This window comes from Carcharodon carcharias, chromosome 4 (genome assembly GCF_017639515.1).
Source record: "Carcharodon carcharias isolate sCarCar2 chromosome 4, sCarCar2.pri, whole genome shotgun sequence".
Taxonomy (NCBI): Eukaryota; Metazoa; Chordata; class Chondrichthyes; order Lamniformes; family Lamnidae; genus Carcharodon; species Carcharodon carcharias.
Genome location: NC_054470.1, coordinates 5,681,967 through 5,826,145, shown reverse-complemented (window position 1 = coordinate 5,826,145; position 144,179 = coordinate 5,681,967). Strand labels below are relative to the sequence as shown.

Genomic DNA, 144,179 nt, shown 5'->3' with positions numbered 1-144,179 from the left:
GAGAAAGGTTGGCAGGCCTCGCAGCTTTGGCAAGGCCTAGAATTTAGCAGGGCACGAGGCCCAGAGACTGGAGGGAGAGGGCAGGGGAGGTCGAATTTAGACCCTGAGACAGGGGGCAGATGGAGAGAGTTTAGACCCTGAGATTAGGTAGGGGAGTGAATTTAGACCTTGAGACCTGGGCAGTGGGTGGGTGTAAAGTATAGACCCTGAGACGAAAATGAGTTAAGAACTAATGGGGATCTAGTGGTGCTGTCAAGCATGTATTGTATAGCGGAACAATTTTTTGGGCTAAATGACAAACTGAGTAAATCCGGATATTATTTAAGTGATTAATTTCCCTATATTTTTCAACGCAGGTTGCTGAGTGCATTGGATAGCTTTGAGCGCATTTGATACTTTTGAGTGTGCTGGATGTAGGTGTGAGCGTGCCGGATGTAGGTGTGAGCGTGCCGGATGTAGGTGTGAGCGTGCCGGATGGAGGTGTGAGTGTGCCGGATGGAGGTGTGAGTGTGCCGGATGTAGGTGTGAGGGTGCTGGATGTAGGTGTGAGTGTGCTGGATGTAGGTGTGAGTGTGCTGGATGTAGGTGTGAGGCTGCCGGATGTAGGTGTGAGGCTGCCGGATGTAGGTGTGAGGCTGCCGGATGTAGGTGTGAGTGTGCTGGATGTAGGTGTGAGGGTGCCGGATGTAGGTGTGAGGCTGCCGGATGTAGGTGTGAGGCTGCCGGATGTAGGTGTGAGTGTGCTGGATGTAGTTGTGAGTGTGCTGGATGTAGGTGTGAGTGTGCTGGATGTAGGTGTGAGAGTGCTGGATGTAGGTGTGAGTGTGCTGGATGTAAGTGTGAGTGTGCTGGATGTAGGTGTGAGTGTGCTGGATGTAGGTGTGAGTGTGCTGGATGTAGGTGTGAGTGTGCTGGATGTAGGTGTGAGTGTGCGGGATGTAGGTGTGAGTGTGCTGGGTATAGGTGTGAGTGTGCTGGATGTAGGTGTGAGGGTGCCGGATGTAGGTGTGAGTGTGCTGGATGTAGGTGTGAGGGTGCCGGATGTAGGTGTGAGGCTGCCGGATGTAGGTGTGAGGCTGCCGGATGTAGGTGTGAGTGTGCTGGATGTAGTTGTGAGTGTGCTGGATGTAGGTGTGAGTGTGCTGGATGTAGGTGTGAGAGTGCTGGATGTAGGTGTGAGTGTGCTGGATGTAAGTGTGAGTGTGCTGGATGTAGGTGTGAGTGTGCTGGATGTAGGTGTGAGTGTGCTGGATGTAGGTGTGAGTGTGCTGGATGTAGGTGTGAGTGTGCGGGATGTAGGTGTGAGTGTGCTGGGTATAGGTGTGAGTGTGCTGGATGTAGGTGTGAGGGTGCTGGATGTAGGTGTGAGTGTGCTGGATGTAGGTGTGAGTGTGCTGGATGTAGGTGTGAGTGTGCGGGATGTAGGTGTGAGTGTGCTGGGTATAGGTGTGAGGGTGCTGGATGTAGGTGTGAGGGTGCTGGATGTAGGTGTGAGGGTGCTGGATGTAGGTGTGAGTGTGCTGGATGTAGGTGTGAGGTTGCCGAATGTAGGTGTGAGTGTGCTGGATGTAGGTGTGAGTGTGCTGGATGTAGGTGTGAGTGTGCTGGATGCAGGTGTGAGCGTGCTGGGTGTAGGTGTGAGTGTGCTGGGTGTAGGTGTGAGTGTGCTGGATGTAGGTGTGAGTGTGCTGGATGTAGGTGTGAGTGTGCTGGATGTAGGTGTGAGTGTGCAGGATGTAAGGTGTGAGTGTGCAGGATGTAAGGTGTGAGTGTGCTGGATGTAGGTGTGAGTGTGCGGGATGTAGGTGTGAGTGTGCGGGATGTAGGTGTGAGTGTGCTGGATGTAGGTGTGAGAGTGCTGGATGTAGGTGTGAGTGTGCTGGATGTAGGTATGAGTGTGCTGGATGTAGGTGTGAGTGTGCTGGATGTAGGTGTGAGGGTGCTGGATGTAGGTGTGAGTGTGCTGGATGTAGGTGTGAGGTTGCTGGATGTAGGTGTGAGTGTGCTGGATGTAGGTGTGAGTGTGCTGGATGTAGGTGTGAGTGTGCCGGATGTAGGTGTGAGTGTGCCGGATGTAGGTGTGAGGGTGCCGAATGTAGGAGTGAGTGTGCTGGATGTAGGTGTGAGTGTGCTGGATGTAGGTGTGAGAGTGCTGGATGTAGGTGTGAGGGTGCTGGATTTAGGTGTGAGGTTGCTGGATGTAGGTGTGAGTGTGCTGGATGTAGGTGTGAGTGTGCAGGATGTAAGGTGTGAGTGTGCAGGATGTAAGGTGTGAGTGTGCTGGATGTAGGTGTGAGTGTGCGGGATGTAGGTGTGAGTGTGCGGGATGTAGGTGTGAGTGTGCTGGATGTAGGTGTGAGAGTGCTGGATGTAGGTGTGAGTGTGCTGGATGTAGGTATGAGTGTGCTGGATGTAGGTGTGAGTGTGCTGGATGTAGGTGTGAGGGTGCTGGATGTAGGTGTGAGTGTGCTGGATGTAGGTGTGAGGTTGCTGGATGTAGGTGTGAGTGTGCTGGATGTAGGTGTGAGTGTGCTGGATGTAGGTGTGAGTGTGCCGGATGTAGGTGTGAGTGTGCCGGATGTAGGTGTGAGGGTGCCGAATGTAGGAGTGAGTGTGCTGGATGTAGGTGTGAGTGTGCTGGATGTAGGTGTGAGAGTGCTGGATGTAGGTGTGAGGGTGCTGGATTTAGGTGTGAGGTTGCTGGATGTAGGTGTGAGTGTGCTGGATGTAGGTGTGAGTGTGCCGGATGTAGGTGTGAGGGTGCCGGATGTAGGTGTGAGTGTGCTGGATGTAGGTGTGAGTGTGCCGGATGTAGGTGTGAGTGTGCTGGATGTAGGTGTGAGTGTGCTGGGTATAGGTGTGAGTGTGCTGGATGTAGGTGTGAGTGTGCTGGATGTAGGTGTGAGTGTGCTGGATGTAGGTGTGAGGGTGCCGGGTGTAGGTGTGAGTGTGCTGGATGTAGGTGTGAGTGTGCTGGATGTAGGTGTGAGTGTGCTGGGTATAGGTGTGAGAGTGCTGAATGTAGGTGTGAGTGTGCTGGATGTAGGTGTGAGTGTGCTGGATGTAGGTGTGAGTGTGCTGGATGTAGGTGTGAGGTTGCTGGATGTAGGTGTGAGTGTGCTGGATGTAGGTGTGAATGTGCTGGATGTAGGTGTGAGTGTGCCGGATGTAGGTGTGAGTGTTCTGGATGTAGGTGTGAGGGTGCCGGATGTAGGTGTGAGGTTGCTGGATGTAGGTGTGAGGTTGCTGGATGTAGGTGTGAGGTGAGCGTGCCGAATGTAGGTGTGAGTGTGCTGGATGTAGGTGTGAGTGTGCTGGATGTAGGTGTGAGTGTGCTGCATGTAGGTGTGAGTATGCTGGATGTAGGTGTGAGGTGAGCATGCCGAACGTAGGTGTGAGTGTGCTGGATGTAGGTGTGAGGGTGCCGGATGTAGGTGTGAGGTGAGCGTGCCGAATGTAGGTGTGAGGTTGCTGGATGTAGGTGTGAGTGTGCCGGATGTAGGTGTGAGTGTTCTGGATGTAAGTGTGAGGGTGCCGGATGTAGGTGTGAGGTTGCTGGATGTAGGTGTGAGGTTGCTGGATGTAGGTGTGAGGTGAGCATGCCGAATGTAGGTGTGAGTGTACTGGATGTAGGTGTGAGTGTGTTGGATGTAGGTGTGAGGTTGCTGGATGTAGGTGTGTGCATGCCGGATGTAGGTGTGAGGGTGCTGGATGTAGGTGTGAGGGCGCTGGATGTAGGTGTGAGGGTGCTGGATGTAGGTGTGAGGGTGCTGGATGTAGGTGTGAGTGTGCTGGATGTAGGTGTGAGAGTGCTGGATGTAGGTGTGAGGTTGCTGGATGTAGGTGTGAGGGTGCCGGATGTAGGTGTGAGGGTGCTGGATGTAGGTGTGATGGTGCCGGATGTAGGTGTGAGTGTGCCGGATGTAGGTGTGAGTGTGCCGGATGTAGGTGTGAGGGTGCCGGATGTAGGTGTGAGGGTGCCGGATGTAGGTGTGAGGGTGCCGGATTTAGGTGTGAGGGTGCCGGATGTAGGTGTGAGTGTGCCGGATGTAGGTGTGAGCATGCCGGATGTTGGTGTGAGCGTGCTGGATGTAGGTGTGAGTGTGCTGGATGTAGGTGTGAGTGTGCTGGATGTAGGTGTGATTGTGCTGGATATAGGTGTGAGGGTGCTGGATGTAGGTGTGAGGGTGCTGGATGTAGGTGTGAGCGTGCCGGATGTAGGTGTGAGCGTGCCGGATGTAGGTGTGAGCGTGCTGGATGTAGGTGTGAGTGCGCCGGATGTAGGTGTGAGAGTGCCGGATGTAGGTGTGAGGGTGCCGGATGTAGGTGTGAGCGTGCCGGGTGTAGGCGTGAGTGTGCTGGATGTAGGTGCGAATGTGCTGGATGTAGGTGTGAATGTGCTGGATGTAGGTGTGAATGTGCTGGATGTAGGTGTGAGTGTGCTGGATGTAGGTGTGAGTGTGCTGGATGTAGGTGTGAGTGTGCTGGATGTAGGGGTGAGGTTGCTGGATGTAGGTGTGAGTGTTCTGGATGTAGGTGTGAATGTGCTGGATGTAGGTGTGAGTGTGCTGGATGTAGGTGTGAGGGTGCTGGATGTAGGTGTGAGGTTGCTGGATGTAGGTGTGAGGTGAGCGTGCCGAATGTAGGTGTGAGTGTGCTGGATGTAGGTTTGAGGGTGCTGGATGTAGGTGTGAGTGTGCTGGATGTAGGTGTGAGAGTGCTCGATGTAGGTGTGAGCACGCTATCAAATTTGATGTCAAGTTCATTCTAAATTAGAACTTTTTTGTCAAATTGTAATTGAGGTCATTGAGCACACTTGAAAACAAAAATGATGTCGAAATTTTTGGGTTGGGAACATACGTCTCTTCTTTTTCTGTCACGACATCCATAAATATATTTTGTATTAATAGAAGTAGCTTCTAACTGTCTGTGGAGCCACAAAATGAAAGGTCTCCAAATAGAGGAAAGGATAAATTAAAAACAGAAATAGCCCTCAGGAGGCTTTTTCTAACTGTTTTTAGGCCATATTCTCTGCAAAGATTTCCCAAGTAACCAATAAAATTCCAGCAGAATGATATATTGTTATTCAACATAATTGGAACGAATTAAAGCTTTTAAAAACATAAAAAGCATTAGCTTGGCTCAGTGCATAGCACCCTTGCTTGAGTCAGACATTTGTAGGCTCGAGCACAAAATCTAGAATTACATTTCAGTGAAGCATTGAGAGAGTTCTTCAATAGCTGAGAACCATCAACTGGAAGAAACATTACACAAGGCCCTGTTTGCTCAGTGAGTAAAAAATATCTCATGGCAATAGAACAGGGAGTTTATACCCTGACCTGGCCAACAGCCCTCCTCCAAATAACACTAACAAAAAGAAATTAGCTTTTTTTTAAAAATTACTGTTTGTGGATGTTGTTATACATAAATTGGCCATTGCGTTTCCACATGAAACACCACCAGCTACACTTCAAAGGCTTAAATATTTTGGGATGACCCAAGGATGATGTAAGGCACTATATGAATGTAAGATCTATCTTCTTTCAAAAAGAACCTGGGGAAGGGATGAACTTTCTATCTACTCCTTTTAAATTCATATTATCCCATTTGTATAATCCCAGCACACATTATATTTTAGTGGAGAAGTCAAAATAAATATTTGAATTAATTTGGCATCTCAATCAGATCAAAATATTTCACATAGGTTAACTTCTCTTTAGCGTGCAGGGATTGTTGTTATCTGGGTAAAAGTAGCTTCTACTCTGAGTCAACAACATCCCAAGAATGAGATGAATTATGGTGACATTAATTGAACATTAAATAGAAAATGTGCCATTGGATCTTGAACATCAATCTGAACCATCAGGATTATGGGTTAAAATCTCATCAAAAGGCCAGCATTTCTAGGAGTACAGCAGTGCCTCAGCACTGCACTGGAATGCTAGCTGAGATTATGTGATCAAATCCTGTGTGGTGTTTGAATACAGAATCTTATTACACAGAAGCAAGATGAGACTGGTAATGCCGTTGATAACAACTGTCATTATAAATGAGCTCCAAAGCATGCTCTATGTCTGGGCCCAATTCTGACTCACTCGATTAAAACCATCATCAGACATCTCATTTAGATAAGGATTCAGTACTTCCTAAAATAAAGCAAAACAATATGCCAGGTATTGACACAAGAGTCAGGTATTGTCCTTGCCTTTCCCAGTCCCATGTTTGAATCCAACCTCGAATGATGTGCTGAAAGCAGCTCCCCATGCTAGTAATTGTAAGGATATGAGAAGTGAGTTGGGAAGTCTCAATCCAAGGGGGAATTACACAACTTCACAATCCCAGCATGGTCTTTCACCCATTGGGAAACATAACCATCAATTTAGGTGCATGTCCAAATTCATAATATGCAGTCCTGGTGGTGAATGCCAGGATCACCAATTTATAATTCAAATTATAATTATAAAATTACCCTTCTAGTTGTTATGGTCACAGATCTGAGAATAAATGACAACAATTCAACTTTATTAGGTAAACTCATTCAGGTGCCATTTGAATGGTTGAAATGGGAAGTGGGACCATTCACATCCGTACAATAAGGCATGTTTTTCTCAGATTGGGATTAAAGCTCGCTGCTTGGGAAGAGATTGAGTTTTACCCTGTACCCCAATCATGTTAAATCTGATCCGGCAACAGCTGAGGGATACAGAGGTGCTCAAAAATGGGGAATAAAGTGTTCCATTCACTTGCAATGGAAGCTCTGACCTTGACACAATTGGTAACAAACTAAAAGGAGAGACAAAGTAGACAATGGATCTATTTACTACAGTTTGACCTTGTGCCAACTTGTGCCAAGTTGTCTTCAGTTTCTCTGGTTAATAAGAGCTAAAAGAGAGATGATTGCATTTTCTATTTGTGTTTGGGGAAAACCTTGCAGAAGTAGCTGATTTGGGTTCAGTGTGATTTTTTTAAATGGATTCTGTGGATATGAGTATGGATTCTGAACCCTTATATTTCGAGGACAGTTGTGGTGGGAATACTTCCACTTCCAGTCCAAGATAATATATTTTCAAGTTTTGTATTTGAAACTATTATTTGAACAGCTTGGGTTCAGTCAATTCAAATCTGAACCTCGACACATAAAAGTTACAACATAGAAACAGGTCATTTAGCCTTGGCAACCCATAAATTTCTATACCCTGAGCTACTACTGAAAGAAAAACTTGCATTTGTATGGCACGTTTCATGAGCGGAGGACATCCCCAAGCACTTTACAGGCAATGAATTACTTTTTGAAGTGTCGCTGCTGTAACGTAGGAAAAGTGGCAGCAAAAAACACACACTTATTAGAACTGTCTCCTGGTGAGTGGGTTTGTACAAAATGTAACTCAATAGTCCAAATACGATTACTTGCATTTGAGACCAATGAATTATTTCAGATGATAATTTAACCTTGTCCTAATTTAATGACCATTAAGTTAACGCCGTAAAATTGGATTACATTTAGAAGCTTTACAGAAACACTTACTTGCCCTCCAATATGGAAAGTCCGCAGGATCTAGTCCCCCCGTGCAAATTATGGACTGAGGGTGCACGACCTGATGGACTCGCCACTCCTCCGGGGTCAGGTCTTCCGCTCCGCAGGGTCCCACTTGAATTTGGCGGGCCTCTCGTGCCAAATGGGCCACCTCTTTGGTGCGCCGCATAAGGTCGTCCCAACGCGTCTTGATGGCCTTGACGGACCTCTTGACCCGTGAGACCGCGTTGACTTTGGCAGTGATATCTTGCCACATCTTGTCGCGATCCCCCTGTGACAGCCTGTGGGCGCGGCTGAAAAGATGGTCCCGATGGGTGGTCACCTCGGCAATCAGCACTTCCAGCTCATCCGAGCTGAATTTGGGCAGCCTCTGCCTCCTCTGCTGCTGCTGCTGCTGCTGTTGCTGCTGCTGCTCTGCCATTTTGCTGAAATCTGCAAACTCCCTGCACCACGTGGGCTGACTCCCAGCAGAATATTCATTTGCATATTGTCAACATGCCTGAAACCCTGTTTTGCAGATTCCGCAGACTTAACAATAATGCCTCCCCCCCCCCCCCCCCCAACCCCCACCCCCACCCCCACCCCCTCCCCCTCCCCCTCCCTCCCCTCCCCCTCCTTTTATCAATTGTGCGCCATGGGTCCGTGGAATTTACGAGGTGCTCCGCAATTTTTTCCGCAACGTCAAACTGCGTTTGCGGAAAATTTGCAGAAAATGGGCCTATGTCTGCGTGTGTGTGTGTGTGTGTGTGTGTGTGGAAAGAGAGGAAGGAGTTTGTAGGCCGGGGTGGGGGGGGGGGGGGGGGAAGAAGGGGGTCGATGGTAATTTACGGCAGGGTTGGTGCTAGCTTACAGCGAGCTGTCTGCAGCATATTTGCTTTGCGATGCTGTTTTTTTTTTGCTGAGCCGCTGCTTCTCCCGCTGCTGCAGCCCCAGCGCCTTCTAGTGGACGTTGCCTGGCCGCGCGTCTGCGCCTGCGCACCTCTGTCCCCCCCCCCCCCACCCGGGAACGTGAGTCTGCATTTGCGTATCTCCGGCTCCTCCCCCCCCCCACCCCCCCGCAGCGTGAGTCAGCGCCTGCGCACCTCCGTCAGCCCCCCCCCCCCCCCCCCCCCCCCAAACCCGGAGGGTGAATCAGCGCCTGCGCACCTCCGCCCCGCAACCCCCCCACCCCCCCCCCCCCCACACCTTCCCGGAGCGTGAGTTTGCGCCTGCGCACCTCCGCCCCGCAACCCCCCCCCCCCCCCCCCCACACCTTCCCGGAGCGTGAATCAGCGCCTGCGCACCTCCGCCCCGCACCCCCCCCCCCCCACACCTTCCCGGAGCGTGAGTCAGCGCCTGCGCACCTCCGTCCCCCCCCACCTTCCCGGAGCGTGAGTCAGCGCCTGCGCACCTCCGCCCCGCAACCCCCCCCCCCCCCCCCCCCCCCCCCACACCTTCCCGGAGCGTGAGTTTGCGCCTGCGCGTCCCTAGAGCCCGGGGACTTGGCTGACAAAGATGGCGGCCTTAGCAACGGTAGGGAAGTGATTGATGGTCTTGTCCGGGGGCGCATTTGGTCTGCTCGTGGTGTGGGATTAAATTCTCTCTCTCTCTCTCTCTCTCTGTTGTGTGACAGGCTGGCGATTGCGGTTGGATGCCGGACTCAGTGTCGGGGCAACAGCAGCAGGTGCTCAACGCCGGCCGCGGGGAGTCGGGTGGGAAAGCCGCCTTCAGCCGGGAGCTCCGCAAACTCCGCCTGCAGTGAGTGTCAACCCCGCCCGCCCGGTGCCCGCCCCGCCCCGCCCCGCCCGCCCGCCCGCCCGGTGCCCGCCCCGCCCCGCCCGCAGTGAGTGTCAACCCCGCCCGCCCGGTGCCCGCCCCGCCCCGCCCGCCCGCCCGGTGCCCGCCCCGCCCGCCAGCAGTGAGTGTCAACCCCGCCCTGCCCGGTGCCCGCCCCGCCCCGCCCGCCCGGTGCCCGCCCGCAGTGAGTGTCAACCCCGCCCTGCCCGGTGCCCGCCCCGCCCCGCCCGCCCGGTGCCCGCCCGCAGTGAGTGTCAACCCCGCCCTGCCCGGTGCCCGCCCTGACCGGTGCCCGCCCCGCCCGGTGCCCGCCCGCAGTGAGTGTCAACCCCGCCCGCCCGGTGCCCGCCCCGCCCCGCCCGCCCGCCCGCCCGGTGCCCGCCCCGCCCGCAGTGAGTGTCAACCCCGCCCGCCCGGTGCCCGCCCCGCCCCGCCCGCCCGGTGCCCGCCCGCAGTGAGTGTCAACCCCGCCCTGCCCGGTGCCCGCCCTGCCCGGTGCCCGCCCCGCCCGGTGCCCGCCCGCAGTGAGTGTCAACCCCGCCCGCCCGGTGCCCGCCCCGCCCCGCCCGCCCGCCCGGTGCCCGCCCCGCCCCGCCCGCAGTGAGTGTCAACCCCGCCCGCCCGGTGCCCGCCCCGCCCCGCCCCGCCCGCCCGCCCGCCCGGTGCCCGCCCCGCCCCGCCCGCAGTGAGTGTCAACCCCGCCCGCCCGGTGCCCGCCCCGCCCCGCCCGCCCGCCCGGTGCCCGCCCCGCCCGCCAGCAGTGAGTGTCAACCCCGCCCTGCCCGGTGCCCGCCCCGCCCCGCCCGCCCGGTGCCCGCCCGCAGTGAGTGTCAACCCCGCCCTGCCCGGTGCCCGCCCCGCCCCGCCCGCCCGGTGCCCGCCCGCAGTGAGTGTCAACCCCGCCCTGCCCGGTGCCCGCCCTGCCCGGTGCCCGCCCCGCCCGGTGCCCGCCCGCAGTGAGTGTCAACCCCGCCCGCCCGGTGCCCGCCCCGCCCCGCCCGCCCGGTGCCCGCCCCGCCCCGCCCGCCCGGTGCCCGCCCCGCCCCGCCCGCCCGGTGCCCGCCCCCGCCCGCCCGGTGCCCGCCCCGCCCCGCCCGCCCGGTGCCCGCCCGCAGTGAGTGTCAACCCCGCCCTGCCCGGTGCCCGCCCTGCCCGGTGCCCGCCCCGCCCGGTGCCCGCCCGCAGTGAGTGTCAACCCCGCCCGCCCGGTGCCCGCCCCGCCCCGCCCGCCCGCCCGGTGCCCGCCCCGCCCCGCCCGCAGTGAGTGTCAACCCCGCCCGCCCGGTGCCCGCCCCGCCCCGCCCCGCCCGCCCGCCCGCCCGGTGCCCGCCCCGCCCCGCCCGCAGTGAGTGTCAACCCCGCCCGCCCGGTGCCCGCCCCGCCCCGCCCGCCCGCCCGGTGCCCGCCCCGCCCGCCAGCAGTGAGTGTCAACCCCGCCCTGCCCGGTGCCCGCCCCGCCCCGCCCGCCCGGTGCCCGCCCGCAGTGAGTGTCAACCCCGCCCTGCCCGGTGCCCGCCCCGCCCCGCCCGCCCGGTGCCCGCCCGCAGTGAGTGTCAACCCCGCCCTGCCCGGTGCCCGCCCTGCCCGGTGCCCGCCCCGCCCGGTGCCCGCCCGCAGTGAGTGTCAACCCCGCCCGCCCGGTGCCCGCCCCGCCCCGCCCGCCCGGTGCCCGCCCCGCCCCGCCCGCCCGGTGCCCGCCCCGCCCCGCCCGCCCGGTGCCCGCCCCGCCCGCCCGGTGCCCGCCCCCCCCCCGCCCGCCCGGTGCCCGCCCGCAGTGAGTGTCAACCCCGCCCTGCCCGGTGCCCGCCCCGCCCGGTGCCCGCCCGCAGTGAGTGTCAACCCCGCCCGCCCGGTGCCCGCCCCGCCCTGCCCGCCCGGTGCCCGCCCCGCCCGCCCGCAGTGAGTGTCAACCCCGCCCTGCCCGGTGCCCGCCCCGCCCCGCCCGCCCGGTGCCCGCCCGCAGTGAGTGTCAACCCCGCCCTGCCCGGTGCCCGCCCCGCCCCGCCCGCCCGGTGCCCGCCCGCAGTGAGTGTCAACCCCGCCCTGCCCGGTGCCCGCCCCGCCCGGTGCCCGCCCGCAGTGAGTGTCAACCCCGCCCGCCCGGTGCCCGCCCCGCCCTGCCCGCCCGGTGCCCGCCCCGCCCGCCCGCAGTGAGTGTCAACCCCGCCCTGCCCGGTGCCCGCCCCGCCCCGCCCGCCCGGTGCCCGCCCGCAGTGAGTGTCAACCCCGCCCGCCCGGTGCCCGCCCCGCCCCGCCCGCCCGGTGCCCGCCCGCAGTGAGTGTCAACCCCGCCCGCCCGGTGCCCGCCCGCAGTGAGTGTCAACCCCGCCCGCCCGGTGCCCGCCCGCAGTGAGTGTCAACCCCGCCCTGCCCGGTGCCCGCCCTGCCCGGTGCCCGCCCCGCCCGGTGCCCGCCCGCAGTGAGTGTCAACCCCGCCCGCCCGGTGCCCGCCCCGCCCTGCCCGCCCGGTGCCCGCCCCGCCCGCCCGCAGTGAGTGTCAACCCCGCCCTGCCCGGTGCCCGCCCCGCCCCGCCCGCCCGGTGCCCGCCCGCAGTGAGTGTCAACCCCGCCCGCCCGGTGCCCGCCCCGCCCCGCCCGCCCGGTGCCCGCCCGCAGTGAGTGTCAACCCCGCCCGCCCGGTGCCCGCCCGCAGTGAGTGTCAACCCCGCCCGCCCGGTGCCCGCCCGCAGTGAGTGTCAACCCCGCCCGCCTGGTGCCCGCCCGCAGTGAGTGTCAACCCCGCCCGCCCGGTGCCCGTCCTGCCCGGTGCCCGCCCCGCCCGGTGCCCGCCCGCAGTGAGTGTCAACCCCGCCCGCCCGGTGCCCGCCCCGCCCGCCCGGTGCCCGCCCCGCCCGCCCGCAGTGAGTGTCAACCCCGCCCTGCCCGGTGCCCGCCCGCAGTGAGTGTCAACCCCGCCCGCCTGGTGCCCGCCCGCAGTGAGTGTCAACCCCGCCCTGCCCGGTGCCCGCCCCGCCCCGCCCGCCCGGTGCCCGCCCGCAGTGAGTGTCAACCCCGCCCTGCCCGGTGCCCGCCCTGCCCGGTGCCCGCCCCGCCCGGTGCCCGCCCGCAGTGAGTGTCAACCCCGCCCGCCCGGTGCCCGCCCCGCCCTGCCCGCCCGGTGCCCGCCCCGCCCGCCCGCAGTGAGTGTCAACCCCGCCCTGCCCGGTGCCCGCCCCGCCCCGCCCGCCCGGTGCCCGCCCGCAGTGAGTGTCAACCCCGCCCGCCCGGTGCCCGCCCCGCCCCGCCCGCCCGGTGCCCGCCCGCAGTGAGTGTCAACCCCGCCCGCCCGGTGCCCGCCCGCAGTGAGTGTCAACCCCGCCCGCCCGGTGCCCGCCTGCAGTGAGTGTCAACCCCGCCCGCCCGGTGCCCGCCCTGCCCGGTGCCCGCCCCGCCCGGTGCCCGCCCGCAGTGAGTGTCAACCCCGCCCGCCCGGTGCCCGCCCCGCCCGGTGCCCGCCCCGCCCGCCCGCAGTGAGTGTCAACCCCGCCCTGCCCGGTGCCCGCCCCGCCCCGCCCGCCCGGTGCCCGCCCGCAGTGAGTGTCAACCCCGCCCGCCCGGTGCCCGCCCCGCCCCGCCCGCCCGGTGCCCGCCCGCAGTGAGTGTCAACCCCGCCCGCCCGGTGCCCGCCCGCAGTGAGTGTCAACCCCGCCCGCCCGGTGCCCGCCCGCAGTGAGTGTCAACCCCGCCCGCCTGGTGCCCGCCCTGCCCGGTGCCCGCCCCGCCCGGTGCCCGCCCGCAGTGAGTGTCAACCCCGCCCGCCCCGCCCGCCCGCAGTGAGTGTCAACCCTGCCCGCCTGGTGCCCGCCCGCAGTGAGTGTCAACCCCGCCCACCCGGTGCCCGCCCTGCCCGGTGCCCGCCCCGCCCCGCCCGCCCGCAGTGAGTGTCAACCCCGCCCGCCCCGCCCGCCCGCAGTGAGTGTCAACCCCGCCCGCCCGCCCGCAGTGAGTGTCAACCCCGCCCGCCCGCAGTGAGTGTCAACCCCGCCCGCCCGCAGTGAGTGTCAACCCCGCCCGCCCGGTGCCCGCCCGCAGTGAGTGTCAACCCCGCCCACCCGGTGCCCGCCCTGCCCGGTGCCCGCCCCGCCCCGCCCGCCCGCAGTGAGTGTCAACCCCGCCCGCCCCGCCCGCCCGCAGTGAGTGTCAACCCCGCCCGCCCCGCCCACCCGCAGTGAGTGTCAACCCCGCCCGCCCGGTGCCCGCCCGCAGTGAGTGTCAACCCCGCCCGCCCGGTGCCCGCCCGCAGTGAGTGTCAACCCCGCCCGCCCGGTGCCCGCCCCGCCCCGCCCGCCCGCAGTGAGTGTCAACTCCGCCCGCCCGGTGCCCGCCCGCAGTGAGTGTCAACCCCGCCCCCCCCGTAGTGAGTGTCAACCCCGCCCGCCCACCCGGTGCCCGCCCACCCGCCCGCAGTGAGTGTCAACCCCAACCGCCCGGTGCCCGTCCGCCCGCCCGCAGTGAGTGTCAACCCCACCCGCCCGGTGCCCGCCCGCCCGCAGTGAGTGTCAACCCCACCCGCCCGGTGCCCGCCCGCAGTGAGTGTCAACCCCGCCCGCCCGGTGCCCGCCCGCAGTGAGTGTCAACCCCGCCTGCAGTGAGTGTCAACCCTGCCCACCTGGTGCCCGCCTGCAGTGAGTGTCAACCCCGGCGCCCGCCCACCCACCTGCAGTGAGTGTCAACCCCGCCCACCTGGTGCCTGCCTGCAGTGAGTGTCAACCCCGGCGCCCGCCCACCCACCTGCAGTGAGTGTCAACCCCGCCCGCCTGCAGTGAGTGTCAACCCCGCCCGCCCGGTGCCCGCCCACAGTGAGTGTCAACCCCGCCCGCAGTGAGCGTAACCCCACCCGCCCGCCTGCAGTGAGTGTCAACCCCGCCCGCCCACCCGCCCGCCTGCAGTGAGTGTCAACCCCGCCCGCCCGCCTGCAGTGAGTGTCAACCCCGCCCGCCCACCTGCCCACCTTGCAGTGTGTCAACCCCGCGCACCCGGTGCCCACCTGCAGTGTGTCAATCCCGCCTGCCCGGTGCCTGTCAACCCCGCCCTCCCGGCCGGCCGCCACAGAGCCTGGCGGATATGCGACCGCAGTGAAGGCCCCCAGGAATTCCTGCACTTAAAAGAGGGTCTGATTAATTCACTCGTTATTATCTGGCCCTGACAATGAGGCATTATACAGAGAAATTTGTGGAAGGAGGCCATTTGACCCACAGTCTCCCCGTGCTAACTGAACAAGGGCTATCCTGCCTAAATCCCACCTTTCAGTGATATGAATAAAAGCAAAATACTGTGGATGCTGGAAATCTGAAATAAAAACAGAAACTGCTTCAAAAACTCAGCCAGGCTGGCAGCCTCTGTAGAGAGAGAAACAGTCAACATTTTGAGTCCGTATGACTCTTCTTCAGAACCCACCTTTCTGTTCTTGGTCCGTAACCCTGTAGGTCCTGACACATCAAGTACTTGCCCAAACATTGAGGGTATTTGCCTCTATTCCATCCTTTTGAACAGTCCTTAATGTCCAGAAATCTATGTTCCCTCTTTATTGATCTCTGCTATGAAAATAGGTCTTTCCTATCTATCTAGGCCCCTCATAATGTTATACATTTCAATTAAATCTCTCAGCCCTCTTTATTTCAAAGAAAACAACCCCAGCCTTTCCTCATAGGTAAAATTATCCATTCCTAGCAGCATCCTCGTAAATCTCTTCTGTATCCTCTCTTGTTCAATCACATCCTAACTGTAATGCAGTGACATGTAGAACTATACAAAATACTCTAGCTGCAATCTAACATTGCTCTTATGCTCTAGCCATCGAATAGAAGGAAAGGAAAATATCCCGTCTTTTTGACCACCTCTCCATCCCTCCTGCTACCTTAAGGAATCTATTGACATGTACTCCAACGTCCGTTACCATGCCATGTCTTCTGTCTCCATGCGCAAGTTACCATATTTGGTCCCACTCTTCTGCTTTTGTTAACCTCTTGCTCATTATGTATTTATAAAACATCTTTGGGTTTTCCTTGATTTTTTTTTGTCAGTATTTTCTTCTATGCTATTCTTTCTTCTGATTCTATGCTCAGGCTTAGTTTAAACTCCCCAACAGCAGAAGCCAACCTCCCCGTCAAGATAGTGGTCCTAGCCCTGTTCAAGTGCAACCCTTCTGACTTGTACAGGTATCACATCCACCCAAATTGTTCCCTATGCCCCAGGAATTTAAACTCGGCCATCCTGTATCATTTCTCCAGCCAGACACGTTTCTCCCCCAACCCACCTTCACTGTTCTGCAGCCTCTTTGTCATCCTGACCCTGGCACCAGGGAGCTCGGAATTACCTCTTACCTCTGCCTGTCTGTCCCCCCAACTATTGAATCTCTGATCACAATTGCTTTACTGACTTTCCTCCAACCTCTTGCATGGCTGAGCCACTCACGATACATTGTACTTACCTCTGGCTGTGAGAATAACTCTCAGAGGAGCTATCACATCACCAGTATTCACAATTGAATACTGTTGGGAAGCTAGAATCACTCAAAACTCCCTTCCCCTGGCCATGATTGACTGGCTGTCAGTCTGGTACCCTCTGCCTGCACGTTGTTAAGATGAAATATGATCACCTTTAGAAACTACCTTTGAAAGCACCTTTAGAGAAGAAAAATGACCATGTTTCAATTATTAGGATAAAGTCAAATTTGAGCAATGCAACAGTGTTTTTGTAAAGACACTGTTGCTTCTGGAATTTCTATGAAGGAAAGCTCATATAGTATATTTCTTAAGTGGAAAATTCCCCAAGACACTTAACAACTTAGGAACAGGAGTAAGCCATTCAGTCCCTTGAGCCTGTTCTGTCATTTAATTACATCTTGGCTGATCTGTATCATAACTCCATTTATTCACTTTAGTTATGTAATCCTTAATACCATTGCCTAACAATAATCTTATCAATCATACTTTTGAAATTTCCAGTTGACCTAGCTTCAACAATTGTTTGTGGGAGTGAGGTTCAGAATTCTAGTCTTTTGTGTTTCTCATGCCATCTGTTAAAATGTGTACTTTTGTGGATGTTAGAAAAGGAGATGATTAAGCCTGGTTGTAATGCCCTCGAATAGTCCATTAACTGACAGATAGTCACTTTCTAGACTGGGATGTGAAGAATAATCATGTTTTGAGATATCAAAAGGCTGCTAGTGCACATAGAATTGTATTTCACCTAAAGCCAATGCCCTCAGGAGAGAATATAAGCACTTGTTATTAGTATCTAGAGTAACATCTTTTTCTAGTGTATGTAGACATTACCAAGCTGATTATAGCATAACTGCAGAATAAATAAAACTAGTGTGTTTGAAATGCATAATACAGGAGCATCTTCCACTGTTAACTCAAATATGAAGTAGCACAAATAAAATAATCTTTGAAAATACACTATTAGTTGGGAAGCTTCTGTGCAAAATAAATTAGAATTCTTCACATTTTTTGATATTTTTCCCCCAATTCAGAATAGCCAGTTTGGAAAAGGACAAGAGTACCCATCTTTTCAATAGAAGGAATGAGTTTAGAGCTGAATATAGCACTCTTGAAGAACTGGAGCTGAAACTGACAAACAACAGAAAAACAGAAAGTAGGAACTCATCATTTATTTTTGGGTATTTTACTTCTCGTTAATCACAATTCCGAATTTTCTCTGCTGTCAAGGCAACCTGTGCTTTTCCTCTCTATATAATTAAGAATAGAATGCCTGTTGAATATTGCTGAAAGAGAGACATGTTGCCAAAGCTTTTCATCTTGTACTCATCACGACAAATGCAAGAACGCAAGAATGCAATCATACCAATTTAAAGTACAGGACAAAAGGATGTTGATGGATTGGCAAGTCAAATCTGATTGGACAAGGTGTTGCCACATAGAAAGCAACAGGGTACCATAGCCTCCCCAAGCTTCCAGGTAATGCAAAAAAAGGCACCAGGCTTGAACATATTCCTTTTGTTTGCAGAGAACGGTTCCCTGCATATGAATGTATGTCGCTTCTTACAAGTGTAAATGAACCACATTACGAGCTTGACTGATTATCTTAAATTGGTTGTAGCTGTTATTGCACTCGGAACAGTTAAGAAAGTTCTAAATAATTGTGGAATTACATCTGACAGTAGATATTTTGGGTTTTGCAAGCTCGAGCTGGTTGACCAAAGGAACATGTTTGACTCCAATCAGCCAATCGCTGAGCTGTACAGCCTATGTACCTGGCATTACACTGGCACTGAAACTGATACATGACGTTACCCAGTCATCTGGTAGAAGAGTGTTTTTTTTGGACTGACAGCAGCATTCTGTTAGTGGAAAATACCACTCACATAGCCACTCCATGGCAGCAACGTTAAACAGCTTGCTTAGCCTGTTGTTCAAATTTTTGAGATACTTTGCCTTTCCAGGGTAAGTTCAGGATTTCAGGTTGACCTCTCTTGACTCCTCCATTGTTACTAAATTATCAGGTGGTTTTGTTGGATTTCTATCACTGGATAGGCAAAAATTTACACCAATTAAATATTAAAATTCTAATTGTCTGTGTCATCTTTTGATGATCTGCTCCTATCCTAACACCACCCCCCCCCCACCCCCCCACCCCCCTCCACTTCTCTCCCCCCCTACCTTAAACCAGCTTATATTTCTCTCTCCTTGTAAAGAAAGATCAGTTCTGTGGAAGGGTCATGAGGACTCGAAACGTCAACTCTTTTCTTCTCCGCCGATGCTGCCAGACCTGCTGAGTTTTTCCAGGTAATTCTGTTTTTGTTTTGGATTTCCAGCATCCTCAGTTTTTTTGTTTTTATTAAAATTCTAATCCTTGTTTTCAAATCCCTACATGGCCTTGTCCCTCCCTATCTATGAAACCCCACTGGCCTTAAAACACTGAAATATCTGCTCTCATCTAATTCTGGCCCCTTTAGTATTCCTGATTTTAATTGTTCCACCATTGGTGACTGTGCCTTCAGGTGCCTAGATCCTGAAATCTTGAATTTCCTCGCTAAACCACTCTGATTCTCTACTTGTCCTCCATTAAGATGATCATTAAAATCTACCTCTTTGACCAAGCTTTTGGTCATCTGCCGTTTGTCCTCTCACATGGCTTGGTGTCACACTTTGCTTTATAACACTTCTCTGAAATGCCTTGAGATACTTTATTAAGTTAAAGGTGCTATATAAATATAAGATGTTGTAAATTTAATTCGTAATTTCTTGTTTGAATTTTTTGTACAACAGAGTTGAAGGTTCAACAACAACTTGCAAAAATACACCATAACGTGAAGAGATTCCAGAGCCAGCTAATGGATGTCAAGCCCACTCCAGAATGTATGTATAACGTGCAAACAAAAATGTATGTGTATCCATGATTGTGATTATGTCTTACATAATATACTATCTAAAGCTGTGCAGAAGTGCTCTAGGTCTTCTGTACAAGCAGTATGGGAGGATGCTTCTGTGGAGTATAAACACAGGCATGGAACAGTTGAGCTAAGTGGCCTATTTCGATGTTGTAGATCAGAGAATCTTGAGCATATGTCCATAAGAAAGTCTAAAAGGTACTTCGAAATCAGCATCTTTTTAAAAATTGCATTGCACTACTCCTGACATGCACTTGGAGCGCACATCCTGAAGTTGCACACTCCTAACATAGAGAGAAGCATAAGATTGTAGAGAAAATTAAAAAGTGCCATTCCAATGTCACCGATGTTGAAGGATAGGAAACTCCACCCCTCTCCTCTCCTAGATCTATTACTGACAGTTGGCTGAGAGCTCTGTTCTTCCTGCCTGCTGTGTTTAACTTGAGTAGGCAAAGCAACAGGTCCGTGGAGTTTCATGTCCATGTTGTGAGGTAACTTTTTTTGAAGTATTTTTCATGGAATGTGAGCATTGTTCCATGGCCAGTATTTGTCACCCATCCCTAACCAGGTACAGCCAAAGTGCTGTTAGGAAGGGAGATCCAGAGTCCCAGTGACTGTGAAGGAGCTGTGTTGTAGTTCCAAGTCAGGATGGTGCATAGCTTGGAGGGAAACTTGTCGGTGGCAGTATTCTGATGGGCCAGCCTCCCTTCAATCTAGGTAATAAAGGTCATGGATTTGGAAAGTGCTGTTGAAGGAGCTTTGGAGAGTTGCTGCAGTGCATCTTGTAGATGGTACGCACTACTGCCACTGTGCTGGTGGTAGAGGGAGTGAATGTTTAAGGTGGTGGATGGGGTGTCAATCAATTGGACTGCTTTGTCCTGAATGGTGTTGAGCTTCCTGAGTATTGTTGAAGCTTCACTCATCCAGTCAAATGGAGAGTATTCCATTAGACTCCTAACTGGTGCCTTGAAGATGATGGACAGCATTTGGGAAGTTAGGAGATGAGTTGCTTACTGCGAAGTTCGCAGCCTCTGACCCGCTCTTGTAGCCACAGTATTTATATGGCTGGTCCAGTTCAGTTTCTGGTCAATGGCAGGGTATTTAGCAATGATAATTCTGTTGAACATCATGGGGAAATGGTTAAATTTTCTCTTATAGTAGATGGTCATTGCCTGACATTTGTGTGATGCAAATGTCACTTGCAATTTATCAACCTAAGCCAGAATGTTGTCCAGGTCTTGCTGTATGTAGGCTTCAACTGCTTCGATATCTGAGAAGTTGTAAGTGGTACTGCAAATTGCAATCATCAGCAAACATCCCACTTCTGACCTTTATGATGAAGAAGCGATCATTGCTGTAATGGCTGAAGATGATTTGGCTGAGACAAGTGCAAGTTAAAGAGGGCTCAGAAGGGCAGGTTCAGATGAGGACAGGAGGCAGCAGGGAAATTAGATGCTCTGAGCTGTGGGCCAGAATTCAGAGGAGCAATTCTGTTTTAAGTTGAGAAACAACCCACTGATTTGGGGCAACATTGTACATTGTGAAATAAAGCAGCTTAACAATTTGTATCAAACATAATTTTGCTAAATGTTCACTCTGTCGTCAGAGAGTTTAAAGAATTACATGCGCATAAAATAATAACTGGTCCAGATCACAGTGGATTACGCTGTTACACATCTATATAGAGTCGACCTCCATAAAATTGCTTCAGTAAGTGGCTAATGCCACTGAAACCAAGTTAGTTCCACAGCAGACCTGAATTTCTAACAAATGGATAACATGCTTGGCTACTAAAATTCTGTGTAATTTAGGATTCCAGTTTATTTTTAAATTATCCTTGAATTATTCTGCTGTAGTGATCTACAAACCTGATTTTAAAGCTTTTAGGAGGGGAGTGATGGTGGACTTGTGATGATTCTTCACCACCCTGTGCCTCTCTGGTAGAAAGATGCTCAGTTTCATTTTGGTATTTCCTACTTCAGTGTAGTTGGAATTAGATTATTTCTCCTAATGCTTTGTTTGTGAACGATTATCAATGATAATGATCATGGCATTTGCTGTCATGTATTTACGAATGGATTAAGAAGTGTGATGTTTTCAGTTATAGAAAAGTTGAGAGAAATCATGGAAGAAGTTGAAGATGCAATCAGTGTCTTTAAAGAAGAACAACGGCAGATGTAAGTTCTTAAATGTCTGGACTTTTCAGCGCCACTACAACTGTTCAAAGCTTCTAGTGACTTTGATTTAGATGTGTTGATGCTTTGGCTGAAAACAAAATTGAAATTGCAGATAGGGAGAAGAGCATACAGGAAGAAACAGTGAAAGTCAACTTTGGATCTTTAAAGCAGATATTTCCACCCTGAAGTCTCTACATATTTGTTATAACCTAATAATGGTACATACATTTCCAGTTGGTGAATGTATTTTTCAATATCTGTGCAGAAAAGCTTTACATTTACTAGCAAAAAATGAATTTAATGGTTGCATTAAGCTTTGGTGCCACTTTGTCATAGTTACTAGGATTCCAGAGTTTAAGTCCCAGGGGACCTGAAACTTTTGTACTTATTTCCATTTAAATTGTGGAAAAACAGCCAGTAGTACAATTAGAAATGACATATGTAGGTTATGTCTCGAGAGAGAAATTTATAAAACTAGGATGAAGCACATGTCGGTCATTGGTGGTGTAGAGCTGGTAGCAATTTGCAGTGATAAAGGGGCCATCTCTCCTGTCACCTTCCTTTCCTTTCACCCAGTCATGCTAGTTTTTTTGTCTTTGCTTTGAGGAATTTTGAATCCTCCACCTGCTCCAACCCACCACTGTTCCCATCCCTTCTTCCTCTGCTGGGGAAGTTTCATGAAATGCTGTAGAGGAAGTTTGCATCAGAGTCCACAGGCTTCACTGGTTACCATGCATGCATCTGTTAGAAAACAAGTTTACATATCTTCCAAGTTTAGTAAATTTCAGTTAACTTAAAATAACAGCAAACCTAACTGTCCAACCTCATGAAAATTTAGAATAAACATTTTTATGTTCTCCATTTACTCAGTTTTTCCTTGTAGCTTTTGTTCAGAAGTGAATCCTCTACCTGGTGGGGGAGCAGAGATCCTGGTTTCTTTCACTTGCAGATACATGACAAGGCAGCACAAGCATTGCAGTATAAAAGCATCCATGATGACTGATGAGATGACAAACCAGAAAGTTTAGATCAGCTGATTTTGTCTAGAATTGAGTCAGATTCACCAATGCAGGAATGAGTTCAGGCCGAGGGTGGGAAAAGACAAATAAAAGCATCGTGTGTGTGTCTTTGGGTGTGTATATAATATATATATTTTTTAAAATTGTAACAGGTACTATATTAAGTATACACATGTATGTATATATAAATACACATTTATTTAAAACCTACCTTTAGAACTTACCATAGAGCTCCATTTAGTTATAATTTCAATGTACATATAAACATACGAATTAGAAGCAGGTGTAGGCCATTTTGCCCCTCGAGCCTGCTCCACCATTCAATAAAATCATGGCCCCTACTCCACATTCCCGCTTACCCCCAATAACCTTTGACTCCCTTGTTAGTCAAGAATCCACTTATCGCTGCCTTAAAAATATTCAATGACCCTGCCTCCACCGCGCTTTGGGAATGAGTGTTCCAAAGACACTTGACCCTCTGAGAGAAAAGATTTCTCCTCATCTCAGACTTAAATGGGTTAACCCTTATTTTTAAGTTGTGTCCCCTAGTTCAGGTCTCTCCCTCAAGGGGAAACATCTTTCAACATCCACCCTGTCAAGTCCCCTCAGGATCTTATATGATCTCACTCCAATGGATACAGGCCCAACTTGTCCAACTTTTGCTGATAAGATAATCCCAACCATCCCAGGTGCCAAGTCGAGTGAACCTGCTAATGCTTCTAATTAGCATTTATATCTTTCTTAAATAAGGGGATCAAAACTGTACACAACACAAAATGTGGTCTCACCAACACCCTACAAGTGTAGCAAAATATTCCTACTTTTATATTTCATTTACCTTGCAATAAACAATAGCATTCCATTTGCCTTCCTAATCACTTGCTGTAACTGCATACTGACATTTTATGATTCATGTACTGGGACACCCAGATCCATCTGTACCTCAGAGCTCTTCAAAAGCCCTCTTATTTAAATCATATTTTACTTTTCTATTCTTCCTGTTAAAGTCAACAAGTCACATTTTCCCACATTATACTTCCATCTGCCAGACTTTTTCCCACTCACTTAATCTTTCTATATCCCTTTGCAGACTCCTTATGTCCTCTGCATAGCCTACTTTCCTATCTATCTGTATCATCAAATTTAGAAACCATACATTTGGTCCCTTCATCCAAATAATTGATATATAGTGTAAATAATTGAAGCCTAGTGCTGATCCCTACGGTGCTCCACTTGTCACATCTTGCCAACCCAAAAATGACATATGTGCCTACTCACTGTTTCCTGTTCGCTAACCAAACCTCTATCCATATTAATATGTTGCCCCCTGCACCATAGCTCTTACTTTATTTAATGTTACGGGCAGGAAGGAGGTTAATTTAATACAGCCCTGATTTTTCCTCTCGCCAGTCATCCGTAAACAGGTGTTTTGATTTGCTTCCCCCTTTATAAGCAGTGACATATTTCCCAACCCATCAATTTTCGTGTCTTGCAATTTTCTATTAATAAACCCACAGCAAACTTGAGATAGGATGAGCTCAAAGGGTTAAGTTTATTTCCACATTCAAAATACGGGGGGTGGGGGGGGTTGCCTCGTAGCCCCCTGTGCACTCATACTGTAAAAGAGGGATAGAGAAAAGAAAGGCTTACAGGGCAAAGAGCACAGAGAAAAGAATTATTGTCGTCTGAGTCCAGAATTCAGAATCAAAGTCCAATGAGTTATTTCATGGAGGTCGACAGGCTGAGAGCAGTTCTTTATAATTCACTTTTCCAGGGGCATTGACTTCACACAACGAAATAGGCTGAATCATTTCTGCATGCCTTGTAGGTAATGGTACAGCAGTTCCAGTAGAAACAGTGTAGATGGGACCATTTGCTGTGCTGCTGCTTGTAGATGGTAAAATGGCAGATTGAGGTTTTTTTGAGTACAGCAAGGCAATATTTCTGGTTACACAAGCTGAGGATTCCATGCCATATGATTCCCACCTCTTCAGTATCTTTGACAAAGGGTGTGTATCCCCCGTCTGGGTCGTTAAATGTTTGAACCATTGAGACTTGAAAGGAAGGTTGTGGGGTCCTTTGTCCTAGCAGACAAGTAGGCTCTGGATGGCCAGGCCTGACTTATGAAATGCAAATGGTCTTTGTATAGTTTCCTTTGAACTTGGTCTCTGCAGCCCACAGGGATCGTTGGAGTCTCTTCAGAGATAATGAGGTGCAAGTTCCCCTGATACTGCCAGAAAGTTCATTTTGTTCAAGGGTCACAGACAGTCATAGCTTCAGCCATTTTAAAATGAGTCCAGTTTTTAAAATTTTATAAATTATTGATGACAATATCTATCTATATATACATATTAATAAAAATATGTAATGTGAGGTCTTAGTCCCCTGACAGTAGTAATCTTTGATGTGGCACCTTGTCAAATGCTTTAGCACATCCAAAGGTTCCCCTTTATCCACATAGCTTGTTAAATGTTTTCTGTTCCATTTTTAATTAAGATATGAAGAACTTCTGAAGGAAGAAAAGACTAGCAGTCAGGAAATTTCAGCTGTGGAAAAAAGAATAGAAGTATGGGCCCAGACTCCAACAGCAACTGTGACACCCAAGACTACTTTAGCAAAAGGAGTATCAATTAAATCTGGTCCAGACAATGTATTGGCTGAAATTGCAGAATTTGATAAGTTCCTTCAGCGGACTGGACGCCAAGGTGGCTGGGATGATTTTGACCATCAAAACTTTCTCAAGGTCTGGATAAAACACAAAGGAAAAGCATCATTCATTGAAGAGGCTCTGCAATATTTGGTTGGGAGGACCCATGAGGATATAATGCAGCACGTGCAATGGTACCAAGAGTTTCTCTTTCTGGAAGAGAGGCAGAAAGAGGTAGGAATTTGAGGAAATACCTGGTTAGAATATTTTAAAATGTTGAGTAGAATTTGTAATTTAGGAGCTCAGTTTTTTTTACCCCTGCCAACCCACATTATTCTTTATGGTAAGATTTATTACGCAGGGAACACTCTTCAGCTCTAAAAACATAGAAATATAGAGACTTAGAAAATAGGAGCAGGAGTAGGCCATTTGGACCCTCAAGTCTGATCTACCATTCAATATGATCATGGCTAATCCTTTATCTCAACACCATACACCTGCTTTCTCCCCATACCCCTTGATGCCTTTGGAGTCTCAAAATCTATTTCCTTAAAGATATTTTATTTGTTTCAATGAGATTCCCCCCTTATTCTTCTAAACTCCAGCGAATACATACCTAGTTGACCAATCTCTCCCCATAAGACAATCCTGCCAACCCAGGAATCAGTCTGGTGATCCTTTGCTGCACTCTCTCTGTGGCAAGTATATCCTTTCTTAAGTAAGGAGGCCAAAACTGCAAACAACACTCTAGGTATGGTCTCACCAAGGCCCTGTACAGCTGCAGCAAAGCATCCTTACTCCTGTACTCAAGTTCTCTCAATGAAGGTCAACATACCAATTTCCTCCTTAACTGCTTGCTGCACCTGCATGGTTACTTTCAATGATTGGTGTACAAGGACACTCAGATCTCTTTGCACATCAATTCCCAATCTACCACATTTAAATAATACTCTGTCATTCTTTTTTTACTACTGAAATGGATAACTTCACACATATCCACATTATACTGCATCTGCCATGTATTTACCCATTCACTCAACCTGTCTAAGTCGCCTTGAAGCTTCGTAACATCCTCCTCACCACTCACATTCCCACGAAGTCTTGTGTTACCTGCAAACTTGGAATTTTACATTTGGTTCCCTCATCCAAATCATTGATACATATTGTGAATAGCTGGGGCCCAAGCATTGATCCACACGGTACCCCAGTAGTCACCGCTTGCCACTCCAGAAAAGACCTGTTTTTTCCTACTCTCTGTTTCCTGTCTGCTAACCAATTTTAAATCCATGCCACTATGTTACCCTCAATCTCATGTGCTTTAATTTTGCACTCTAACCTCTTGTGGGGTTTTATCAAAAGCTTTCTGAAAATCCAAATCCTCCACATGCACTGGTTTTCCCTTATCTATTCTGCTAATTACATCCTCAAAAAAACTGCAGTAGGTTTGTCAAACGTGATTTATCTTTCATAAATCCATGTTGATTTTATCTAATCCTCTTGTTATTTTCTAAGTGTCCTGTTATTGCATCCTTTATAATAGACTTTAGCATTTTCCCTACTACTGATGTTAGGCTAATCGGTCTGTAATTCGCTGTCTTCACTCTCACTCTTTTTTTTAAATAGTGGGGTTATATTTGTCACCCTCCAATCTGCTGGAACTGTTCCAGAACCTATAGAATTTTGGAAGCTGACAACCAATGCATCCACTATTTCCATAGCCACCTCCTTTAGTATCCGGGGATATAGGATATCAGGCCCTGGGCATTTATCGGTTTTCAGTCCTATTATTTTCTCCAGCACTACTTTTTTAAATAATTTTCTTCAATTCCTCCTTCTCACTAGAACCTTGATTCCCTAGCATTGCTGGGAAGTTATTTGTGTCTTTCTCCATGAAAACAGAACTAAAGTAGTTGTTTAATTGCTCTGCCATTTCCTCATTCTCTATTATGGGATTATGAGTTCTCCCGTTTCTGTTGATGGCTGTACTTCCTATTCAGTAGCAAGCTGATGTTTTTAATATATCTATTGATTTTGAAACTAAGAAAATCACAAAACACCCAGTTCAGTGGTGCAGCAAGTAGCTTCAATAAATTAGAGGTGCAACTTAGGTTGGCATCCTTAATTTCCCATTAAGGAACCCTGCAGAAAGGGAAAATCAGAAGCTCAGTAGTAGTGCTCTTGTGTAAATCCTAGCATGTGGAATGAAATTATTTGAGATTACATTACAGTGTTAAGCCCTGGATCTTCATAATTGGAACCGATAGCTCTGAGACAATGTTGCCATTGTCAACCTGAATCTCCGATGAACTTATCTTTCAGGCTATTCAGAAATGGAAAACAAAAAAGCACTATGAAAAAGTGAAGCTGCTGAGGATGCAAGAAGAGGCAGAAGGGGAACTGGATGCAGTGCATCTAGCTGAAGAAAAGGCAAAACAGCTCAGACTTGAGAAGGAGAGAAAAGAAAGGGAAGCTCAGCTGCAATCATGGAAGAAACAGAAAGAACTGGAACTTGCTCTTGAGAAAGAGCAACAAATGAAGGAAGAAATAGAGAAAATGAGAAGGCAAAGGAAGGAAAATCAGAGGCGGCTCGAAATAAAAAGAATGCTCAAAGATTGTGCTGAACAAAAGAAGGAGAAGGAGGAGTTTCTGCGACTGGAAGCGCAAACGAGAGAGGAAGCTGAAAAAGAAGAAAGACAGTGGCTTGTAGCAAGGGAAATCTCCAGGTTTCAAGAAAGGGTGAGTCTTTTAGATTTGTTTATAAACACTATTTCATAATGTTTAGCAATATTTATTGCTAAGATAAAATAAAACGTACTTCATTTCACTTTTTAATAGTCAAATATGGAAACTTATATTTTTTTTCTGTACTTAATAAATCAGTTTTAGTAAAATTTTGCATTTTAAAGAAATGTTTTGAGGTGTAATCCTAAGATATGCCGCCTCCTTACATTTTGTAGAAATACTTTTAATTTGGCAGGGCGTCCACATGCAATTTCCCATGAAAGATAGAAAAAAAGGAAGATATTTTGTAGAAGCAATTCCTGATTATCTTTTTATACCATACAGGATTTTCAAAAGTTGGAGTGCAAATTGGCAGAGAAAAGAACAAAGCAAGAGGAGAAGGATGAACGAGAGAAGAGATTGGCCAAGCTGAAAGAGAAGGTTAAAAACATACTGAGTTTAATATGAGAAAAAGCAACATGCTCATTGGGCTTCACTGTGATTAATCCTTATTTGTTAATATAAACTTTCTAAAGGGAAGTATTGCTCTGGCAGATAGCTCAGATTTCTATTCATTGAAAGGCTGAAAATAAGCTAAAACTGTCCTTCCAGATACATTTCAGTCAAAATGGAATCTGATGGACATCTGCTATTTTAGTTCTCCCAATAAAGGGTGCTCTCTACTGACTCTTCCGAGTCTGATCTTGTTCTGAATGTTCAAATTCAACTCAGCACTTTGTTAATTTTGAAGATATGAACTTTAGGACTGAGAAATATCACTTTAATAATCATTTTTTTTATTTGTTCATGGGATGTGGGTGTTGCTGGCTGGACCAGCATTTATTGCCCATCCCTAATTGTCCTTGTTCAGAGGGCTCAGGGTCTGAAGTCACATGTAGAGCAGACCAAGTAAGGACAGTAGACTTCTTTCCCTAAAGGACATTAGTGAACCAGATGAGTTTTTATGACAATCGGCAATGGTTTCATCATCAGACTTTTAATTCGAGATTTTTACTGAATTCAAATTCCACCATCTGCTGTGGTGGGCTTTGAGCCCAGGTCCCCAGAGCATTACCCTGGGTCAATACCACTATGCCACAACCTCCCCCAAGTTGGCTGGAATCAAAGCCATCCTCTGCATTAACCAAGCACATAGTGAATCTCCATGGGGCTGCATTTTTGACAGACAAAAGGCCAATCATTTCATCTTGGAAACTTGTCTGTTTTTGTGGACAATGTTTCCAAGTCTAATTACCTCTTCTCCTGCCTTAGCATTGCAAAGAAATAAAGTGATATTAAGAGCAACTGGTATTTAAAGTGCTTACAAGAAGAAAGGATGAGCAGCTAATTAAAGTGCCTTCAACACTGAGCAGCAGTACACGAGGGGAACGCTATAATGATAGTAATATAGCATTAGTAACATAATTTGCCAGAATCCACTGTTTGCGTATCATTTAGAGAATATTGAGCTCTGCCCTAATTTTGCTAAACTCTCATTTACTGATATCATTGGATGGACTTCGTACAGCTTTATTAAGTTGTGTGAGATAAACACATTCTTATGGAACAGTGTGGCTTTGGAACTGGTACCATCCCTGAGCACCAACGTATTGGCTATTTTATGGGCATAATGATTCCTTTTCTTACCAATCAGTCAATCTCTTTCTTTACCTTTGGAAGTAATGGTGTGGAATCAATCTGGGTGTACGTATGCACATTGGTTTTGCATCTGGCCTTAGTGTCATATGATCAGCTGTTCTCCACTCTCTTAATCCTGTAAATAACCTTGGGAATTCTGTTCTGAAGTTTCCTGATTTACCTTCACCATTCTTTATTTCTTCTGTTCTGCAGATTAGATCCAATTCTATATATGCCTTTCTACTTAAAAGTAAACAACTCTGATCTTAAATTACATATAGAACTCAGTAATTACTTTCTCTGCTGTAAAGTAACTGTTAACTCTCCCTGAACCTTCAGCTCTGTTCTTCAATCATCCTACACGGACGAGGAGGAACTGTCTTGTTTAACCATGGTTCAGCATCCGAAAGAACTGAAACTGCTGCTCCAGTATCTGACTTAAAGTGTGTTCTAAGACCTTCCACCAGGATGTCTGCACTGCAAAAGTTTCCATTCTACATTCTTAGGAGAGATTAAAGTAGTATTTCTGTCTTGTAAATCTTCGACTTCATGGACTTTGTTTCCTTTTAAAACTTTTCTTTCTGCATGGTCTGCCTAAAAATGCCCACCTTATTGCACCAGTCGTATTGCAAGTCTTTGGCAGGACAATTCCCGTGTCTTTCTCTTTCGTGCCAACAAAAGCTAGTTTGGGTTGCTGCTATTAATTGCTTTTCATGCCGCACCTATCTCTTTTTATATCTGACAAATTCATCCGTATCTGTTGCTTTAAGATTTGGTCTCGTCCTCTCTCTCCAACAATTATTCTGTTGCGAATTAGCTCCTCTTTTACATCGTCGTACTTGCAATCTTCTGCTAACCACTACAAATCATTAATAACACGTCAATGCTTTCCTAATGTTTCTGGGTATGTTTATAGAATGTTGCGCATTCCATAGTGGTGTTCTTACTTAGATTAATGCATCAGTAACTTCAGACCTTTGTGGCTTTACCCTCATTCATTCCTAGGGTAACTAAAATGTCATCCGCACCGTGACCCGTTATGCATAACAGTGTGCTGACCTGTTCACAGTCTGGCTTCACTGCAAGACCCAATGCAGTTTGAAATCAATCAAATCTCTCCAACCACATTGGCTATGTTTCAGCCTGATTTAGACCTGCAACTTTCTCGATTCTCTAGAGATCTTTCTAGCCCCATCTTTTTACCACTTGCCACCATATATTCTGTTGTTGGGTTGGAGTAGATTCAATGATTTCCGAAGACTGCTAGCTATAAACACTATGGGCAGAACTTTTCATCCCATGTGCGGGCGTGTGCCCAACCCAAACTGGAGTCAAATAGTGCGTGATGACGTTGGGTGAGTGCCCGGACGTCATTACGCACTCTCGCGATCTTTCGGTCGGCGGGCGCGCCTGAGAGGTGACAGTGCGCCTGCCCAACAATTAAGAGGCCTATTAAGGGCCTTAAGTAATTCATTAATTTGTATTTTTCACTGCCCACTCAACCGCTTGGTTGGCAGGCGGGCGAATAGGCTAGGCGGCCTTTGCAATTTTTGTGAAACCTCATCCACAGGTGGGATGAGATTTCAGTAATTAATTAAAAAATAAATAAAAGCATTTGGGCAGGATTTTAATAATCACCATGTAAAAGTCTGAGTTCGCTGTGCGGACATTTTTTCTGGACTTTAACATTTTTAAATTTTGTTTTTTTTTTAATCTTCAGCTCCCTGAGGCAGCTCTGTGCCTTCAGAGAGCTTTCAGCACGGCTGCCGCATGCATGTGCAAGCCTCAGCACTTGTGCTCCCACCCCGCCCTGGCAGCGCTGAGGCTCCCAGCTTCGTGCTGCTTGGCTATTAATCGGGGCCCGATCACGGGCAGCACATTTCGCCGCTGCTCCCAGGCCCACCTGCCACGCCCACCAGACGAGGGGAAAATCCTCCCCATTACATTTATTTTAGTATGTTTAAAGATTATGGTGAACACTCTCACAAACCTCTGACCATGCATGCTTTTCCTCTTTCGTTTACTTTAGACTGTCCCAGGGTGTCACATCACATTAGTATATGTCGCTCCCTTCTATGACATCATGGACCATTGCAGCTAACCCTTAATGGGACTTACTTTAACATATTCCATTGTAGTACAAGAGATATTTCAAAACATGAGGGAGGGGAGGAATTTCTGGGTTGTTCTTGAAGAAACAAAGTCCACAGTCACAGCCCAGAGGAAAGCCTAGGTTCAGAAAGGGGCGAGGGGAGGGGGATGTGTGACTGTTCAGGAGACGGATAGTGAACTAGAGAAGTTGAAAGGGAGGTCCCCCAGACACTGGTCCTGTCCAATAGGTACAATGTACTTGCTACCTGTGAGGACATGGAGAAAGACTGCAAAGAGGACAGCCACAAGGCACAGTGGCTTAGAATACTGTCCGAGGGGGAAACTCAGAATAGAACTGTGGTCATGATCGGAGATAGATGGCATGCTCTGCAGATGAGTGAGAGTTCCATAGGGTGTATTCCCTATCCAGTGCCAAAGGATATCTTAAATAAAAACAGAAAATGCTAGAAATACTCAGCAGGTCTGGCAGCATCTCTAGAGGGAGAAGCAGTTAACGTTTCAGCTCAAGGACCTCTTCAGAACTGAAGGAAGATAGAAATATAATAGGCTTTGAGCAAGTGAAAAGTGGGGAGGAAGAACGAAAGTGCAGGTCTGTGAAAGGATATCTTAAGGTGACCGGAAACAAATTTGTAAAGGGAGGAGGTAAATCTAGTTGTCTTGTCCCATGTTGGATCAAAAAACACAGGTAGCAACAGGGAGGAAGTCCTGCTAAGGAAGCTCAGAAAGCTATTAATGATTTGTAGCAATTAGCAGAAGATTGCGAGTAAGACAATGTAAAAGAGGAGCTAATTCATGACAAAATAGTTGTTGGAAGGAGAGAGAGAGAAAGATTGCAAATAATTTGGTTCAGCCTCAGCCAGTTGCCAGAGTGAAGGATGAAGCTGGTAGCCAGGAAACAAAGTTTGTCTTGGGGACCTGTTATAAAGTTGATTTTTCAGGCAACTTTTCTTGGTGGAAACATTGAACTTTATTTACAAGACAACAACAGCAGTGTGTGTGCATCAAACACTATAACTAAACATTAGGTAATGATACCCAGACTATGACAGGAAGGGACAGAGTGTACAAACATTAAAAAAAAAGCAGAAAATAGGTCAAAGGGGGAAAAAATGGTAAAAAGGCAAAATTAATGGCTCTTTACTTAAATGCACCGTAGTATTTGGAACAAAATAAATGAATTAACGCATAAATAGAGGTTAATGGGTATGACCTTATAACTATTACGGAGACATGGTTACGAGAAGATCAAAGTTGGGACCTAAATATTCAGGGGTATGTGACTTTTCAAAAGGACAGGCAAGAAGGAAAGGGTGGTGGGGTAGCTTTGTTCGTATGAGATGGAATAAGTATGATAGCAAGAAATGATCTTGGGTTGGAAGATATAGAATCTATATGGGTGGATGTAAGAAATAACAAGGGGAAGAAGACACTAGTGGGAGCAGCCTATAGGCTCCCTAACAGTAGCTATACTGTAGTACAGAGAGTAAATCAGGAGATAATGAGGGCATGTAAAAAAGGCAGTACATTAATCATGGGTGACTTTAATCTTCATATAGATTGGAAAAATCAAATTGGCAGAGATAGCCATGAGTAAGAATCCATGTAGTGTATTCCGGACATTCTCTTAAAACAATATGTTGTGGATCCAACCAGGGATCAAGCTATTTTGGATCTGGTAATGTGTAAATGAGGCAGGTTTTATAAGTGATCTCAGAGTAAAAGATCCCATAGGAAACAGTAACCCATGGTGGAACTTAGCATTCAGTTTGAGAGTGAGAGACTTTGATCAGAAACAACTGTGCTAAACTTAAACAAGGGTAATTACAAAGGAACGAGGGCAGAGTTGGCTGGAGTGGACTGGAAAATCAGTTTAGCAGAAAAGATAGTTGAGGAACAATTGCAGACGTTTGAGAAAATATTTAATGACTAACAACAGAGATATATCAGTGAGGAAGAAAGATTCTAGGAAGGGGATAAACTAACCATGGCTAACCAAGGAAGTTAAGGACAGTATCAAATTTAAAGAAAAAACATACAATGTGGCAGAGATTAGTGGTAAGTCACAGGATTGGGAAAGTTTTAAAAACCAAAAGATGACCAAAAAAAACCTTTGAGGGTAACCTAGCAAGTAATGTAAAAACAGACAGCAAGACCTTCTTTAAATATATTAAAAGGAAGAGAGGCCAAAGTGAACATAGGTCCCTTAGAAAATGAGGCTGGGGAAATAATAATGGGGAACCAGGAAATGGCAGAGGAGTTGAATAAACACTTTGTATCAGTCTTGACGGTAGAAGATACTAGCATTCCAAAAATACCAAAAAATCGAGCGGGCAGAAGCGGGTAAGAAATACATACAATAACTATCACTAGAGAAAAAGTACTATTGGAAACAACTGGGGCTAAAGGCCGATTATCCCCTTGGACCCGATGGGTTGTATCCTAGGATATTAAAGGAAGTAGTTACAGAGATAGTGGATGGATTGGTAGTAATCTTCCAAGAATCCTTAGATTCTGGAAAAGTCCCAGAGGATTGGAAAACTGCCAGTGGAACACCCTTATTCAAAAAGGGAGGGAGACAAAAAACAGGAAACCATAGGCCAGTTAGATTAACATCTGTCACTGGGAAAATGTTAGACTCTATTATAAAGGATGTAGTAACAGAGCATTTAGAATCAAGCAGAGTCAGCATGGCTTCATGAAGGGGAAATCATGCCTGACAAATTTATTAGAATTCTTTTGAGGAAGTAACAGGCAGGATAGATAAAGGGCAACCAGTAGATGTAATATATTTAGATTTCCAAAAGGTGTTTGATAAGGTACCGCACATCAGATAACTTCATAAGGTAAGAGCTGTTGGGAGTAGCATATTAGCATGGATAGAGGATTGGTTAACTAATAGAAGACAGAGTTGGGATAAGGGGGGCATTTTCAGGATGGCGACCTGTAACTAATGGAGTGCTACAGAGATCAGTGCTCGGGCCTCGATTATTTACAAATATATTAATGACTTACATGAGGGAAGTGAATATACTGTTGTTAAGTTTGCAGATGCTACAAAATTAGGTGGGAAGACAAGTGATGAGGATGACACAGAGTCTGCAGAGGGTTATAGACAGGTTAAGTGAGTGGGCAAAAACATGACAGGTGGAATATAATGTGGTAAAATTTGAGGTTATGCTCTTTGGCAAGAAGAATATAGTAGCTGAATATTATTTAAATAGAGAAAGACTGCAAAAAGCTGCAGCAAGAGGATTTAGGGTCCTCGTGCATGAATCCGAAAAAGCTAACATACGAGTTCAGCAGGTAATAGGGAAGTCAAATGGAATGTTGGCCTTTATTTCAAAGGGAATGGAGTATAAAAATAGGGAAGTCTTGCTAAAACTATACAATGCCTACTTTGAAGAAGTATTGCTCTTCTCTCTGACAGGATTTCCGCCTCTCTCTTTTGCCTTGTTCACCTTCATTGCTTTCCATTTCTCTCCTGGTGCTTCGGTACTGCTTCATGCTCTCGTTTGGATCTGGAAAAATTTATTAATTTTGCTTCCAATTTCCACCTCTCCATCTCTGACACTTCCCTTCCCTTCCTTGACCTCTCTGTCTCAATTTCTGGTGATAGACTGTCCACCAATATCCATTACAAGCCCACCAACTCCTACAGTTACCTTAACTACAGCTCCTCACACCCCGCTTCCTGTAAGGACTCCATCCCATTCTCTCAGTTCCTTCGCCTCCGTCGCATCTGTTCTGATGATGCCACTTTCAAAAACAGTTCCTCTGATATGTCCTCCTTCTTCCTTAACCGAGGTTTTCCACCCACAGTGGTTGACAGGGCCCTTAACTGTGTCCGACCCATCTCCCGCGCATCCGCCCTTACACCTTCTTCTCCCTTCCAGAAACATGATAGGGTCCCCCTTGTCCTCACTTATCACCCCACCAGCCTCTGCATTTAAAGGATCATCCTCCGCCATTTCCGCCAACTCCAGCATGATGCCACCACCAAACACATCTTCCCTTCACCCTCCCGGCTGCATTCCGCAGGGATTGTTCCCTCCGGGACACCCTGGTCCACTCCTCCATCACCCCCTACACCTCAACCCCCTCCCACGGCACCTTCCCATGCAACCACAGAAGGTGCAACACCTGCCCCTTTACTTCCCCTCTCCTCACCGTCCAAGGGCCCAAACACTCCTTTTCAAGTGAAGCAGCATTTCACTTGCACTTCCCTCAACTTAGTCTACTGCATTTGCTGCTGCCAATGCGGTTTCCTCTACATTGGAGAGACCAAACGCAGACTGGATGACCGCTTTGCGGAACACCTTCGGTCTGTCCGCAAGCATGACCCAGACCTCCCTGTCGCTTGCCATTTCAACACACCACCCTGCTCTCATGCCCACATGTCTGTCCTTGGCCTGCTGCAATGTTCCAGTGAAGCTCAACGCAAACTGGAGGAACAGCACCTCATTTTCTGACTAGGCACTTTACAGCCTTCCGGACTGAATATTGAGTTCAATAACTTTAGATCATGAACTCTCTCCTCCATCCCCACCCCTGCTCCGATCCCCTTTTTTTCCAATAATTTATATGGATTTTTCTTTTCCCACTTATTTCCATTATTTTTAAATGTATTTCCATCCGTTGTTTTATCTCTACTTTTTAGTCTATTTCGAACCCTTGCCCCCACCCCACCCCCACTAAGGCTATCTGTACCTTGCTTGTCCTGCTTTCTACCCTTATTGTCACGTATTAGCACATTTCTTAGCTAATATCACCACCTTCAACACCTCTTTGTCCTTTTGTCTATGAAATCTTTTGGCAATCTCCACCTATCACTGGCCCTCTATCCAGCTCTACTTGCCCCCCCCCCCCCACCACCACCACCACCACCAGCTTATATTTCACCTATCTCCTATTTTTCCTTAGTTCTGTTGAAGAGTCATACGGACTTGAAACGTTGACTGTGTTCCTCTCCGCAGATGCTGCCAGACCTGCTGTGTTTTTCCAGGTTTTTTTATTTTTATGCAAGGCACTCGTTAGACCACACCTAGAATACTGTGAACAATTTTTGTCCCCTCATCTAAGGAAAGATATACTGACATTACAGGCAGTCCAGAGAAAGTTCACTAGGTTGATCCTGGGTATGAAGGGTTTTTCTTATGAGGAGAGGTTGAGTAGATTGGGCCTGCACTCATTGGAGTTTAGAAGAATGAGATGCAACCTTATTGAAACATATAAGATTCTTAGGGGGCTTGACAGGGTAGATGCTGAGAGGTTGTTTCCCCTTGTAGTAGCGCCTAGGACCAGAGGGCATAATCTCAGAGTAAGGGGTCACCCATTTCAGACAGAGATTAGGAGGAATTTCTTCTCTCGGAGCGTAGTGAATCTGTGGAATTCTTTACCACAGAGTGCTGTGGAGGTTGGGTCATTAAGTATATTCAAGCTGAGATAGACAGATTTTTAATCAGTACGGGAATCAAGGGTTATGGGGAAAAGGCAGGAAAATGGAGTTGAGGATTATCAGATCATCCATGAACGGTGGAGCAGACTCGATGGGCCGAATGGCCTACTTCTGCTACTACGTCTTATTGTGTTATGTTCTAAAGAAGAACTCTCTCCTAGAGGTTTCCCGTGTTGCTAACTAATTGGTTTACACATCATGTGATCTTACAACACAGGGGTATTCTTAAAGCTATAGCTCTATGTTTATCAAAACTATAATTAGTACATTCCACCTCTTTAACTTTTTGTAGATTTTGTATTTACAAGGATATTTATCTCATGACATTGCAATATTTACACAGGTCGTGAAATTACAAGTTCAGTCTTTCAGGTGGTTTCCTGATCCATGTGGAACATCGTAGCTCCACGATTTCTGATTCTTTTACATCAACCACATTCTCTAGAACCGCACTAACATCAGATACCTCATTAGGTACATGGATTTCAGTGTCATCCACTCCGACACAGACATTGGGCATGTCTATCCTTGGTTGAGCAACTTCAACAGGAACCACAAGTTTAGCAATGGTTACAGGTGACACATCATTTTGTTGGGGTATCTCCCTTCTTTTTAAATGATCCACATGCTTACGGGTGATCTGGCCCTCCACTTCCTTGTGGTACGTCAATGGTGTGGTCACAGAGCTTACTTTACCAGGTGACCACTTCGGTCCTCATCAAAATTCCTTACATACACTGCTTCTCCAACAGTAAATTGTCACTCATGACTATGCAAATCACGAGTCCCTTTTTGGTTCCCTTGACTTTTCTCCGCCTTCCCCTCCAAATTGCGAAGTATCAGGTTTAATCTTGTTCGAAGACAGCGCCTTATCAGTAATTCTGCAGGTGTTGCACCTGTTGTAGCATGGGAGGCTGTTCTGTAATGAAATAGGAAACGAGTAGGTTTAGTTTCCAATGATTCTCGTAAACGCAGTATCATTATCTGAGACGATTACTTCCGGCAATCCATGGATTGCAAAGCTTTGGCATAGTTTTCCTATAGTAGCGCCTGACAGCAACTTAACCTCATAAATGTCTAACCACTTGGAATGAGCATCTATATTCAGTAGAAACATGGTTCCAAGAAAAGGACTGACATAATCTATGTGCAATCTCACCCAGGGTCCACCAGGCCACTCCCATGGGTGTAATGGGGCTGCCACTGGCAACATTTGTAGCTGTTGTCATTGCACACAGTCTTTAACCACCACCTCAATATCGCCATCCACTCCCGGCCACCAACGATAACTTCGCGCTATCGTCTTCATTTGTGAGATTCCCGATGGGCACTGTGTAACTCTACTAAGAGTTGTTCCCTTCCTTGTGAAGCTGCTACTACTTTACTGAGACTACGTGAGATGACTGCTCATCTCGTGTCTCCGGTTGAAAAATGGCTTCAATTCATTAGAGTGTTTCTTGGGACCAACCATGTAACACTTAGTGTCTCAGTCGAGATAGGACTGGATCACAATTCATCTGGTTTCTTACCTGCCTGGTACAGACTGGTGAGGAATCCAGGAAATTCATCACTAATATGAACTCTTGGGGAAATTGGGACATGGTCATTGTCCTCTTGCAAAGGAAGGCGACTTAGGGCATCGGTACAAAGATGTATTCACATGCCACCAAAATTAGAGCCCATCTTTGAATTTGTGCAGAAGTTATGGGAAGGATAGCCTGTTCTTCACTAAACAAACCCCAAAAGAGGCTTGTGGTCTGATACTATCGTGAAATGTCGCCCATGCATGTATTGGTGGAATTTTTTTACACCACAAATAGTCGACAGACCTTCCTTTTCAACCTAAGAATATCCTTTTTCAGCTGTGGTAAGTGTCCTGGATAAATAGTCTATCGGCCTCTTTATACCATTGTCCATCTTAAGGTAGTACTGCTCCCACTCCATGGGTGGGGGAGGGGGGGCGCATTGCAGGTTAGCACCAATTTCTTTGTCGGGTCATAATGCACTAACAAATTTGAAGAGTGCAAGAGCTATTTTACTTTCATGAAGGCTTCTTCTTGGGATGGCTTCCAAACCCAACGCTGATTTTTCTTTAGCAGTGAATGTAGAGGGGCTAGAAATGTTGATAAAGAACAAGATGAGGAACAAAGAAAAGTACAACACAGGTACAGGCCCTTCGGCCCTCCAAGCCTGCACTGATCATATTGCCCATCAACTAAAACATTTTGCACTTCTGCGGTCCGTATCCCTCTATTCCCATCCTATTCATCAAGAAGGCAGGTCACCACCACCTTCCCAAGGACAATTAGGGATGGACAATAAATGCTGGCCCAGCCAGTGAAGCCCACATCCCATAAATTAATAAAAAATAAATACATTTGGTAGAAATTGGCCATAATAATTTACCATCCCTAAAATGATTTAAGTTCAGAGACATTCTTAAGTGCAAGTGCCTCTCTGGTTGCTTTAACCTTCTCTTCAACAGAGTGTAACCCTTGGGCATCTACCCAGTGGCGCAAATGAATTACTTCACTTGCCTGAAAAGTGCATTTTTCCTTCTTTTGACACACTCCTTCTAAAAATCATTTTAGGACTTCCTCTAGGTTAGCCAAGTGTTCCTTTTCTGTTAATCCTGTTATCAGTACATCATCCAGGTACACCACAACATGAGGTAGTCCTTGTAGCAAGCTCTCATGGCCCTCTGAAAAATGGCACAGGCCAAAGAAACACCGAAGGGCAAGTGCGTGTATTGATATAATCCTTTATGGGTGGTTATGGTCACAAATTCTCCGCAGGCATCGTCCAGTTCTTGTTGTTGGTATATGTGACTCATGTCAAGCTTTGTATACATTGTCCCTCCTGCTAGTTTGGCATGGAGGTCTTCAATCTTGGGAATAGGTTACTGGTCCAGTTTAGCTGCTTTGTTGACCGTTAGTTTATAGTGCCCATAGATCCGGACAGTCTGATCTTGTTTGAGGACAGGGACTACGGGTGCTGCCCACTCTTAGAACTGAACTGCTTTTATGACATCCACCCTCTCTAACCAGTTCAACTCAGCGTCAGCCTTCGCTCTCAGGACATATGGCACCAATCTTGCTTTCAAGAAGTGAGGAGTTGCTTCTGAGTCCATGTAAATCTTGGCCTGTAGTAGGCCTTGGATTTTCCCCAATTCATCCTTGAAGATGGTGTTTTGTTTTTTTAGCAATTCTGGCAGTCCATCTGTTCACAACTGGAAGATTTCGGACTAGTTTAATTTAACCTCTTTCAAACAATCACTACCTGGAAAGCTTGGTCCTTCACCTTCTACCACCATCACTGGTAGTTGTGCTGTTTGGGGTGTATAATGAACAGTTACTCAGGTGATATTTTTTACCTGGATATCTTTGCCTGTGTACATTTTCAACGTGGTAGAAGCTTGTTCCAAATTTAACTATTGGGCGCCTTTATTTAAATATCTGAAAGCGTTTCCCCCTACCACAGTGGTAGAAGCACCGGTGTCTACTTCCATTTTTAAGGGTTTACCATTCACTTGCAATGTGACATTAACTGGCTCTGTCTTCCCAGCTTTCATGTTGAATAAGGAATCAGGTCAAGGACATCACTGCAGGAGTTCCTCAGGGCAGTGTGCTAGGCCCAACCATCTTTATCTGCTTCATCAATGATCTTCCTTCCATCATAAAGTCAGAAGTGGGGATGTTTGCTGATGATTGCACAATGTTCAGCACCATTCGCAACTCCTCAGATACTGAAGCAGTCCATGTCCAAATGCAGCAAGACCTGGACCATATCCAGGCTTGGGCTGACAAGTGACATTTGTGCCACACACGTGTCAGGCAATAACCATCTCCAAAGAGAGAGTCCAACCATTGCCCCTTGATGTTCAATGGCATTACCATCACTGAATTCCCCCACTATCAACATCCTGGAGGTTACCATTGACCAGAAACTGAACTGGACTAGCCATGTAAATACTGTGGCTACAAAAGCAGGTCAGAGGCTAGGAATCATGTGATGAGTAACTTACCTCCTGACTCCCCAAAGCCAGTCCACCATCTACAAGGCACAAGCCAGAAGTGTAGTGGAATACTCCCCACTTGTCTGGATGAGTGTAGCTCCCACAACACTGAAGAAGCTGGATACCGCCCAGGACAAAACAGTCCGCTTGATTGGCACCACATCACTCACTCAGCCACCAACGCACAGTAGCTGCAGTGTGTACCATCCACAAGATGCACTGCAGGAATTCACCAAGTCTCCTTAGACAGAACCTTCCAAAACCACGACCACTACCACCTAGAAGGACAAAGGCAGCAGATAGATGGGAACACCACCACCTGAAAGTTTACCATTCCTTCAATGTGGCTGGCTCAAAATCGTGGAACTCCCTAATAGCACTGTGGGTGCACCTACACCACATGGACTGTAGCAGTTTAAGAAGACAGCTCACCACCACCTCCTCAAGGGCATCTAGGGATGGACAATAAATGTTGGCCCAGCCAGCAAAGCCCACATCCCGTGAATGAATAAAAAACAATAAATGTCAGAATTAGTTGGTTCTGGCTCTTCCACACCATTAGGCTTCATTTGTTGCCTGGAAACCTTTTAAATCTTGCTTTGCAACATTTCACTGTGTGTCCACTTTGGTGATAAAAATAACACTCTACCTTTTTAAATTGCCAAAAGTTAGGAGTATGATTGTTTTCATGTCAATAAAAATTAGTTTTTGACTTTGCTGCTAAGCTGTTTCCTCTAAATATTTGGTTAGCGGGGGCTTTTTCCCACTTCGTGGCAGAATCCCAGCTTTTTAAGCAACTTATGGCTGACTGTTCCCGCCCAACAAGGAGAACGGTGCCATTTTGTGCACCTTGAACCGCCTTTGAATCCCTTACAGCGTTTTCCATCGCAAGCACTATTTCTAATGCTTTCTTAAAATCATCCAGCAATCTTTGCTAAAAAGCATCATAACATTCCGTTAGTTGTTTTAATTTCACCACGTAGATAGCAATGATCTCCCTCAGGGCTCTATTTTGTGAATTGAACCTGAACTCCTGCATCGTGACTGAGGGCTTGGGTTGAAAATGTCCCTTAACGAGGTCTACTAATTCACTGAATGTCTTCGAATCTGGAGCACTGAGGGCTGTCAAGCTTCAAATTAAACTGTATGTTTTGCTCCCACAAATACTTGGGAGAATCGCTCACCTCCTCTCCCCCACCCCGGCCATGATTTTGTTGGCTTGAAAGTAGAACGCAAGATGTTCTATATATTGAGACCAGTCATCTGTGGCTGGATCAAAAGGATTGATTCTGCCAAACTGTGGCATCTTGGCTGAGTATATCTTCCTCTCTTTATAAAGGCCTTAGATACTCACAATCGCTTGGCAAGGGACAATACAGAATCTGATTTATCCTCGTCACCAGTTTGTTTTAGAGTTGATTTTCCAGGCAACTTTTCTTGGTAGAACCAGTGAACCTTTTGTTTTACAAGACAGCAACAGCAGCATGCGTGTATCAAACTCTATAACTAAAGAAGAACTCTCTCCTAGAGGTTCCCCACATTGCTAACTTATTTGTTTACACAGATCATGTGATCATACAACACAATTATTCTTAGAGCTATATTCCTATGTTTATCAAAACTATAATTACTATAGGACCGCAAGAAAATGGATTTGAACCTCCCAATAATTAATTTGAGGAAATTTCTGATCACCTGATATTGGATGTCAAACAAGCAGTTTGACAATTTAGAGATAGTGCAGGGGTGATAAGATATGGTGGTGAAACGGAGCTGAGTATCATCAGCATATATTTGCAAACTCACATTGTGTGACTATTACAAGGTATGTATCAAAAGCTTTTATTAAAGCTGGGGTGAATTTGATTACCTGAAATCCTACTTTATTCTGAGGTAACTATGTTAATCTATGATTTTTGACTGAAAAACTGGCCTTTGCAACTAATTCAGCCAGTCAAGGCCCAATCTTTCAAGTCTCTTTCTATCTCCAAAGGGGATGGTGGGAGCAAAAAGCAAGATTTAAAAAGAGTCCATTTAAGGAAGTGTTAATTAGAATAGATTAGGTGAAGCAAAAATATAAAATTTAATAATACAATAGTAATGGAGGAAAGAAAGTTCACAAATGAAGAGTTAAACAATTTTATCTTCCTGTATATTTATAGTTTAAGTTAGATGTTGCAGCCATAAAGGTTCTAATACCTTAGTCATCTTATTTACTAGACTGGGTGTTTGTTTTAGCACGTGGTACAGTTAACAACTGAATCAAGAAATGTGGAATTTCCCTTGCACCTGTTGGCAGTCGCAAAAGTTCATTTTGCAGGATAATATAAACACATCTAGCGATATGCTATGCAATTTATATCCACTCACCAGGGAATAGATCAAATACAAAGTATCATTACTTGAATATATTTCTTATTCCATACCATGATTTACACAAAATGCTTTAATGCTCGTTTGATAGTTGGTTCAGTGATTAGTATCCTGATCACAGGCCCCTTTCACTTCAAATTAACAGAAAAAATTGTTCGTAAGTTATTTGAAAACCTAAGTGGGCGGGATTTGATATTGATGGCTCTTTACATTTTTTAAATGCAGCCAGATGGTACAGACGGGGTAACAAAACAAAAACAGAATTACCTGGAAAAACTCAGCAGGTCTGGCAGCATCAGCGGAGAAGAAAAGAGTTGACGTTTCGAGTGCTCATGACCCTTCGGTCTCGAGGACTCGAAACGTCAACTCTTTTCTTCTCCGCCAATGCTGCCAGACCTGCTGAGTTTTTCCAGGTAATTCTGTTTTTGTTTTGGATTTCTAGCATCCGCAGTTTTTTTGTTTTTATCTCTGTGGTACAGACAGGGTAGCCTGGATCACATTGAGAGAATTGGCTTGAAGGTACATTTGTGGTGATGAGCAGGTAAACAAGGTGAATACTATTGTCTGTTGTCCCAAATGAATAAAATTCTGAAGTTTGAATACTTCATCCTGATACTGAAAACCCTCACAAACACTAAAATAGGAAACTTTATTTCATCTCGAATTTGGATATTGTTTTGCTAGGTAAAATGCCCATTCAACTAGATTTTGAACACAACATTCATTGTGTCATTGACAACTGATGTGGTATTGACCCATATAGGCTAAGGAGGCCCCAAGCTCAATCGCTGGTATGTGCTGAATGAATGTGGACGTCACTGACTAGGCCAGCATTTATTGCCCATCCTTAATTGCCCTTGTTCAGAGGGCATTTAAGAGCCAACATTGCTGTGGGTCTGGAGTCATATATGGGCCAGACCAGGTAAGGACGGCAGATTTCCTTCCCTAAAGGACATTAGTGAACCAGATGGTTTCATGGTCATCATTAGACTTTTAATTCCAGATTTTTATTGAATTCCAATTCCACCCTCTGTGATGGTGGGATTCGAACCCTGGTCTCCAGAGCAATTTGAGTCAGCACCTTTAGGAGAGGGGAAGAAAAACTGATTTTGAAGTATCTTTTGCCTTTAGAGAGAGGTTTAACGCGTTAAACTGGATTATGCTGTAAATCTACCCAGGTTGATGCTCAAATACAACGAGACCCGTCTAGACTATTGAAACCTACTAAAGGCTGGGCGGAACACATCAAAGATACAGGCCAAAATGGTGGTGGGCCTATGCTGTTTCTTCCCCATCGGTAAGTGATTAGCATGGGGGGAAGAAAACTCAATAAGATTAAATAAAATTAAAATTTTCCTTTATTTTGTCTCTTCATATAAACATTTGCTTCTTATATTGTTTTTCAGGGCTATTCCATCTTGGAGGCAAGGGATCTAACCGTATCATTTTATGAATACTAAAGAATTGAACTGACCAGCAGAATTCTTTGTTGATAAAAGCAAAATATTTCTGATGAAGAATCATATGGACTCGATATGTTAACTGTGTTCCTCTCCGCAGATGCTGTCAGACCTGCTGAGTTTTTCCAGCTATTTTTGTTTTTGTTTTAGAATTCTTTGTTGTTTGCATTATGAAATAAATTGTAAAAAAATAAATAGAGTCAATGAGTTAATGAAAGTTGGAAAGGGGAAAAGGGACATTTGGAAAAAAAAAATCAGTGAAGGTAATAAGGGTTAATCGTCCAAAAATTGGAGTCATGATTGAGTGGTATTATGTGAATGCGCAAAGCAATCAAAGCAGAATTGGAAAGTTAGAAATATTAATAACTAGAACAGAATGATATAGTGGCCAAAACAGACAAAACTTCGCTTTGGACATCACTGAGAGCTTAGTATTCCAGGTTATAACAACTTTGGAAACAATACACAGGGAAACAAGGGGGTGAGGTGGCGGTGCTACTCCTGAGGAGCGAATTACTACTCTGATCAGAACCAAAAACACTAAAAATTGTACAAAAGTGCACATTACAAACCACCAACAGTTGAGATAAGTTCAGAGTGGAGATTTTTAGGTGGTTCAGCAGAGATGTAAGACAATAAGACAGTAAATATTGGCAGTAATCCACTCACCTATCACCCTGGCCTTGCGGAGCTATGTTAGCCTTTTGTAACCTCCTTCAGTCCTACAACATTCTGTTCCTCCAATTTTGGCCTCTTTTGCATCTCCAACTCCTTTTGTCTGAGTATTGACCACTGTGCTTTCAGCTGCTAAACTCCATGCACTGAAATTCCCTCCCCATGTCTCTAACCAAATTTATGACTCTCCTTCAGACCCATCTCTCTCTCAGAACTTCAGCCACACTACCTAATAATTTTTTCTTTGGCTCATTTTTTTCTGATCATATCTCTAATTTGCCTTGTGATGTTTCTGTATGTCAAAGGCACTATATAAATGCAAATTGTTGTTTTGATAGTGAATAATGATAGACTGTAAAATGAGTAGGGTTGATTAGAGACCAACAGAGGGTATGGCTGAGGTGCTAAATAAGCACCTTGTATCTGTATTATGAAGGAAGAGGATGCTACCAAAGCCACAGTGAAAGAGACGGTTGAGATACTAGATGGGCCAAAGTTTGATAAAGCAGGGGTGGTAAAAAGACTGGCTGTACTTAATATTGATAAATCACCAGGGCCAGATTGAATACATCTGAGGATGCTGTGAGACGTCAAGGTGGAAACTGCAGCAGTGCTGGCCACAATCCTCCTCGGATACTGTGGTGGACTGGAGAATTGTAAATATTATACCCTTGTTTAAAAAAGAGGTGTAAGGATAAACCCAGCTACTTACAGGCTAGTCAGTTTAACCGTGGTGTTAGGAAAGCTTTTAGGAACGACAATCCAGGACAAAATTAACAATCGCTTAGACAAATATGGATTAATTTAGAAAATCCACACCAATTTGTTAAAGGCAAATTGTGTTTAACTAACTTAAGCTTTTTGATGAGGTGACAGAGGGTTGTCGATAATGTGGTTGACGTCGTACAAATGGACTTTCAAAAGGTATGCGTTAAATAGGCTTATCAGCAAAATTGAAGCCCATGGAATGCAAGGAAAGTGGCAGCATGCATGCTATTTATATAATTTTTTTCCCATTCTCCAGAAGCTGGTGAGTATTCGAGGCTTTAATTAGGTGAGCAGGTAGGAAATTGGTGAGTTTTTAAGATTTCATCCCTCTGAAACATGGGCAATAGTTTCAACTGATATTGGGGAGATATAAATATTGCATTAAATTTATAGCTTAACTGGTTAAACTACTTGGTATAATGACAGACAACAGTTGAGTAATAATTCAAAACTTGAAACCTAATTAAGTAAATTAAACACAATAAAGATGGCAGGACAGTTGATGTGTTGCAGCTGTAGCTGGTGGACACCGGTGTGATCCATAGCAGCCACATTTGCAGTAAGTGTCTGCAGCTCGAACTTCAGCTCTCAGTTATTGAGATGGAGCCTGAGCTTCGGACTCGGCGATGCATCAGGGAGGTGTAAAGTTACCTGGATGCTTTGTTCCAGGAGTCAGTCACAACCCTTAGGTTAGCTACTTCAGATTTTGTGTGTGACAGTGTGGCAGGTATGGGGATCAAGAAGGTAATAATGGAGAGTCTCAGCCCTTGCTATTGTCCCAACAGGTTTGAGGTTCATGCAACTTGTGTGGACGAGAGCAGGGACTGCAGGGAGGATGAGCAAACTGACCATGGCACCGTGGTGCAGGGAGCAAATCAAGTTTTGGCAGCGGGGAGAGTAAAAAGTAATATAGTAGGGGACAATATAGTTCAGGGGATAAATACTGTTCTTTGCAGCTAAGAGTATGAGCCCTAAAGATTGAGTTGCCTGCTCGGTGCTAGGGTTAAGGACATCTCAGGGCTGAAGAGGAACTTGGATTGGGAGGAGAAGGATCCTGTTTTCGTGCTCCCGTGGGTACTACTGACACAAGTAGAACTAATAGAGATGCTGCTGAGGAAGTATGAGCAGCTAGAGTCTAAATTAAAAACTTAATCACGAAGGTGGTAATCTTTGGATTACTACCTGAGCCACAAGCAAATTGGCAGAAGGTAAATAAGATTAGAGAGTTAAATGTGTAGCTCAAAGATTGGAATGGGAGAAATGGGTTTCAAACCATGGGGCACTGGCACCAGTACTGAGGAAAGAGGGAGCTGTACCATTGGGATGGTGTTCACCTGAACCGCACTGGGGCTAGTGTAGTGGCAAATTGTATAACTAGGGCTGTAGAGAGGGCTTTAAGCTAAGTAGTGAGGTGGAAGGGTTCATGTGAGGGGAGATTTTGAAAATTAAGAAAAAGAACAAGGCAATAGTGCAGGTTAGTGATGTGGGTAATGATATCCAGGGTGTGACCAGAAGGGACAGAGTGTACAAATAACAAAACAGATGAACTGAGAGCGCAAATAGAAATAAATAAGTATGATCTGATGGCCTTAATGGAGACATGGCTGCAGGATGACATAAATTGGGACCTGAATATTGATGGCTATGTGACATTTAGGAAGGGCAAGAAGCCAGGAAGAGGTGGAGGGGTGGCTCTGTTAATTAATGGTGGTATTAACACAATGGAGAAGGATGACCTAAGTTCAGGGAACAGGATGTACAAATGGTTTGGGTAGAGATGAGAAATGATAAAGGCAAAATATCACTTGTGGAAGTGGTGTACAGGCCATCTAACAGTAACCATACAGTAGGACGGCGTATAAAGAAAGAAACAGTGGGAGCTTGTCAGAAAGATACGGTGATAATCATGGGGGATTTGAATCTACATGTAGACAGGGAAAATCAGATCGGCGAAGGTAGCATGGATTAGGAACTCATAGAATGTTTTCAGGACAGTTTCTTAGCACGTCCTGGCATCTACCAGAGAGCAGGCTATGCTAGACTTGGTATTGTGCAACTAGATAGGATTAATTAGTGACCTCACAGTGAAGGCACCCCTAGGTAACAGATATCATAATATGATAGAATTTTATATTCGGTTTGAGGGAGAGGGGCTCCAAGATTAATAGTTTAAGGGAGAGAGGAACTCCGTGTTGGGTGGGGGGTGGGGAGGTGGGAATCACAATCACCGGGGAAGTGGTATTGAGAAAATTGTTGGAGCTGTGGGCTAACAAGCCCCCGAGTCGTGATGGACTTTATCCTAGGATCTTAAATGAGGTGCCTAGTGAGATAGTTAATGCATTGGTTTTAACTTTCCAAAATTCCTTAGGTTCGGGGAAGGTTCCATTATATTGGGATATTCAAAAAGGGAGACAGAAAGCAGGAAACTACAGCCTAGTTAGTTTAACCTCAGTCAAAGGAAAAATGTTAGAAGCTATTATTAAAGACATTATAGCAGGGAAAAATTCAAGCTAATCAGACAGGGTTAACACGGTTTTGTGAAGGGGAAACTATGTTTAACAGATTTATTGGAGCTCTCTGGAGAAGTATCATATGCTGTGAATAAAAGGGAACTGGTGGATGTACTATATTTAGATTTCCAGAAGGCATTTGATAAGGTACCACATGAAACGTTATTGCGAAAAATAAAAGCTCATGGCTTGGGGTAACATTGGCATGGATAGAAGATTGGCGAGCTAACTGGAAATGGAGGATAGGTGTAAATAGGTCTTTTTCTAGTTGGCAAGATGTAATGAATGGTGTGCCACAGGGATCAGTGTTGGGGCCTCAACTTCTTAAAAATTATATCGACATGGATGAAGGGACTGGATGGCATAGTTGTTAAATTTGCTGATGACACAAAGATAGGTAGACTAGAAAGATGTGAAGAGAACACAAGGAGGCTGCAAAGGGATATAGATAGGTTAAGTGAGTGGGCAAAGACCTGGCAAATGGAGTATAATGTAGGAAAGTGAAATTGTCCATTTTGGCAGGAAAAATGAAAAAGAAGCATATTATCTAAATGGTGAGAGATTACAGAACTCTGAGGTGCAGAGAGATCTGGATGTCCTAGTGCATGAATCACAAAGGCCAAGTATACAGGCGCAGCAAGTAATTAGGAAAGTTAGAATGTTACCATTTATTGCGAGGGGAATTGAACACAAAAGTAGGGAGGTTATGCTTCAGTTAACAGGACATTGTTGAGACCACATCTAGAGTACTGTGTACAGTTTGGTCTCCTTATTTAAGGAAGAATGTAAATGCATTGGAAGCAGTTCAGAGAAGGTTTACTAAAATAATAACTGGATTGGGCATGTTGTTTTATGAGGAAAGGTTGGACAGACTAGGTTTGTATCTGCTGGCGTAAGAGGCGACTTGATTGAAACATATAAGACTCTGAGGAGTGTTGACAGGGTCGATGTGGTAGGATGTTTCCTCTTGTGGGACAACCTAGTACTGGGGGCCACTGTTTAAAAGTAAGGACCATTTAGGGCAGAGATGAGAAGAAATTTTTTCTTAGGGTTGTGAATTTTTGGAACTCACTTCCTCAAAAAATGATAGAGGCAGAGTCTTTGAATATTTTTAAGGCAAAAGTAGATAGTTTCTTGATAAGCAAGGGGATGAAAGTTTTATCAGGGGTAGGTGGGAACGTTGAGTTGAGGTTACAATTAGATCAGCCATGATCTCATTGAATGGAGGAGCAGGCTCAAAAGGCCGAGTGATCTCCTAATTCATATGTTCGTATATAAGAGTGCAAATAAGGTCAGAGTAAGGAAAGATGGTGAAGACAGAACTAAAAGCTTTTTATCTAAATGCATGCAGCATTCGTAACAAGATGAATTGATAGCTCAAGTAGAAATGAATGAGTACAATATGATAGCCATTACAGAGGCATGTTTGCAAAGTGACATGAATGTTCAAGGGAATGACATTTCAGGAAAGGAGGAAAGGAAGTGGAGGTGGAGTGGCTCAGTTCCAAATGGATGAGATCAGTACTGTCATGAGAAAGTCCCTTGGTTTGGAGGATCAAAACGTGCAATCAGCTTGGAGATGAGAAATAGTAAAGGAGCAAAGTTACTGGTGCAGGTGGTTTATAGGCCTCTGGACAGTAGCTACAATGTAGGACAGAATATAAATCAGTAAGTGGGAGGTGGTGGCGTAGTGGTATTGCCCCTAGGTTGGTAATCCAGAGACCCAAGGCAATGCTCTGGGAACCTGGGTTCAACTCCCACCACAGCAAATGGTAGAATTTGAATTCAATAAAAAAAAATCTGGAATTAAAAGCCTTAATGATGACCATGTCGATTCTTGTAAAAACCCATTAGGTTCACTAATGCCCTTTAGGGAAGGAAATCTGCTGTCCTTACCTGTCTGCCTACATGTGACTCCAGACCCACACCAACATGGTTGACTCTTAAATGCCCTCAAGGGCAATAAGTGCTGGCCCACACCCCATAGTTTCTTAGAACAATATGTTCTGGAACCAACCAGGGAACAGGCTATTTTAGACCCAGTAATGCATAAAGGATCTTCTAGGTAAGAGTCATCATAACATGATGGAATTTCACATGCAGTTTAGAGTGAGAGATTTGGGTCTGAAACTAGTGTTTGAAACAAATAAAGGCAATATTGAATAAGGAATAATAGATTTTTTAAAAATGATATGAAGACAGTTGGGTAAAGTGGAGTGGGATAGCAGGTTAAAAGTTAAGATGGTAGAGAAACAGTACCAGACATTTAAGGAGATATTTCATAACTCTCAACAAAAATATATTCCCCTGAAAGAGAAAGATGCTATAGAAGGTTGCACCTTCTGTGACTAACTAAGGAAGTTAATGATGGTATCAAATTGAAAGAAAAGATTTACGATGATGCAAAGATTAGTGGTAGCCCAGAAGGTTGGAAAAATTTTAGAAACCAGCCAAAGATGTATTTTTTTTTAAAAGAGAAATTGGAGTATGAGAGAAAACCAGCAAGAATTATAAGAATAGACAGTAAAAGCTTTTACAAGTACATAAAAAGGAAGAAGGTAGCTAAAGTAAGCGTTGGTGTTCATTAGAATTAAAATGGGAAGCAAGGAAATGACAGGGACTTTGAAAAAGTATTTTGTATCTGCCTTCACAGTAGAAGACACAAAAGGCATCCCAAGAAGCATAGAAAATTGAGAGGTAAAACAGTCATGAGCATTAGAGAAAAGGTACTAGGAAAACTAATGGGATAAAGGCTGACAAGTCCCTGGATCTGATGGCTTGCATCCTAGGGTCTTAAAGAAAGTGGTTGCTGAGATAGTGGAGACATTGATTGTAATCTTCCAAAATTCCCTAGCTACTGGAACTGTCCCAAAGGATTGAAAAAACACAACTGTAACACCACTATTCAAGGAAGGAGGATGACTGAAATCAGGAAACTATAGGCCAGTTAGTCTGACATCTGTCATCGGGGAAAATGCTAGAATGCATTATTAAGGAGGTAGTAGCAGGAAACTTAGAAAATCATAACACAATCAGGCAGAGTCAATGGGTTTCTGTGAAAGGAAAGTGTGTTTGATTAATTTATTAGAGTTCTTTGGGAATGCAACGGGCAGGGTGGATAAAGGGGAACCAGAAGGTGATGTGTGTTTGGAATTCCAAAAGGCAGTTAATAAGGTAACACGTAAATGGTTACTGCACAAAATAACGGCTCATGGCTTTTTTTTGCGGGGGTGGGGTGATGCATTAGCATGGATAGGAAATTAGCTATCCAATAGGAGTTGGGGTAAATGGGTCACTTTTCAAGTTGGCAAACTAACTAGTGGAATGCCAGACTGATTAGTGCTGGGGCCTCAACAATATACGATCTATATCAAAGACTTGGGTGAAGGGACAGACTATTGTAGCTAAATTTGCTTATGATACAAAGAGGTAGGAAAGCAATTTGAGGATACTAAGTCTGCAAAAAGATTTGGACAGGTTGAGTAAGTGGGCAAAAAATTAGAGTATAATGTGGGGAAATGTGAGGCTGTCTACATTCACAGGAAGAATAGAAAAGCAGAATATTTAAACGGAGACACTGCAGAATGCTGTGGTAAGGATCTGTATACAAATCACAAAGTTAGCATGCAGGTACAGCAAGTAATTAGGAAGGTAGATAGAATGTTGGCTTTTATTGCGAGAGAAATTGAGTATAAAAGTAGGGATGAAGTCTTTCTACAGTTCTATAGAATACTGGCAAGACCACATCTAGAGTACTGTGTACAGTTTTTGTCTCTTTACGTAAGGAGGGATATACTTTCATTGGAGAAAGTTCAGAGAAGATTTACAAGTCTGATTCTGGGATGAAGGGGTTCTCTACTGAGGAAAGATTGAGCAGGTTGGGCCTTTACTCCCTGGAGTTTGGAAGAATGAGAGTTGATCTTATTAAAAGATAAGATTCTGAAGGAGCTTGACAGTGGTGCTGTTCCACTGGAATCGGCATATATTTCCTGGTGGCTATTGAAAACAATCAGAGAGATTTTGAAATAATATTTTAAGCAAAAAATATAATGCACTTAATTTGTACAGAAGCTCATCATCCATTGAAACAGTGATCTGAGCGTATACTTGGCAATGTGATGACATAAAACATAAAGCAATACTGATGTGCATGCATACTTCTGAGCCACAACTGGACCAATCAGTCATCAGTAGCAAAAGAGAGTGGCTAAAGTGAGCGAGGGGCCCTTGGAGGATGCGACTGGAGAATTGATAACGGGGAGCAGGGAAATGGCAGATAATTCAAACCAATATTTTGCATCAGGCTTCAAGGTGGAGGACACTATAAACACCCCAAAGATATCAGATAAGCAAGGAGCTAATGGGAGGAAAGATCTTGTAACAGTCTCTATCATAAGGGACAAAGTATTTGACAAACTAATGGGACTAAAGGCAGACAAGTCGCCAGGACCTGATGGCCTGCATCCAAGAGTTTTAAAGGAAGTGGCTGCAGAGATATTGGAGGCATTGGTCGAAATATTCCAGAACTCACTGGATTCCAGGAGGGGCCCAATGGATTAGAAAACCGCTAATGTGACGCCCCTGTTCAAGAAGGGATGGAGACAAAAAGCAGGAAACCTTAGGCCACTCAGCAGAACATCTGTCGTTGGGAAAATGCTAGAGTTCATTTTTAAGAAATAGGACATTTAGAAAAGCTTAACGCAATCAAACAGAGTCAACATGGTTTTGTGAAAGGGAAATCATGTTTGACAAATTTGCTAGAGTTCTTAGAGGATATGGCAAGCACCGTTGATAAAGGGGAACCAGTAAATGTAGTGTATTTGGATTTCCAAAAGGCATTCAATAAGGTGCCACATAAAAGGTTTTTGGACAAGATAGGAGCCGGCAGTACTGGGGGTAATGTATTAGTATGGATTGAGGATAGGTTAACACACACAAGACAGAGTCGAGATTAATCGGTCTTTTTCAGGTTGGAAAGACGTAATTCGTGGAGTGCCACAAGGATCAGTCCTAGGGCCTCAATTATTTACTATCTATATTAATGACTTGGAGGAGGGGGCAGAGCGTAATGTATCCAAATTTGCTGATGATACAAAAATAGGTTGGAGAGCATGTTGTGATGAGGACATAAGGAATCTGCAAGGGGATATAGGTTAAGTTGAGTGAGTGGGCAAAAACTTAGCAGGTGGAGTTTAATGTAGGAAAGTGTGAGGTCATGCACTTTGGTAGGAAGAATCAAAAAGTGCAGCACAGAGGGATCTTGTGCATGGAACACAAAAAGTTAGCATGCAGGTGCAGCAAGTAATTAAGAAGGCAAATGGAATTTTGGCCTGTATCTTAAGGGGGTTGGGGTTTAAAAATAGGGAAGTCTTGTTACAACTGTACAAGGTGTTGGTGAGGCCACAGCTGGAGTACTGTATATGGTTTTGGTCCCCGTATTTAAGAAAGGATATACTGGCATTGGAGGCAGCTCAAAAGAGATCCACTAGGCTGATTCCTGGGATGAAGGGATTGACTTATCAAGAACAGCCAAACAGGTTAGGCCTTTATTCATTAGAGTTTAGAAGAATGAGGGATGAAACATACAAGATTCTGAGGGGTCTTGACAGGGTAGATATTGAGAAGATGTTTCCATTTGTGGAGGCATCTCGAACTACGGGACATAGTTACAGAATAAGGGGACACTCATTTGAAACTGAGATGTGAAGGAATATCTTCTCTTGGAGGATAGTGAATTTCTGGAATTCTCTATCCCAGAGAGTTGTGGAGGCTAGATCACAGAGTATTTAAAGAGGAGGTAGATACATTTTTGAAATATTGGGGAGTTGAGGGCTATGAGGAGCTGGCAAAAAAGAGTTGAGGCCTGGGGCAGAGCAGCTATGATCTTATTGAATGGTGGGGCAGAATGGCCTCCTACTCCTTTTTCTTATGTTCTTAACCATCGTAAAGGGGAAGAAATGACAACCCCTGTCAGGCAGCATTGCCATGCAATGACATCATATCTGGCACAGCATCACCCAGTCAAATTCAAACCTCAAACTAAAGAAAAGCCAGGAGCATGCAGATTGCCTGGGATATTGGCGCGTTGCAATGGAATTGGCAGGGTATGTATTTCTTGGAGGGATCGGGCATTAGTCTGATATGATTGGCACAAGCGGGGTTTCGGATTACTTCACCTCAGATCTTTTTCTTAAAACATAGAGAAAACAAAACATTTTCCTAGTTTTAGCAGCTTTTCTGTTGGAAACCATGGCATCGGATCTTGCATCAAGCCTCTTAAGAGTAAAGCTTTTATTTTCTCTATACTTCAATTGTTATTCATTTACCCTTGCTGCAAGTTCTCCCATATGCCTACCTAAAGCTGGCATATTTTCCCTCCTCACGCTCCTTAGGACCTGCTCACATCACACTGCATCACTTCCACTGATATCTCTTGGGATATGTCCAGCCAGAGCTGGCAACCCTACTTTTTTAGGGTACATGCTGTGCAAATGTTTCCCTTCATGAGGGAACCTAGAATGAGGTGGCATGGTTTAAAAATAAGGAGTCTCGCAATCAAGACTGAGGTGGAGATTTTTTTTTCTCGGACATTCATTGGTGTTTGGAATTTTCTTCCACAGAGAGCAGTGCTGGCTGGGCCATTGAATATTTTCAAGGCTGAGGTAGATTTTTAATAAAAGCAAAATACTGTGGATACTAGAAAATACCAGAAACCTGAAATAAAAACAGAAAATGCTGGAAAAACTCAGTAGGTCTGACAGCATCTGCGGAGAGAGAAACAGAGTTAATGTTTCAAGTTGGTATGACTCTTATGAGCTAAAGAGAAGCAGAAATGTGGTGGAATTTATACTGTTTAAGGGGGGCGGGGTGGAGTAGGTAAAATAGGATAGAAGGTCAGCGATAGGTGAGGGCTAGGTGGAGGTGGGGGTGGGTGGGGGGAATTGACAAAGACGTCATGGATACAAGACAAAGGGAATGTAAATGGTAGTGGTGAAGACTAAAGAAGATGCTGATAGTGGCAAAAAAATGTAAGAAGGAATGTTACCAGCAGAACAAGGGTGAGCACTCTGAAAGAACAACATAGAACAAATGACTGTGGACCTTTTTGCGGGGGTGGGGTGCTGGTCGGGGAAAGAAGGATAAAAAAGAGGGGGTGGATTTTGATCGACAAAGGGAGTCGAGGGTTATTGGGCCAGGCAGGAAAGCGGAATTGGGGCCACAATCATTTCTTCTGTTGGGATAAGAGCTTGAACTGCATTGAGAGTTAACGTTTCGCTTTTCAATGAAATTTATTGAAGAGCAGCTTTTTAGTTTCCAGCGAAAATAGCGGGAAGGGTGTGTGTGTGTGGGGGGGGGGGGGGGTGTGGTGATGATCAGGATTACCCCTAAACTGATGTTTGGGTTTGTTTTCGCAACGATTCATTCATTTGCTCCAAGTGTAACTGTCTAGTCCCAGTCTAAGAGAAATGTCACTACATATTTCGGAACTTTCTAATCCTCGGTACAATAAATAGCTTTGCTGGATCTAAACTGTTGCGACAGAGGGAAATCCCCCCTATTAATTAGTTCCAGTAGATTCGCTACCTTTAAATGATCTGGTAAAAGTTGGATAACTTTAAATGACTTGGTAAATGACTTTAAATGACTTGGTAAAGTTGCTGGATCTAAACTGTTGCAACAGAGGGAAATCCCCCCCTATTAATTAGTTCCAGTAGATTCGCTACCTTTAAATGATCTGGTAAAATTTGGATAACTTTAAGTGACTTGGTAAATGACTTTAAATGACTTGGTAAAGTTGCTGGATCTAAACTGTTGCAACAGAGGGAAATCCCCCCCTATTAATTAGTTCCAGTAGATTCGCTACCTTTAAATGATCTGGTAAAATTTGGATAACTTTAAGTGACTTGGTAAATGACTTTAAATGACTTGGTAAAGTTGGATAACTTTAAATGACTTTAAATGACTTGGTAAATGACTTTAAATGACTTGGTAAAGTTGCTGGATCTAAACTGTTGCAACAGAGGGAAATCCCACCCCCCCCCCCTATTAATTAGTTCCAGTAGATTCGCCACCTTTAAATGATTTGGTAAAAGTTCATATGACAAATGAGTTATGTTTTTTGCAAACCCCTTTGCAAGCGGAGGAAAGGGGAGTGCGGCGCGAGCTCCGCTGTGTGGCGCGGCTGCGCGGGGCTCGCTCGCCGATTGGCCGGAGCGAGGGGGGCGGGCTGTGTCCATGGCGATCCAATATGGCCGAGGAGACGGTGGTTGCCGAGCACCTGGAGTTCCTGAGGGAGCGGCATATCGGCTTCTTCGAGCGATGTCTGAAGATCTTGCCCGAGCGGTACTGCTCGCTGGAGACCAGCAGGTCAGGAACCTGGGCCCGGGCGGAGGTGGGGGTAAAACCGGGGGAAAAGGCCTGTCTGGGCCGGGCCGGGCCGGGCCGGGCCGGGCCCCTGTCCAAGTTCGGCCCCACCCACCAGCCCGGCGCCCGGCACCCGGCACTGAGACTGTGAGCCGGGGATGGGCAGTGGCTGAAGGCGCAACATCCCCCCCCCCCCCATCCACCCCACCCCACCCCAAACCATCGTGTCCTGGTTGGGAAGGGACGGGTTACTTCAGCTGGCAGGTCGGTTAAGAGGCGCACAATGGGCTGCAGCTCCCGAGGGGGGAGGGGGGAGGGGGGGTTACCGGGCTGCGGTGGGGGTGGGGGTGGGGTTTTTTGTTAGGCGGGGCGATGGAGAAGATAACGGGAAACTGCTGAGTGAGTGAGTGAGTGTGTGTGTGTAAACGCAAACAGGGGTTCCTTGCTTTAATGTTTTTAAATGTCTGAAGCACCGGATGCGGGCTGCACTTCATTCTAACCGACCGTCCGTGCTGCGTACGGAAGGTCCCGCAATACTTTTGTCCAGGGAAATATTGAGACGTGTCTTAAGCCCCAGTTTGTTCCTAAATCGTGACTTTAATTTCTTTCAAAGTCATATTCAGATTATTTTAATGGAGGGGCGTACGCCGGAGATGGTGCGTGAAATTCCTGTGATTCGTCATCTGGGAATTTTGTTGTAAGGCCGGGAGGTCTTGTGGTGCAGTGGGTAGCGCCCCTGCCACTGAACCAGAGGCTCCAGTTCCAGTCCCACTACAGAACTTGATGGCCAAGGAAGGCACAATGTGGGCACCTTGTAGGTCCTTCTGGGTGATAAGAGCGGGAGAGGTTCCTGTCAGCCATGTGATGCAAAGAAATTGAAGTCTCAACCCACTTTTGTGTAAGTTGCTGCAGCAATTTGAACTCCTTGGGGAGCAAGTTGGCAAAGTTGACTGGCCAGCTGGTGCAGATCAGCTTGGTGCCAACAGCATGGGATTTGATCCCTATTCTGATGGGGTGGATTCAGGACCTATTTCCTTTCTTGAAGGGTCATGAGGACTCAACGTCAACTCTTTTCTTCTCCGCTGATGCTGCCAGACCTGCTGAGTTTTTCCAGGTAATTTTGTTTTTGTTTCCTATTTCCTTATGCTGCCTGTGGTGGTGGGTCGTACCTGCCTTTGGGCAGGGAACTGGAGAAGAAGAATAATACATTACAGGAGGAGATCATTCTCTCTATCGCCCCTGTGCTGACTACTTGTCTTCATATATTTATCCAATTTTCTTTTCAATATTTCTGTTGAATCTCTTTCGACCACTCTTTCAGGCAGTGCAATTCAGATCACAACACACTGAAAGGAAATTATGTTGAATATTTGTGAAACAGCAGCTGGAGTGTTGTGTTCAATTCTCAGCATCGTGTATTAGGAAAAATGTTAAGGCTGTACAATGCAGATGAGATTTATTAGAATGGCTCAACAGAACAGAAGGAAACTGCTTCAGCCACTCTTTTGGACTGTGCATTTCAAATCACAACAAAATGCTGTGTTTGAAGTTTCCATCTGTTGTCTTTGGTTATTTTGTTTAAGGTTATTTAACTTAAATCTATGTCCTCTAGTTACCCACCCTTCCCACAGGAACAGGTTCTCTTTATTTCTGCTACAAAACTATTCATGATTTTGAAAACTTCTATCAGAGTTCCTCTTGAACTTCTCTGCTCTAAGGAGAACAATCTTGACTTCTTCAGTCTCTCCACATAGTTGACGTCCCTCATCCCTGGCACCATTCTAGCAAATCCCTTCTGCACCCTGTTTAAAGCATTAACATCCTTCCTAAAGTGTGATGTTGAGAATTGAACTCAGTTCTCCAGCTGCTGTTTTATAAATAGCATAATTTCTTAATTTTTGTACTCTCTTTCTCTTAATAAAGCTAAGGATTCCAATTGCTTTTTTAACAGCCTTTGCAACTTGCCTTTCAACCTTTAAACATTTGTCCACATATACACTCAAATCTCTCTATTACACCTTTAAAATTGTGCCATTTAGTTCGTATTGTCTCCTCATTTGCATTTCTCTGGTTAAATTTCATCTGCCTCATGTTTGTCCTTTTCACCAGTCTCTGTGCCTTCCAAAAATTGTTTACAATCCTCATTGTTTACTATATTTCCAAATTCCATATCATCTGTAAACTTCAAAATGACCCTGTATAACATAGGCCTGGGCCAATAATAGGAATAGTAGCAGTGGTCCTAATGGAACACCATTGTATACTTCCCTCTAGAATGAAAAACAATCCATTCATTACTCTCCCTGTGTGCTCTCTGTCCATGAGAAAATTTTGTGTCCATGCTATATTTGTTCCTTTAATCCCATGAATTTCAATTTTGCTAACAGGTTTATTGGACTTGTCAAACACCTTTTTGAAAGCTTATGGAACATTAACCACATTGCACTCATCAAGGGAAGGTGGTGGTGTAGTGGTAATGTCATTGGAATAATAATCCAGAGGCCCAGGCTAATGCTTTGGGGAACAAAAATAAAAATACCTGGAAAAACTCAGCAGGTCTGGCAGCATCTGCGGAGAGGAACGCAGTTAACGTTTCAAGTCCGTATGACTCTTCAACAGACTCAAAACATTAACTGTGTTCCTCTCTGCAGATGCTGCCAGGCCTGCTGAGTTTTTCCAGGTATTTTTATTTTTGTTTTGGATTTCCAGCATCTGCAGTTTTTTGCTTTTATCTTAATGCTTTGGAGACATGGTTTCAAATCCCACCATGACAGCTGGTGGAATTTCAATTCGACTAATGAAATCTGAAATTGAGAACTAGTCTCGGTAATGGTGACTACTGTCTTAAAAACCAACCTGGTTCACTAATGTCCTTCAGGAAGGAAAGCTGCTACCCTTAAATGGTCTGGCCTACATGTAACTCCAGACCAATGTGATTCATGCTGAAATGACCCATGACCCTCCATTGTATTGTGGAATAGATTTTGAACAGATCTAGCAACTTCAGACTGGGCCATCAGCAACAGCAGAATTGCACTTGAACACAATCTGTAACCTCATGGCCTGGCATTTCCCCCACTCAGCCATTACCATGAAGCCAGGGGATCAACATTAGTTCAATGAAGAGTCCAGGAGGGCAAGGCAGGAGCAGCACCAGGCTTACCTAAAAACAAGGTGTCAACCTAGTGAAGCTATAAGACAGGACTATTTGCATGCCAAACTGTATAAGCAGCAAGTGATCCCACAACCAGCGAATCAGATCTAAGCTCTGCAGCCCTGCCACATTTAGTCGTAAGTGGTGGTGGACAATTAAATTCACTGGAGGAGGAGGCTCCACAAATTCCCCCATTCTTAATAATGGAGGAGCCCATTACATCAGTGCAATAGATAAGGCTGAAGAATTTGCAACAATCTTTAGCCAGAAGTGGCCTCCTCCAGAAGTCACCAGCAACACAGATGCCAGTCTTCAGCCAATTCGATTCACTCCATGTGATATCAAGAAAAGGCTGAAGGCACTGGATAGTCCAAAGGCTATGGGCCCTGACAATATTTTGGCAATAGTACTGAAAACTTGTGCTCCAGAACTTGCCGTGCCCTTAGCCAAGCTGTTCCAATACAGCTATAATACTGGCATCTACTTGGCTATGTGGAAAATTGCCTGGGTATGTTCTGTACACAAAAAGCAGGACACATTCAACCCTGCCAATTACAGCCTTATCAGCCTACTCTCGATCATCAGTAAAGTAATGGAAGCGGTCATGAACAGTGTTGTCAAGCGGTACTTGCTCAGCAATAACCTGCTTACTGGCACCCAGTTTGGATTCCACCAGGGCCACTTAGCTCCTGGTATCATTACAGCCTTGGTTCGAACATGGACAAAAGAGCTGAATGCCCGAGGTGAGGTGAGAGTGACCTCCCTTGACATCAAGGCTGCATTTGACCGAGCGTGGTACCAAGGAGCCTTAGCAAAACTGGAATCAATGAGAACCAGGTGGAAAACTCTCCACTGGTTGGAGTCATACCTAGCACAAAGGAGGGTGGTTGTTGGAGGTCAGTCATCTCAGCTCCAGGACATCACTCCAAGAGTTCCTCAGGATAGTGTCCTCAGCCCAACCATCTTCAGCTGCTTCATCAACAGCCTTCCTTCCATCATAAGATCAGAAGTGGGGATGTTCGTTGATGATGATTGCACAATGTTTACCATTCATGACTCCTCAGATACTGAAGCAGTTCATGTCCAAATGTAGTAAGACCTGGACAATATCCAGGTTTGGGGTGACAAGTAAAATTTGTGCTACATGAGTGCCAGGAAATTAAATCGCCAACAAGAGAGAATCTAACCATCGCCCCTTGACGTTCAATGGCATTATCATCATTGAATCCTCCACTGTCAACACCCTGAGGGGTTACCATTGACCAGAAACTGAACTGGACTAGCCATATTAACACTGACTACAAGAGCAGGTCAGAGGCTAGGCATTCTGCGATGAGTAACTCACCTGACTCCCCAAAGCCTGTTCACCATCTACAAGGCACAAGTCAGGAGTGTGATGGAGTACTCTGTACTTGCCTAGCGCAGCTCCCACAACACTCAAGAAGCTTGACACTGTCCAGGACAATGCCGCCTGCTTGATTGGCACCCCATTCACAAGCATTCACTCCCTCCACCACTGCATAGTAGGAGCAGTGTGTACCATCTACAAGATGCACTGCAGGAATTCACCAAGGCTCCTTTGACAGCACCTTCCAAACTCATGACCACCACCATCTATAAGGACAAGAGCAGCAGATAGGTGGGAACACCACCACCTGGAAGTTCCCTTCCAAGTCACTCTTCAGCCTGACTTGGAAATATATTGCCGTTCCTTCATTTTTGCTGGGTCAAAATCCTGGAACTCCCTCCCTAACAACACTGTGAGTGTACCTACACTATATAGACAGCGGTTCAAGAAGGTAATTCACCACCACCTTCTCGGGCAATTAGGGATGGGCAAGAAATGCTGGCCTAGCCAGCGAAACCCACATCCTGTGACTGAATTTGTTTAAAAAGCCACTCAATTCAAGGGCAATTAGGGATAAGGAGCAAATGCTGGCCTGGCCAGCGATGCCCATATTCCATGAAAGAACAAAATAAAATAACCCATTCTTGATGAAGTAATGGAAACAGTTAAGTTAGTCAAATAAGATTTGTCTTCAATAAATCTGTGTAAAAGACATTTTGTTGAAGCTTTTCGTCTTGCACTTAGAATCACAGAATCTTTACAGTGCAGAAGGAGGCCACTTGGCCCATTGAGTTTGCACTGACTCTCTGAAAGAGCATTCTACCTAGTCTCACTCCCCTGCCTAATGCCTGTAACCTTGCACATTCTCTTTTCAGATAGCAATCCAATTCCCTTTTGAATACCTCGATCGAACCTGTCTTCACCCCCCTCCAGACTCCAATCACCCTCAAGGTTAAAAATTCTTTTCCTTCCATCACTATTACTTCTTTTGCCAATTATTTTGAATCAGTGCCCTCTAGCTCTTTATGCTTTCTTGAGTAAGAACAGTTTCTCACTCGTTACTCTGTCCATACCCCTCAGGATGTTGAATACTTCTATCAAGTCCCCTCAGAGTCTTAAGGTCTCCCTCTTAGACTTGCTTTTATGATTGACAGAATTTTTAAAAAACATTAATTTGCAGCTAAAGGTTACAGGAGCTACAAAGTTATACTCTTTTTTAAAAAAACATTATTATACACTTAACAGAAGGGGCTTTCATGCACAAATGGTGTGAAATGATATCTTTTGAAATCTTAACATTTAAACAGGCATAGACTTATTCAAAAAAAATTATTTCGTGACCCCTAATCAAAGTGACAGCACCCATTTTGTGGGCTTATATTGGGTACATTTCTAACATTTTTAGCACTCTTTTAAATATCAGAAAGGATATTTATTGACAATCGCAAGAATAACAGTGTGAGGGGGTGAGGGGAAGCAACATCTTAATACTGTTTGAGAAGCAAGTGCTGATTGGTTGGCAAGTGGCCTCTGGTAGAGGCATTGCCATGGAGAATGTACCAGTTAACGGCAACTGACAGTTAACTGCAAAGCATTGTTTGAAATTTAAACCGGGCAGCTTGACTCTGGCCAAGGCACTGCCCTGAGCAATGAACCAGTGAATGGCTATCACTTTTGTTTAGCTGAAACAGGCACAACGTATGTACATGTTCTTTCTGTATGCCAAGAACAGGGCCCTGTGTATTAATACACGTAGCTCTCCAGTACACGCAAATGCGCCGCACCACGAGCCTGACTGACAATCTTAAATTGGTTGTCAGCATGATTTTTAGCACATTGAGGATTATTTAGCAAATGTTGTCCAATCACAGAGTCACATCTAATGTCAGACTCTGTTTTGAGTTTTGCAAGAATAGGCTGTGTTGTAGTGCACCTCGAAACATATAAGATCCTGAGGAATTTTGACTGCGTGGATATGGAGAGGATGTTTCCTCTTGTGGGAGAATCTAGAACTAATACCCTGTTTAAAAATAAGGGGTTGCCATTTCAAACAGAGATGATGTGAAATTATTTCACTGAGGGTCATGAGTCTTTGAAACACTCTTTCTAAAGAGGTGGTGGAAGCAGAATCTTTGAATATTTTTAAGGCAAAGGTGAATAGATTCTTGGTAACAAGGGGTGATAGGCAATCGGGGGTAGGTGGAATGCAGATTTCAGGTTACTATCAGATCATCCATGATCTTATTAAATGGCGGAGCAGGCTCAGGGATGAATGGCCTACTCCTGTTCCATGTTTGTATGTTCGACAAAGCACCAGGAGACTGAGGTACAGGTTTTGATTGTTTATTATTCAAGCGTATGCAGGGAGAGACAGCCTAGGGCAGTCCAAGACCATACTCTAAAATGTTACAAGTGTTCCCTCCTCAGGTGCACCTTAGCCACTTGTATATATTCTAATTTTGTCAACTTAAAATCACATGCTTCCCTGGTCTCAGTTACTTGTTTCCCATGTGTACACACATCCAGCACTGTTCTCATTCATGCAAGACCGCCATATCTTGCTGATTGTGCAGGAGTCTGGGCTTCCTTGATTTCAACACCCACTCCCTGGCCTTGTCCTTTGTTCTACTAGCTTGTTTGTCTCATTCCTTTTCCTGTCTAAAGCACATCTGCTACCCTCCCATTCTGCTTTTCTACTTTTATTTTACTAAAAGGCACTTCTAACTAAAATCATTTATCCCTTTCAGTTGCCCCCCTTTGGCCCTTGGCCTAGCCCAAGGTAGCCAACTCAGTGGTATTGCCCCTTTTATTATGCTCCACTGCCCATTGATACTGGCCAGGTATTGAGCTTAGGGTTATAAGGCTATCAATTATAGCATCTGCACAGGTTGGCCCTGCAACATGAGCACTTGCCCCCCCTTGTTTAGCCCCCATATTTCTGAAATCTCCTCATACTCTTTGCCATCTTGTGTGTCCTGATGTGGTGAACCAAGTATGTTAAGTGTAGAACCAATACCAGCTGGACCATAACAGAAACATGGGAGATGATCCTAATCCACGGGTGCACCTGGATATTCAGCCGATTTCCACCAATTCCAGAAGTCTTCCCATCACACGATGTCGACTTTCTGTTTGATCTCGTCTCAGTGTTTTAACTCGTTGCTGCAGATCTAATAGGTTCTGTGCATTTGCTGGGTCTCATCATGGATACCTGAAAGGTGTTCCAGTAACAGTAGGATTATATAGGAGAACTAGCTTAAATACCATGTCAGGTTTTCTTTAATGCCTTCCCCTGCCTGCATATTAACTGTTTCCCTCTTGTCGATTTCCACCAGTTCTACTTTTCCCACCCTGGCTGGTACCTGTGGATGTAGGCACACCACATGGCTGGTTAAAGGACAACATTGATTGTTCCCATACTGGTATTCTCGTTGTGATGTGGTAATGCAATATCTCTCTGTACCCAAGGATGAAATGTGAATTGCTTCCATCGGAGCCCATATAGCTTCCATTGTACAATTGGCTGTTGCATTAAACCTGCACCTTGCTTCTTCTGTCTCATATATTGGATGTGGACACACTACCAAGGAAGTCTCTACATTCTAAAGTGGTGGTTACTGTATTACCCTCTATCTCTACTGCATATGGCAGTATAATATGATAATTTACATAATTACCCCAATATTTTTCTACTCTATATAATATCTTAGTGGATGTTGATTCTGGTATGACTGGGGTTGCCAAAACAATGCCGATTAACACACTATTATTCACAACACACTTAGTATTGGTTCTAAATCCGCACGTTAGACCCCCGAGCTGGCAACTATCAAATCATGATTATTGTGTCGTGACAGGTTAAACAAGTGTGCATTTATTATCCACAGGGGTATCTTACCCCCATGAATTTATCTCAAGTTTTCCCGTATCTGCTTGAGTATCCGTGATCCATAGGTGCTGCAGATGTCATTCCTGACCACATCATCTGAAAAGTTGCTCTCTACGTTAATCAATTTGTTAATGGTCCAAGCATGGCTCTCCAGTACAGTGGCCAAGCTCTGAATGATCCATGTCAGGTCTTGGTCTGTACTGAGCTGCCAGTCCTGGATCCCTTTTCCCTTTTCCCAAATTTAAAAAAACTTTGGAGCTTACGATCTGGACTTTTTGGCTCACTGTTGCCAAATCAATTGAATTTACTATTGAGGTCCCTGTGTTAAACGCTGTGGTAATGTCATCAACCAGACTACTTTTTAGTCGACCTTTTACCTGAACAAGGGGTGCAGCCATGGTTCGTGCTGCATCATTAAACCAAGCCACCTGTGTTGTCACTTGTTTTAACCACTGGTGCATACAATGCTCGGGTTTGACCCGAGCACCACTCAGGCAAGTCAGTATCGGTGATGTTTATTACGCTGGGTACAAGCTCGTGGTGTATGTTATCGTAGAGTTTTGCTCACTGCTATCAACACCAGTCCATTCCCTGGTCCAGGGCTCAATGCTGGATAAGGGGGATCAGTTAATTGTGGCCGTGGCATTTTGCCTCCACTTGTTAAGTCAGTTAGTGCTGTTGTTGTAGCTTCATTCCTGTGGGTTCAAGTACATCACTGGTTGGTTGTGATTAGTTCTGTAAGATAAGATCAGTTAGTAACATGTTTCAAACGCGACCAATGCTTCTAATGTTACTTCCCTTTCATACCCACATAGGTGCAAGTATCACTAATCATTATTATCTCAAAGTCCTATCCACTTAGATGCAAAACCTTTTCTCAGGCATTACCTTCACCGTTACCTTATCTTTCACTTCTGGCATGTCCTGGGGGAGCCGTACCCTCACTACTTTCCTGGTCTGTCATCTCCTGCTGCTGTCTCACTTCGGACCTCAATTCCTTAAGCTGCCTACCCAAGTCTACAATGCACCTTCTTATTCTATCTTACAATGGCTCAGTATGTTCACTTCCAGTGGCGGTTCTCTGAGAGCCTCTCAGCTTTGCCTGTCATCATGGTGTTAATCCTGTGGTCTTACTCTTTGTGGCTCTCAGGCATATTAGTATAGTCAGTAATACATCTGGTCAGCCTTTTTCCAGCTTTCCCTTTACCTGTATCCATCTTGTGGTAAATTGTCAAGTATTATTTCTCCTTATCCTTCAATTGCCTACAGATTCCTTATACTTTTACCTTTTAAGTCTTTCTTACCCTCTCTTATCATGATCATCCCAAGATTCTCTTAAGGTCAGTTTCTCTATTGCCTTGATTGTTTAAAATATTTCCTAACTCTTTACGTCATATTAACTACCCTATGTCAATGGGCATCTCTGTCTCTAGATCTTTGTTTATCTCCTCCTGTGTGATTCCAATGTCTCAGGTGATGGTCAGATTATCAAATTCAGTTCTCTTAAAACAGTTTGTATATTGTGTACTCTTTCCCTAACTCTATCTTCTATCCTTAATCTTTCCCTTGTACCATTTTAACATGCAATACACATGCATCTTATCTCGTTCAGGTTGTCTGGAGAGGCTTTACAGTCAGTAAAGTATTCTCAGCATTTTTAAAACAGAAATCAAACATTTCTATTTGATTCCAGGTATTAACATGTTTTGCTTCCTTATCCCCTCCTTGCAACATTTTATTTTCTCAAAAGTAACCCACTAGATTGTGTCTGATTTTTTTTCATTTTCAAATTCCAGATTCATTAACTCTGCCAAAAATTGGATTTCTGCCAAACTTTGACAAGGTCTTGAGCTTATCTTTATATTTTGGGAACAGACTTACAAATACAAAAAGCTTGCAGCATTTGAATTCATGTCAATTGTTGTCAAACCTTTTAAAATGAAAATTTCCCTTTGAGAACTTTATCGGGAACCAAACCTCAAATTTTTAAACTTTGTAAGAACTATAATTTACGCTATCAAAATTAAAATTACCTCTTTTTATCACGTGTATAAATTTGTATCCAGATTAAAATTCCCACATGTTTATCAACACACGTTCTTTATCTTGGATAGCATCCTAGATATTCAAAATTAACTTGCTAAATTACACTGCACTTTTCACTTGTCCCAAAGTCAAATAACAGTGTTGTTGGGCTGCAGATTTCCTTTCATATTTAATTAATCTCTTCTTCAAAAGAAACACCTTTTTATCCATAGAAACCACCTAGACATGTGCTTTTGTCTTTTGAATTTCAGGTAATTTTTTCCTCAGAATTTTTAGAATACCAACTTGTTTGAACTAAAATTAATTCATTAATCCCAATCAGCTTGGAAACAGATGGAAAGAGTTACTACCTGCTAGTCTGCAAGGAGGTGGTGCAAAGGCTGGTTCATCTCAAAGGAAAACCCTGTTTTATCTTTGCAATACCTTCAAATTGCGATTTTTGCCAGAAATCTCAACTCGAACCTTTTACTCAAAACATTGGAATGTTTTAGTACAATTTTCCTTTTCTCTAATATGAGGCTTTTGACTCTTAAGTGCTGAACTCCACGCACAAATGACCTTTTAGGGAAGAAAACACATTAAAGCTCACATACAAATGCTTCCTTGCACACTAACACACACACATATATAAAGCTATGTATTTCCATTTTTATAACATTTATCTTAATGACTTAAAGGTTTCATACTTTAAACAAAACTTCAAATAGCAGTGAGTGGGGGGGGGTGGAATAAAGGGATCTTCGAGGCTCCACCTACAGGGACAATCAAAATGACTGAAGCTCCCATTTCCTCTGCTCCTGCCTATCATTGCGTATTAACTGCCTCTAGGGGTATCTCTCCCCAGAACACACAGCTCTTGTGACTTAAATAACTTAAAAATGAATTGATCAACCAGAAATTCAGTGAGGGACTTTTCGGTTCCCACCCATCCTTTGCATTTTCTTAAGTTTTTTTAAGATGTTCTACTATGAACCTCGTAATGGAGCCTTCTGGTCCCCAATTGGGGTCCATGGCATCCTCCATCTCCTTCTGCTCTCCCGAAAACTTCTTTTTTTCCGCCTGCCCTGCGTGATCTTTTTCACCCTGCGTGGCTTTGGCTTATGCCTTCCAAAGGGTCCTACCTATCTGCGTGGCTTTGGCTTTTAATCCGCCAGTATGGTTCCGCCTCCTGTTCTAAGTTCTCCTTCAGATTCTTTGGATACTTGGTTGGATCTTTACTTGGGTAGGCTTACTGCTCTAACTATGGGTGGTAAATAAATGTAGTCACATGTTTGTAGTGCTGCTCCGATGATCCGGTACGAGTCATCCTGCTCGCAGGCCAATTGGTGTAGTTCACCTAGACAAATGATCAGAGACTCAGGTACAGGTTTTGATTGTTTATTATTCAAGCATACGCAGGGAGAGACATCCTTGGGCAGTCCAAGATAATACTCTAAAAAGGTTACAAGTGTTCCCTCCTCAGATGCACCTTAGCCACTTGCATATATACTAATTTTTTCAACTTAAAATCACATGCTTCCTTGGTCTCAGTTACTGTTACTCCCATGTGTTCATACATCAAGCATTGTTCTCATTCATGCAAGACCACCATATCTTGCTAATTGTGCAGGAGTCTGGGCTTCCTTGATTTCAACACCCACTCCCTGGCCTTGTCCTTTGTTCTACTAGCTTGTTTGTCTCATTCCTTTTCCTGTCTAAAGCACACCTATTATTCTCCCATTCTGCGTTTGTTTATAATTTATTTTACTAAAAGACACTTCTAACTAAAAGCATTTAACCCTTTCTAGCTGGCTGTGTACAGTCCACTGACCTAGCATCACTGGCACTGAAATTTATATCCCACATGACTCATTTGTGAGATGGGCAGAATGTCTTCTTGGCTTGACTGCAGCATCCTGTGAGTGGTGAATACCACTCATGTTGCTACTGCATAGTAGCAGTGTTTTTTTAAAAGTTCATTTACAGGAATGTGCACTTCGCCCGCTGGACCAGCATTTATTGCCCATCCCTAGTTGCCCTTGAGATAGTGGTGATCTGCCTTCATGAACCACTGCAGTCCATGTGGTGTAGGTACACCCACTGTGCTAGGAAGGGAGTTCCAGGATTTTGACCCAGCAACAATGAAGGAATGGCGATATATTTCCAAGTCAGGCTGGTGAGTGGCTTGGAGGGGAACTTCCTGGTGGTGATGCTCCTACCTATCTGCTGCCCTTGCCCTAGATGGTAGTCATCGTAAATTTGGAAGGTGCCGTCGAAGAGCCTTGGTAAATTCCTGCAGTGCATCTTGTAGATGGTACATACTGCTGCTACTGTGTGTGGGTGCTGGAGGGAGTGAATGTTTGTGGATGTGTTGCTAGTTAAGCGGGCTGCTTTGTCCTGGATGGCGTCAAGTTTCTTGTGTTGTTGGAGCTGAACTCATCCAGGCAAGTGGAGAGTATTCCATCCGACTTGTACCTTCTAGATGGTGGTCAGGCTTTGGGGAATCAGGAGGTGAATTACTCGCCGCAGGATTCCTAGCCTCTGATCTGCTCTTGTAGCCACAGTATTTATATGGCTAGCCCAGTTCAGTTTCTGGTCAATGGTAATCCCCAGGATGTTGATAGTGGGGGATTCGGTGATGGTAATGCCATTGAACGTCAAGGGGCGATCGTTAAATTCTCTCTTGTTGGAGATGGTCATTGCCTGGCACTTTTATGGCATGAATGTTAATTGCCACTTGTCAGCCCAAGCCTGGATATTGTCCAGGCCTTGCTGCATTTGGACATGGACTGCTTCACCTAGTTTCTCCTGTTGCACAAATTTTTGAGATACCTGATTCCGGGTTAATCTGAGGTAAGCTGGGGAGTAAAGATTTCCCCACCACTGATGTTAGGCTGACTGGCCTCTAGTTGCCAAGTTTATCCCCCTCTTTTTTTAAACAAGGGGGCATTTGGTGCCCCCCACCCACTTCTCTGGCATCAACCCCATGTCCAAGCTGGATTGTAAGATTGTGGCTAGAGACCCTGCAATTTACACATCTCCCTCCCTCCATATTCTAGGATAAATTCCATCTAGGCCAGATGCCTTTTAATATTTTGAGTACATTCTCTTTATTTTTATCAACTGCCTCTTCCTTCATTGTAATGTTGATAGCAGCCTTGTTGCTAGTAAAGACAGCTGCAAAGTACTCATTTAGTACCTCAGCCTCCATGCCCTCTGCCTCCACAAGAAGGTTTTCTTGGTTCCTAATCAGCCCCACCCTTCCTTGACTACCCTTGTTATCACAATTAAGTTACCTTGTCTTAATTGTGGATGATATAGACAATAGGTGGAGAGGCAGTTCTAAGTGGCTTATTTACCAACCAATTGAGATGATACAAGCATGGAATGAATTGTTTTGAGATGCCTTCTGGAAGTCCTTGTAGCTTTTCACAAATCAACATTGTAAGCTCAGGATCTAGAATGCTGATCCTCTTGAACAATGTGTACTGTAAGTGGGAATATCAAAAAAAATGTCGATTTCTTCCTGAAAAGCAACTGAGAAAACTCACTTGGATTCTGCTGGAAAACCCAATCTCTGCATTAGATACGCCATGTTACTTCTTTCAGTTGGAAGCATTATTTGTGGATTTTCTCTCTGTTCTGAGTAGTGAAATTGTTAAGAATATGTTTGATTTTGCTACACAGCTGATTTTGAATCAATCATCTGGATGTTACTATTGACAAAGGTGCCATTTATTGCTGATCCCTAGTTTGTCTGAGCAGCTGATGATGGGCTTCCTCCTTCAACCGCTGGTAGCAGTTTGAAACAGCTGAGAGCTTCAGAGGGCAGTTGTCATCCACTTTGCTGCACGACTGAAGTCAGGTGTAGGCTAGATAGAGCGGTCTATTCTTCACTAGTATTTGGGACAGCCTTGGCTTATTGATGGCACTTTAGCTTCTAAAGTCAGCAGTATAATTAAATGTTGGTTTGCATATTTTAATGCTGGTACCTGCTGTATAGCACCAGGGTAAGAAGCTTAAGTATAGAATAGAATGAAGACATTTCTTTTTACCCTTTATTTTGGTTTGTTTACATCTGTCAGTTTGTAATGCTTAAAAGGTGCCGCAAAACATTACATTGAACTCTGAACTAAAGGAACAATGGAGCAGGGGTAGGCTATTCAACCCTTTGAGCCTGCTCCGCCATTTACTTAGATCATGACCGATCTACCAGCTCAACGCCATCACCTTGCACTATCCATGTATCCCTTGATGTCATTGGTATCTAGAAATCCGTTGACCTCTGCTTTGAACATACTCAATGACTGAGCCTCCACAGCCCTCTGGGCAGATAATTCCAAAAATTCACCACCCTCTGACTGAAGAAATTCCTCTTCATCTCAGACCTGAATGGCCTGTAACTGTGTCCCCTGGTTCTAGATTTCCCCCCACCCCACCAACCAAAGGAAAAATCCTTTTTGCATCTACCCTGTCGAGCCCTGTAAGAATTTTTTACACTTCATTGAGGTCATCTCTCATTCTTCTAAGCTCTAGAGGACACAGGCCCAGTCTCCTCATCTTTCCTTATAGGACAATTCCAGCATCCCAGGAATTCGTCTGGTTCCAGGGTTTAGTCTGAAAGACTAAAGGATAGCATAATCATACGGTCAAGAACTTTGACTTGCTAATCAGTACTGAAATCTAGTTACTACCCCAATACCTGTTTCCTATATTACTTTTACATTTTCATCCCTTCCATGCTTTTAGGCAGTTATGTCAGCGCATACCCGCCAGCTTAGGATAGCTAGGATATCTTCTAGGTCAGGAGTGCACCTTCTGGAGAAATATAGGCAAGAAGCTATCTCCCTTTACTCTTTGGTATAATGCATTTAAGTTCCATAAAGATGTGCCCAGTATGCTGCCTTTGGATTCCTCAGAATTTTAAAACTACTCTAAGAATACACATTGATGATTTGTTTAATCAGATAAGAGTGGTTTCATGTGGATCTAATTGAAATAGTGAAAGTTGTGGAAAAAAATACTATCTACATGTAGAATCTGTCTATTGGAGAAGTCTGCAGAAATCTTGAGACTCGTCGTCTGATGGAATAATCTATTAAATAGCTGATGAATTGTCAGGCTCCTTAGTGCTAGCATTAACTATATAAACTGTGAAATTTTGAAACTGAGTTCTTGCAGTCCTTAGAGAGAAATTCATCTCGTTTTATATAGTTTTGCAGAATAAATCCGTTCTACACACTTTGTCTAATCTTCAGTTCATGCAGATTTTTAAGTAATTAGCTGAGGGCTTCCAGGGTTTGCGCATAGCATACTGCAAGACATTTATATGAATGTGGCTCTTGCTATGCAAGTTTTATTGAAGAGCATTTGCCTAGTTCTCAGCTAATAATTTACATTGTGTGTACCTCCTATACAATATGGAATGTGAAGATGTTCACTTGATGAATCTTAATGTTTCTGTGCTTTTTTTTTTGTTACTTGATATTCACAGATTGACCATTGCTTTCTTTGCACTGTCTGGCCTGGATATGCTGAGTGCCTTGCATCTGGTGGATAAAGCCAGCATCATTGAATGGATTTATTCGCTCCAGGTTCTTCCCACTGAAGATAGTGAGTGAGTTTTTGTTTTTGATCTTGGATTTAATGCCGCCTTAAAGATACCATTGTTATGATCTTGGACCAGACCTCCAAGTTATTGGTACGGTCTGGTTAGGGACCAATGACTCTTTTCAAAAGTAGACAAAGTTTGCGATTTAAGACTCTTGATAAGAGAATAAAACCACAAGATTCCACTGTTTTGAACAAACAAAAGTAAAATTTACTATACAAAACCAGAAAGATAAAACAATTGATGTTATCTATCTTATACTCTAACATTCATGTGGTACATGTCAATTAACAAGCAAACTGTAGTTGAACACATTATACTGCACGTTAAATGACAGATGCAACCAAGACAGATTCCATAGATTTTTCAGCAACCCACCCAGACATCAGTTACCTTGAGACAATCAATCTCATTGAAATTCACACTCCCTCACAACGGATTCCAGTCTTCACCTTCAAAGATCTCGACTTCGAATTCTCTCAAAAGTCACTCCAACCCAGCCTGAACAACAGGCCACATTGCAGGGCTTCAGTCTTGTCTCTTGAGACTCCGTTCACCTGAATTCCCAAGTCTGCTGCAAGCACTGCTTCAGCTCTTTGGCCATTCAGAGCACTCCAAAGGGGTACCATTGCTGGAGTTACTAACCTTCTGCTGCCAAATTCAATTCCCAGGGACTGTCCTGGGCCCTCTCTGGCTGCCATGGGCCCTCCCTTAGTCTTCCAACTGCAGCTCTTTTTCTGCTTGGAACCTCTTTCTCTGCTCTTCTTTCTTCTTAACTGGGACCTCCACCTGTCCCCAGTCAGCCTGGCACTTCTTTTTGGACTTCTCGCTGCCTGCAGTCTGGGACTCCCTTCCGATTATGGTGCTTCGCTCCTGGTCACTTGATCAGGCTTGCATGCCACTTTGTCTTGAATAATTTTGTACATCATGAGTCGAATAAAAACCATATGAACTATGCCCAATAGATCTTTAGCTTTGTGTCGTTGCCGATGATTCACATCTATTGCTCATCTGTTGTGAGTCTTCAAGTGGTAGTACAGTCCATTTTGAGCAAGGCATTGTTGGGGCATCATAGATCGTTATTTACTGATGTGGGAGCTGCTGCCGCATGTTCCTTTCTGTGATAGCACTTTTCTGTGGTAATCTGAAGACATAGTTTTTCAAATTTCCATGCTCCAGTATGGAGACTTCAGCCACATGATTTGGTCACGTACAGACTTCTCAATTATTGAAGCAATCTGATGTGAAATGACGTCTTGCTTCCATGAATCCTTGTATCTTAGTTTTTGTCACTATTGAGCTCTCGATTACGTCCACCTTTTGGTAAGTAACCATCATCCATTCTAGCAAAGAGATAAAAACAAAAAACTGCGGATGCTGGAAATCCAAAACAAAAACAGAATTACTTGGAAAAACTCAGCAGGTCTGGCAGCATCGGCGGAGAAGAAAAGAGTTGACGTTTCGAGTCCTCATGACCCTTCGAAAGAACTAGGTCCTAGTTCTGTCGAAGGGTCATGAGGACTCAACGTCAACTCTTTTCTTCTCCGCCAATGCTGCCAGACCTGAGTTTTTCCAGGTAATTCTGTTTTTGTTATCCATTCTAACAACGTGGCTTTGCCATTGTAGTTGACATCTCTTTGAGCGTTGCCATGAAAACGTCTGAGTTGGAAAGCTGCGCTACTTCTGTGTTGGAGATTCTAACGCTGCAAATGGCAGCCAGAAATCTTCCTTGTGCAGTGCATATGAAATGAGTTCAATCTGTGTTCCCGCATCTGATGTGTAGTCCAAGTTTCAGCACCATACAGCGGTCTACTTAGTACGCAGGTGTCTTAAGTACTTAGCTGTGTGGTAATTGAGGGTTTGGTACTTTTCCAGGCACTTGCCTGAAGCTTTCCAAGTGTTGCAGCCGCATTACCAATATGAGCTGATATTTCCTCATCAAGATTCATTTCTCTTGAGACTGTTGACCCCAGGTAGCAGAATTTGTATACATTTTTCAGTTCAACATTGTTTAGTTATAGTGCTGCTTTGGACTGAACACCTCGAGTCATTGTTAACGTTTCATGTCTGTATGACCCTTCTTCAGAGCTCTGAAGAAGAGTCATGAGGACTTGAAACATTAACTTTATCTCTCTCTCTCTTTCTCTCTCCACATATGTTGCTCAACCTGCTGAGTTTTTCCAGCATTTTCTCTTTTTGTTTCCGATTTCCAGCATCCCCAGTATTTTGCTTTTACCTTGAGTCATTTGTAGACTGATCATGATCCCAAATTTCTCTGCAGCAGTTGAGAAGCCACTTAGAATTGACTGCAGGCCTACAGTTGAATGCACCACAAAAGCAGCAGCATCAGCAGACAGGAGTCCACAGGAAGCAGAGGATAGGGGTAAATGGTTGGCATTTTTGGGTTGGCAAGCTGTAACCAATGGAGTGCTGCAGAGATCAGTACTGAGGCCTCAACTATTTACAAACTATGTCAATGACTTGGATGATGAGGCCTAATGCACGGTAGCTAAATTTGCTGATGACACAAAGATAGGAAACTAAGTTGTCACAAGGATGTAGAGTCTACAAAAGGATTTAGATAGTTGAAGTGAGTGAGCAAAAATTTGGCAGATGGAGTACAATGAGGAAAATCAGTCAAACTTGTTCACATTGGTAGGAAGAATAGAAAAACAGAATGTTATTTTAATGGAGAGAGATTGCAGAACTCTGAGGTACAGTGGGACCTGGGTGTCCTGGTAAATGAATCATAAAAAGTTATTATGCAGTTACAGCAAGCCATTAGGAATGCAAATGGTATGTTGCCATTTATTGCAACGGGAAGAGAGTATAAAAGTAGGGAAGTGTTGCTACAACTGTACAGGGCTTTGGTGAGACCGCATCTGGATTACTGTCTACAGTTTTGGTTTCCTTGCATTAAAAATGATATAATTACATTAGAAGCAGTTTAGAGAAGGTTCACTCAACTGATTCCTGGGATGAAGGGGTTAACATAGGAGGAAAGGTTGAGCAGATTGGGCCTATACCCATTGGAGTTCAGAAGAAAGAGCGATGATCTTATTGAAACATATAAGATCCTGAGGAGACTTGACAGGGTGGATGCTGAGAGGATATTTCCCCTTGTGGAGGAGTCTAAAACTAGGGAACACAGTTTTAAAAAATTAGCAGTCTCCCATTTAAAACTGAGATGAGAATTTTTATTCTAAGGGTCGTTGTCTGTGGAATTCTCTTTCCCAGAGAGCAGTGGAGGCTGGGTCATTGATCATATTCAAAGCTGAATTAGATTTTTGATTGACAAGGGAGTCGAAGGTTAGGGGGGAGGGTGTGGCAGGCAACTAGGTCGAGTTGAGGCCACAATCAGATCAGCCATGATCTTATCAAATGGTGGAGCAAGCTCAAGGGGCCAAGTGGTGTACTGCTCCGAATTCTTGTGTTCACGTATCGGAACATGTCTCACTTTAGCCTTTGCTCTCAATCTAGACAATTTGAACAGTTTTTCAACTGATCCTGTGCATAATAGTACTCCTCTGTAATCTTTATACCAGAAAGCATGCAAGAAGAGGCAGGAGAAGACAGTGCCAATGCATTGGTGCATGAACAGAACCCTGTTTTACTCCACTCAGTATTGGGAATAACTTAATGTCATTCCATTGTAGATCATTCTTCCTTTTATTTCACAGTGTCAAAATTTCAGGATTTGGAATAGATCTGCTGGGCAACTGATTTTTATAAGAAAGAACAGACCAGCTCTGCTAACCAGAACAAAGGCTTTGATCAGGTTTACAAAAGCAGTGTGTGTAGTGGCTTCTGCTGTTCTCTGCACTTTTGAAGTTGTCTCAATAAAGATCATGTCCGTGGTTAGAATGTTTCCTTTTTTTTGCATGCATAGTATCTTGAAGTGAAGCCCACTCTTCTTGTGGACTCTGGTTCACTTGCAATAGATTTTTTCAGCAAAGGTGTCATTTTACTGAAATTCATCTCTCATTTGCCTATCCTTGAGTTGCACATATATCTGTGGATGCACTTGATGTTTGTGCAATTTTTATTTTTGAATGACATGGAACATTTACAACAAACGAGCATGATGAGTTCCACAGTTGGCACTGTACATAGATTTGGAGATCTAGACATCTTTCACATCCCAACATTGAGCAATAGTGAAATCAGGTTGACGCCACCAGTTGGAATGGGAATGTTCCCATATTGCTTTTCATCTGTCCTTTATAGGAAACTGTGTGTTGATGATGTCCAAGTGATTACTATAGAACTCTTAACAGCAGCTGTCCAATTGAATTCATAGCTAAATATCATGGCATCAAAGTCTTTTGCAATGTGTGCATTGAAGTCTCTTAAAAGATATCTTTTATCACTTTCTGGTACATTTGTTAACGTTTGGTCAAGTGTATCAACCTCCCTTTTCTCTAACTTGTGGGGCATTATTGGATCTTAAGCACTGAAGCTACCAAACCTGCTGAATTTATTGGGGCGTGTACAGACATGTTTTTCTGAATGATACTCGGGTTTGTCAATTGTCTCAACCAATTCTTTTCTGATGGCAAAGCCTACTCCATACTCGTGCCTTGTCCCATTTGGCTTCCCTGATTGGTAGAAGGTATAGTCATTTTCATGGAGGGAATCAATTCCTGTAAACCATGTTTCACTCAGCTCTGCAGCATTGTCATTCATACAGGACAGCTCTTAGTTGGTGTTGATACCCAGTAGATAGAATTTGATTTATATTAAAAGTGATTCAACACAGATTGAATTAATTCTGTATTCGTGGCAGTGAGAAAGAAAACTTAAGACTTAAAATTTATCTGAAGTGCACGGTAGAGTGGATGATACAATTATTTTACAAACGTAGGTGCTGAAGATGATGACTTTGGTCTTCCTGGTGTTTAATTGGAGGAAATTGAGGCTCTTCTAAGACTAAATAGCAGACAAGTAATCTGACAATATAGGCAGTCTACAGTTGATGTTACCAAGGGCAAGTGTGCAGTTTAGGAAGAGGAAAGGTCAAGGATAGACCCTTGAAAGATAATTGTGGTTGACCTTATTATAAGATTGACAAAGAGGAGAAATACGTATTAAAACCATAGCTCAATGGAGAATGTCACTGTTGACTTTGGTTATGCTGGTTAGGTGTTGTAGTGGAATGGATATCTGATTGGAGAGATGCATATAGAGATTTGGGAGGGATAGGTATGGACAAGAACTTTGGAAAGGAAAGGGAGGCAGAAATAGGCAGTTGTTTGCAAGGACAAGGGTGTTGAGAATGGGATTTTTGTGAAGGGCTGATGGCACTTTTGAAAGAAGGGAGACAACCTGAGATATTTACAGAGTAACTTGCATAGGTTAAGCAACCAGCAAGTTATTGAGGATGGTATTCAGAAATGAGACTTCTGGGTGAGGTAAACTCTGAGAAAATGGAGGAGAATTTGGAGTGAGATGCGAGGCTCGGGTAGGAGTGGAGTGTAGGGAGCGATTCAGTTAGATAGGGGAGTGGGGGGTGGAATGTAGCAGAGACAGCTGGATTATAAGTTGCTGATGGCACAAAACTAAGTTGAAACTGTGAGAAGGACACCAAGGGGATGCAAAGAGATACAGGTTAAGTGGACAACAAGATGTATAATGGAGTATAATGTGGGGAAGTATAGGTTATTCACATAGAAAAACAGAATATTTTTTAAATGATCAAGAGACTTGGGTCTACTCACACAAGGAAAGCAAAGTTATTGTGCAGGTATAGCAATCAATTAGAAAGACAAATGACATGTTGGCCTTGTATTCTAATTCCCTTGCAATAAAGAATGATGAAGTCTTGCTACAATTGTATGGGAGTTTCATGGGACCACACCTGAAGTAGTGTCTGTAGTTTTGGTCTCCATATTTAAGGAAGGGTATGCTTGTATTAGAGGCGCTACAGCAAAAGTTCACTAGATTGGTCCCTGGCATGAGAGGGATGTCCTATGATAAGAGGCTGCAAAATGAGAGGTGCTCTCCTTGAAATGTACAGGATTCAAAAGGGGCTTGATAGACTAGACATTTAAAAGGTAGTTTCCTCTGGCTGGGGGATCTAGACCACAGGCAGGATAAGGGGTCGATCGTTTAAGACTCAGATGTGGAGAAACTTCTTTGTTCAGAGGGTTATGAGCCCTTTGCATTCTCTACCCCAATGGTTCTGAATGCTCCATCACTGGTTGTATTCAAGACTGAGATAGACAGACAGATTTTTGGTTTTTCATGAAATTGAAGGCTATGGAGAGCAGGTGGGAAAGTGGAAGTGAGGCACAAGATTAACCATGATCATATTGCATGGTAAAGCAGGCTTGAGGGGCCATATGGTCCACCCCTGCTCCTATTTCCTATATTCTTATATTCTCTGGTGTTTCCCTCATCTAACTAGCATTTTTTTAAAACTAGAAATGGCATGCCAGAACATTAAAAATTCAGACCACCTTATAACAATCAATGTTGATCTAGATTTAATTTTTTTTATTTAAAACTTTCCAGGAAAGCAAAAAATCTAAAAACCAACATGTGTACAATATGTGTTCACAACTTCTTGAAATGTTCACAACCTGAATGGTTTGTTTTGTTAATAGTGATAATTTGAAATTATATATACGCATGGTGTTATGTTCGTTTTATTTTATTGCTATTAAGAACTGAATACTGCTCCTCCTTTGGATACTATGGCTAGAAATATGAAACTATAATGACTTATATACAAGTGTCAGTCATCCTGGTAGTTGGAATCTTTCAAATAATTGTAAGCATTCTTTGTAACTATCAACCTCATCCGAGGAAGCTAGTGCAAGAATTCCATTTAAATAAGGTGCTTGAAATCTTTTTAATTTAAAAAAACACACAAAATTGTCATCTGACAGGTTTCCCTGCTTGAGGGATAATTCATTCTCCCATGCCAGTTACTTCAATTGCATTGTTTTCAGATTTCACAAAATCTGCCCATTTTCCCTGCAGTTTGTGGATAGGAACGCATTGGCATTTAAAAGCTAGTAGACAGCAGGCTTATTGAAATCTGCAGAGATGAAGAACCTTTTCTGTCGGAAGAATTGGCACCTACTCTGCAGAAGATCAATATAAGTAATTGAGAACGTTTTGAATTCCAGAAAGAGGAACTGGTTATGTGTTTAATCATAGGAGTTACAGAGTAAAGCTGAAAACACTCTGAAGATAGCAATTTTGTGCCCAATTTGTATTGATTGTTTTCATTCATTGTGTAAGCCATCAATTTGTTGCCATTCTCATTAAAAAGTGGATAAACTTGGGCATTATACAGAAGCTTTTCTTATTTGAATGAATGGTCAATAGGGTGACACTGTCTTAAGAAAATTCAAACAAATGTTTTCCATTTCAGGTAAAGGTCTTTTTTATTTGCCCCTGCACTTTATTATCACCCATCAATTATTGCCTGTCTTGAAAAGCCTGTCTACCTTCTACAAGGCACAAGTCAGTAGTGTGATGGAATACCCTTCACTTACCTGGATGAGTGCAGCTCCAAAAACACTCAAAAACTCAACACCATCCAGGACAAAGCAACCTGCTTGGTTAGCATACCATCCACCATGTTAAACATTCAATCCCTCCACCACCGATGCACAGTGGCAGCAGTGTGTATCATTCTCAAGATGCGCTGCAACAACTCACCCAAGGTCCTTTGCCCCCTCCAAACCTGCGATTTCTACCACCTAGATGTGCAGGGGCAGCAAGTGCATGGGAACGCCACCATCTGCAAGTTCCCTTCCAAGCAACACACTATCTTGACTTGGAGCTATATTGTCAAAATCCTGGAGTTCCCTTCCTAACAGCACTGTGGACGTATCTACACCAAATGGACTGCAACAGATTAAGATGACGACTTGCCACCAACTTCTCAAGGGCAATTAGAAATGGGTGACAAATGCTGGCCTTGTCAGCCATGCCCACATCCCATGAAAGGAAATATTTGGATACACCTGAGCTCACCAGTTTAGAAGAGGGATTGGTGCTGCTTATGCGCCGCAAGATAGAGGAACTTTAAATAAAATGCTAATTGGAATGCTGGAGCAGTTTGTATATATTATGTTTGTGAGGGTATAAGTCTGCCATGATCCCCCCGCCCCCCCATCCAACAGTTTTTCCAGACTATGGACTGTATTTACCCAAGAGAAATTTGTCGGCAGCATGTGCTGCTCTGAACTGCCAGAAAGGGAAATTCAAGAATATCCAAGAATAACGCTGATCCTAAGCTCTTTCCTTTTCCTCCATAATTAGATAATTAAATTTGTAGTGTGGGAGCTACGTTTTTATACCACCGTGCGTTTTATTTCATAAATGTAGTAGAACCATTTCACCTTTATGATCAAATGTGTGGTAACACAACCTACTATGGCACAATCTATCCTGTGAATAATAACTTAATAAACTTGTGATGACACCCAGGGCCTTTGGTTTCTATCTGTGTGTTTGGGGTAATATGTTTGGATGTTCTATCTATCCTCAGGGTTGGCAAATTCAGGAAGAAAGTTGAACGTTATGATCCTCATGTTAATCTCAACCTCGTGAAATAATTAGACATGAGGTGCTGAAAATACTGCTCACGTGTTTTGTTAGGTTTGATGAATCTGCTGAATTTTATACAAATTAAAATAATGTACTGTTGTAAACCAAAATAGCAGATTCCAGAAAGCTAGTTTCAAAGATCAGGAAATAATTAAGACAACAAAAAAATGCCATTTCCAAAGTGTGTTACTTGAGCAATTATTTCTTTACTATACGTTCAAGTTAGAACATTAAGTACATTTTGTACATAACTTCAGTAAAGGAAGGTTGGTATGTTCAAACAAAAGCTTTAGCTTTAGTCTGGTAGAGAGGTAAATCTCCTACTCCCCAGAGGTGTATTTGAAATATATCACACTTTAAAGATGTGGTTTTTTTAAACTGCAGTGTAGTAACTGTGTAGCTTTGTTGGACATGGTGCTGGAGTGCAAACTGCCTGTTGAAGAGGGAGGGATTGAATGTGGCATGTGAATGTCACAAAATGCAGAGACAGTTCTGAGATAATGTGGCCAGGAGTGCAGGGCAGCCAGGCAGGTATGTCATCCCTGAGCATGGCTGCAGACTAGGATGAAATCAGGTGGCTGATAGCTGACTTCCAGAGAGTGAAGTTTGCAAGCATAGTGCAAAAGTACAAATGTGCAATTATATTTTCCTTTTCTCTTTGCTGATGGTACAATCAATACATTTAAATATATATTTAACAATGCAAAACTTATTTTTTATATATTTTTTCATGGGATATGAGTGTTGCTTGCAGTTTGTTGCCCACCCTTGATGGCCTTGAACTGACTGGCTTACTAGGCTATTTCAGAGAGCAGTTACAAGTCAACCACATTGATGTGGGCCTGGAATCACATGTGGGCCAGACTGGGTACAGATGGCAGGTTTTCTCCCCTAGTGAACTAGATGGGTTTTTACGACAATCAATAATAGTTGCCATGGTCACAATTGCTAAGACTAGCTTTTTAATCCCGATTTATTAACTAAATTCAAATTCTACCAACTACCGTGGTAGGATTCGAACCCATACCCCCAGAGCTTTCGCCTGGGTCTCTGGATTACTATTTCAGTAACATTACCATTACACCACCATCTACTCATAAAATTGTTTTTCCTGCTTCTTTGAATGTCTTCAATCAAATTTTATTTGTATGATTCATCCTCTTCAAAAGCATGCGCATTTCAGTTAGGATAAATAAGTTAATTCAAAAATCTTAAAGCAATGCTCAAACAAAAGCTTCAATGGCCCAGCATTTCTATGGGCAAATTATTGCAGATCAAGAGATTCCCAGGTCACTATATGATGTCAGCTGGGATTCTGTGTCCCTTAGCTTGAGTGAGCAGAGTCTTGAAGATTATCCACTGTCAACTCCAGATCGGGCTTGTCCGTTTTGGCAGGAAGAAAAAAGAAAAGCATATTATCTAAATGGGAGAGGGTGCCGAGAGATCTGGGTGTCCTAGTGCATGAATCGTAAAAGACTAGTATGCAAGTACAGCAAGTAATTAGGAAAGCTAATAGAATGTTATCATTTATTGTGAGGGGATTTGAATACAAAAGTAAGGAGGTTATGTTTCAGTTGTACAGGGCACTAGTGAGACCATGTTTGGAGTACTGTGTGCTGCATTAGTCACCTTTATTTAAGGAAGGATGTAAATGCATTGGAAGCAGTTCAAAGAAGGTTTACCAGGCTAATACCTGGAATGAGTGAGCGGTCTTTAGAGGAAAGGTTGGACAGATTAGGCTTGTATCCGCTGGAGTTTAGAAGAGTAAGAGGCCACTTGATTGAAACATAAAAGATCCTGAGGGGTCTTGACAGGGTGGATGTGAAGAGGGTATTTCCTCTTGTGGAAAAATCTAGAACTAGGGGTCACTGTTTAAAAATAAGGGGTCGCCCATTTAAAACAAATGAGGTGAAACTTTATCACTCAAAAGGGTCGTGAGTCTTTGGAACCCTCTCCCTGTAAGGGTGGTGGAAGTAGAACCTTTGAATATTTTTAAGGCAGAGGTGGATAGCTTCATGGTTAGCAGGGGGGGTGATAGGATATTGGGGGTAGGTGGGATGCAGATTTCAGATTACTATCAGATCAACCATGATCTTATTAAACGGAGGAACAGGCTTGAGAGGCTGAATGACCTACTCCTGCTCCATGTTTATATGTAATAACCCCCAGAATCTCTGTAGGCAGTGACTGGTGAAAGCTCTCTTTCAGAATGTTGTGCAGACTTGGCCTGAAGGCCTTTCTCTTGGACTATTATGTACAGGTTTAGCGGTGGGAGATGATTTTGCTGAACTTTGGTGTGCCAAACTTATTTATTGGTTATGAAGCACCAGGTAGGAGGCCTTTCCTCTATTTTTTGCTCTAACCTCTGTATTCTCTAAAGCTGCTTAGCTATATTGACCAGCAAGGAAAGTTGGTCTCAACTGCTTCACTAAAAATTATCATAAACATTTTTTTTAAATTCTTTCACGTGATGTCGTCCTTGCTGGCTAGGCCAGCTTTTTTAATACCCGTCCCTCATTACCCTTGAAGGTGGTGGTGAGTTGCTTTCTTGAACCACTGCAGTTCATATGGTGTACTGTTAGAGACAACCTGTCAATTACATTGACAAAAGACAGAGCATTCAATTTGTAATTGTATTTTTAACAAATCTTGTGAAATTAGGCAAAAATATGAATCTTAAAAATGTAGCTTAAGTTAGTTTAGAGATTGTGGCTGTAACCATATGTTTGGGGAAATTAGTGATTCAATGCTCTTATGTACATAACAGCGATTTGTATTTATAAAGGGGCTTTAATGTAATAATACATCCTAAGACCGTTTCACAGTAGCATTTTTAAACAAGTATGATACCGAACCACAGAAGGAGGTATTCGGACAGATGACGAAAACCTTGGTCAAAGAGGTAGGTTTTAAGGCATCATAAAGGAGGAAAGTGAAGTGGAGAGGTCTCGTGAGGGAATTCCAGAGCTTGAGGCCTTGTCAGCTGAAGGTATGACCACCAATGATAGTGATTAAAATTGGGGATGCACAAGAGGCTGGAATTTAAGGAGCACAGGCCTTGGAGCTGGCGAAGATTATGGAGATAGGGAAGGGTTGAGGTCATGGAAGGATTTGAAAATAAGGGTGAGAATTTTGAAGTGGCGGTTTGATTAACCAGGAGGTGGTTTGATTAATCAGGAGCCAATGTAGGTCAGCAGCACAGGAGTGATATGGGAACAAGGCTTGGTGTGATTGTGGACGTGGGCAGCAGAGTTTTGGATGACTAAGTTTACTGAGGGTAGAATGTGGGAGGCCAGCCAGGATTGTGATAGAATAGTCAAATCTAGAGATAACAAAGACATAAATGAGGGTTTCAGCAGCGGGTGAGCTGAAATGGGCAGAGGTCAGGAATGGAAAAGATGCAATAACAATGATTGGTGTAATATATAGACCACCAACTAATGGAAGGGATGTGGAGAAACAAATTAGCAAAGAAATTACGGAGAGATGCAAGAGTTATAGAGTAATCATAATGAGAGACTTCAATTATCCAAATATAGACTGGTGCAGGAATAGTACAAAAGGACAAGAGGGGCGAGGGTTCCTGGAACATGTTCAAGATAATTATCTACAACAGTGCCTCTCCAGTTCAACGAGAGGACATGCACTTTTGGACCTGGTTCTGAGTTGGCCCAAGTGGATCAAATATCAGTCGGAGAGCCTCTAGGGGTCAGTGACCATTGTATCATAAGTTTCAGGTTAATCATGGAAAAGGACAAAGAACAATCCAGATAAGGATAATTAATTGGGGAAAAGCCAACTTCAATGAGATAAGAATGCATCTGAGTCAAGTGAGTTGGAATCAAATGTTGGCAGAAAAGACAGTGGCTGAACAATGGGCTACCTTCAAAGAAAAAGTATTGCAGGCAATGTCAAGGTATATTCCTTGAAGGGAAAAGGTAGGACAAATAAATCCAGAGCGCCCAGGATGATGCAAGAGATAGAGGAAACTTGCACTGGAAGTGGTGCAGAGGAGATTTACCAGGGTCCTGGCCTGGGTTGGAGGGTCTGAGCTACGAGGAAAGATTGGATAGGCTGGGGTTGTTTTCCTTGGAGCAGCGAAGGTTGAGTGGGGACCTTGTAGAGGTGTATCAGATTGAGGGACATAGATAGGGTGGATAGGAAGGTACTTTTTCCACTAGTAGATAGGTCAATAACCAGGAGGGCATAGATTTAAGGTAGAAGGCTAAGAGGGGAGTTGAGAAGAATTTTTTTCACCCAAGAGGGTGGTGGTAGTCTGAAACTCACTGCCTGAAAGGGTGGTTGAGTCAGAAACTCACATAACATTTAAGAGATATTTAGGTATTCACTTGCCTCCAGGGCTATGGGCCAAGTGCTGGAAAATGCAATTAGTGTAGTCAGATTTTTGTTGACTGGCGTGGACACGATGGGCCAAATGGCCTCCTGTGCTGTATGAGTAAAGATGAAAAGGGAGAAGTGTGTGTACGACAGATGTCAGGTAGAAAATACAGTGGAGGATCAGGCTGACCAGAGGGGAAGTGAAGAAACTAATAAGAGAAGCAAAGAGAGTATGAAAAGAGGCTGGCAGCGAAGACAAAAGGGAACCCCAAAGGCCTTCTATAAGCATGTAAATAATAGGGTGCTAAAAGAAAGAGTAGGGCCAATTAGGGACAACAAAAGGGGCTTGTACGTAGAGGCTGGAGAAATAGTGGAGGTATTGAATGAGTGCTTTGCATCTGTATTTATAAAGGAAGAACTTGCTACCCAGGCTGAGGTGAGAGGAGGTAACTAGTACACTAACAGAACTTACAATCAAGAGGAAGGAGATGTTGGAAAGGCTATCTTTACTTAAAATGGATAAGGTACCTGGACCAGATGAGATGCATCCAAGGGTACTGAAGGAAGTGAGAGTGGAAATTGAAGAAGCTCTAGTGGTAATCTTCCAGCCTTCCTTAGACAGGTAGGAGGTGCCAGAGAACTGGAAAACTGTGAATGTTACATCCTTGTTCAAAAAGGGGTGCAAGGATAAAGCTGGCAACTACAGGCCAGTCAGTTTGACCTCAGTGGTAGGGAAACTTTGGATAAAATTAGTAATGACTTAGACAAGTGCAGGATAATTAAAGAAAGCCAGCATTGGTTAATCAAGGGAAAATAGTGTTTAACTAACTTGCTGGAGTTTTTTTTGAAGAGGTAACGGAGAAGGTTGATGAAGGAAACGTTGTTGATGTGGTGTATTTGGATTTTGCAAAGACATTTGATACAGCGAGACAAAACAGGCTTGAGCAAAATTCTAGGTCATGGAATAAAAGGGAAAGAAGGCACTTGGGTAAGAAATTGGCTGAGTGGCAGGAAACAGAGGAGTGATAAATGGTTGTTTTTCAGATTGAAGGATATATATTAATGACCTAGATTGTGGTGTGCAAGGGACGATTTCAAATTTTACAGATGATACGTAGATTGGAAATGTCAACTATGATGGGGATAGTCTTGAACTTCAAAAAACCATAGACATGTTGGTGGATTGACAGGCAAGTGGCAGTTGAAATTCAATGCAGAGAAATGAGAGCTGATTCGTTTGGCAGGAAAGATATGGTGAGACAGTATAAAATAAAGGGAAACTCTCTAAAGGAGGTGCAGGGACAGAGGGACCTCGGTGTATATGCACATGGGGCATTGAAGATGCCAGGGCATGTTGAGAGAGCAATTAATAAAACATAGCATATTAGGCTTTATTAATAGGGGCATTGAGTGCAAGAGTAAGGAGGTCATGTTGAACTTGTATAAGACACTAGTTAGACTCCTCTGGAGTACTGCGTCCAGTTCTGGGCGCCATACTAGAGGAAGGATGTGAAGGCATTGGAGAGTGTGCAGAGGAGATTCATAAGAACGATTCCTGGGGTGAAGCACCGAAGGTATGAGGATAGATTGGAGAGGTTGGGACTGTTTTCCTTGGAGGAAAGAAGGCTGAGAGGAGACTTGATAGAGGTATTCAAGATCCTGAGGGATATGGGCAGGTTAAGTAGTCAGAAACTGTTCCTGCTTGAGAGCAGCAAGAACTAGAGGGTGTAGAATAAAAATAATTGGCAAAAGGAGTAGATGTGATGAGGATTTTTTTTCACCCAGAGGGTGGTTGGAGTCTGTAACAAGCTTCCTGAAAGGGTGGTGGAGACAGGTTCAATCGAGGTATTCAAAAGGGATTGGATTGCTATCTGAAAAGAAAGAATATGCAAGGTTACAGGGATAAGGCAGGGGAGTGGGATTAGGTGGAATGCTCTTTCAGAGAGCCAGTGCAGTCTCGATGGGCTGAATGGCCTTCTGCACTGTAAAAATAGTGATACTGTGAGATGGGCAATGTTACAGAGGTGGCAGTAGTTGATCTTAGTGATGGGATAGATACATGTTTGGAAGTTGATCTTGGGACCAGAAGAGTCTGGTTCAGCCTTAGAAGAGATTGGAATTGATGGCTAGAGAACAGAGTTTGTCTTGGGGACTGAAGACAGTGGCTTCAGCCCTCCAAATATTTAATTGAAGGACATTTCTGCTCGCCCAGTACTTGATGTTGAAGAAGTGGCCTGAGTTTTGAGGCACTGGAGGGTTTGAGAGGGGTGATGGTGAGGTAGAGCTGCATGTTGTTTGCGCACATGTGGAAACTGGCATGTTTATAATACAATCTATAACATCTGCCTTTGGAATTGGAGTATGTTCAATTGTCTAAACTGAGCTACAAAGTAGATTAAATTCAACATGTTAAATTGTGCTCTGGAGTTTCCTCCTTGAACATAATTGGGAACTTAGATCCAAAAATGCCTCCATTGTTGGTGCCCGTTTTGTTGATGTCAAGTCACCCCAAGTATTTTATCAATTTTATTAGACTACACCAAAATTTAAAATAAACGTAAATCAGATTAAACAATCAGAGCCATAGAAAACACCAAACCCGCTCCATATGTTTCTTTAATTACGAAAATTTATGTATGCATCATTCATGCACAAGATGGACAGATAAAAATAGGGCATGTTCTGTGTTAGTACTTATTACATCCTGTATTACATGTTCCAGCTGCAGAACACTCACATGTTGAAATGCTTTGGTGATTTGATACAAGTGCATTGGTCCACAGTCTTGATGGTAATAGAAAGTAAACAAAGGGAAAGCTATTGTTTCTACCCACTTGAAGTCTAATAATTCCACCTCTTAGAAGTGGCCTAGAAGCATTTGCATTCACTACAGATCATAAAATTCTATATTTACATAATTTCTTGTCACAAATTTTCAGACTTTTTTTTGTCTCCTGGCACTAATTTTCAGACCTTTGTCTTCACCCACTCATCCCTGTGTTAGCTCTGTTTTTCTCTCACGGTTGCTGCCAGACTTGCTGAGTATTTTCAGCATTTTCTTCAGTATTTTGCTCTTCCATTAGATGGCACCGTTGAGTCAGAACAACATACTTTTTGTAGCATGGTGGGATAATACTTAAGATATGTTGTGAATGTTGATGATATGCCACTCTTGGTTTGTTTCTGTTTATGAAAATAAATATATTTATTTTAGGGGTCTGACAGGAAATTAATTTTGTGCTAAGCTTCATTAAACAGGAGAGAATATGAGATGTGTGTAGTGATTCCTCAGAGAAAATAGATCTGCATCAAAAAAGTATTTTCTGTATCAATAATTTGAAGTTTTCTAGATACGTAGAGAGGACACTGTCATGCCCAATACCAGCATGTAACAATATGAACTTTCAGACAACATTTTAACATTTTTAAAAATAGGACACAAACCAACTGTTAAGATGGCTATTGCAAATCATGTGCCTTTTTTGGCATTTGTATTATAGACACTAGCAAGTCGCAGTTGAATATCTAATTAACTATAAATATCCGCAGCCATCCAGGGAATTAGCAGCCTGAAAATATAAAGATAGGAGGGGCTGCAAAAAGTTCTAGTGTGTTAGAGCTGGATGTCATCAGTGTACATGTAAAACTTGATGAAGTCTGATGTCACCGAAGAGCAGCATGTATGGTATTGTTGTAATAGTATCCAAAGAGGAAGAACAGGAGACCAAGATAAACTGAGAAAGTTGGAATGTACAAAGTAGTACAGAAGGATGATGAAGAAATCGAACTGAAACAGCTATGCATAGAACAGATTAGAAGTGCTGCAGTTGATTTCAGCGATCTGGATTAGCTAACCAGCAGTGCCTCCTAGAAAGGGAGCTTCTGTGGATGTTAGTGAGAACAGAAACCAGCTCAATTGTGATGCACCCCATGTTCAAAAGTTGCTCATTCACATTTGAAGATTGACTTCTGGTGAATGCATTGGTAGGTAATGAGAACCTAGGAACTCTCACCTCGCATGAATCAGTAGTTTTAAGAGAAGAGTTGGACAAATAGTGAATACAAGATTATTCTTCTGTCGTACTGGGATAGATGAAGAATGATCTTAAAAAAAGGAAAGCCAGTCACTGTCCGGCAGACTGTCAGTTACAGGCAATTGACAGTCCTCTGCTACAATTTTCTGTATTCCCAAGGAGCCCATTTATAGTAGACTATTTGTAAACTGTCTTAAGAGTTCTGCTAATGCATTAAAGAATTAAATGTGGTATAGCACATTGAAAAAAATCTCAATCGCTGTTTACGATAATAAAACAGAAAATGCTGGAAATACTCCACCGGTCTGGCAGCACCTATTAGAGAAAAGCCGAGTTAATGTTTCAGGTTAATGACCTGTTCTTTTTGGCAGTGAGTTCAGAGATGCTTACGTTTTAAAAGGTTTTAAATAAAACTCATTGTAGTTTATTTTAGTGTAAATTAACAATTGTTTTATTTTGTTTTTCAGAATCCAGTCTGGACCGCTGTGGTTTCAGGGGTTCATCACATCTGGGAATTCCGTATAGTCAGTCAAAGGTTAGCTGGACCCTGCAAAGCATCTCAGTATGAAGCCACTCCTTTATTCAGTGGTGACTACTTCAGAGGTCAGCGTAGAAGTTTCTTCATTATTCCTTATAGGGTCTCACAAGTAATTTTGAGTTGAACTCTGCAGTTTGAGGCTCTGTGGGTCTTATTTTCTGTGGAACGTGGCTATAATTTCTGTACAGGTGTAGCTTCTTAGCAATCTGCATTTAGTAATATTTGATCTTAAAAAGTTCCCAAGTGCTGTTGAATTACACTGTTTCCTTGAGATATTTTAGCATGCGTGTACCACAAGCTAATAGATCAGAAAACAGTTGAAGTCTGGACATGAGTAAGGGCTATCACTTTATTATTCCAGTGGATAGAACCCATCTTTTTCAGCAGATGATAGAAGTAACTTAACCTTGAAATCCCACTACTGATGAGGCATGGAAAGAGGAAATTCTGAGTAGGCAAGGAAGAATTCGGGACCATTTTTGTACCTAGAGATTAAAATTGTTTTTAAAACTGAAAAAGCACTGATGTTCCCAACTTACTTGTTGCCTTGTTTGATTAAGAAAGTATTATAGCAAGTTATCTGCAAATTTCTATACTATATCTCAGAAATGTAGATATTTCTTACAAGTCACCGGAAACTGAATAAACCAGCAGTAACACAACAACAACTCATACAGCACCTTCAATGTAATAAAATATCCCAAGGCACTTCACAGATATGTCATAAAGCAAAAGTTGACATTGAGCCACGTAAGATGATCGTAGAGCAGATGGTCAAAAGCTTGATCAAAGAGGTAGGTTCTAAGGAGCATCTGTCTTAAAGAAAGAAAGACAGGTAGAGAGGCAGAGGGGTTTAGGGATGGAATTCCAGAGCTTAGAACTTAGGCAGCTAAAGACACAGCCGCCAGTGGTGAAGCTATTAAAATTGAGATTCCCGGATAGCCTGGAGAGTGTAGATATCCCAGAGAGTTGCAGGACTGGAGACAATTACAGAGATAGGGACATGAAAACAAGGATGAGAATTTTAAACTTGAAGCTCTGCTTGACTGGAATCCGATCGACTTGAGCAGCAGAGTTTTGGACTGCCTCAAGTTTGGGGAGGGTAGAATGTGAAAGGTTGGCCAGAAATGCATTTGAATAGTCAAGTCTTGAGATAACAAAGAAATGGATGAGAGCTTTAACAGCAAATAAGCTGAGGCAGAGGCGGAGTTGGGCGTTGGTACGGAGATGGAAATAGGCAGTCTTGCTAATGGTGCAGATATGTGGTTGGAAGCTCATCTCAGAATCAAATATGACATCGAGTTGCGAGCAATTTGGTTCAGCGTCAGATAGTTGTCAGGTAAGGGGATGAAGTGGGTAGCTAGGGATCAGAGTTCATAACCCAAAGACAATGGCTTCAGTTTTCCCAATATTTAATTGGAGGAAAATATCTGCTCATTAAGTACTGGATGTCAGACAAGCAGTCTGATAATTTAGTTACAGTGGATGAGTCAAGAAAGGTTGAACCGGGTGTTATTAATATACATGTGAAAATTAACGTTCTATTTTTAGATGATGTCGTCAAGGGAAGTATGTAGGATGGGGCTGAGGACAGATCTTTAGGGACATCAGAGGTAATAGAGCAGGCAAAGGAGTCGTTGCAAGTGATATTCTGGCTACTGTTCAATAGATAATAGTGGAACCAGGCAGTGCAGTCTCATCCAGCTGGACTGCTTTGAAGAGCAGATCCATGTCAAGGAGGACGAGGAGGGATAGTTTACCTTTATCACAGTTGCATAGGATAGTCAGTTGTGACTTTAGAAAGAGTTGTTTCAATACCCTGACAAGGGAAGAAACCTGAATGGATGGATTCCAGCGTGGAGTTCTCGGAAATGGGAATGGATTTGGGAGACGATAACACTTTTTCATGGACTTTGGAGAGGAAGGAGAGGTTGGAGATGGGACGGTAGTTTGTAAGAGTGGCAGGGTCAGAAGTAACCTAAAGTCACCTGTTGCGATTGTTGTGATTATATAAAAAACACAAAGCGTGCCAACTTGTTTATATCAACATCCTTATATAATTTAGGTACAAGAAAGAAGGTATGAGGCATTGATTTCAAACTTGTAACTTTTAAGCTTTAGGATTTAGGGGACTGGTTCCCCTTTCATTTTCTGTCTTCTGACTCCCTTAACTCGCACAAAGAAGAATTATAATTATTTTGAGTATTTGGTCTGTTTGAAACCTACGAACAAAATAAGTAAAATGCTCATACAAGAGCAAAGTATTGTAAATGCTGGAAATCTGAAATAAACATAGAAAATGATGGAAATACTCAGCAGTTCTGACTGCATCTGTCCACACAGAAACACAGTTAACGTTTCAGCTTGATGACCCCTTGAAGGGTCACTGACCTGAAACATTAACTCTGTTTCTCCCTCCACAGATGCTGCCAAACCTGCTAAATGTTTCATTTTTTTGTGCCATTTTACCTGATGAATGCTTCCTGGTACTTTTTAGGATAATGGTGCACATCATTTGTATGACAGTGGTCACATAGCCATGACATACACTGGCCTAGCTAGCCTGGTGATCCTCGGAGATGACCTGAAACGGGTAAATAAAGAAGCATGTCTGGCTGGGCTTGGAGCTCTTCAACTAGAAGATGGCAGGTAAAGTAAAATCTTTTTTGTCACATTCTGAACAAGTTATTCCAACACTTTGGAACCTCTCATGAATTGACTTAGCAGTGGCACAAAAATGCTGAGATATTTAAGCAGCGTGGATTTATCCTCGCTGGATTGGGAAAGTCCAAGTTTTGCTCACCTGGGACCTTTGATCCCTGTGAGTAAGACAAAATTTTCTTTCTTATGAAACTGAAATGATTGAACTCCTGTGTGTGCCCTTAGTGTTCTAATCCACAATCCCGGTTACGTTTGTTTTTGTTTAGTTCTTCGGTCCTTTTTCTCTTTTCCTTCAAACTTAGACTTATCCTATAATTCAGTTTCTGTGGCAAATCGCTAATACCTTTATTCAAATGAATCTTTCCTTTTGTGAGTCTGTATGGTTATGGTTAAATGACTGGCTATAACTGACTCCTAATACTTTTTTTAATGGGATGTGGGCTTCTCTGGCTAGGCCAGCATTTTTATTGCCTTTCCTTAATTTCCCTTGAGAAGGTGGTGGTGAGCTGCCTTCTTGAACAGCTGCAGCCCATCTGGTGTAGGTACACCCACAGTGCTATTTGGGAAAGAGTTCCTGGGTTTTGACCCAGCAACTGTGAAGGAATGGCAATATAGTTCCAAGTCAGGATAGTGTGTGGTTTGGAGGAGAACTTGCAGGTGGTGGTGTTCCCATCTATCTGCAGCCCTTGTGCTTACAGGTGGTAGAGATCGTGGGTTTGGAAGGTGCTGTTGAAGGAGCCTTGGTAAGTTACTGCAGTGCATCTTGCAGATGGACATGGACAAAAGAGCTGAACTCAAGAGGTGAGATGAGAGTGACTGCTCTTGACAACAAGTCAAACTTGACCGAGCATGGCATCAAGGATGCCATGTGATGTCCTGGGACTGAGATGATTGACCTCCAACAACCACAACCACTTTTCTTTGTGCTCGGTATGACCCCCACCAGTGGAGAGTTTTACCCCTGATTCCCATTGATCCCAATTTTGCTAGGGCTCCTTGATGCCACACTTGGTCAAGTTCGACCTGATGTCAAGGGCAGTTGCTCTCACTTCTTGAGTTCAGCCCTTTTGTCCACGTTTGGACTAGTGCTGTAATGAGGTCAGGAGCTGAATGGCAGTGACAGAACCCAAACTGAGCTTCATTGGGCATTGTTTCTGAGTAAGTGCAGCTTAATAGTGCTGTCACCGACACCTTCCATCACTTTGCTGATGATCGAGTAGACCAGGGCCGAGTTGAATTTATCCTTTTTGTGACAGGACATACCCGAGCAGTTTTCCAAATTGCCAGGTAGATGCCAGTCTTGTAGCTGCCCTGGAACAGTTTGGCTAAAGCCGCTAATTGACCATACCTGACAGCCTTTTTATATAAATCTGCCAGCGGAGATCACTGGATCCCAGTTAGGAGCAGGAGTATTGTTATTTCCCCTCTATTTTCTCCACAGCAACACCCACAAAAGAAAACCCTCCCTTGAAGCAAATTGCTGAATCCAACGGAAACTAACAGATTTGCGGTTGGACTTAATGTTATTTGTTACTTAATGCCAAACCAAGTGAATTTACCCACTGAAACATCAGAAAGCCCCAGTTTCACTTGAAAATTGAATTTATTGTCTATGTCACACCTCAGCATATATTTGTAAAGAACGATTGAGGTTTGCTTCTTTTGGAATAAAATATATTTTGCTATTTAGCAAGCACATTTTTTTAAAAGTGCAATGAAGATTGAAAGTGTCCTGATCAAAACAAATTTAGAATTGTAGAGCTGGTACCTTTATGAAACAAGAAGTATTGAAACCTTAGCCATGATTTTCAAAGGGTGTGGGACTGGGGCTCTCTGCAGGTGGCCTATGACAGTCACAGTCTTTGGAGGTCGTTTTGGGTTCCCAGCATCTCCGGGTCCCGAATTTTCAATTGGGAGTGGGTTGAAGGGAGCAGGAAAGGTGCATGACTCCCAATTATTGCTCCTTAAGGAGCTTGTTAATGGGCCTGTCTGAAACAAAATAAGGCTTTAAAAAATTTTCCTGGCAACCCCAAACAGTTTTGTACACGGCTGTCGGGTATGCAGTGTGGCTCAGACATCTTGTTTTGTGCAATTTTTTAAATCGTTGTGTCTGCCTAGCACTATTCTTAACTGTCCTGACCATGGCCACTTGCAACTTTGTTCCACCTTAAGGAGCTGCCTTCTCTAATTGGCAAGGCAATGACAGCCCCCAAAATGGTTTCCACCTTCCATTGCCCCTGTCAACAGACAAGCAGCGCTTGCCTCCTGGAGGCACTCGACACCTCCAATTGAGTGCCACATTTGCCCTCCGGCTACTTAGGCCATTTGCATTTGAAGATCGCGTTGAGTGTGACACAGCATGTCATCCAAGAATTCATCCGAGTGTTGAGTTCCTGACCCTGCATTGAAAATCTGACCCCTTATTTTCAATATCTCTAAATTAAATCTCATGATGAAAAATGAAATGAATGCTCGATCACCAAGTGTATTAGTTGCTGCAATATTTTTTTCCTTCCTCTCTTTCTCTTTATGTCTTGCAGTTTCTATGCAGTGCCAGAAGGAAGTGAAAATGACATGAGGTTTGTGTACTGTGCCACTTGTATCTGTTACATGCTTAATGACTGGTCAGGAATGGACACAAAGAAAGCCATAGAATATATCAGGAAAAGCATGGTAAGTGAGAAAAGAGAAGAAATGAGATCTGTAACCTGAATAAATCTTTGAGTTGTTGAATTTTAAGTGTTTGTTCTATTCACTGGTTCTTACGGTTGTAATTCTCAAAACTTTAGCTCATGAAATTTATCTTCATAGTACAGATGATAACACAAATGGAAAACTACAGTTCTTCTGAGGATGCAAAGGTTTTTTTTTCATTTCTAAGGAGGGATTTTATTTAGCTATGACCCTTAGACTTGAGTAATGTTGGCAAATAACAATTGCAGATATTTTATGTCTTTTATTACTCATTGATTTGGAGATTACCCAGCAGAAAATGTGATTACAGGCAACAAAATCAAATATAACACCATCTCATTGGTGACATTTTAATAGTTGCCACGGGTTATGCTTGGTGACCTTGTTTATGTTGCACCTTAACAAAAATGTCACGTGGGTGAGACAGGTTCCTGTCCTGCCTGTAACGATGCCTGTTGCAGGCGGGACTGCAAAATCCCACCCTCGGACTGGAGTGATTTTAAGCTCTTTGGTTACCAGTAGTTAACTATTAGGTACTAGTAATTAAATACTGGGCACCCATGTTTCTTTATTTCTTACTGAAGTAAGCGGTCAACCCTGGGATGCTGTTTAAACACTTCTACAACCTCCTACTCTTAATCTGTGAAATTTGGCATAATGTAATTTTCTATAGTGATATCTTAGAACAAATTGAAATTGTGTGCAAAATGAGTGCTCTGTGGATTCATTGAACTGCTTGAATAGTAATAATGCATAAAGACTTTTTAATGAAATTAGTCTAACAGTAATAGACTGTAATTCATAGGAACCCCAACTCGATGTTTTTTGTAATTTTACAGTAATGTGGCAAGTATGGTTTTTATGTCTAGATACCTGAAGCTGTTTTTGACTTTACGCACTTGTTCTGGAACCTTCTAGTTGGACACTTTACGTTTTAATACAGTTGGTTTTGTAGCCTTCAGGCTGACTTTTTTCCAATAGTTTGAAAGATACAGTCCAGCAAGGCAGTGGCCCAAATATAACAAATATTGCCAACATAGAGTGCCAACATAGAGCCAAACCTACTCTTCCATACGCCTGCACACATTGCGCATGAGCAATATGCTGCTCTTTGGTCTTATGGATGATGCTGAAGGTTCTATGAAGAAGTAACATGGGTGAACATTCTCGTTTAGTTGTTCATTGGAGTGTTAAATCAAGGGTTAAATCAGCTCTGACAACAGCCATGATGTTTTGATTCACTTTGTGAGTGTATTTTCAAAGACACTTCTTTCAATGGTAGGAAGTAAGAAGTCTTTTTTCGCTTACCAGCTGATCATTGAAGAATTATTTACAGTTGTAAACGTGAAATGGTAATTTGTTGCTGCTTTCACTATCCTGTAAATGCAGGAATTTTTAGTGTGTGTGTATCTATTTGTGACTAATAGTCACATTTGCCACTGATTACCACTTGTACACTGATTTACCATTCGCACATCAAGACTTAAAAGTCAAATTCTTTAAACATCTTTTTTGTTAAATCCACTTCAAAGAATCTTCAGTTCGAAAACTCTAATCACTGCAGGCACCTGGTTGACTCATAGTGGTCTACAGCACAGAAAAAGGCCCTTCGGCCCATCGAGTCTGCGCCAGCCAAACAAGTACCTAACTATTCTAATCCCATTTTCTACACTAGGCCCATAGCCTTGTATGCCATGGCATTGCAGGTGCGCATCCAAATACTCCTTAAATGTTATGAGGATTTCTGCCTCTACCAGCCTTTCAGGCAGTGAGTTCCAGATTCCCACCACCCTCTGGGTAAAAAAATTCTTCCTCACATCCCCTCTAAACCTCCTGCCCCTTACCTTAAATCTATGTCCCCTGGTTATTGATCCCTCAACCAAGGGAAAAAGTTCTTTCCTGTCTACCCTATCTATGCCCCTCCTAATTTTATACACCTCAATCATGACCCCCCTCAATCCCCTCTGCTCCAAGGAAAATAACCCCAGTCTATCCAATCTTTCCTCAACTAAAACTCTCCAGCCCAGGTAACATCCTGGTAAATCTCCTCTGCACTCTCTCTAGTGCAATCACATCCTTCCTATAATGCAGAATCCAGAACTGCATGCAATATTCTTGCTGTGGCCTAACCAGTGTTTTATAAAATTCCAGCATAACCTCCCTACTCTTATATTCTAGGCCTCGGCTAATAAAGGCAAGTATCCCATATGTCGCCTTAACCACATTATCTACCTGTCCCGCTACCTTAAGGGACTGGTGGACATGTGCACCAAGGTCCCTCTGATCCTCGATACTTCCCAGGTTCCTACCATTCATTGTGTATTCCCGTGCCTTATTTGTCCTGCTGAAGTGCATCAGCTCACACTTATCTGAATTAAATTCCATTTGCCACTGATCAACCCATCTCTCCAGCCTGTCTATATCCTCCTGTAATCTAAGGCTATCCTCCTCACTATTTACCACCCCACCAATTTTCATGTCATCTGTGAACTTACTGATCAACCCTCCAGCATTCAAGTCTAAATCGTTTATATATACCACAAACAGCAAGGGACCCAACACCAACCCCTGTGGAACCCCAATGGACACAGGCATCCAGCCACAAAAACACCCCTCAAACCATCACCTTCTGCTTCCTGCCACTCAGCCAATTCTGGATCCAATTTGCCGAATTGCCTTGGATCCCATAGGCTTTTACCTTCATTATCAGTCTCCCATGCAGGACCTTATCAAAAGCCTTGCTGAAGTTCAAGTAGAGTATGTCAAATGCATTGCCTTCATCTACACACCTGGTCACCTCTTCGAACAATTCCTCAAATTGGTCAGACATGACCTCCCCTTAACAAAACCATGCTGACAATTCTTGATTAATCCCTGCCTCTCCAAATGTAGATTAATTCTGTTCCTCAGAATTGCTTCCAATAGTTTCCCCACCACTGAGGTTAGACTGACTGGCCTATAGTTCCCTGATTTATCCCCTCCTCCCTTCTTGAATAGCGGTACCACATTGGCTGTCCTCCAGTCCTCTGGCACCTCTTCTGTGGCCAGAGAGGTATTGAAAATTATTGTGAGTGCCCCTGCTATCTCCTGCCTTGCCTCACTCAACAGCCTGGGATACATTTCATCCGGGCCTGGAGATTTATCCGCTTTTAAGCCTGCCATACCACTCAGAACCTCCTCCCTTTCTATGCTAATTTCTTTAATTATATCAGGGTCCTTCTGCCTGATTTCCATACCCACGTCGTCCCTATCACTTGCAAACAGCGACACAAAGTATTCATTTAGAACCCTACCTACATCTTCTGGCTCCACACACAAATTACCACTATGGCCCTTAATGGGCCCTACTCTTTCCCTACTTATCCTCTTACTCTCAACGTACTTGTAAAATAACTTTGGATTTTCCTTTATTTTACCTGCCAATGTTTTTTCATGCCCCCTTTTTGCTCTCCTAATTTCTTTTTTAAGTCTCTCTTTCCCCCCCCCCACCCACTACACATTTTATACTCCTCTGGGGCTTCCGCTGTTTTGAACCCTCGGTTTCCGCCATAAGCCTCCCTTTTTCTCTTTATCCAATACTGTTGATCCATCAACGTCTAGGGTTCCCTGGATTTGTTGGTCCCACCCTTGTCTTTACTGGAATATGTTGGCCCTGTACTCTCCCTATTTCTTTCTTGAATGAGCCCCACTGCTCTGACGCAGATTTACCTAAAAGTAGTTGCTCTTAGTCCACTCTGGCCAAATCATATCTGATCTTATTAAAATCAGCCTTCTCCCCAGTTTAGAACTCTGATTTCTGGCCCATACTTGTCCTTTTCCATAACAACCTTGAATCAAATGGAGTTATGATCACTATCTGCAAAATGCTCCCCACTGATACCTCTACCACTTGCCCGGTTTCATTCCCTAAAATTAAGTCCAGGACTGCCCCCTCTCTTGTAGAACCTTCTACGTACTGGCTTCAAAAGCTCTCCTGGATGCATTTTAAGAATTCTGCTCCCTCTAAACCTATCACACAATGACTAACCCAGTTAATATTGGGGAATTTGAAATCCCCCATTATTACTTCCCTGTTATTTTTACACTTTGCTGAAATTTGCCTACATATTTGCTCTTCTTTTTCTCTGACTGTTTGGGGGCCTATAGTGATATTATAGTCCCAGTGATGTGATTGCTCCTTTTTTTTGTTTTTAAGTTCTACCCATATGGCTTCATTTGAGGAGCCTTCTAAGATGCCATCCCTCCTTACTGCTGTAATTGATTCCTTGATCAATATTGCGATACCCCCCTCCTCTTTTACCTCCTTCCCTGTCTTGCTTGAAGACCTTATATCCTGGAATATTGAGCTGCCAATCCTGCCCCTCTCTCAACCATGCAATGGTTGATTCCTCAGTTTCATGTATTTCTACCATTTTGTATTCACTAGTTAGATAACATAGTAGAAATTTATGTTAGGGTTAGGCCTTGGAAGACAGTTGATTCTCAATGCAAGTTATATTATAGCCTGTTGATTTGCTATTTGTTTTACCATTTAGCAACAGATCCATCATAACATGGGCCCTTTAAGGATTTTTTAAAACTTGATGGGTGACTGGTGTGTTAAATATAGATCACGTCTCCCCACTGTAGTAACCTCTCGTCACCATCTGCTCAGGCATAAGAAGCTTTGTGGATGTAACACAGTCAGCAGTTACTGGCAACGTTTCCATTGTACATCGTGCTTTACTGTAGTTCTGATGACTATGGATATAGCATCCCCTTAGAACTGAAGTGAATGCTGGTTATCAAGCAAGAAAAAGTTATTTCAAGTATCGCAGCATTGTTAATACCCATAGGTCTTTTGGGTTGTATCGTCCTTTTGATTTTATTCGTGACTTTGTGATGCTTCCACAGCAATAACCCCTATTGCTGTATTTTGGAAGCAAGTCATATTTATGCTGAGTTCTGCAACCAGAACCCAGTCTCCTCATTTGACATTGGTGCTACTTGTATCTATGGAATTGCTGTAATTTATTGCTTAACAACTCCACTAAAACCAGAGTTGACAAAAATATCTGCCAATATTTCACTTGCTGCTTGTATGCACTTTTGTGTGGTTTCCCCCCCCCCGCCCTAGCATCAGTAGTTAAAGTTAAAAATCAGAGTTTGATTTGTCTCTATGATAGGAGAGTGCTGATTGGTTGGCAGGTGGACTTTGATTGGTAGAGGTGTTGCCATGGGGAATGCACCAGTTAATGGTGATTGACAGTTAACTGCCCAGCATTGTTTGAAATTTAAATCAGGCAGCTTGACTGGTCAAGGCATTGCCCTGAGGAGTGAACCAGCGAATGGCCATCACTTTTGTCTAGCTGAAAAAAGCGCAATGTATGTACGTGTAATGTGTGTACATGTACTGCACTCTCTTCATACGGTATAAACTTGTTGCTTCCCTGACATTGATATTCTTGTGATTGTCCTGATGAGTGCAAGACAAAAAGCTTTGACAAAATGCCTCTTTTTGAAGCAGTAGTCAAGCTCTGTATCACCAAACAACTATTTACATTAAATTTCTGAAAAATAAGATCATTTTCATTTTTCTTTCTCCTCTTAAAATATCCTCCTCCAAATCAAGTAGCTTTAATGATTTATTGCCAATAACCTGCTTAAAACTTCTCAATAACACATGCAACAGATGAAGGCCAGGTTTTCTGTGATTTATATTTTATAAATAATAGATTGCTTTTATGTTTTTATACACTTTTGGGTTACAATATTTGCACAAAGTTGGACAAACTTTGGTTAAGTTTGCAGTTACTTTTTGGCATAAAGCACTTATCCTTTTTGTTTGTACAAATAGACCAGCACTTCACAAGAATAATCCTTTTTTTTTCAATACTTCGCCATAGCTGCTACCTATTTCATTTCTGTAGGCTACATCCCAATATCAGGAGATCACCATGGAACATCCAGTAACTTATTTCACTGCTGCTTTATTTGCTTACATACAAATTCTCCCTTCATGCATATTGTTAGCAAGGACAATTCTCCCTGTTTTCCATTTAATTTTCCACTTCAGCTGCCTAGCCCCTAAGTCCTGGAATTCCTTTCTTAAATCTCTTTATTTCTCTACCGCTATGTCCTCCTTTAAGATGCTCCTTAAAACCTAGCTCTTGATTATTTGTCTTAATATCTCCTTTTGTGTTCGTTGTCAAATTTTGTTAACACACTGTGAAGCGCATTAGCACATTTTACTACATTAAAATGCTATTTTAATGCAAGCGGTTGCAGAATATAGGAACAGGAGTAAGCCATTCAGTCCTTGAGGATGTCCTGCCATTCAATTAGATCATGGCTAATCGTTCTGAATTACCCTCTTGTGTTTCCTGATGCTTCAATCATAGTTGCATAGATAGGCTTTTTTATTTGTTTATGGGATGTGGGTGTCACTGTGAAGATTAAAATTCCTTGCCCCATCCCTAATTGCCCTTGAAAAGGTGGTGGTGATAGGCTTCTTGAAATGCTGCAGTCTTTGTGCTGAAGATACTCCCACAGTGCTGATAGGAGCTGGATACATTTACTTCAGGGCAGCATAAACTTAGGTAGGATCTGATGGAGATATATAAAATAGTGAAAGGCTAGATTGCATATTCATTGAGATTATTTGAGTTTAATGTATTTGAGAAGACATGGGGTCATGCATTTAATCTACTCGAGTAGGAGTAGACTAGATTTCAAGTGGTTCTTTTACCGAAGGCTACTAGAATACGTTAGATAAAAACAAAAAAACTGCGGATGCTGGAAATCCAAAGCAAAAACAGAATTACCTGGAAAAACTCAGCAGGTCTGGCAGCATCGGCGGAGAAGAAAAGAGTTGACGTTTCGAGTCCTCATGACCCTTCGACAGAACTTGAGTTCGAGTCCAAGAAAGAGTTGAAATATAAGCTGGTTTAAGGTGTGTGGGGGGGGGCGGAGAGAGAGAGAGAAGTGGAGGGGGGGATGTGGTTGTAGGGACAAACAAGCAGTGATAGAAGCAGATCATCAAAAGATATCAACAACAATAGAACAAAAGAACACATAGGTGTTAAAGTTGGTGATATTATCTAAACAATGTGCTAATTAAGAATGGATGGTAGGGCACTCAAGGTATAGCTCTAGTGGGGGTGGGGAGAGCAAAAAAGATTTTAAGATATTTAAAAATAATGGAAATAGGTGGGAAAAGAAAAATCTATATAATTTATTGGAAAAAAAGGAAGGGGGAAACAGAAAGGGGGTGGGGATGGAGGGAGCTCACGACCTAAAGTTGTTGAATTCAATACAAAAACAGAATTACCTGGAAAAACTCAGCAGGTCTGGCAGCATCGGCGGAGAAGAAAAGAGTTGACGTTTCGAGTCCTCATGACCCTGTTTTTGTTTTGGATTTCCAGCATCCGCAGTTTTTTTGTTTTTATATTGTTGAATTCAATATTCAGTCTGGAAGGCTGTAAAGTGCCTAGTCGGAAGATGAGGTGTTGTTCCTCCATTTTGCGTTGGGCTTCACTGGAACAATGCAGCAAGCCAAGGACAGACATGTGGGCAAGAGAGCAGGGTGGAGTGTTAAAATGGCAAGCGACAGGGAGGTTTGGGTCATTCTTGCGGACAGACCGCAGGTGTTCTGCAAAGCGGTCGCCCAGTTTACGTTTGGTCTCTCCAATGTAGAGGAGACCACATTGGGAGCAACGAATGCAGTAGACTAAGTTGGGGGAAATGCGGGTGAAATGCTGCTTCACTTGAAAGGAGTGTTTGGGCCCTTGGACAGTGAGGAGAGAGGAAGTGAAGGGGCAGGTGTTGCATCTTTTGCGTGGGCATGGGGTGGTGCCATAGGAGGGGGTTGAGGAGTAGGGGGTGATGGAGGAGTGGACCAGGGTCTCCCGGAGGGAGCGATCCCTATGGAATGCCGATAGGGGGGGTGAAGGGAAGATGTGTTTGGTGGTGGCATCATGCTGGAGTTGGCGGAAATGGCGGAGGATGATCCTTTGAATGCGGAGGCTGGTGGGGTGATAAGTGAGGACAAGGGGGACCCTATCATGTTTCTGGGAGGGAGGAGAAGGCGTGAGGGCGGATGCGCGGAAGATGGGCCGGACACGGTTGAGGGCCCTGTCAACGACCGTGGGTGGAAAACCTCGGTTAAGGAAGAAGGAGGACATGTCAGAGGAACTGTTTTTGAAGCTGGCATCATCAGAACCGATGCGACGGAGGCGAAGGAACTGAGAGAATGGGATGGAGTCCTTACAGGAAGCGGGGTGTGAGGAGCTGTAGTCGAGGTAGCTGTGGGAGTCGGTGGGTTTGTAATGGATATTGGTGGACAGTCTATCACCAGAGATTGAGACAGAGAGGTCAAGGAAGGGAAGGGAAGTGTCAGAGATGGACCACGTGAAAATGATGGAGGGGTGGAGATTGGAAGCAAAATTAATAAATTTTTCCAAGTCCCGACGAGAGCATGAAGCGGCATACTAGAATACGTTGTTGGCTTGTGTGCCATGTTAACTTGCATGCCTTCAAAATAGAGCTGAACTGGGTCTGACCCGAGGTAGGGATTTCATTTTATAAAAATTAAGGATTAAACAGTTAACATAAGCTTGATAGATGTGGTTTTCTAGATTTATTTTGATCTCCTGATGGGGTCAAAGAAATTCTTCACATTTTGTTTTTCCTTTTTGGCCCAGGTTTTTCACCTTTTTTTTGTCTCTCCCAGGAGATTACATAGCTGTTGGGGCTAAAATGTGTCTGGACCGATGAAGCTCCAGGCATGAATGTGGGACAGACCTGATTGACCAGCTGGTCTTTTTCTACCTGTCAGTTTATATGTCTGTGCTCCTGATCTTTAACCAGCTAAAACTGCATGCCTACCAGCATAGACTATTGGTAGGCTTTTCAACTGCTTATCCAAATGGGTTTTTTGGAGTCAAATGGAACCAGTCGCAGTCCCAATGACATGTCTACTTCATTTGATCCCTTCAATGAATCAATCGTGAAGAGTGCTGTCAAGTATTACAAACCTGCTCGCCTCAAGTTTAACATTATTGAGTTTGCCTCAGTATCAGCATTCTCCCACTGTCAGGTATGCTACCTGGGAGACAATTCAACCCGTTTAGCAGCTTATGTTGCATGCGATCTGTGCTGACACCACTGACTTCTGAAGCATAAACTCCTCCTTGCAGCCACCCAAAAATAAACGGCTGGATTTGCTACCACAGATGACTAGGACCCACAGTAAATCTAGTGTATGCCTGGTAAACTTGCAATGACCCTCAGTGAACACTTCATATTATCTTAACAAAAAGTAACTCATGAAGTGAAAGATTAAAATATATCTATTTGTTAAAATGCAGATAATTCACATTTTAAGAGCCTTTTGAAAATCAGATCTCCTAGCATCAACTGCTTTCTTAAAATGCCTTAAGTCTAGATTACACCTCTTTCTACAGGAATCAAACAGCAAACCATGGAGAAATATTTAGATTTACTGTCCAAAATCTCCACAAACTCCTCCATTCTCAGCATGCTGCTTGCATTGCAGAATGGTCGGCCATTTGAATCTGCAGCAAGTGCAGTAATAAAATCTTGGGATTCAGTGCCAGGCCACATTATCAGTCTCTCTAAGATTGTTAGTGACCATGGTGCTAGAGTTTTATGTTGTCTTTTAACCTGAGAGTATCTCTTGATTAAATATTAATTGAGCTGAAACTTAATTACTTAAGGGAATTCACTTATCTCACTCAGATTTCTGGAAATATGAGGCCTTAAAATTGAGAAAACACCAAGTTATTGCTAGTGTTTCTTCTTCCAAGATGGTGTGTTATGGGATGTGTATACTAAGGCCTTTGACAAGAAACAAGTTGCAACTTTCCAAAGATCCTGGACTCTATGGCTTTATTGAGCAAACAGATGAGAGTGCACCTCCAGGCAAGCTGAGGTGTTAGGAGATAAAAGTTTGATTTTAAAATCTTTATCTATAGAGGCAACAATGCAGTGGCACAGTATACCTGAGCACCAACCATATATGCCTCAACAAAGATGTGACACAATTTGAGCAGAGATTCTCCTAATGCCCTGTACTATGTTGGTATCCGGTCCCCTATTCTATTGCAAAAAAAAATTGCACTCATACACTACAGCCATACCAGGATTTGTGCTAATTGAGTTATGTGTGCATTCACTATCATCAACACCTTGGCACTCTCTTGGTGCTGCTCCCATCAGTATGTTCATTTCAACTGCTTGACACTAAGCATCTGGACTGACAGAAGTAGGCCAACAACTCTGTAATCATATTTGGTAGCTAGACTGATTAAAAGCAGCAGGGAGTTGGCGACAGTGGTAGTTGGAGGAAATATTTGACAGTTGCTTACAGAAATGACAGTATGTGCTGGAGTTTGCAAAAGATATAGTCAAACTTTACCCATTTAAACACAGTGATAATTAGTAATAATATTCCATGTTTAAAATATGTAGTACACATAATTTATTTTTCCTGTTGCAGTGGTATAGGGCAGGTTTAACCATGAGGCAGCTGCTTGGGTAGAAAATCTTTCCACTACATGGACAATGATATGATACTGATTCCACAATAGTTTTTTTACTTTCAGTAACTATATAGAAGTAAAAATATTTACAAATTGTGAAATCAAATCCCAGGTGATGCTTGATGAATGTATTTTTTGCAGACCAGCCCCTTTATACTACAAAATTGCTACCACTGACAAGAATGCTATTAATACAATGCTCTTGCCATCCAAGTCAGCAACTGTCTTTAGGTTGCATGTTTTAACCTTTCAGCCTCTGATCCTAACTGCTAGTGGTGATATAAGATCATATGAAATAGGAGCAGGAGTAGGCAATTCAACCCATTAAGCCTGCTCCACTATGCAATAATATCATGGCTGATTAGATTGTGGCTTTAACACCACTATCTTGCCTGTCCCCCGTAACTCTTGACTCCCTTGTCAATCAAAAATCTGCCTAACTCAGCTTTGAATATATTCAATGACCCAGTCTCCACTGTTTCCTGTGGAAGAGAATTCCACCGACTAACAACCCGGAAAGAAGAAATTCATTTTCATCTCAATCTTAAATGGGAGGTCCCTTATATTTAAACTGTGTCCCCTAGCTCTAGATTCCCCTAAGAGAGGAAACACCCTCTCAGCATCCAATCTGTAAAACCCCCTCAGAATCTTGTGTGTTTCAATAAGATTACAGCTCATTCTTCTAAACTCCAATAAGTAGCTGTCCAACCTGCTCAACCTTTCCTCAAGACAACCCCTTCATCCCAAGAAATCAACATAGTGAACCTCCTCCAAGCTGCTTTCAAAGCAAGTGTATCCCTCCTTGAGTGAGGAGACCAGAACTGTACACAATAATCCAAGTAAGGTCTCACAAATGCCTTGGAGAAATCTAAACAATTCATGCAACAAGATTGAATGCCATGGATGAGCTGAGTTCCTGGCTACGCATATGGGGCAGAAATTTCCTTTTGGTAGTGTAAAGGAAAGTACCAGTGAATCTGGAAAATGTGACAGGCCTAGTTACATATGTATAAAATCTGCATTGTCTCAGCAGGTCAAAAATCACAAATACAGCTTTGGACAACTGTCAGAAAGCTGGGTTGCATAATCTGTGACTATTTTGCTGACCATAAATGTTGAACTGCACATCGACAACAGCCTAGAAAATTGGCAGATTTTCTATCAAGTGCATTCCACGATTTGGTTTCTTAAATTATTTAAATCTATATGTAATTATTGAAACAGGATTGTACTAGTTGGTTTAAATATTCTAGAATCATTTTAACTTTAGTACTGAAGGCAGTAATGGTACTTCCTCCAGTGGGGGCACACAGGAGTGGAATGGCATGTTGCTGCAGGAATCGAGTATCAGTTAAATGCCTGACAGTTCAGCTGCAAGGTGAAGTGAATCCAAATTTTCAGAGACATCAGTAGGGATGACAGAGCTCAGGATGAGGAGAGCAAGAGACAGTATTGGGATGTGTGGAGGAAAGTAGTCCAAAGAAATTACCCAGGTACAGTGAAGGAGGTGGACAAGGCATTAAGTGCCACCTCTGATACCCCACCACCCCCCCGCCCCACAGTTGTACATCTTGCAACTATGCATGGATTGACCTCAATAAAATTCTCGCATAACGTGTCAAGCAACTGTAGCCACCTTTGTTGGAGCTGACATCTTTATTCCCGCTGTACCTCATAACAACCAAATGGAATTCTGATTTCTGACATTCTCCCAAAAGAAGAAGACAGCCCTGACATCAGGGCAGTTGGCCACACTTCTGCTCTGTATGGTGGAAGCTATGTAGCTATTGAGAGAGCAGACAAGAGAGTCAAAACTTGGGAAGGTGGATGTCAGCTGCAGTTCCTTTATAACAATTTTTTTTTGCCTTTTTCATGCTTTTGGTTTAGACATAACCTGTAAGCAGACTGCATTGTCAACACTCATTATTTCTACTGTAAGTCAAATAGATTCAGGGCCTCAGCAAATCATTCTATCTCATCCTCCTTCCCTTGGGTGTCACAAAGCAGGTAGAAGCAAAGGACAGGTATCTGTGAGGTGTTATGATGTAGTGCATCACATGCACTCTCACTCACCTCTCTCCAAAGCATGAGCCGCGAGACATTGATCCAGGTGAATTAGACAATGAGCAGAGGGGAAACACACAGAGTGATGTGGGGAATGCAAGTTTGCTGATTGAGCCAGAGTAGAAGTTGAAGAGAAAGACATTTTTGACAGAAGGTCAGAAAATGTCTCATTCGCAGATCTCTCAAAACCAATCTTGTAAATTCTACTTTTAACAGGAAGGAGCACAGCATCACGTGTGCAGGGAGTGAGGGCAGTTTGCCAGATTTGCAATAGGTGATGGAGTAGTCACATACTTACTGTTTTTACATGCGTAAGAAGATATTGGTTCCAAAAAATTGGATATCCCTGCTCCCTGATAGCATTGTAACTAAAGTTATCTATCACTTTGACAGGACTGCAATAGCCATCATCAAGCACCTCAATCTCTCTGCAACCTTTGACACATTCACCTGATCCTCCTTCATTGCCTCCATTTTCCAGCCCTATAAGAGTGTCTTATTTATCCATCTGTTGCCACATCTCTCAAGCAATTGCTTCTCTTCCCACTGTCATTGCCTCTGGAGCCCTGTAAACTTCAACCCCCTCCTTATTTCATCTACATGCTGCCTAATTGTACATAAACTGAAGCCATGGGATCAGGTACAAGATGCATGTCAAAGACAATGAACTCTATATCAACCATAATGCTCAATCCCTGCACAGCCTCTGTCCTATCATACTGATTATTACCAAATCGGACCTTGGCCTGACCCCTACTTATTTGGAACTTTCTCTTCCTTTAAGCATTTCACCTTGTTCCATCTCTCACCTTTCATTCAAAATCATCACTCTCTACTGCCCTCCCAAGTACGATTTAAAATAAAATCTCTCCGATATACTTCACTGGTTTCCTCCCTTTGCCTCTGCACTAAACAACTTCTCATCCTCTTTGGTTTCAACCTCTGTCTCAACTCATCATACTCTCTCTCTTCAGCGGATGTCTGGGAGTGTGGAATCCTGGAGTTGGTGGCGGCAGTACCAGACTCTGAGTGGCACATGCAGCTGAGATGGCAGCTTTGTGCAGGAATCCTGCACCCCCCACCCCCCACCCCCCCCCACAAACAATGCAACCCGCACCCTGCTTCCAGGCCACGTCAGCACCCTGCCAGGGCAAAGTGCTCCTTTTCTCGCCCAGAGCTCGTCACCCTGACCATAACATCACCTGACTTCACACTGCCTCAGCTCATCTGTTGAAATCCTCATTCATGCTTTGTTAGCTCTTGACCATTACATTGCATTCTTGGCTGGCCTCCCATATTTTACCCATCGTAAAGTTGAAGTAATCCAAAACTGTACTGTCCACCTTAACTGTTACAAGTTGAGTTTACCTATCACCCCTATTACCTATTACTTATCACTGTGTTCAATGACTTATAATGGCCTCCCGATCAAACAAGATCTTGATTTTAAAATTCTCATCTTTGTTTACAAATCTCTTCATGGCCTTGCCGCACCCTATTTCTGTAATCTCCTCTGGCCTCAAAACCCTCAAGTACCTGAGCTCATCTAATTCCGCCTGTTTAAAATTGCTCCATCATTGGTGGTTGTACTTTCAGCTACCGTAAACTGTAGAATTCCCTTGCTCCATTTATCTGCTCATCAACCTTGCTTTCGTTCTTTAAGGTACTCTTTAAAACCTACCGCTTTGACCAAACGTTTGGCCATTTGACCTAATATCTCCTTATGTGGCTCAGTGTCATATTTTGTTTTATAGTGGTCCTGTGAAGCACCTTGGGATCTTTTATTATATTAAAGATGCTTTATAGATGTAAGTTATTGTCCAACGTCCCTTCTTGGACTTAGTTGTAACTTTCTCAAGTTAAACGTTGAGAAGACTAAAGCCAATTCCTTCTACAAATACTACAAATTCCTTCTCCTTCTCTGGTTTTGGGCACATCCCAATTGTTTACAACCTCAACATTCCATTCAAACCTGAGCTGAAGTTCTGATCCCTTAGTCTCTTCACCACAAAAACTTGCCTATTTCGCTTCCATTATATTTCCCACCTCGCTCCTTACCCGAGCCCACCTGCTACTCTTTACGGCTTTGTCACCTCCTGATTTGATGATTCGAGTCATCTCCCATTCTTCACCATCCCACAAACTACAGTTTATCCAAAACAGTTGCCTGTACGTTGTCCAGAGTACCTAGCTCCATTGTCCTTGCTGACCTACATTAGCTGCCAGTTCCCAAATGACTCATTTAAAACTTTCATCCTCTCATCTAAATCTCTTCAGGTCCTTGTCTTTCTGTAATTCTGAAAATTCTTGCCCAACCCTGCCCACTCTGTTCTTTTGACCAGCATTGGCACAAGTGTCTTGAGGTGTTTCATCCCCATGTTCTGAATTGCCTCTTTGGACCCTAAATAGGCCCAGGAGAAGTTGGATAATACGTATAACCAACGTGTGATTGGTTTCTTTGTTCACATATTACGTCTATCGTGTATGTATCTAATGTGCATTCTGGATTTGCGCAGCAATGATTTGCTTGAGCCAATTGCCTCTTTCAGCCAATGGCGATTTTAGGCAGTCATCACGATTTCTTTCCATGTTATAGGACAATGTATAGCCTTGTATGACAGGAGATTTACATTATTTTGGTGTGGGGAAAGTCCATAAAAAAAGTAAATTTTTGATCTGACAAAAATTTATTCAAGCCTGAGGGAAAATTAATGATTTTCAATGAACTACCCAAAATGCATGTTTTAAATAGGCTAAAGACCGGCTTGAAATTTTATGCCGGTTTTCTGTGAGGTATCCCAAAATAGGCTAGAAAGGCATAATACCATTTGATGCAGGGCCAATGAAAGCAGGAAGAACTGATCCCCTAGAATATTCAAGTCATCTTTTGCATCTCCAAAATAGGATTGAAAATTGGACAGGAATTTTGTTTTTCTGCGAAAGTAGAAATTCTTAGTGATATAGCAATTTTTAATACATTTGTGCAGCATTCCTCTTTTCCACTGTTTCAATGGCAGTGCTAACACGTTTTATTTATAAAACCGTTAATGCCATCTTTAGAGGGCAAAGGGAGGTTGTAAAACCATTAAGGGTGGAATTTTCCATGCCTGTGGGCAAGCTGCACTTCACTCTGGACTTCGGGGCTTGTTTGCCTACCTTGCTTCAGGCCACACTCGCTGTCATTAGTGCTAGGCTTCGCAGCCAGCACCGCATCACTTTTAGGAGGGCTTACGGGTAGATCTTACGAGCCAGCCATAAGACGGGGGTAGCTTTTCAACGGCTGCAGGGCTATAGCCTGCTTGGGGAAGGGGAAGAAGTGGCCTCAGGCAAGGGAAGAGGCTGCAGGGCTAGGGCATTACTGGGCACCGGGGGTATCCCAGGGTCTGAGTGGGAACACATGTTGATCTGTGCATTTGGCTTCAAGACGGTGAAGGCTGAGGAGGCAGTCTCCAGAGGAGATGAGGCCAAATGGAGGTGTGAAGGTGTGGGTGAGAGAGTGAGAGGTGATGTCCTTTGTGTTAGCAGCGAGTGAGATGCCAGTGAATGTGTGATGGGCTTGAGTGTGTGAGTTTAGAGTGATGGTAACACGGATGAAATCACTCATCCTCTTTCTACATTGGATGGCGAACCTCTTCTGTACAGCGTTGGCCACTGATCACCACTTCCACCACCTCCCAACTGGAGTGATGAGACTGATGGGCCTCCTGTGGCCAGAACGAAGGTAGAGGACATCGCAGCGAGCTCTAATAGTGTCCAGAAGGCATCCCAGAGATGTGTCACTGAATCGGGGGGGGTGGGGGGTGCTACAGTCTTCTTGCCTTTTGGGACAATGTCTTCTGTGCAGCAGCCCTGGGCTGGAAGCACTGAGAGGTGTGCACGCGGCTGCACTTTAAATATGGCACCTGGCGTGAGGAAGTAGCAAGGTGACAGTGTGGCGGGTGAATCGGAGGCCACCTGCCAGCGAACCAGCATGGTTACTGGAATAACATGATTAATGAAGTGGGATTGGGACAATACGGCACAAAAACCCGCCATTGCAGCCAGCTTGGTACAAATCTGGAACGATTCTGGCTGCACCTGCTACCACAGTGATTCATACGAGAAGTGCACATGCGTGCATGAATGAGGCTGTGGTTGGGTTTGGTTGTGATGTGACCAGTTACCCCACTGATCACAATCTATCTGGAAGCACACATGATTTGTAATCCTTGGGCTAGGTGATAGGTTAGTAAGTTCAAGTTAAGCATATGATATTATGTAAAAGCTAACTCTAAAGGCAGTAGGTCTTGATGGGTACGCTTTGGTGGACAGTAAGAAATATGAGAATTAATTAACAGACAGTATTGTCACAAAGAAAGCAGGGTGAACTTAGGCTAATACTTGCTTACCTGGAAATATATTACAGTGGAGGGAAGATAAAAGAACTAGAATGTAAAGAGATAGAAATAGAATTATAGGAGGGAAAAAAGGGAATTGAAATAAAGCAAATTTAAAAAAAAAAACCATAAGCAGAAATAAAATCTGATGTAGAATATTAAATAATATGGTAGTCATGGCAAAGGCTGTTAGAGATACCAAATTCACATATTTATTTATTTAGAATGGGACATTCGGTCTTTGTTGCTTAAAACCTATTACATATCTAACTTTTTCCAATTCTAATGAAAGGGGACCTGAAACATTACCTGTGTTTCTCTGTCTGCAGATGTTGCCAGACCTGCAGAGCATTTCCAGCATTTTCTGTTTTTGATTCAGATTTCCAGCATTTTGCTTTTGTTGCCAGTGTTTTTTCTTACCCATTTCACTACTGTAGATTTATCTAAGGAGTATCCTCTCATCTCTTTAATGGTCCAATGGACAATGCAGTAATGTCAGCATCTGTTGTAACAACACAAACTAGTATCATGTTGAGATAGAAACTTCTGTTTAACTGTCAACCTGTGCTGCAGGAGTTTTATTGAAAGCAGGTATTTCTTTTAAGCCATAAAACATAATGGCATATTTTTCAGGAGTAGCAGTGTAATAAACTGCTCCGATGCTTATGATATCACTGCTCAAGTTAACTAAGAAGGCAATATATTCTGTAATATTGCTGGACTTTGAATAATTTACTACTTCTTATCGTGTCCACGACAGTCTATACATGGCCCAGCCAGAACTGAGCACATTTTTGCACCTTGTTGTTGAATTCGGCAAGATCTGCAACAGTGCAGAGTTCTTCTAGCGATAGACACTGCAGGAGATGTTGCATAGTCTGTGGCTCAGTTCCACATTCACAAGTTGTCGGCAGGTTGTATATCCCCATTTGTTTATTGACACCTTTGAACGACCTACACCAGTCCTAAGACTGTTAAGGCACTTCCAGGTTGCCCAGTTGCAATTAGCTCCTGGGGGAAGGCTTTCATCTGGTAGAATTTCCATCGCTGGGAGTTGTTTGAGACTGGCGAACCGGTCTTTCCACAAGGTGATGCGGGCTTCAGATGGGGTTGATTGTAATGGAACAACACTGTTCATGAAGCTCTTCCTTGACTTTAGGCGGCTGGGTGTAGGTGTATGACCATGTAGAGAGTGCCTCTCATCTGATGTTTGACGGAGTTGCTCTTTCTTGCTGGCTACCGTTCTTCTTATATCGGGGGAGCGATACCCGCCTGGATATATAGGCTGTTGGTGTTTGTTAGTTTTAAACAACCTGTGATAAGTTGGCAGCTTGCATTCAGAACAGCTTCCATCTTCTTAGCATGAGTAGATCTTTCCCATGCAGGGCAGGTGTATTCGGCAGTGGAAGAGCAAAGAGCAAGTGCACTGGTTCGCAAAGTTTTCGAGCTTGCTCCCCATTTTGTGTTAGTGAGCTTATTCAGGATGTTGTTTTCTGCATTCACTTTTGCCTTTGTCTTTTCGATGTGGTTCTTGAAGGTGAGGCATCTGTCAAGGGTGACTCCTAAGTAGATAGGGTGCTCGCAATGAGTCAGTGTTACTCCACACCAGGTTACTTTAAGCTGGCGTTTGGCTTCACGGTTTCTGAAGTGGAATGCACAACCTTGCGTCTTTGATGGGTTTCCATGAAGGTGGTTTTCTTCATAGTAGGTTGTTAGTCCCTCCAAGGCCTCAGAAAGCGTTTTCTCCACAGTGTTAAAATCACTGCTTTGGGCGTTGACACACAAGTCATCAGCAATTTACTATTTTGCATTTTAAAGTTATCTCTGTTTCAAACATCTATATTGTATTTTTGGTTTTGAGGGGCAGTGGTGGAGTAGTTACTAAACTCAATCTATTACAGTCACAATTCAGAGTATACTTTTTCTGATTTATTAATTCTGCACTTAGCCCTGATTCACAATTCTCAAGTCAAACCCTTGTTCAAAAGCCAACCGGGAGATTTAATAATGAATTTTAATCTATTCCATCTAAGATGGTTGTATATTTCCCATTTACATGTATCTACTTTTATAAAATACCCAATAAATTATGCCAAGATATTGAAATTACCTTTTTTATAGGTAGTTTAGTGAAAATCAGAGTTCCACATTCAAGCAGTTTTCCGAACTTTTGGATATCTTGCTGTAACTTGTGAAGTACAGTAAATTTAATTTTCTCCAGATGTTACTTGCCATGTCCTATTCCCTTTATTTGGAATCTGTACAACATCTTGCTCGCCAACCTCCTTCTAGATGGATTGCAGTGGTCAACTATTTCTGCTTTGAGGTGAGTATTGTAGTGTTGCTCTCAGTTGCAACCTTCTTGGTATAAGATTGAGAAATCTCAACTCAACGGCAACAGCTTATATATATAGCACTTTTAATGTAATAAAGCATCTTAATGCGCTTCAAAGAAGCATTATAATGCGAAATTTGGCACAGAGCCACATAATGTGACATTAGGGAAGATGGCCATATGCTTAGCCAAAGAGGTAGGTTTTAAGGGGCATCTGTAAGGCAGAAACAGAGGCAGAGATGGTTAAGGAGGAAATTCCAGAACTTTGGCATGAGTAGGGGAAAGGTGATGGCGTAGTAGTATTGTCGCTAGACCAGTAATCCAGAGATCCAGGGTAATGCTCTGCAGACCCGGGTTCAAATCCTGCCATGACAAATGGCGGAATTTGAATTCAATAAAAACCTGGAATTAAAAGAATTAAACTGAATGTTGTAATATTTTTGTAAAAACCCACGTGGTTCACTAATGTCGTTTAGGGAAGGAAATCTGTCGTCCTTACCTGGACTGGCCTACATGTGACTCCAGACCCACAGCAATGACTCTTAAATGCTCTCTGAAATGGCCCAGCAAACCACCTATCAAACTGTTAAAAAACCACAAAAAAGTAATGAAACCGGTACAGACCACCAGAAACACCAGGCACCAGAAATGACAATGGCAATCTCAGCCCTGTCAACCCTACAAAGTCCTCCTAACTAACACTTGGGGGCTAGTGCCAAAATTGGAAGAGCTGTCTCATAGACTAGTCAAGCAACAGCCTAACATAGTCATCCTCACGGAATCATACCTTACAGATTATGTCCCAGACTCCATCATGCCATCCCTGGGTATGTCCTGCCCCACTGGCAAGTCAGACCCAGCAGAGGTGGCAGCACAGTGGTATACAGTTAGGAGGGAGTTTCCCTGGGAGTCCTCAATATCAACTCCAGACCCCAAGTCTCATGGCATCAAGTCAAACATGGGCAAGGAAACCTCCTGCTAATTACCATATACCACCCTCCCTCAGCTGATGAGTCAGTGCTCCTCCATGTTCACTTCAACTGAGGGTGGCAAGGGCACAGAATGTACCTTGGATGGGGACTTCAATGTCCACTACCAAGAACGCCTCTGTAGCACCACTACCCACCGAACTGGCTGAGTCCTAAAGGACATAGCTGCTAGACTGGGTCTGTGGCAGTTGTTGAGAGAACCAGCAAGAGGGAAAAACATACTTGACCTGATCCTCACTAACCTGCCTGCCGCAGATGCATCTGTCCATAATGGTATCAGTAGGAGTGACCACCGCACAGTTGTTGTAGAGACAAAATCCCACCTGCACTTTGAGGATACTCTCCAAGATGTTGTGTGGCACTACCACCGTGCTAAATGGGATAGATTTCGAACAGATCTAGCAACTCAAGACTGGGCATCCATGAGGCGCTGTGGGCCATGAGCAGCAGCAGAATTGTTCTCGAACACAATCTGTAACATCTTGGCCCGACATAACCCCCACTCTACCATTACCATCAAGTGAAGGCATCAACCCTGGTTCAATGAAGAGTGCAGGAGGGCATGCCAGGAGCAGCACCAGGTTTACCTAAAAATGAAGTGTCAACCTGGTGAAGCGATAACACAGGACTACTTGTGTACCAAACAGTATAAGCAGTGAGTGAAAGACAGAGCCAAGCGATCCCACAACCAACGGATCAGACCTAAGCTCTGCAGCCTGCCACATCCAGTTGTGAATGGTGGTGGACAATTAAAGAGCTCACTGGAGGAGGAGGCTCCACAAATATTCCCATCCTCAATGATGGGGGAGACAGCACATCAGTGCAGAAGATAAGGCTGAAGTAATTGCTACAATCTTCAGCCAGAAGTGCCGAGTGGATGAACCAACTCGGCCTCCTCCAGAGGTCCCCAGCATTACAGATGCCAGTCTTCAGTCAGTTCAGTTCACTTCACGTGATATCAGGCAGCGGCTGAAAGCACTGGATACTGCAAAGGTTATGGGCCCTGACAATATCCTGGCAATAGTACTGAAGGCTTGTACTCTAGAACTTGCCGTGCCCCTTGCCAAGCTGTTCCAGTACAGCTACAGCACTAGCATCTGTCCACAAAAAGCAGGACAATTCCAACCCTGCCATTTACTGCCCCATCAGTCTACTCTCGATTATCAGTAAAGTAATGGAAGGGGTCATCATCAGTGCTATCAAGTGGCATTTGCTTAGCAATAACCTGCTCATTGATGCCCATTTTGGGTTCCGCCAGGGCCTCTCAGTTCCTGACCTCATTACAGCCTTGGTTCAAACATGGACAAAAGAGCTGAACTCCCGAGGTGAGGTGAGAGTGACTGCCCTTGACAGCGTGTCAGTGTTTGACCGAGTGTGGCGTCGAGGGGCCCTAGCAAAATTGGATTCAATGGGAATCAAGGCGAAAACTCTCCGCTGGTTGGAGTCATATTTAGCACAAAGGAAGATGGTTGTGGTTGTTGGAGGTCAGTCATCTCAGCTCCAGGACATCACTGCAGGAGTTCTTCAGGGTAGTGTCCTTGGCCGCACCATCTTCAGCTGCTTCATCAATGACCTTCCTTCCATCATAAAGTCAGAAGTGGGGATGTTCGCTGATGATTGCACCATTCATGATTCCTCAGATTCTGAAGCAGTCCATGTCCAAATGTAGCAAGACCTGGACAATATTCAGGCTTGGGCTGACAAGTGGCAAATAATATTCACACTACACAAGTGTCAAGCAGTGACAATATCCAACAAGAGAGAATCCAGCCATTGCCCCCTTGATGTTCAATGGCATTACCATCACCGAATCCCCCACTCTCAACATCCTGGGGATTACCATTGACCAGAAACTGAACTGGACTAGCCATATAAATAATGTGGCTACAGTCAGAGGCTAGGAATCCTGCGATGAGTAACTCGCCTCCTGACCTCCTGAAGCCTGTCCACCATCTACAAGGCGCAAGCCAGGATTGTAATGGAAACTCTCCACTTCCCTGGATGAGCGTACCTCCCACATCACTCAAGAAGCTTGACACCATCCAGGACAAAGCAGCCCGCTTGATTGGCACCGCATCCACAAACATTCACTCTCCACCACCGAGGTACAGTAGCAAGTGTGTACCATCTACAAGATGCACTGCACAGTTCATCAAGGCTCCTTAGCACCTTCCAAACCTACGACCACTACCATCTAGAAGGACGAGCAGCAGACAGATGGGAACACCACCACCTGAATGTTCCCTTCCAAGCCACTCACCATCCTGACTTGGAAATATGTTACTGTTCCTTCACTGTAGCTGGGTCAAAATTCTAGAACTCCCTTCCTAACAACACTGTGGACTACTCCACATGGACTGCAGAGGTTTAAGAAGGCAGCTCACTACCATCTTCTCGAGGGCAACTAGGGATGGACAATCAAATGTGAATGAATAAATTTTTAAAAATCACACTGGCAGCAGAGCTCTGGATAAACTCAAGTTTGTGAGGGCAGAATGTGTGAGACCAGCCAGGAGTGTATTGGAAAAGTCAGATAATGATAACAAAGGCAGTTTAGGTATTAAAACTCAAGTAGCTGGGCACTATGCCCATAAGGTCTTAAGACTTTTGGCAGTTTCTTCAGGCTGCATTTTTCTATATTACTGGGCTTTCTAGTACAATATTGCTGTTGCCACAAAGTAAAATGTCTCATGCTATGATAGCACTTTGTTTTCTTTTGTAAGTTAGATTAGGAGTTCTATAAGTTTGGACTTGACAGAGTCTCCCATACAGAAAAGTTTAAAATCCACTGTTCCTCAATCTCTTGCTTTGCAAGAAAGCCATTGAAAATTATCCAAGGTGGAAGTAGGCATGAAATTATTGGTAGGGAAATTTGTTGTGAAAGGTATGATTAATGATTTGTTTGTATGTCATTGAATCAAAAGTGTGTTATGACTCCCTAAAAGCTTCATTTATGTTAATCTTTGGTCTCAAATGTTTTAGTAAAATATATATTGTGCTTTCTTATTAGAAGATTAGTGGAAACTATGCCCTAACCCCCTTTATTTTCATTTATCTCAAATTTAAGGGTCAACATGTCTCTATTTTTGTCCCAACAATGCCAAGGCTTTAATTGAATTATATCAAGACCAGTTGCATTAATGATGTAAGCATGTAAATGAACTTGCCTTACTATTTTGGGCTGGAGTGTGAGTTAATCAGAAAAGTTCAAGAGATTGAACAAAAATAGCGAGACTCAGTATTTTTTTTTGGATATCGCAAAGCTGCTGTTTTTAGTGTTGTTAAAATTACTTTAAAACTCGCTATACTGAGCTTAAAGGAATCCCTTCAGTTTTGAAGCATGAGAGTTCAGTAATGCTATTTAATTACATTGATCTGGGAGAAAACTTCACTATTCACAAGAGCTATCTTAATTAATATAAATAATTACTCGTAAATGAACAAGAAGCTGAATACCCTGACTAACCAATGAGTTTGTTCTCAAACAGCTATAGCGGGTATGATATAGTGCAGTGCATATTTAATCCAATCATCTCAGTCCCCTTCTCTTTTAATAATAAAACACATGTAAATGTATTATTCATCTCCTCTTTTCCTTCTTTGTAGAGTCAATGCCACAAGTAAAGCTCTACACATGACTGCAGCTTTCTGTTATCTTAATGCAGTGACATTTTGCAGACAGGATTCCAGGCGATGACTTAAGTTTCAATAAGTTGACCATAGGAGGCATCACAATTGAGTCTAATCGTGCATATGCACATTTTCAAGGACTGGTTACTGGGTATTGATCAATAGTGGGAACATGGATGAATTTTATCCCTTCTTGAAACTGGAGCAATGAGGCTAATTAAAATGACTGTGCCAGTCCTACCTGAGATTGATGTTTTCTGGAGGACTCTTAGGCTTACAAGCTTTCTTAGAGGTTTTCTGTCGAGTTTACTCTTCAGGTCACTATCCTGTGTCATCTGTATTACAGCAAATGGGGATTGTCTACTCCGCTGGAGAACCTCCTTTGAGGTGGAGAGGGCCAGAAGGGAGAGGAGGGCTGGCGTTTGCAGGCAGCCTCCCAGAGAGAGACCTATGGAAAGAAAGGCGCAGCTACATGAAGTACAGGGCCAGCAGAAAGTGCAGGCAGAAGGGTCCGCAGAAGAAGCCATTATCCTGCAGTGTGGGTCTACAGGCAGTGCTCCAGCTATCTGGACATGTCAAAGGCCCAATGTTGAAGGAGGCTTTCCCTCCCTAGGGAGATTGTGACCTCCATTTGCAACATGATTGGTCCAGAGGTGGCCTCAATCTGTAGGTGGCCACCTGATGCCAGTGGTTCTTAAGGTGACAGTGGCCCTGAAATTTGTCGCCTCCAGTTCCTTCCAAGGGTCAGCAGGAGAACTATGTGGTGTTTCCCAATCTGCTGCCCACAACTACATCAGCTGGTCACTGACACTTTGTTCAAACGGGTGATGAACCTCATTCATTTCCAGACCGACGAAGCCAGTCACGCTGAGCGAGCCAGAGGCTTCACTGCAGTCGCTGGGTTCGCCCCCTTCCAGGGTGCCATAGGTTGCACTCATGTGGCACAAAGGTGGGTGAGCCGGGTGCCCTCGTCAACAGAAAGGGCTTCCACTCCATTAATGTCCTGATTGTTTACGACATAGGACATGGGTTTTGCAGGACTGCACCAAGCACCTGGGCAACTCCCATGATGCGTACATCCTGCAGCACTCCCAGGGGTCAAGGCTCTACATCACTCCAGCTCAGTTGGATGGTGGGCTCCTGGGTGACAAAAGCTATAGCCTGAAAAGGTGGCTCATGAAGACACTCGTATAGCCAAGGACAGAAGTGGCAGAGAGGTACAATAGAAGTCATGCCTCTACCAAGGCAGTAATTTAGAGGACCATTGGTCTGCTCAAGATGAGGTTCTACTGCCTAGACCAATCAGAGGGAGCACTACAATATCCTTCCGAGTGCACATCGCTTATTGCCATTGTGTGCTGCACTCTGCAAAATCTGGCTTTCTCAAGGGGGACCTTTTGGAGGATGATGGCAGCAAGGCTGCTCCCCAGGCCACAGAAGACAACTCAACTGATGAGTCAGAGGAGGCCCAGGGTGAGGACATAACTGCTGAAGTGATGAACCTTGTGGGAGGCCAGGAGATCAGCAAGGCTTTGATTCTGTGTTCATTCAGCTAGGCATCCAAGGCTTGGCTAACTAGTGAGCGCAAGGGTGATGCCTCCTTACTGAACGTTCCTGATGAGGCCACCCTGTGACCCCTATGTCAACTAACTACCTCTAAAATAAAGTTTGCAGCCCTTCCCTTCAGTCACAAGTGTTAGGAAATAGAGAGAGTTTAAGTAAATGATATTGGTGTTTGCAGGTGTTAGGAATGAGTTTCAGCTTTAATTTAAGTTTGTTTTGTATCCCTGTATTTGTGTGTTAAGAAAGGACAAATTGAGTTTTAGTTTCATTGTAAAAAGATGCCTGCATTTCTAATGAGTTTTATGATTCCTAAAGAGAAGGTAAACAATCAGGAGTAGAAGAATTAGGCTGTTGCCTAACAAGGGTCTAGTGAGACAGGTCCCTCCCACAGACAGACAGACACACACACACGAGAAACTCCAGTTTGATTTTGGAAACTGTTTAAGTTCAGTTGGTTTCGAATGTAACTGCCAGGAGAGACTGGAGCAAAGGGAACATATAGCCAGTCCAAAACTAAAGAAAAGACCCCAAAATCCAGGGGCGTGGAACAGGGGAAAATCCCAAGCAGACCTTCTAGTCAAAGGAAGGGCAGGAACCTGGAAAAGGTCTTAAGTGCAGTTAAGAGTGAGGGCAGAGAGAAAGGCTCCAAGCCTTCAGATTTAAAGAGATAAAAGCTGCAGAAAGCAGATTTAAAACGAGAACAGCTTGCAAGAGGCAAGAAGGTCCAAAGAGATGGCTGAAGGTCTGTAACTCTTTGCTATAGGTGTGTGAAGCAGTGGTACTGTTGATGGCTGAGTTGGTGAGAGAGAGAGAGTGGAAGACAGCTTGAATGCATGTGGTGACCCAGGGGAGAGGAACATCAGAAGGAGAGTTTGAAACCCTGGAGGTGAACCCTTGCAGAAGGGATCTGAGAGAAAGCGGCGGTTTGGGGGAAGATTCCAAGGCGAGTTCTTGGAAAGTGGAGATTGGAAACCCTCATGTGAAAGACAGAATACAGTCAGACTGGTTCGTTCATAATGTAATAAGTGTCTGGGGAGAGCTGCAGAGAAATCCATAACATTTGGTTGAGGTGGCATCTGTCACTTGCTTTCAGAGTTTGAGGTGCCTATTGGTACATGGACTGTGTCCTTACTGTGAACATTAGAGTAGAAGATAGGTTTTGTAACTTGTGTTATCCTTACAAATCTGTATATATCTGTAAAAATATAGTTGTGGGTGAAGGAGTATTGTAATATAGTTAATCTTTTCTTGTTTAATAAATATTTTACACTTTTTGTTAAAAGCTCATTAGCTGACTCAGGTGACTCTGTTCAGTAGCTACTCTCCACACATCTAAAAAAAAACAAATAAAAGCTAGGATTTGTCAAGCTGGGTTCCACCCTGGGATCAGGCTTGTCCAGGGGTAACCTCAGCTGGGGACCATAACAGAAGCCACTCCCTTGCCCAACACCTATGAGAAATATCAAGCACATTCAGACCATGAAACATCATAACATCTTTAAATGGTAGTCATGTTTACATAATTTGAACATAGAACACGTTTCAACTGAAGTAATATCACCCGTAACAACCCCTCTTGTGTTTGTAGTGCCGTAAACCTCCACTTGCAAGTACTGCATCTTCATGCCCCACCCCACCACCCGCCTCGCTGGTAGCAGCATTAGAGCCTGCCTGCTGACTGTGATGTCCTGTCGGCCCTAATTACCTTGGCGGACATGTTCTGGCCAGCGGAGCCTGTGCAGGCATCGCCTGGGAGGGAGAGTCCTGCGCCATGGCTGGGTACTCCACCGTCATCGCGGCCTCATCAGATGCCACGGGCACTGGCAGAGGGGCGGAGGAGCTGTCTTCATCTGGAGTGCCCTGAGAGGAGCCCACAAATGTGACATGCAACTGGCCCACCAGTGTGAGATTGGTTTGTACTTCCCTGCTCACCTTTGATGGATGGGCACCTAACAGAGTGACTAGGCGTCTCGTCCATCTCACACTGGCGATGACCTGCTGAGTTCACTGCCAGTGTGTGGGCTCGCAGGTCCAAATGCAGCCGAGACCCCTGATTATGTTCTTGTAGTTACCTCTCCATCAGAGTCGCCACTCTCTCAATGAAGGAGTCTGTACACTTGGAGCTCCAGGTCAATGCAATGCTCATGCTTCACATGGACTCCTCATGATAGAGACCATAGCACGCAGACCCTCGAGATCTCCGCCAGATCCACCCGCTAGAAACCCAGCATCTGCTGCCTGATGTTCGACTCCAGAGGTTCATCATCTGCCTTCGAATCAGCATGGTCATGGTCTCCAACAGTCCTCCAACTGCCGGTGCTGGGCACTCTGCCTCTGCCAACTCCTCAAGTGAGTGTGATGTGCCCTCACTACTGTGCACTGCCAACTGAGCAGGCGCACTAATGCCCACCAACATGCCTTATATCTGCGCTGATGCTTGATGCAGAGAGGTTGTGATGTGGGTGCATCTGTCGGCAGCTCCTCCTTGGGTGTCAAGGGGGGATCCTCGGGGTCTGCAGTGCATAGTGAGGATGGTGTATCTGAGAGGGGAAGAGAATATGTCTGTCGCGCATCATTACTAAGTGACTGTGCATGCACGACTGTTGCTTGGCACAAAGGACAACTACCTCACTGAGGCATTGTGATTAGACAAGCAATAAGTACTCTGCATTTGAACTTCTCACTGGAGATACCACAACCCTACCTTCATTGTACTCTCCCCCACTCTCTCATCTGTCCACTAGACTCTTACCATCCTCCAAGACCCCTGCCTCTCCGTGACCTGTGGACCTTGCTCCTCACTTGCATTCCATGTCCAGGGTGTCCATCTCCAACCTGCAGAGGATCAGAATGTTGGGCACCCCACCATCTGTTCATGCGTGCTTCAGCACATTATGGCTTCTCTTCTCCAGTACAGATAAAAATGCATTCATTAGTCCATCCTTGACCTGCAACAACATACTGGCCTTAACCTTCCCCCCCCCCCAGGAAAGCCAGCTTGATGTGCCTGTCGGATTGGCACACTTCACCCTCCTATACACCCAAGGCGAGCAAGCACATCTCCAAGCCTTGGCTGGCATAGGGATATATGCCATTTGGCACCCTTCATCTCACGCCCCAAGCCCACGATGAACATCCACCCTTCAAGACATCTATACACAGTTCCATGCAAAGTTGGTACTCGCCCTTGCGGATCACTGAAGATCATTGAAACTTTTCTGGCACTGGACCCATGTGTGGTGCACAACATCATAACCGCTCACCTGGGCAGCCACCTCCATCCAGGCCTTCCCTATTTGGTGGGGTGGCCTCCCCTTGCCATCCTGCGGCATGAGTATTTCATGCCGGGCACACTCTGCCTCCACTAGAGTGCACAGGCACTCGTCTGAGAATCGTGGGGCAAAGTGCCCACTGGCACTGCCCTCCCATCTGGTGTGCCCAGCAGGTGCTGAGGCCATAACTGCTGCCAGATATTAGACTCTCTCCTGGACAGCTCCCTGAGGCTCTTCACCAACTCCTAGCAACCTTCAGGGAGCTGCCTGTGCAGTTTTTAGACTCCCCAAGTCCACATTGGACCTGGCACCCGCCACGTTCCCAGCCCTGCGGGCAGCGCTGCGCCAACGTCCAAGCATGTTTCACCCTGGCCGAGCCTTAATTGGCCAGTCAGCGTAGAATCGCATGTCAGTTGTGACCGCAGTTAGATATCGCGTCCGCTTCCAGGCCACCCCGACAACGTGTGCAAAATTCAGGCCATGAAATGGATCAGATTTTCGCAAATAAATAGCTTCATTATTTAGTTGACTTTGATACATTGGCTCAGAATTTCCTGGAGTAGGGTATCTCATGATATGTGCCTTGAGTCGGATTTTTGTGCTGTAAGTTGTTGGAAATACGGGAGGTCGCTGGGGCATCTGGGTTCTTGAATGACAGCATCAGCTGTCTATCTCCTTAACCAATGAAATGTAAGGATAGAGAAAGAAAGGGAATGAAGACAGATGAGTGAATTAGAGCTAAATTTGATACAGAAATAGAAAGAGGAAAAGAAAGATTGGGTTCAGAGAAAAGCAGACAAAGAAGAAGAAAGGAAAAATATGTTTTTTTTTAAAGCCATCTGCAGGCATGAGATTGCATAGTTTCATTTGTTCTATTTCTGGGCCTTAGGTTGAGTAGCATATCAAGACCATTAATCACCTCATTAACAAGAATCTTGCATTAGGCAATAATGTCCCTAACCTGCTGTGGTAAGTTTAATTCTTACTTATAGCACACATGCAGCAATTTTTTTGATATTCGTGGGGAAGTTGACAAAGGGCTACTTCTTAAAATTCTTTCATGGGATGTGGCCTTTGCTGGCAAGGCCAACACTTATTCCAATCCTTAATTGCCCTTGAGAAATGATGGTGAACTGCCTTCTTGAAACAGCAATCCGTGTACTGAAAGTACTCCCATGGTGCTAGTAGGTTGGAAGTTCCAAGATTTTGATCGAGTGATGATGAAGCAATGGTATTATGTTTCCAAGTCAGGATGGTGTGTGACTTGGAGACGTTTTCTGAGGCTAACATTGGAGTTGTGAATCAAGCAGTAATTTGTGATGATTTGCAATTGGATTCTCTCTTGTTGGAGATGGTCAGTGCCTGGCACTTGTGTGATGTGAATGTTACTTGCTACTTGTCAGCCCAAACCTGGATAATGCCCAGGCCTTCCTGCATTTGGTCAGGAACAACTTCAATATCTGTGGAGTCGCGAATGGTACTGAACATTGTGCAATCATCTGTGAACATTCCCCACTTCTAACCCTATGACGGAAGGAAGGTCATTGATGAAGCAGCTGAAGATGGTTGGGCCGAAGACACTACCCTGAGGAATCTGACTTTCCTGCAGCGATGTCCTGGAACTGAGATGATTGACCAACACCAACTACAACCATCTTCGTTTGTGCTAGGTGTGACTCCAAACAGCGAAGAGTTTCCTCCTGATTTCCATTGACTCCAGTTTTGCTGGAGCTCTTTAATGCCACACTCTTGTTGAGATGTTGAGGGCCTCACCTGCCAGCTGGTGAGCTGACAAGATACTCATGCTGCCTCTTCTTGGGAAAGGCTGCCGAACCCTATACCGATCAAGCAGTGGTGGGACCAGCAGCTGGCCATCCCCCTGGAATCAAGACACCGAATTGGAAATCTCGCCAACCAGTTAGAGGCCGGCAACTCTTTTGCTCAGTAGCATCACTGGGGAAGCTGTGACTGCTGCCGGAAGAGCAGAAACCAGAGTCCCAGGATCATGGAGTGACCCAAGCCAAAGCAAGTAATGTGGGGGGAGGGGGCTTTTGCAGGGTGGGGGGTGCAGGTTTATGTGAGGGTTTATGCACCCACATAAAAATAGTTCTAATCATATTTATCCACCCTGTTCCCAATTACCCTTAAACTGCTTTTCCTTCATTCATGCATCCAATCTAATTTTAAATGTTGACATAGTTTCTTCCTTGACCACTAGCCATGGAATTGAATTCCACAGCCTCGGATGTCTTTGTGGGCTGTATTTGCCTCACAAGCAGCTCTCAGTTTATTTTGCAGTGCTGACCACATTTAAATAAATAAAACTACAGAGCAGCTGAGGATATAATCATCCCTAAAGTGGCAGGCCTTCATTTGGTCCACGTTGGGAAAGAGCATTTTAAACAGAAGCTGCTCCCAGTAGATGTACCGATCTTTTTAAAAGGTCAAATGCCAGCAATTCTATTACAAACTCCTTGGTCCTGTTTTCCGTGTTCACTTTGCCCACTGATCATACCATGGTGAGCAAAATGTCCTTTGTTCACACAAAAATGGACAGAATTGCAGAGTAGGCTCCTCCATACGATAGCAAAATATCATAATCTATAATGAAATTGGACTTAAAGGAATGGATCTCATTTTAAATGGATGGAATCACAAAACATCAAAAAAACATCCAGAATTTCAAAAATTCAGCGTGACATTCAGTCAGTATAGATTGATTGATGAGCTGAAGAGGGAACGGGGAGAAAAACATTACCACTTCTACTATCACCACATTGCAACACTAGGAGAAAGGAATTAATGTACTTGCTGAATTAAGCAGGAATGTATTTATGGATGCCTGTAAACGTGAGGGGAAGATTTTCAATCAGAGCTTCGCAATATTTTCCCTCATCTTATTTGCAAATTTTATGAGGCTACTTTATATACGAGTACATATGGTAAATATAACGCTGTATTTACAGTGTTAGGTATTTAAGTTCACATTGCAATTCTTCTTTAAAAGCACATGTATAAAATTCAATTAGTTAAAGGGTGCTTTTCTACTATACAAATTAGACAACCTCCTCAAAGCATTTCCTCTACTTGTGTGCAATGTACTGTTACAAAACCAATATTATGGACATTAGCACATGATCATTTGCTAAAGCTTAGATTGTAAGGTACCCCGGATCTGCTTGGTACTTTCTTCCAGAAATAGGTGGCCATGGTTATTCTGCTTTTGAGCCGCACAATTGAGCCAGTGTTAATGACCTTTTCTGGAGGTGAGCCTTCATTTAAGTTTTTCAATAGTGCCTGAATTAAGTTTTTTTTTAAAAAATTTCCCTAATGTTTTAGCCTCACTTGGCCTCGCTCCATGCACACACACAATGGCAAACACATCATGAGCAAGGAATGGCTTCCAGTCTATGGCCCTAGCTCTCAGTCACCAAGCATGCACTGGTTCACTTCAAATTGTTTGGTTTCCATTGATCAAAAATTTCTACATGATACTGTGCATACCAATCAACAATGTGGATGGGGTTAGACAAGTGATAGGTAAGTCAGTGGGGGTTGGATCTTGAGGTGCAAGCATACGGAGAGGGGTGATTGTATTTGTCTGTAGCAGTCAATTAGAAGTATAGGTGACATATTCCAACAAGCTCCAATCACTAAACGAAACATTCCCACCAAGTAAACAATTTTGAATCGGTCAGTACTCATACTGATGAGAAAACATAATCAACATTTTTAATTTTGTGGAAACAGATAATCTGCATTATCATCTAGATTATCTTAGAATTTCAGTCAGTAATATTTTCAAAGATTGTAAAACTTTATCGTATGTGTATTACTGTATTTATCTACTTATATTCTTATAAATGTATTCTTAAATGTATTTTCTTCTCAGTCATATGACAATGGACTTGCCCAGGGAGCTGGACTGGAATCACATGGTAAGCATCAATTTTAGAGTAGAAAAATTATGTTTATCAGCATGTTTGTTTTTCTATTGTGCTGCTAAACAGCATCAATCTAATGAGATAAATGTAATTTGTACGTATGTCTTCCCTTATTGATATAATTGGACTGATTTTAAAACTGTTACTTCAAGTTACAAAATGTAGCCCTTGAGTCCCTAATTTTCCACATGTAATATCTGTGGTTCAAGCTGTCTGGAAGCATTTTTTAAAAATTCATTCATGCGATGTGGGCTTCGCTGGCTGGGCCAGCATTTATTACTCATCCCTACTTGCCCTTGAGAAGGTGGTGGTGTGCTGCCCCCTTAAACCGCTGCAGTCCGCGTGGTGTAAGTACTCTCACAATGCTGTTAGGAAGGGAGTTCCAAAATTTTGACCCAGCGACAATGAAGGAACGGCGATATATTTCCAAGTCAGGGTGGTGAGTGACTTGGAGGGGAACTTCAGGCGGTGCTGTTCCCGTCTATCTACTGCCCTTATCCTTCTGGTTGGTAGTGGTCGTGGGTTTGGAAGGTGCAGTCTAAGGAGCCTTGGTGAATTCCTGCAGTGCATCTTGTGGATGGTACACACTGCTGCTACTGTGTATCAGTGGTGGACGGAATGAATGTTTGTGGATGTGGTGCCAGTCAAGCCTGCTGCTTTGTCCTGGACGATATCCAGCTTCTTCAGTGTTATAGGAGCTGCACTCATCCAGGCAAGTGGGGAGTATTCCATCACACTCCTGACTTCTGCCTTCTGGATGGTGGGCAGGCTTTGGGGAGTCAGGAGGCGAGTTACTCATTGCAGGATTCCTAGCCTCTGACCTGCTCTTGTAGCTACACTATTTATGTGGCTAGTCCAGTTCAGTTTATGGTCAATGGTAACCCCCAGGATGTTGATGGTAATGCCATGGAGATTCAAGGGGCGATGGTTGGATTCTCTCTTGTTGGAGATGGTCATTGCCTGACACTTTTGTGGCATGAATATTACTTGACACATGTCAGCCCAAGCCTGGATATTGTCCAGGTCTTGCTACATTAGGACATGGATTGCTTCAGTATCTGACGAGTCATGAATGGTGCTGAACATTGTGCAATCATCAGCGAACATCCCCACTTCTGACCTTTATGATGGAAGGGAGGTCATTGATGAAGCAGCTGAAGATGGTTAGGCTGAGGACACTATCCTGAGGAACTCCTGCAGTGATGTCCTGGAGCTGAGATGACTGACCTCCCAAGAACCACAACCATCTTCCTGTGTGCTAGGTATGACTCCAACCAGCATGCATTAAGTATAGGCATGTGCAGGAAAGGAAGCAATATATCTGAGGCCAAGTTGACCCCAGTTATTCCTACTGCCTATTTTCAGAGTTAGCATGGATGACATGAAGTATCACACTTGTACCTGATGAAAAGCATTGAACCTTGGGAAAGTTTGAAGTTACAAAAACTTTTCTCTCCAGATTTGTGTCTAGATAGTTTGTGAAACAACACTGATGCCCTTTCAAAGTCTTGATCTCAATTCTAAATCCTATTATTTTAGTTTCATGATGAAAGCTAAAAATGATCCTATTTGACAGTCCACCTGGGTAATCTCATATAATTTACAATGGTTTTACAAATGCCTGATGTCATAGGTCAGTGGAGGATTAGAGCAGGAGTAGACTATTCACCCCTTCAAGCCTGCTGTGCCATTCAATAAGATCATGGCTGATATGATTGTGTCCTCAATTTCACTTTACTGTCTGCCCCCCACCGCCCAAACCCCATAACTGTTGACTCCCTTGTCTATCAAAAATCTAACTCAGTCTTGACTAAATTCAAGGACCCAGCCTCCACTGTGTTCTGATGAAGGGAATTCCACAGACTAATGACCCTCAGAGAAAAAAAGTTCTCCTCATCTCCATGTTAAAGGGGAGACCCCTTATTTTTAAACTGTCTCCCCTGGTAGCCTGGGAAATGACTTCATAGAATATTTTTGGGACAGTTTGTTAGAGGAGCACATACTAGTGCCAACCAGGGAGCAGACTATTCTAAACCTGGTAATGTGTAATGAAATCGGATTAATCAATAACCTCATAGTAAAGAAACCTATTGGCGACAGCAGTCACAACACAATAGATTTTCACGTTCAGTTAAAGGTGAGAAGTGTGGGTCTAAGGCTGGTGTTTTAAACCTAAATAAAGGTAATTCTAAGGGTATCAAGGCAGAGTTAGCTAAAGTGAACTGGGAAAATAGGTTAAAAGGTAAGACAATAGAGATGCAGTTCCAGATTTTTGAGGAGATATTTAATAACTCTTAGCAAAGGTTTATCCCAGTGACAAAGAGAGACTAGAAGAAGGATGCATCATCCATGGCTAAATGAGGAAGTTAATAATAGCATCAAATTGAAAAAAAACTCTACAACTCTGCAAATATTTGTGGCAATTAAGAAAATAGGACAGATTTTAAGAACCTGCAAAGAATGATTAAAAAATGTGGGAGAAATTAGTATGAGAGAAAGCTAACTAGAAGTATTAAAATATATAGTAAGAGTTTGTACAAGTATTTAAAAAAGGAAAAGAAGTGAGTGTTGGTCCTCTAAAGAGGGAGTCTGGGGAATTAATATTGGAAAACAAGGAAATGGCAGAAGCATGAATAGGTATTTTGTCTGTGTTATCACTGCAGAAAACTTTCCAAAAAATCAAGAGGCAAAAGGGAAGGAGGGAGGGAAGAACTTAAAACAGTCACCATTACCAAGAAAAAACTATTAGACCTAAAGGCTATCAAGTCTCTGGAACCTGATGGCCTGCGTCTTAGGGTCTTAAAAAAAAAAAGTAGCCACAGAGATAGTTGATGTTGTAAGGTTGTTTGGTATCTCACTAAGAGGTCAGGATGCTTGTGTGGTTGAACATAAACCGTTTATTGTTAACACACAAGTATATACATGTCCCTAGGTATCATCTTCATCCTAGCTTCTCTCAGACTCTCTACTCTGAGTACCATCATGTGACTCCCTACATCATAATGTGGGCAGTACTGTTCCTCCAGTCCCACATTAACCCTTATTAACCCAAACACTATTATACTACAGTAGAAGCATATCAATCTACCCAGATTCTTTAGATTATGGAAGGGTCCCAGTGGATTGGAAAATAGCAAATGTAACATCTTTATTCAAGAAAGGAGGGAAACAGAAAGATAGAAAATATAGGCCAGTTAGCCTAACATCTGTCATAGGGAACTTGCTGGAATCCATCATTAAGGCGGTTATAGCAAGATATTTATAAAATCATGGTTTAGTCAGGCAGAGTCAACATGGCTTTGTAAAAGAGAAATAGTGTTTAACTAATGTATTTAAGTTCTTTGAGGAAGTAACAAGCAAGGTGGATAAGGAGAACCTGTAGATGTAGTTGCCTAGATTTCCAAAAGACTTTTGAGAAGGTGTAAAGTCAAAGGTTACTACTCAAAATAAGAGTTCATGATGTAGGGGGTAACGTATTAGCATGGATAAAGGACTGTTTAACTAACAGGAAGCAGAGAGCAGGGATAAATGGGCCTTTTTTGGGTTGCCGAGTGTAACTAGTGGAGTGCCACAGGGGTCAGTGCTGGGGCCTCAACTATTTACAATCTATATCAATGACTTGGATGAAGGAACCAAATGTGTGGTTGATAAATTTGCTGATGACACCAAGATATGTAGGAAGGTAAGTTATCAACAAGAGGTAAATAATTTCTAAAGGGATATAGATAGGTTAAGTGTGAATGAACAAAAAATTGGCAGATGGAGCATGATATGGGAAAATGTGAATTTGTCCATTTTGGCAGGAAGAACCGAAAGGCAGTATACTGTTTTAATGGAGTGAGATTGCAGAACTTGGTGGTACAAAGGGATCTGGTGTCCTGGCGCATGAAGCATAAAAAGTTAGTATGCAGGTACGGCAAGTAATTAGGAAGGCAAATGGAATGTTGCCATTTATTCCAAGGGACATTTTACTGTAGCTGTACAGGGCCTTGGCGAGACCACATCTGGAGATATAGCTTTTTAGTTTTAGAAATTGAAGTAAGTTCAGTGGGTGGAAAACACCTGGTAAACATCTAGAAGCTGGCAAATCCCACAGACTTAAGATAATTACAATTCAAAAGGTAACTTGTGTTTACAGATGAGGTCAGTAAAGGAAAAAGGTGAGAGTCATAAAACAGCAGGTGGATTTACTTGACTAAAAACCTGGGAGACATGATATCGGAAGTTATTCAAGTAACAAATAAACTATTTATGTGGTTTCCCAGAAATTAAGAAAAGCTTTGGAATTAAAAGACAATCTGCATTTCTCTCTGTGTGTTACATTACTGTGGTGATGGGTGGAGCTTAGTGAGATTTTTTGTTTTTGAGTCTATCTCTGTAAATTCAGTTAGGGCATAACCAGCAGGCAGGAATAGCAGCTAAGAGACTGTCAGCTTTGTATCTTATTTAGGTTGTAGCTCCTTGCAAGTCAAGAGATAAAGCCAGATCTGCACCTGAAGTAGGGTAAACATTAGATCTATCGTACTTGAAGCAGCCTGTGAGTGGGAGCTGGTATTCAGTATTAGGCAGAGTTGGTAAGGGGAAAAACGGCTGGAAGATTGGAAGCTAAAGGAAGAAATCTACAGTGATCCTGTCAGTGAAGGGCAATTAACCTTGCTGCTTTTGGAGTTCTGGAAGTAATCACCTTGGTTGCAGTTTGAAACCATAGCACTAGGCTATTGGAAACTGAGGGTGTTATCTGATGGTTTAAGCCACTGTGTAGGAGTCTCAGGGAGGCCCGTGTTTCAGCTGTGGAATCCAGAGTCATGAGGTTTCAAAGGGAAGGTACCACATTCAAATGAGGATAGAGCATCTGAATGCGTGGCTGGAGAGAGAGTGCAGGAGAGAGGACTTTAGATCCCTGAAACTTTGGGACCAATTCAGGGGAGATGGGACCTATACAAACCAGACAGGTTGCCCTTGAACAGTGCTGGTGTCCTTGTGGGGCACTTTGATAGCACTATTGGAGAGGATTTAAACTAACTTCGCAGACGTGCAAGAACCAGGAGGTATCAAAGAAGAAAACTGAGGTGAAGAGAATTGGGAGAGACAGATAGCACTAAACTAAGAAATAGTAAGGCATTAGGTGGAGTCCAAGTAAGAGGGATTGTAATAAGGTCAAATTAGGGTTATTGTGCACATATGTGAATGCATGGGGTGTGGCAAGTAAGACTGGTGAGCTGCAGGCGCTCACCAATTATATGTTATTTATGATCATTATTATTATATTATGTTATGGTGATAACGGAAACCTGGCTCAAAGAATGGCAGGTCTGTGTACAAAATATTCCTGGATACAAGGTGTTCAGGAAAGATAGGGAAGGAACCAAAGGAGAAGTAGTTGAAGTATTGGTTAAGGAGTCCTGGAGAAAGTGGATGTCTTAGAGGGGTCAAGGGCAGAATCTATTTGGTTAGAGCTAAGAGACAATAGAGGTAGCATTACATTGTTGGGCATTTTCTGTAAGCCAACTAGTGGGAAAGATATAGAGGAACAAATTTGCAAAGGAATTACGGAACGATGCAAGAATTATTGGATAGTTATAATAGGGGTGTTTAATTATCCTAATAAGACTGACATAGTAATACATAAAGGGTGAGATGGCCAAGAGTTTCTAGAGTGTATTCAGGAGAATTTTCTACATCAGAATGTTTCTAATCCAACGAGGAAAGAGGCATTGCTGGATCTGGTTCTGCGGAATGATGTGGGTTAAGTTGATCAAGTATTAGTAGGGGAATATTTAGGGGTTAGTGATTATAGTATTATAAGATTTATGTCGACTATGGAAGAGGACAAGGAGCAATCCAGAGTAAAAATAATTAACTGGGGGAGGGCCAATTACAATGGAGTGAGAACAGACCTAGCCCAAGTAAATTGGAATTAAAGAATGGCAGGCAAAACTGTAATGGAACAATGTGATGCCTTTAAAGAGGACAAGGTTTGGGTACAATCAAGGTACATTCTTACAGGGGGGAAAAGGTAGGCCAAACAAATCCAGAGCTCCCTGGCTGATAAAACAGAGAATACAATCAAGCAGAATACGAGTGTGTGTGACAACTATCAGGTGGATAACACAATTGAGAACGAGGCTGAATATAGAAGGTTCAGAAGGGAAGTGAGAAAACAAATAAGAGAAATAAAGACAGAGTATGAGAAGAGACTGGTCACTCTGTTAGAATGTGGTGTAGGCAGATTCAATTGAGGCCAACAAAAGAGAATAATTTGATTATCTGAAGAGAAAATATTTTCAGGGCTATGGGGAAGAGGAGGAGGAATGGGTCTAGGTGAGTTCTTGCTGAGAGCTGGCGCAGACATGATGGGCTGAATGGCCACACCCTGTGTTGTAAGTATTTTGATTCTATGATCACAGTGTTGTAGGAAGCATAATCTGGGGGATGATATTTGGCTGCTAAGGAAATTTGTTTTAAGTTGCCCTTCTAAAAAGGATATGGCATAGTGAAAAATGCCTTTTAAAATTTAATGAGCCTACCCTCTTTTTGCTACTTTCTGTTCCACATAATCTGCTGCTAGTGTTCTTTTGCTGTATCAATGGACACAATTTTGTCTGCTGTACCAAACCTTGGGAGAATTTCTGCCAGCAGTGGGGCTTTAAGAATCATGGTAGACTGCTTTGGTGAACTAATCAGCTGCATCTTCAAAAGAAAGGAAGATGGGTCAACCCTATATTCTTAGTGTCCGAATAAATTTCCAAGAAGACAGATCTTTCAGAGAATGCTGCAAATGAAGACATTTTAATTTGGTTCAGTGGATTTCCTAAATCGGCAAACAAAATGCATTTAGATTTTATAAAAAGTAATTTACAGTGGTTTTGTGATAATGTGCTAATGTAATAATCTTAAAGGCTGCAAAATGCATCATACTTTGAATTTAATCTGTTCTGACTGGTGAAAGCTTTGTATTTTTATCAGGAAATATTTGTGAATTATGATTGATGTAGACATAGGCCTGATGTAAATTTATGCCAATGTTAAGCTTCTCCCCCTGCCCTTGGTTATTTCTAAACCAATTTTATGTGAACCTAATGAATTATTTTCCTCTCTTGCCTATTTACAATATATGCAATAAACCTTAGTTTCTACACAGGATTTCTGTTCACACTTAATTAAAATGAAGTTGAAAATGTCCAAATTGTTGTAACATTAAATCCTTAAAAAACTAAAATTAATTTTCTTCCTTCTGGCCGCTTCTCTCTTCCTTCCCCAAAATATCTGTCAGAACTTGCGTTAATATAAAATTAGCTGTACTTCATCTGACCATCGTAAATCATTTCACAAACATGGAGCAGAATTTTTCGTTCGGTGTGCAAGTGCACGCCCAATATGCTCGAGTGTAAATAGCGCACGATGACATTAGGTGAGTGCCCTGACATTGTTGTCCGCTCGCGCGATATTTTGCTCGGTGGGCGTGCGCAGGTGCCAGAGCCATGCTGCCATTAATTGAAAGGCCATTAAAAATTCAGTAATATTGATTTTTCGTTGCCCGTGCAATGTCGCGCTCCTCGCATGGGCAAAGTGGGTAGGCAGCCAGCCGACAATTTCAAAAACCTCATCCACGGACGGGATAAAGAGGATCAGCAGCATTGCCAGTGTGAGTAGTGAGGAGTTTGGTAGATAGTTTGCTGTAGGTGACTTGATTGTGTATGGCAGCTTCGTCTTTGTTTGGGGCCTCATGGTTAGCATTTCCAGGCTTCATTTCAGGACTCCTTGGTGTCTCCAAGGACCCTGGAGAACTCAGACCATGTGGACCCTTCCAGGCACCAGACATCCTTCTGTTACCCTGGTAATGGGGATTGTAGTCTCCCACTGGTGGCACCTCCCCTGAGGACAAAGAGAGGGGTAGAAGGAAAAGGAAGCCAGGTGTCCCTATACAGCCTCCAGGGGAATGACCTGTGGGAGGAGAGGCGCAGACACAGGGGGCACAGGGTCAGCTGGCAGTCCAAGGCGGAAGGGGCCGCATAAGACGCCACTATCCTGCTGCCAGGGTTTACAGGCGATGATGCAGCTACCCCAGTGTGTCCGAGGTGCAGTGCCAAAGGAGGCTCTGCCTCTCAAGGGAGACAGTGACCTCCATTTGTCAGATGATTGGACCTGTGATCAGCTCCAACTGTGTGGGTAGACACCACATGTCAGTGTCTCTGAAGGTTAAAGCAGCCCTCAACTTCTATGCCTCCGGCTCATTCCAGGGCTCAGTGGGGGACCTGTATGGCATCTCCCAATCAGCTGTCCACAGCTGTGACAAGCTGGTGACAGAAACTCTGTTCAAGCGGGTACTGACCTTTATTAATTACCGTATGGACAAGGCCAGCCAGGGGGAGCGAGCCAGAGGTTTTACAGCAATTGCTGGGTTCCCCTGTCTCCAGGGTGCAGTTGACTGCTCAAATGTGGCCATCAAGGCGCCAGTGGGTCAGCCGAGTGCCTTTGTTAACAGGAAGGGATTCCACTCCATGAACGTGCAAATAGTGTGTGATCATAGGCTGCATACTTTGCAAGTCTGAGCAAGGTAACCTGGCTGGTCCCATGATGAGTACATACTGAGACACTCCCAGGTGCCGAGACTCTTCAGTGCTTCAGTCCAATTGGATAGATGGCCGCTGGGTGACAAGGGGTATCCCTTGAAAAGGTGGCTTATGGAGCCTCACTGTCACCCAAGAACAGAAGCAGAGCAGCGGTATAACAGGAACCATGCCTCCACAAGGGCGCTGATAGAGAAGACCATAGGTCTTTTGAAGACTCCCTTCCGAAGCCTGGACCATTCAGGGGGAGACCTACTATACCTCCCCCCAGAGCAGTTGTCACTGATAGTGGTTGCATGCAGCGCTGTCCACAATCTGGCACAGGCAAGGGGGCACCCACTGGAGAAATAGGATCTTGGCGCAGCTCCACAGGCGATGAATCCAGTAGTGAGTCAGAAGAGGAGCACGGTGAGGAGGTTACAGAGAAGGTGGGACAGACCTCTGTAACCTCCAGGGAGGGAGGGATACCAGGGATGCCTTGAACCAACGCTCCTTCCTAGGAGCTCCAGCTAGGCTGCCAAATAAGTGCTACCACCTCATGCCAGGGCTGCCACCTCCATCCCGGATGTCTGAAATGGCCCTTTCCTTTGACCCCAAAGTCCACTCAGTGCCTCTGCAATAAGGTTTCGAGGCACCTACATCCAGCATTACACACTGGTGTACTCTGCACCACATTAAATAAAAAAGATGAAGCATACTCAGGCCATTACAACAAAAAAAATTAATCGCATGTTGACAGTCAAAACAAATTAACAGAACCTTCTCTGGTCTTTAATCCCAGACCAGTTAAAATAAACAAGTCATCACCTGTGACTAGGCCGTCTTATGCTCATGGTGCCTTAAACTTAGGTTTGCGAGTGCTCCATCTTGGTGTTCCCCCCTCGCTTTGCAGACAGACACCTGACTCTGCTGTCCTTTTGGCCTTGATGACCTTGGCAGTCGTCCCCTGGCCAATGGAGCCTCTGCTGTTCTCCCTGGGAGGGAGCAGCTAGTGCCACTGCTGGCATCTCCCCAGTTACCACAGCCTCATCAGCTGCCACAGTCATTGGCAGAGGGGTGGAGGAGCTGCTGCCATCATCCAGAGTGCCCTGAGAGGAGCTCACAGAGACATAGGCAGCTCGTGTGCCAACATGAAGTCGCTCTGGACCTCCCTGCTCACCACTGATGAACAAGCACCTAGCTGGGATACTGTGTGCCTCATCGATCTCCCACATGGACTCTGATCACCTGAGGTCATTGCCTGTGTGAGGGCTTGCAGGTCCAAGTGCAACTCCAGGAACCCTTGACTCTGCCCCTGGAGCTGCCTCTCCATGAGAGTTGTCACCCTCTCAATGGAGGAGGCAGGGCGCTCGTCCATGAGGGTCAGTGCAGTGCTCATGCTCCGCATGGACTCCTCCATAATGGAGACCATGGCACACAAACCCTCATGGATGACCGCAGAGGCTCATCATCTGCCTTCGACCGAGCATCGTTCTGATCTCCAGCCGTCCTCTGACTGCTGACGCCATGGGCATTCTCTGCCTCCGCCTGCACTTCAAGTGAGTGTGAGGCGTCCTTACTGCTGTGCACTGACATTCCAGCCGAAAATCTAATGCCCACTGAGGTGCTGGTATCTGCGCTGGCGCCTGGTTCAGAGAACATGTGTGACGCAGATGCACCTCGAGCCTGGCGGGCCTCTGGCATCAGGCGTGGGTCTTCGGGGTCCTGCCGTTGGGTGCATGGTGGCAAACCTAAGGGTGAATAATGACACGTGTTTAGTTTAAGTCATCACACTGTCACTGTGCATGCCAGGCAACCTGGTGAGACCATGGTGATCTGTATAATGGTGCCATTGTCTTTCAATGATCACTGGGGAATCCAGTTTTGAGGCTCCCATCAATGATGAGACTACACAAGAATGTTTGCACCAATCCGAAACTCTCACCTCTGTGCACTGTACTCTTACCTTCGTCTGACAACCCAGCCTCTCCGCGGCCGGCGACTTCGGTGCGTGCTGGCTCTCCAGCTCAAGGGCATCCTGCTCGTATCTGGTTAGGATTAGGAGGTTTGGTGGGGGTGGGGGGGTGGGGGGGGCCTCCGCCTGTCCGTAGCCTTTCAATACTGTTATTGTCCGTCTTCACCTTAAAGGGCAGAGAAGCATTGAATAGTCCACTCTCCACCTGCAGTGCCTTGCAGCCTGGCCAACCCCACCTGAGGAGAAGTTACAGGGCACATCTTAGTCGTGGCCCTCGAATCGCAAGGCACTCAGCCCAAGCAGCCAGGGCTCACCCCTTGGCCAGCTGCAGCGTCATTGACAGTTGGCACTCAGACTCTAACACCCCTGAACTCCACGGTGGGACAGCCAGTCCTTAGCACTTCAACACACTGAACCATGCCAACACGGTACTCACCCTTCCTGAGAGCAGCAGGTCAGTAAATGTCTTGTGGCACTGGACCCAGGTGTACTGCACCACATCTGCTGACCAGCACTGCCACCTCGGTTTTAAACCGGCCGTCGGGTTGCCATTGGACGTGGCGGCTGACAGGCTCCCCCCCCCCCCCCCACCCCTTCCCCACCGTCATTCATGCTCAGAGGCCGAACGCAGGGGCTGGGCTGTTTCCCGGCCACTCCTGGGCCCACCGACCGCGCCCGCCCGCCAACCTCAAAATTCTGGCCATGTTCATAATTGCCTTCATTAGCTATTCTTGTGCAAGTTTGAAACAAACAACACCTTGCTATGATGTATGTGTTCTTGTGTTGATTATCAGGTGGATCCACGTTTTGTGCCATTGCCTCACTCTGTCTGATGGGGAAACTGAAAGAGGTATTTTCTGAGAAGGAACTAAATAGAATAAGAAGGTGGTGTATAATGAGACAGCAAAATGGTTTCCATGGTCGTCCCAATAAACCTGTAGATACATGCTACTCATTCTGGGTTGGCGCGACCCTAAAGGTAATTCAAAACTTGGAATTTTGCTTGTGCTGAAATATTTTCTATAAGATCTTCTGGTTTGGTTGATATTTCATTAACAGACTCCTATTTTATGCTAGATACACTTTGTTGATTCATTCATGGGATGTGGGTGTCACTGGTTAGGCCAGCATTTATTGCCCATCCCTAATAGCCCTTGAGAAGGTGGTGGTGAGCTGCCTCGTTGAGCCACTGCAATCCGTGTGGTGTAGGTACACCCATTGTGCTGTTAGGAAGGAACGGTGATGTATTTCCAAGACAGGTGGTAGTGTTCCAACTGAGTAGCTTTCTGGGCCATTTCAGAGGGCACTTAAGAGTCAACCACATTGCTGTGGGTCTGGAGTCACATGTAGGCCAGACCAGGTAAGGACAGCAGATTTCCTAAAGCACATAAGTGAACTAGATGAGTTTTTAGTGATTGAATTCAGATTCCACCATCTGCCATGCCAGGATTGGAACCCAGGTCACCGCAGCATTACCCTGGGTCTCTGGATTACTAGTCCAATGACAATATCACTATGCCACCACCTCCCCCTTTAAGGTTTTAAGAATCCAGCCTGGATCAAGGGTAGAGAGTGGGCAGATCAAAAGTCTTTGGCTGCAATTTGAGTAGGAACCAACTTCTGTGGAAATTTTGCCCTGCTTCTTTCTTGTAGCCTTTTCCAAAGAGACCAGACAGTCAGTACACTGCCAACCTGCCCTAAGTCAAGGGAGGGGTGGGGGTGGTGGTGGGCATGTTCAGAGGACTTGATAGGCCTCCCCAGGAAGTTTTGTCCTGACTGCTCTCAGTAAAGTTCATCCCAGTTTAAAACTGACCTGTAAAAAGGACTTGTCCCATTACTACAGCAAGGTGAAATCTATCCTAGAATGGTTCAAGCCCTACTCTAGAACTTGAGCGCACAATCTAGGATGGCACTTCAGTGTGGTACTGAGGAAGTGCTAAATTGTCAAAAGTGCTTTCCTTCAACTAAGATATTGAATTGTTCAAGCATTATTTGAAAAAGGCTGGGAATTGCCTGAGTATTTTCCCTCAAATATAATTTAAAATAGGTAAATTAAATATTAATTTCATTGCTGGCTGTTGTGTGCAAAATGGATGATGTAGTCAACATAATGTTGACTACAGTTCAGAAATAGTAATTAAAATGTTTTACATCTTTTGAATCATGAGAAAAACACTACATAAATAAAGTTTCTTTCTATCAACATTTTTAGAGCTAGCCCATAAATGATACCTCAATTATGTTTCTATGACCTGCAATATAGCTGACAAACATGTTAGAGCAATAACTCAGGTTTTATTGACCCCTATGCAAAATGTTTAATAGAGCATGTTTTTAAAAAATCAATACATCTTTTTGAATACTTCTCCAGCTTTTGCAGATTTTCCAATATACTAATTTTGAGAAAAATAGAAATTACATTTTGTCGACCCAGGATCGTATCATTGGAGGATTTGCAAAGTGGCCAGATAGTCACCCAGGTAAAATGGAATTTTTTTCTGTGATTTAGAAAACTGAATGTGGATCGATGTTACGGAAAGCAAAAGTTTCTAGTTTAAAGTTCCAATTTGGTTTAAAATGTAATTCTTAAACCGATTACCAAGTAAGATTAAGCAAATTCACTTTAACTAATCAAGCAGTTACGGGTTACAATGAATGTGCTGTCGTGGCTACGTATTCCTCAACTACTTCTTTCTCCCAGCAACCACCATTTTCTTGTATGTGGCAATTATTGCACAGCTGAGATGCATTTAGGTCATGAAATTGAGGCAGTCAGGGCTTGTCGTCGTTTACAAGATATTTGTCAACTCCAGGTGTTACTTCACTTTGACTAAACAAATAATTAATTCTCTGTTTAGAAATATTTGATCTCTTCATATGCAAGAAATATTCTTTAGAATTTGGCAATAAAATAAAAATGAAAAATGCAGGAAATGAAAGTCTGTCAACACCTGAAAGAGGATAAAGGTTAATATTTGGCGTGGGACCTTTCATTATAGCTCATTCTGTTTAAAATTTACATAATGACTGACTTGCTTTATTTCAGATTTTTAATGTTTGCACATTTATTTTTTATTACTTTAATAAAGTGCATAAATTATGTACCCTTTGCCATGTGTATAATTTCACTGATATATTTAAGGAATTTTATGATAAGCCTTGATCCCCTTTCTCCCTCCCTGTGTAATGTAATGAAAAAATTGTTAGGGACATCTCAGTTCTGTGGCCAACATGGCAGTATGTACAGCTTTGCTATCGATCAGAAGTGGACAAATGGCATGGAAGTAGTTAAACTGCATTATGTCAGCGGGATAAACAATTTTGTGCACACAAAATTGATGTTTACACCTTCATCTAAATACCTCCAAGTTTTAATAAAATAGATAATGAAGTTTGTTTGATGACTCAGCAACTGTTTGCAGTTACAGCTGTAAGATTCTGTGCTCCCTCTTGGATCTATGTTGAGCCAGCTCATCTCAGCAGAGGTAGTATCACAGTTGGCTACAGCATCCCTGAAGTCTTCTGTTTGGCTTTTGGAGGGCCAATTAGATTCAGTGCTGCCGTATTTTTAGTCAGCACCTTTCGGAAAGAAAGCAATAAAATTAGGAGTTTGTTATCTTGCCTAGACCACGAAATGTGATAACTCAGCAATTATTAGATTAAAGAGGGTTTCATCCAGTTTACAACCCTGTCTTCTATTTTTCTTCAAACATGCTTCTAACTCTGACCATTGTCTGTCTGTTTCAGATGCTTTGCATGCATACTTTGGGGTCTGTGGTCTTTCCTTAATTGGAGAATCTGGTGTTTGCAAAGTGCATCCTGCATTGAATATGAGCATAAGGGCTTTTCAACATCTTCAGCACCTGCACCAGACAACGGAAACTCAAGGGCAGGGCCAGCACTTAGAATCTGTGCCTGACTACACATGACAAAAGTGGTAGCAAAAATAAAACTGAAACTAGGTCAAATATTCTAGCCCAAGGAAAAAGCCATGTCATTAGGAAAAGGTCTTGCTTGAATGCTGGGACTTCATATTAAAAAGACAGCCATACAGAATGTTTTAAAATATCATTGGTCAGTTAATAGACCAATTGCTGTTTGCTCTGAATTCTGATAATGCATTGAATGTGTGTTTTGAGTGAATGGAGGTTTGTCTATATTCTGTAGGAAATCATTTATACTAATTTTCTAAACAATTTTGAGCATTTAATAAATAAAATCACATCTGCCTGCTGCCTGACCCTTTGTTTTCTCACAAAGCACTGTTGATTTTCTGGTCTTTGTTTTAAATCACTGATGTGAACATTTCAGGTTTTAAAAATATATTTTTTTAAAGTTCTAAAGCTGCTTTTACAGAATTAAAATCATTTTGATTGAATTTGTGATTTTATACTGAAGGGAATCGGTAAATTTGCATCAAATACATTGAAGAAACGTTACAGTGCATCAGTTTGTCATTTCGATTTGAGGCAAGTGAATGCAACTTCTAATTCACCGGTTGAGTTACAAATAACACATTTAATTACTTGGATTTTCCTCAGATCTGTACTTGTATCTCCACTGTAACTGGACCCCCATTTACATGTGCAAATGCGAATTCTGCCAGATCTTCCACCAAGTTATGTTGGCAGAGCAGAATTGGCTCTGAGGAGACTTCTAGCTTTTTGTTTCTTTGTTTATGGTTTGTTAAAGATACTAGTCCTACATTGGGCAGAGTGGCTGGTTCAGGAGCAAAAGAGGATACTTTTGACCACTTGATGCACAATAAAATTAATGTGTTTTGTTATAGAGAGGCTCTGCTTCGAATGTTTGTAATTTCAACATTGAAATTTTAATTTGATTCAAATATCTATTTAGTAGAAACTTCATGTCAACTGGAGATTTTTTGGGGGTGTGAAAGAGAATAACTATATCTCATGCATTTCACATAAAGGAAACTTTCACTTGTGCCTCATTTAATCTTGAATATATGAAGATGACTCAGGAAAGTAACACCTGGTCCCCATCTAACCTTTTCCATATAGCTATAGAATCATAGAATAGTAAAACACAGAAGGAGGCTGTTGAGACCATTGAGTCTGCATCAGCTCTTTTGAAGAGAAATCAAATTAGATCCACTTCTGCTCATTTCCCATATCCCTGAATTTTTATTCTAAAGAATTTATCCAATTTCATTTTAAAGACTGCTCTTGAATCTGTATCCACCACCCCATCAGACAGTGCATTTCAAACCCTCATTATTCATTGCGTAATTTTTTTATCCTCTTGTCACCTCTGGCTCTTATGCCATCACCTTAAGTCTGTGGCCTCAGTTTATTGACCCTTGAGCCATTGGAAACAGTTTATTTTTATTTACTCTATCTAAATCCTTGACAATTTAGACACCTTTATTGAGTCTCCTCATAGCCTTCTCTGTTCTAAGGAAAACAACTGTATCATCTTCAGTCTACCCATGTAACTGTAATCACTGTTCCCTGGAACCATT

The 144,179-nt window shown here is 44.0% G+C and overlaps 3 protein-coding genes across 5 annotated transcripts in view; 2 read left to right on the top strand and 1 right to left on the bottom strand.

Annotated features, from left to right (window-relative positions):
* Positions 1–8,072, bottom strand: part of LOC121277390 — an 11,522-nt gene extending 3,450 nt beyond the window's left edge. The window contains exon 1 of the mRNA XM_041186801.1: positions 7,526–8,072. Within this exon, the coding sequence (XP_041042735.1) occupies positions 7,526–7,955 (430 nt within the window). The 5' untranslated portion in view covers positions 7,956–8,072. The remainder of the gene's footprint in view (positions 1–7,525) is intronic.
* A 907-nt stretch (positions 8,073–8,979) lies between these two features.
* LOC121277254 (coiled-coil domain-containing protein 112-like) lies at positions 8,980–44,388 on the top strand. Of its 3 annotated transcripts, XR_005942841.1 has the most exons (11): positions 8,980–9,046; positions 9,147–9,271; positions 16,788–16,909; positions 18,544–18,633; positions 20,767–20,842; positions 24,358–24,742; positions 26,828–27,244; positions 27,575–27,670; positions 29,207–29,310; positions 43,954–44,119; positions 44,229–44,258. XR_005942841.1 is itself a non-coding variant. In XM_041186495.1 (10 exons), exons 1-10 carry the CDS (start codon positions 9,029–9,031, stop codon positions 44,257–44,259), a joined length of 1,479 nt encoding a protein of 492 aa, XP_041042429.1. In that variant the 5' UTR covers positions 8,980–9,028; the 3' UTR covers positions 44,260–44,388. The 3 variants fall into 3 exon arrangements, 1 of the variants encoding a protein (XP_041042429.1); XR_005942842.1 differs by lacking the exon at positions 29,207–29,310; XM_041186495.1 differs by lacking the exon at positions 29,207–29,310 and having other exon boundaries at positions 44,001–44,119; positions 44,229–44,388.
* Positions 44,389–56,452: 12,064 nt separating this feature from the next.
* On the top strand, positions 56,453–142,922 carry pggt1b (protein geranylgeranyltransferase type I, beta subunit). The gene is made up of 9 exons (XM_041186835.1): positions 56,453–56,602; positions 72,510–72,628; positions 90,031–90,098; positions 92,599–92,750; positions 95,303–95,435; positions 128,119–128,164; positions 139,489–139,673; positions 141,066–141,174; positions 142,442–142,922. The coding sequence occupies exons 1-9, from the start codon at positions 56,484–56,486 to the stop codon at positions 142,621–142,623; spliced, it is 1,113 nt and encodes a 370-aa protein (XP_041042769.1). The 5' UTR covers positions 56,453–56,483; the 3' UTR covers positions 142,624–142,922.
* Positions 142,923–144,179: the final 1,257 nt, after the last annotated feature.

Bases quoted from the DNA above. Each gene is read 5' to 3' on its own strand.
- LOC121277254 (XM_041186495.1), top strand. The intron at 24,743-26,827 runs GTAGGAATTTGA...CTTATCTTTCAG, and splicing joins TGGAAGAGAGGCAGAAAGAG to GCTATTCAGAAATGGAAAAC. The intron at 27,245-27,574 runs GTGAGTCTTTTA...TATACCATACAG, and splicing joins TCTCCAGGTTTCAAGAAAGG to GATTTTCAAAAGTTGGAGTG.
- pggt1b (XM_041186835.1), top strand. From the start codon at position 56,484: ATGGCCGAGGAGACGGTGGTTGCCGAGCACCTGGAGTTCCTGAGGGAG. The intron at 95,436-128,118 runs GTAAGTGAGAAA...TTTTCTTCTCAG, and splicing joins AATATATCAGGAAAAGCATG to TCATATGACAATGGACTTGC. The intron at 141,175-142,441 runs GTAAAATGGAAT...TGTCTGTTTCAG, and splicing joins GTGGCCAGATAGTCACCCAG to ATGCTTTGCATGCATACTTT.